The following is a 144179-nucleotide window of genomic DNA, read 5'->3' as shown; positions in this document are numbered from 1 at the left end:
TGTATTGACTCGAGAACGCCTTCTGCCAATGATTCGAGGGAAGTTATCGTTCCAGAGGTTATCGATCGTGTAAGACGCTCATTCAATCTAATTTTTTCCAACGTTCCTGAATCCGATGAAGCTACTGACACTGCCACCGTTTCGAAGATTTGCGATCTCATCAGCGCATCCTCCAGCAGGCACATTGTCAACGTAATTAGACTGCAGTCTCGAGACAGGAATCGTCCTCGTTGGATTAGGGTGTCTTTTACCAACTCCGAGATAGTTCAGACGATTCTAAGAAGAAGGAACTCAATTCTGGGCAGCTCTCAATACCGTTCGGTCAAGATTCAGGACGACAAAACCAGGGAACAATTGTCCCAGTTGACATCGTTGAGAGCAGAGCTGAGAGAGAGATTATCCGCAGGTGAACCAAATCTCACCATCAAGTATGTCAAAGGAAATCCGAAAATCGTCAGCATTCCATCTCCACCCAACAGTGTGAAATCAAAAAACTAGGTGACCTGAATTCTTGGCCCATTATATATACAAACACACAGTACCTATCATCGAAGCACTCTGAAATTCTTGTCTATACGCAGTTACACCGACCTCTTCTTGTGTTCATATCTGAGACTTGGCTTCGTCCATCGATTCCTGATTCGGTTGTGCAGATCCCGGGTTACACTATTTACAGGGCCGATAGTCAGGACGCACTTGGCTACCGGGGCGTTTATACATACGTCAATAAACACATAACCGACTCTTACAGGGTTGAAACTATACATAAAAATTGGACCGACATCGATAACATTTTCCTGAAAATTTCTAACAACCAATTTTCAATCTTTGTTGAGTGTATTTACAGACCGCGCCCATGTCCTGCTGACCTCAGTTGCTCTCCTCTGCATCCAGAACCCACGACGAATATTTTCATTGCTGGTGACTTCAATTGTCCCGACCTGAAGTGGCCGATGACCATGTTACCCCCTGCGTCTTCTCCATCATTTCCTTACGCCGAATTAGTTTCTAACTCCCGTTTGCAACAGCTTGTAACACAACCCACCAGATTCAGAGAAGGTCAAACCCCATCCCGTCTGGACTTGGTGTTCGTCTCTGACCCTCTACTCATCTCAGACCTCAGCTATCTGCATCCCTTTGGTAAATCTGATCATGTCACGCTCTCCACTGCATTGCAGTTTCGTTCATCAAATTCCAACCATCATGATATGAAGACTATAAATAAGGTCGATTATGAAAACATCTCCGCTGAATTGTCGAGATTGGATTGGAACTCCTTGCTTCCATCTCACGATAGCATTGACAAGCAATGGACGACCTTAACGAGTCTAATGGATAAGATCGTCTCCTCGAACACCCGGGTTATGGTGAAGAAACGGAATCATCTGAAGCCTTGGATTAACGATCATTCATTTCAGCTGATAAGAAAGAAAAAAATCTCTATGGCAAAGATACTTGCGTACTCGATCCACAGCGGACTTCACTACGCATCGTAACTACTCCAATTATGTATCTACCTCCTTGCGAAATTCGAAGAAGAACTTTGAGAATGGACTGGCCTCATCCAAGAACAAGAAAAAATTTTCAAATATGTAAGATCATCTTTAAGCACCAATGTGAGTATTCCGATCGTCAAGACGTCAAGGATGACTGTGGCAATCTAAGTTGCAGCTTTGAAGAGACGGCGGACATTCTGGCTAAATATTTTTTTCACTCCTTTTCCCCTGAGCCGCCCGGTCCGAGTCCAACCCCACAGTTTCCCCGATGCTGCTTCGAAATACTGAATGTTGAAATCAATGAAGCAATGGTGGAGCATCACCTATCTAAGCTCAATATTTCTTCTGCTCCAGGCAGCGATGGAATTACACCTTTCCTTCTTAAGCGTTGTGCCAGTGCCCTATCTATCCCCCTCACCATCATGTATCGCAAGTCCATGATTACAGGTTCACTTCCCTCGGATTGGCTTTTTGCTACTGTGACCCTCATTTACAAGAAAGGAGACAAGCTTTCCCCCGAAAACTATCGCCCTATAAGCCTGCTGTCAGCTGTTGCAAAGGTAATGGAGAGGATAATTAGTGAAAAGCTTCCTGAATTTTCTCTTTCCAATGGTTTGATTCCTGACGAGTAGCACGGTTTTGTTCCTGGACGCTCCACAACAACAAATCTCCTATCATGCATATCCGACTGGACAAAAGCAATGGACTCCGGTCAGCCAACGGACGTCATATATCTTGATTTCTCCAAAGCTTTTGACAGGGTCCCGCACAACCGTTTACTTGCAAAGTTGGAGCACATTGGTGTTCGGGGAGAGATGCTCGTTTGGATTAAAGCTTTCCTGACTGGCCGTTCGTACCGCATGCATGTTGGCAGTTCATTCTCCTCATCCGCTTGGCCGGTACTATCTGGCGTCCCTCAAGGCTCCGTTTTGGGGCCTCTGCTCTTTCTTCTTTACGCCTCCGATCTTCCATTTCGGTTTAAATCCACCCTGTCACAGTTTGCCGACGACATCAAACTTTACAATAACCCCATAGTAAATCACGCTGATCTTCAGACTGACTTGAACATCTTGAATAAATGGTGCGAAGAATGGTTGCTTCCCCTTAACACAAGTAAATGCTTTGTACTTCACATAGGCAAAAACAACCCTCGTTTGCGTAACGCTATCAATGCTGAATACCATACTTCGCAGTATGTTTCCTCTGAATAGGAATAACTTGCGAGGGCACATTTTCAAGTTGAAACGTGAAAATTTCAGGTTCTCCCAACGTCAACACTTTCTCCCTAACCGGATATTCCACAATTGGAACCGTCTGCCTGAATGCGTAGTGCGATCGATGGTTTCAAAAACAGTTATGACAGGTGGAGGTCCTCTCTATGAGGAACTGTGGTGTCATATCTAATTTTTGTTTTTGTATATGATATTCCAGTTTTGTATTTTTTGCTTTCATTTTTGTCCTCATCAGTTTATGTATGCACATACTTAATCTAATAATCTTCGAGTTTATAGGCTTATTCTCTACTCGAAACAATTATGTAATAAATAAATAAATAAATAAATAAATAAATAAATAAATCTTTTTTGTGTAGAGAGCTTTGGTATGCCTACCCAATCTTAGGTGCCCATGGGTGAAATTTTATCCCTTTTAGGCACTCCCGTTGTCTTCTTGACGGTTTCCTCATCAAAAGAGGAGCTTTCTTTTCGCGCGCGTTTAGATGGGGGCGCGTTTGGGGCCTTCGCAACCAACGTTGCATCATTTTTGCTTGTTTCGGGTTGTGAAACAATTCTTTTGAAGGAATTATTTTTGGAACCCGCTACCGGTTTTGTGATTGCGGCGTAAGTATGAGGTTTCGGCATATTATTGCGGGTCATTTCCTCTCTCAAAAGGCGCAGCTTACCGACCAACTGTGACACAGTTTCAGTCAGTTCGACAATTTGAGCTTTCAACTGCCCATTTTCTTCTCTGAGTTTTACAAGCTCCTCGTGTTCGCCTTCGTTGAATTCTTCAGCATCGGTCGCTTCCATGTAGGAACCCTCATTATCTGAGGTTTCCGACATGGTTTTATACTCAAAAATCTCAAAATATCAAACGATTTGAAAATAATAAAATATTCAGGAATCTTCGCTGAAATAGTCTAATATAACTATAGTATAAAGCCAAAAGTTTTCTACGCTATGAGAAAACTCAGGAAAAAGATTCGAAAAAAAAAAGCTCACCTGATGTTTTCTGCAGAACCAACGATCAAGACAAGACCTGGACACTGGAGATGAACACCAACTTCGAAAATTTTAACGAATTAAAATTTCGATAACACATACACGTATATAACCTACACAAACTTCACAAACGCAATCGACCAAAACAAACCTGACCTACTTCACACATAAACGCCGCGTCTCCCCCACCAGAAATTCAACATTTTGCAACCAACCAATAGTTAAGAAGAATCACTTGAAATACCTTATTGTCATTCTTGATAAAACATTGAACTTTAACAATCATACCAATGAAATCATCAGGAAAAGTATTGCACTGCTCAGTGGAGTCTTCCCGTTGCTTTACAAGGAAAGCAAACTCAACCGTACATCCAAAATCAGGATATAAAAACAAGGCATTAGGCCCATCATGACTTACGCAAATCCGATTTGGATTAAGATGACTAAAACCAATCACGGCAAACTTCAGCGCGTCCAAAGTAAATTTCTTCGAATCATTTTGAACAAATCCAGAGAAACCCCAATAAAAAACTCCACAAAGAGTCTAATGTTGATACAATTCAAAATATTGTTAAGAAAGAAACCTCTACATTTTGCAACCATAATATAATGAAATTAGTAAAGACCTCCCACCTTAAAAATTATTTTCTTCCGACAAGGAGAATAAAACATAGATTAATTCAACATTTAATTATATGAATTGCCTCTTTTATTCGACCCATCTGAGCACTAGTTGTGTTCTCTTCGCGCACTCGACATGCCTCAGCAAAAAACAACACACTCATATAAAACTTATGTAATCATGTAATCATTTTTTTTGTACTATGCTTTTTTGTTCTCTCCTTCTTGATGTCTCATTTTTGAATTGAGTTTAATTGAATTGTTTTTCTTTCATTCATTATATATATATATACAGGGTGTGGCGTAATGAATGGATAATATTGAGCCTGGTGGTAGAGGACTCTATGGCGGTTCAGAAAAATATATTTTACGTTTAGTAAAATTGCCCTAGTTTTCGAGATATTGGAGATTTTCAAAAATTCAACAGAATTACACCCTTCGCCTCTCGTTTTGCAGGCAAGACTCCAAATGAAGGAATTTTTTCAAACTGCTTTTTGGATAGTATTCCTGGATAGATGATCTATCGAATGTAATTCATTATTTTTGAGGCGCATGAATAGATCTTCATGAAAAAAAGATCTAACTCAACTTTTCCGTTTTTCTAATTTTTTTTTCATAAGTTCAACCTAGTGCGGTGTAAAAAATAATATGGTTACCTGGAAGCCAATGCAAGAAAAAACATGCCCGTTTCATTGAGATTCCGAAATGGTATAACTATCTGTATTTTCAGCATTTAATACAAAATAAATTCCTATTGCAATCAGTTGAGGCCTAGTTTAATGTAAACAGTGTTTCTGAAATTTTTACATGCTGAAATTAGAAATGCAAGCAGAAATAAGCAATCATCTATAAGAAGGTATAGAGCATTTACTGAAGCTCATGGTGGCCTCTTAGAGAATCTTTTGTGATATTTAATTCAATGAAACGATACTCATTTCAAAATTGTTGATAGATATGCAATAAAGCATATTAGATTCCTTCAATCATTAGAAAGTGTAGACTATAGAGCATGTATCAGAACTCATGGTGGCCAATTTAAGCATCACTTGTGATTTGTGAAACTTTATTCAATGAAACGATATTTCAAAATTGTTATTTTTTCTCGTTTTCTTTTATTATTGAACCCCAACGTTGTGAAATCAATATTTTCAAGTTAATTTCAAGTTATGTATTAAATTTCAGCATTTTTGTAACAAGGGTCTTGACTCAATGTAATAAAAATTACCAAATTTTCAGCATTTTTTCTCAATTACAAGAGTGCTAATATTCAGTTCGTTACTTGAAATTCGCTTAACAACTATTAACTTTATAACTATAGGGCTTAATAATGAAAGAATACGAGGAAAAAACCAATTTTAAAATATCGTTTAATTGAATCGAGTTTTACAAAAAGTGTTCAAAGTGTGCATCAGGAGCTCTACTAGATGCTCTACAACTTCTTATGAATAATTGCTTTATTCTGCTTGCAAGTCACATTTTAGTTGCTGAAAATTAAAGAAAAAGGCTTACGTCAAACTCTGCCTTGACTCATTGTAATAGAAATTTATTTTGTATTTAATGCTGAAAATAGAGTGAGTTATACCATTTCAGAATCTCAGTGGAACAGGCATGTTTTCTCTTGCTTTGGCACTCAGGTAACCATATTATTTTTCACACCACGCTGGGTTGAACTTAAAAAAAAAAATAAGCAAAACGGAAAATTTGATTTAAATCTTTTATTTATGAAAAACTATTCATGCGCCTCAAAAATAATAATTTACATTCGATAGCGCATCTATCTAGGAATACTATCCAAAAAACAGTTTGAAAAAATTCTTTCATTTGGAGTCTTGCCTGCAAAAAGAGTGGCAAAGGGTGTGATTTTCTTGAATTTTCGAAAATCTCGAATATCTCGAAAACCAAGGCACTTTTACTAAACGTAAAATATATTTTTCTTAACCGCCATAGAGTCCTCTACCTGCAGGCTCCATATTATCCATTCATTACGCCACACCCTGTATATATGATGTGATACTTCACACAGTAGTGGACTTAAAATAGTCCGTTGTATTCCTTATTTCTCATGAATAAATAAATAAATAAATAAATAATATTTTTTGAGCGGGCTTCGCATTGAACCCTTTGAACAGCTTTCAGGAATATCGATTGAAATTCAATCTGGGAGGATTCTGTGTATTTTGTTGGATCAAAATAATTTTCATGAAAAAATTCTATGAAAGTTTCGAAATAAAACGAAACAAAATCTCAAAATTTTCAATCCAATATCAAAATTCGTGATAACTAAGGTCAGCATTAGAATCTAGGATTATTCTGACAGTATGGCATCGATGGTGTACTTCTGACTGATGATGTCAGGTCATTGCTAAATGGAATTGAGTTTAACTGTATATCAAATATTGCATTTTTGAAAAGCAGAAACTGTGCAGTCACTGTATATCAAGAACTGCATTTTCAAAATCCAGATTTGTTAATACAGTAACTGTATATCAAATACTGCATTTTTGAAATGCGGAATTATCAATACAGAAACTCTGCAGTCACTCTAAATCGAAAATAGCATTTTCAAAAGGCACAAGTATCAATACAGAAACTGTACAGTAACTGTTTATCAAACACTGCATTTTCAAAATGCAGAATTATCAAAACAGAAACTGCGCAGTTTAGGTACAGCAATTTCTGTGCTGCAATCAGGTGGAACTTGTAATGCAGTATCTGTACAGTTGCTGTATATTGTGTTTGTTGGGTTGCTTCAAGTTCTAATAGGGTAATTGATTGGAAGGTGTTTCAACATTGATTTTTATTTTCCCTATCCTCTTTCTTCCATTCATCTCCGTTCATTCTGATTGTCCACGCTCGAAATGGGATCATCTCTATCGCGGAGAAATCCCAAATACTTAAAATTGGCTATCAGATGTTGAGATGTTGATGATTTACATGTTGTCAATGGCATATCTGAGTCGTTACAATCAGCTGGAATATAATAAATTTTTTAAGTTCGTGAATTTGTTCACTCTGCGATATTATGATTTGCTTGAAATTTTCTATTTCAGTACGGAATGAACTGGTAATATCACTTACAATTGGATACAGAAACTTCACGGAGAGGGTTGCAACTCGCCGCGTTGATACTCGGCTTCCGATAACATTCACAAAACTAGCCAGTTGCGCAATCTTCTCGTTGTAAACTTCTACAGACAATTTAGCACATTTTATATGGTGATTTTTTCACAAGTTCTATATGGTATAGAGTCATTATATCTGTCAATATTAGCATTACATTGGGAGCAGCTTATACCTCGACTGCGCGGCATGCTGGTAATTTATACATACAATACAATTTGTACTCTACAACAAATATAAAGACACTTGGTCAACATTTTTTTTGTGCGTCTACTTCTCGTAGCAATTGCTTATCCATAACATTCGAAATCTTTGGATATCTTTCTAGATTAATTCCATAGTTTTATCATATGAACCGTGCTGTATAATTGGTGTGAAGTTTCAGTAAAAAGGATGGAATTGAAACTACATATATGTAACATCAAGATTTATTGATTGTTATTTTTCACATGACAATACTTTTCACTCATTCTTCATATATTATATGAGAAGGGCCAATAAAAAAGTACCTACATCGTTCAACTCTCTTACATTTATTTTACATGGGAAGAGATCAACTGATATTCTATTCATATTACATTAAAAATTCAGTTGTATTAAAATCATTCTTGTTCATTATGACTACCTACATCTCTAGTCTTACCTACGGCAGATATTTACAAGATAAATTATTTACAACATTCTTTTATTCCCATCGGAACAAGGAAATATAATTTGAGGAGAATATCTATCGGTGGTGCACTACATGGTGAAAAGACTGTCATCACATCGATTACGTCAATATACAAGAAACAAAAGTGTCAGTTCATAACGTTTCCGTATTTTTATTTTCAGGAGAAAAGCATGTGTTTTATTCACCCTGTTTTGTTTGTTTGTATAGGTAACGATAAAAGTTACCTGAATTCATGTACACCATTTCCAAACATTGCTCCAGAAAAAATTTCATATTAAATTAATGAATAAGAGATTGAGGTTTTGTACAGATATCGTAATACCTAAATTATTGCACTTTTAAATAATAATTATTATATTATTATCGCTACAATGTCTGTTACAATTATAATTATAATACTGACAATTTTTTGATGAATACCGGTTCAATTACTACATAATTTGACTCCATACCCAGGATTCTTAATTGTTGATTGATCTACATAATGGAGCAACCATGAAAAATGAAAATCAGCATTGAGGCGTTAATTAATGACTATTTGAAGGAAACATTCGATAAGAAGGAAAAAAATATGTAGGGATAATATCTTCTTTTTCGATGATAGGAAGACGTGATTGAAGGTGGAATTCGATTGAAAAGTTTTAATAGAACGAAAACTTCAACAACAACAAAGTACCAGAGAGTATTTTAAATAATCATATAGTTTGTTACAAATTGAATTTAATTTCGGCTGGATCAGGAATATTCCACCACAATCATCACTAAGTTATTCATCCTGGGTTGAGCCGTAATATATGTATATAAAATGCAGTCTTTATAAATGATATTATCATCTCAGTTGGCATCGCACAATTTTGTGGGGCTCCTTCCCAAAGAGTTCAGAAGTAAATATAGTGAATGATACAATTTCACAATCGACGCCCACTACGATGTTACAATCATTTAAAAAGACCCTGTATAATGGAGGAATGAGCTCTATAATTCCACAAAATAATGAGGATAAGAATCCTCAAATATTCACACAACGCTCATTTTGATATCATTATATAAAGAAGATGATTTTTCTCGGAGTAAGTTTATATAAAACAATATATTGAATAACGTTCAAAAAAATTACATTTCAATAGAAATCCGAGAAAAACCGAAGTGACTCGAATTAAATCAGAGGTGCTAGAAGTAAAATACATTGCATTCATGACAATAAGTAGCTCACGATATTCACGTCACAATCTCAGCCTTACATTTCTGAATATATGCGTTTTCCTCTAATTTCATACACGAGACATTAATGAGTAGGAGGTCAGATTCTTCTATAGCTCCTCCAATAATTGAGGATTGGAATTACTTTCATGTCGAAGATTCAAAAGCAAACTTCTCTTCCAAGTTCTCGTTTATAATGCACAAAAAAAGTTTAATCCGATTTCGTATTAGTTACTGAAAATATTATTCACAATCATCAGGAAATGGCCGAAATAGTAGAGAATTTTTTTTGGAAAATATAAGCATTCCGCGAAACAGGCATTACGATGTGTTGTCAGTTTCAAGTTTCTTTATGCATTCAAGTTCTTTCTATGCGGGAAGTATTCATTTTATTTTGCACATTCGGAAAAAGAGCAAATAGATTTTACTCGACGCATGTAGTGAACAAAATGTGACTTGAAAATGAATTTTCACTGCTTACACCTCTATGTATTTGCACTCATGTTCTCCGTAGCGAACACTCATTGTTTCTACTGCGTTGCTTGTGCAAGCTACAGAGCTAGAGGAAATTTTCAGGAATTGTAGGCGCCTACCAATAGAGCACAAACTGCTTTTGCCGGAAAATTCACCGAAAAGGCAGTAATGGGAGCAGTATCCAAAGATGAGGTCGAACCAGTTTTATCAAATGCGCAGAACAACAATAATATCTATCGATATCTATAAGAATTTCGTAGCAAAGGAACGAAAATTTAATCGATGGTTACTGAATAGTGAAGGTTATCAAATGTCACGCTGTAAATCGAACGAGCCAACCACTATTACTTCTCAGTCAAATATTTATCTAGGTTATATTCATATATTTCATTTTTATTATTCAACAATATTAATTGAGCTGTTATCATGTTGGTATTAGATATCAAGATGCGTTGATTGGTAATAATTGCAACTTCATTCAGAAAGAAGACCATTCAAATTACATTATTTTCACCACTTCCAAAAAAAAATGTCCCTCATTCGGTTATAAATGAGAAATACAAATTATTCTTGCATTAGGAAATGTGCAACTCCAAATGTCAGAAAAAAACTTCTCGCAAAAATGAAAAGATGATGTTTGAAGACGGAAACTTACCGAAACGTTGGCTGGAATGTTCAGAAATTAAGGAAATATCCCAACAAATCCTGAAACACATAGGTCGTTATTTAATGAATTGATGCGGTTAATACTTGATAAAAATCCATAATTAAACCTTGGATGGCTGATACCTAAATTTCCTTGTAACAGGTACGGACTGTTCCTGTGACAGAGACGTACCTGTTCCAAAATGCTCGTGATACCAGAAAAAAGAGTTCTGTTCCAGCACCCGCGTATGTCCCCGAAACTCGGCATAATTACTTTCAAAGTTCCTAGTTCCTAATATTCTCCCACTCTGAGGTTGTCCGTTCCCCACATTTTTTTAATATTTGGCTTAGGTATACATTCTTCGTCTTCAGTTGAGTCGATAAAAATAAAAAAAAAGTCTCTTTTTTTCAGGTCCAGCCTAAAAAATAATATTTAGTATAGGTCGTGAGTAGAAAAAACACCGTGTATGTCAATATTCAAAAATTTTATTCACAAATTTGGAAAGATCAGAAAAAATGAGAAAAACTAAAGTTATCAATTTTTAACTTGATTTACATGTGTAACAACAATGTTTCGTTAACGAGGTAGCAGATAATTGAATAAATTGAAATAAATTGCCTTCCCAAAAACTACTTTTTCATGTTCATTCCACGAAATCATCAATCCGTCTTATTTTTTAATTACTGGATCCCAATTTCATATTGAAATATGGAAGGACATGTCCGTTACTGGGACAAATTATTATTGACATAAAGAGAAAACGAAAATTATCAACAATAAGTGAGTACTAAATACCCCGTATGCCTAAGAAAATAACACAGGTCAACACCAAATTTGAGTTTGATTGCAAAGCATGAAATTTCGATAGTTTAGATCCTAGTTAGACGAAAAAAAAATATATGGCATGAAAAAGTTTGGTTCTGTGTTTAGGAGACCGATTCAACGATAGCATTTACAATAAAAACAAGCAACATGTGGAGCCCATGGCTTGTCTTGATTCCAAACAGGAAAGTCAAAATATGCTTCATAGGCTTCAGAGAGAACGTGAGATGTCTTTAATTCGTATTTCACGTCACGAATTATAATAAATTGACCACATATAAAACAAAATGCATCAGCATCGTATTTACACTTTCTTGACGATATTTGAAGCTTGTCTGGGCTAGTAAACAACACCTGATCATTGTTTATGACTCGAGTGCTCTCTAGCGGCACTTTGTAAACGTAAACACCCCACTCTCATTGGACGATATTTTTGAATTATTAAAAATTATAAAAAAAATGAAGAACGACTTAATAGTATTAATATACTATAACTATCACAAAAGCAAACTTTATACCAAAAAAAGTTATTTTCTTTTCGTTTTTGTGCATAATTAACCGGAAAATCCTAGTATAAACGTTAGGACAAAGAACAAAAATTTTTTTGTAGAGTCGTGTAATCACAGCATGTGTTCTTTGCACCACATTGGAAAAAGAATGTAAAATAAGAATCATGTTCATTCCGAAGAAATCGTTACTTTATTCTATACAAAAATAACCTTGCAACAAATCCACATTATCGGTAAGAATAATACCTAGGTACTTAATACAACAAAGCAATTTGAACGTATTGATTAGTTCATTGAAGAATATATTCAAGGTTCATTATGATTGAAAGCGGAGAGTAGAGTGTTACTGTTTGCCGTTTTCAGTTTATATTTACGATCAGTTCTTGATGAACTAAATGAACATCACTAAATTTTAGAGCACGAAAAAAACAACAATAAAATTGCGAAACGTCGCTTATAGAGTAACTCGATGTTCTTTCTGAGATATTCCAGTCCTACAACCAGCACTATCGTATTATTTTTGTTTGAAATAAAGCTATGTTTGCTCCAAAATGAGCAACTTTGCTTTTTTTTTCATTTTTTTTTATATAGGGCGCAATGTGATGATCCATTTAAGCAGCTGTTCGAAAGTTAGTCATTGATTATAAAATTTGTCCAAAACTCCAAAATACGGGCAATCTCTCTCGTTTTTCAATAAGTTTGGAATCTAGAAATTAGGAGAATAAAAAATAGTTGATGTTTCAGGGTGGACAAGGGCCGTTTGAGAAAAAACAATTTATATTTTGAAATTTTGTGCCACCTAATTTTCAAAATATCTAGATTTGACTCGATCAAAGTGGAAGAGTTTTATGCGGAAACACCGAAGATTTAATCTCACTTATTTTTTTCTAATCTTTCCAAATTTGTGAACGAAATTCCAAAATATTGATATACATAGTATTGTTTGGACTCGCAATATAATCATCAAATTTTTTAACGACGGATATGGAATGTGACTCTTTTCATTTTATTAATCGATAGTACTCCTTACAAAGAAAAGAACGTACGAATCAAATATCACAAAACTGTAGAGTCATTCGGGGTAACTGAGCGCAGTGGGTAAGTGTGCGCAATGCGTATATCTCGACTATGCAATGTATGAAAGAGGGGTTCATTTGGGTGAAGCAAGGGCGCAGAATCGCCATATTAGTTTTTCATAGGAGTGCGCCGTGCCAAGTTTCTTTAACTTTTTATTTGCAATCAATCAAATTCACTAGTTTTCTTGTTAATTTTTAGTATCTCTGCACATTCTGCCAGGTCCAAGTTCCGAGTCCGACAGTCTCAAACAATATTTTATTTGATCATGGGCATATTATTCTAAATATATAATAAAAAATTTCAGGTTCTCTTAGCTGCTCAACTCTATAAGAACGTCAATTCAAATTTTGGCTTACTGGGGAAAGTGTGCGCGGGTAAGTGTGCGAATAGATTCATAATATGGGCATTAGTTCAGTGAGGAATAAATGATGACATTGTTGATTTTCTTGGTTAAGACTCGATCAATATTGTCCTATTTGTTCAGAAAAATATGAAGAGCCACCAACAGGGGAATGTATCAAGTGTTGTGTTCACCAGGAATGGTGGCACGAACAATAATGGAGTGCTTATAAAAAGGCGCTTCTGTATTGACAATGAACAGCATTTCTTTGATAGTGTAACATTTTGATGACATTATTTTGTAATTTGTTTTGGTTTGTTTTGGTTCACTAAGCACTGCGTTCACTTACCCCGTGAGGGTGCGCACACTTACCCGAAATACGGGGCATGTGAACGCACTCCGACTTTCACCATTAAATTTCCTTTTGCGGAAAGAAAACGTTTTTGTTTGTTGGCTTTTTGATGTTTTTCTATAGATTAGAAAATTCTCCATCTTATGAATATGTTTTAATTTTCCTAGATTCAACATTTGAAAAAGGGTATGGCTTGCAGGGCAAAAGTGCGCACAGTTGCCCCGAATGACTCTATAGGGTGGTTCATAAGTTATAATTAAATCGAAAAATGTAGAATATTATTTACTACTTGAACAGTTGGAGAAAAAATTAAGGCTGGTTTCTTTGTCAGAAAATAGTGCTCAAATACAGCTTACTAGAGATGGCACCTGAGTGACAATTTTATTTTTTTCTTTTAGAATCCAGAAAACTGAAGATACAAATTCTTCAATGTTATAATATGAGTAAGGAAAAAATTTTATTGTGGAGCCCAGGTCGAAGGTGGCTTTTTCTACACCTTGCAATTAGAAGGGTACTCGCTCCCTGAGAATGTCTTCTCGATTTCATTTCTGTCAGTTTTCTGGTTTCTGAACAAAGAAAAAATCAAAAGATCCAAAAGATGAAAAAGTAATGAATGAGACTCCTTTATCGCATTGCCATCATCAGTAGTTTGGGATTTGGAATGTTAGATTCCATCTTCGATCAATGATCAAGAACAGCCCACACTACCCACAGTATCATATCGACCGTATCGTAGCCGTGCATGCCTGCTCACCCACTAATTGTACGCGCCGCGTAATCTATATAATAATTAAATAAATAATTATATAGGTTACGTTTGTTTGTTGTTGTTGGTTTTTCTAAGTTCAGTTCATATCTGTGAAGAAAATTTGACTCATGTTGGTTTGTTCCTTAATTTTTGTAATTTTTACTAAAAACCTCCAAAATGCTGTATTGAACAACATGTTATATACATAATATATACATATTAAGGCCTTAATAAAGTTAGAATATCTAACGAAACGTCGGCATTATAAAGTTGTTTTATTGAGCCTGTCCTCATCCTGTAAGAATAACTGCAATATTTAATATAAAGGACGTGAAAAATTTCATCTTATAAGTGTATACTTATAACCATTCAATTAGTTCAATTTCTATTTCACAAACAGAGGGGCCGTTAATTTTGAATATATTACTCTGACCCTTGACATATTACAAAATACACGTGACCAAATCCAACCAATCCTATACACTCTGCATCGTGAACGCTTTCATAACGAAAGCCAAAACACTTCGTTTCGCTTGGACTTTCACGATTCCTGTCGAATAATCCTGTCACATAATACCAACCCGACGAAAATGATCGCTTCGCTTCGATATCGTTTCTCTTTGGGCTTACAGAATCGCCCGACAGTCACCGCTCGGTATTTACCGCGCTTACTTGAAGGAAACAAAATGGCGGAAAGGATATACACGTGGTTTTAGTACTGGAAATTGAAAAGTACCTCGTATTGTTTGACTATAAACTGGCTGAATATTCTAGGAAGGATTTTGCTTTGTTATTGCTGAAGCAATCAAATGCAAAAGCTCGCCATAAGTTTCTTTCTACATACATAGATAAAAATTTATCGTCATCCTGCATATGACGTCAAGATGGCGTCAAGTGATGTCGAAGATCTAGAGAGCTAAATTCTTGAAAATCAATACTAAACCATATATTGTATGTGGATATTGTAATAAAGAAAGTGGTATAATACTTTAATTGTATGAAATGCAAAGTGAAATTCCATCCTTCTTGCCTAGTGAAAGCCTTCAAGGGATCGCAGGATTGCCGTCATCTGATAAACGACGTCGGCAATGAAGATCATACAGAAATTGGAAGTCTAGAAGATACAAATGACTTGAACCTTCTCAAAACCAAAAATTGAGTCTTTGCAAATCCTGATTGAAGAAATGAAAGGTAAAATTATTTACTTGAAGAAAAAATTCACTTCTTCGAGGAAAAATCTCTTTCTTGAAGAAAAAATCCTGATAACATAATCGAGAACAAAAGTAAACAACACAAGAGAAACGTGTTGCACAGTCAAAATCAATCTTCTCGAGAGAACACAGAAACAGATAACCTGGCAGATTTCAACAGTCACTTTCAGATCCTAACCTCAAGTGAACAAACAAACAAACCAGTCGTCTTGAATGTCAACAAAGCAGTCACAAATAGGAAACCAGATATTTCGCATGGAGGCTCTCGATAGGACACTGGAGAAGAGAAATATAGAGACTAAGTCAAATGATGAAATCCCTTGGGAGACAGTTAACAAGAAAACGCCTCGTAAACGGAGATCAACCATTATTGTATCACAAGGTACGTAAAAAACTGAAGATGATTCGAAGATAAGAGGGGCACCAAGACGGAAATGGCTTTATGTTGGTTGGCGGTTACTGCAGAAGTAGTGAAAGATTATCTAGCATAAATAGTGGATACCAAATTTATAGATGTGAAGAGATTAAATACTAAAGGCTTGAACACCGTTTTCAGTGTGAGTGTACCAAAAAATATTCACAGCAGCTTAACAAATGGAGATGTCTGGCCAGAAGGTGCAGTAATAAGAGATTTCAACTTTAAAAATTTTTTCAATCGAAAGATCAAAGGAGCAACAGGATGAATTACGACCACTACCGATCCTCCCTAACTCCAAATATAAGAAATAAAATAACTCTCACTCTAATTCATCAAAATATGAAGTCCTTAGACACATCCTTCTCAGCATTTCAGCATTTTATTGAGGAGCAAGATCCAGATATTATAGCCATAACTGAGCACTGGAAGAATCATCAACAACTGGAATTAAACTGCATGAACTTGTCTGTAGTCATTGTAGAAACACGAACGAACATGGAGGTTGTGCTATTTTCTGTATGTACAATATATTGTGTAAAGTAGGTTCCGACTTTGAAGTGTTCTTTCTAGATCGGGTAATTGGGTTTACATGCATACAGATTAATACTTTTAACTCTAGTTTTCTTCTGTTTTGTATCTATAGACCTAACACGCCACCACATGCTAGTATCGAAATTTTTCTTGATTCTATTGAGCTTATTTTAGATAAATGTGAAAAAGTCAATGTCATGTTGCAGGCGATTTTTATGTGGATTTGATGACTGATTCGAAGGCAAAAAAAGAATTTGTGACTTTAGTGGAAAGCTATGGTGCATGGGCAACATAGACATATAGACATGGACTGTGCCTTCCCTTTCTATCTATGCATGAAATACGGTCAAAAAAAGTGACAGAGAGAAACGCACGTCGGGAATGCAGTTGTCTCTTTCTAGAATTTTGATAGGTCTACACTCACCTCTATGTGAACAAAAAAGAGACAGGTGAATTCCCGACGATCGTTTCTCTCTTTCTATAAAAAAAGCCAACTTCATGCTTACATTGATCAGTCCATGTCTCTATGTCTATGATGGGCAAATATTGCTGAGCCAACTAGGGTAACCCAACTCTCTGCTTCCTGTCTTGATAACATAATTGCGAATATTAGAGGGAATGAGTCTCATGTCATAAAATCTCATTTGTCTGATCACTTCACTCAGAAGTTTATTCTACCTGTTTCATTGCAACCTCAGTTGCATGAAAAAGTTAGATGTAGAAAAATCAACAATGAAACAATGACAGTTTTCAATGACAATCTATCATGGGAAATCTGGATTAACATCGGCAATATCTCAAATTTAGATGTAAATGAAATGTGGAATGAATTTTCTAAAATTTTTAGGGCTCATTTTGAGTCCAGCTTCCCAATGATAGAATTTCCTGCGCAACAGAAAATAATTTTCGTGAAAAAACTGAAATAAAGTCGATAAAATTATTACTTGATCGGATCTCTGTTTCTAGTGTGAAAACAGAGTTTTCCAATCTTTACAAAAAAATTAAACTCCAATATGATGAAGCAATTATCCGTCATAAACAGAAGTTCTATAGAGATAAAATAATCAATTCTACGAACAAATCCAAAACAGTTTGGGAAACTTGTCAACAGTATTACTGGGAAAAGAGAAAAAAATAAAATGAATATATCCATAATGGGCGAGCCGACCGATTTAGGTAATAATTTCAATAGTCGTTTTATAGAAATTGCAGAAGATTTAACTGAGAACTTTAGAGTTGACAATAATCACTTGGAGACACAAGGTTTTCACAAGTCATTTTTATGTCCGATATAGAGGAATCTGAGGTTTTTGCAGTGGTAAGAAAGATGAAAAATAGATCATAATTTGGATATGATCAAATTCCAATGTCAATTATAAAGGGATCCATAGATATCATTGTTAGACCAATAGACCATTATGTATCATCCTAAACAAGTCATTCACAACTGGAATATTTCCAGATGAGTTAAAGATAGCCGTAGTTAAGCCGTTGCATAAAAAAGATGATCCTGAGAATTTAAATAATTATAGGCCAATCGGTCTGCTCACATCTTTTCCAAAATCTTCGAAAAAATACTTGCTTATAGATTATTGAACTATCTCAGCAAATTTAATGTGCTGAATCCTAGCCAACACGGATTCCTACCAGGACGAAACACAGAAACGGCAATTTTCGAGCTCACACAGACAGTTCTTAAGGCCTTGGACCTTGGCGTGATCCCCACGGGATTGTTCCTGGATCTTTCTAAGGCGTTTGACTGTGTGGTGCATAATTTGTTACTGAAAAAACTTGAAACGCTCGGTATTAGTGGTAGTCAACTGAGTCTTTTTAAGAATTATCTTCAAGACAGAAAGCGGAGAGTTCAAATACAGGTAAATAATGTTCAGTATATGTCGGATGAGAGAGCGATCAAAGTAGGTATAATACAGGGAAGCATACTGGGCCCTCTTCTTTTTATCATCGACATTAATGATCCAATTCCAATCACGAATGGCATTAAATTGGATCAAGTGGACTATGAATGACCAGAATTTTGTTATATCCATTCTTCTCAGGTGAGCAACCTCCAGTCCGACATATGCATGCTATTAAACATAGTTAATGAGTGGTGTATTGGAAACGCTCTAATTTTAAATAAAGAGAAAACCGAATAGGTACATGGTTTTTGCCACTGACAAGTCATCTTTACAATATCCTGAACATTTTACCTATAGTGGTCAGGTTAACAAATTTTCTGCAACTGTGAAATTTCTTGGGTTGTATATAGATTGTTTCATGAAGTGGAAAGAGCATATTAATTGTACAACAGGAAGATCAAGTTCCGTAGTTTATAGTTTAAGGATATTGAGGGATAATGTTGATCAGGAAGTTTTCAAGACGGTCTACTACTCCAGCTTTCAATCACTGCTAAGTTATGGATTACTTTTCTGGGGAGGAGCACCGTCTGCACAACGTGTTTTTATCATACAGAAATGGGCAATAACGTTTATATTTGAGTTGAGTTATAGCAGGTTTGTAGGGGTATTTTTAGACAGAATAATATTTTGAGAGTCTGCGCACTATATATATATATATATACAAAATCTTGTTGTTTCTGCAAAATCACGAATCATATGGTTAGGTTGTTTTGTTAGGGGTAGGTACTGATATGGATCAAAAAATAAAATGGATAGATTAATAGAAATGAAACAATACGAATATATTGTAGATTGGATTTTGAGTAATAATTTCAGCCAATTGAATATTGAGAATGAACTGTACGTCCTTAAAACCTTTATAAGACCTCAACCAAATTAAATTACAGTAAAGTCGACCGAAAATCGTCAAAATAGAGGTTTCAGTGATGTTTGATACGATAAATGTGATTGGTTAACTGGATCGATCAAACGTAAAAAATTATTTTGCTGGCCAGATATTTTCTCATTAAACAGAATGTACTTCATGGTCTAAAACGGGGTTCTCAGATTTGAAAAATTTACCGCGTTCTATCGAAAGGCAAAACGAATCAAAGGAGCATATAGCATCCACTTGCATTGAAAATTCTTAGAACTGGCAACTTTTCATTATATTGAAGGAATATACTTTATTGACTGATGAGAGTTTGTTCCAACACTCCTCGAAAACTTTTAGCCTCCTCAGCTCTCATGACCACGAGACGGCACTGATGAATAATTTCCTCCTTGTAAAAATCATGTAACTCAGTTTCCAGGTAAGGCTCGATTCACACGGGCGAGATCGCCGCGCCATAGCAATCCCTGGCGAGTGCCGACGGCTAGCAGCGAGCTCCCGGCAAGATGGCAGCAGAGTTGTTCACGTTTGAATCATACCATTGGAATCCTTGGTCCACTAACGGCCGTTTTCAATACACCTATCTATCCATTGTTTCAGTTACTGAAAATAGAGAAAACCATCTGATTTCATTTCTATGATCTATCTATAGCTATATTTTAAAATGGTTTTCAATCGTCAGTAAGTGAAACGATGGATAGATAGGTTCATTGAAAACAGATGTAAATCGCGCCGAGAAATTTTCGTGTGGTGTGGCCGATCTCCCTAAGGGTGACCGGTCAACGAATGCGAAGTTGAGCGTTTTCAATGCTAATATAATCGACAAGCTATGAATCGAGTGACGTAGCTCATCATTTAGCATTGAAAACGCTGAGCTTCGCTCAAATTCGCATTCGGTGGCCGATCACCCTTAAACTTGCCAGCACTCGCTGTTCGTGTATTGTGAATGTTATCTTGATTCTTGACGAATCTTTCGCAATCTTGCATTAACATCGATATCTAATATTTCAAGTGGATTGAGCATTGTAAATATTTTTGCGAATTGAGACATTCAATTGATTCTTTTCAAGTAGTCATGGAAAATCAAAGGTGAAAGTGCCTTATACTTAGGAATTTGTTCTCATGTAAGTAATTTCTGATCTGATCGTACTTTCCAGGAACGCCAAACGATTTTGTCAAACATGCTACAAATACTCTGCTTCCTCGGGAACGAGGAACAGGCATATCAAAACCCTGCAAATTGGCCTAGAAAAAAATAAAGAAAACATATTATTTGTCCGTTTTGCAGAAACGAACTATTTTCACGTCAAGAACATCTAGTAAACTATTTAAAAAATCATCACGAAGTGCAGATAGAATCTATCGATTTTCGATTCTAAGCAAAATTTCAAGAATTCATAGGGTGGATAGCCCAGAGAACAGAGATGTGGATTATGCCTGTAGCACAACTGGCCCACAAGTGTTTATTTTTAATTTTAACAAGAGTGATACAAGAGGTAGATAGGTATCATATAATTTCATTAAACTTTAATCATTTATATTGTGATTGTTGTATGTTGTATGGATATAAATTTCAGGATTTGTTTCTACCTGTATCAAACGCAAGATAACAATAGGAGGAAATATCAAAATGAGTGGATTGTGCTTTCAAGAATTCAATCTAGAGTTTCAGAATATAGGGTGAAAGCGGAGGCATGCAGATGATATGACTGCTACATATTTTAAAGTTGATATGTGAAATGAAAATGGGCAAAATCATAGTTTTCTGTTCTAAAGGATTGTTAAGATGTAACTACATATTATTAGTTTTGCATGCTATTATGTATAACCAACAGTTGCCATATTGATAAAAACTTTTCCTTCTCTATATACATATTTTTAAAACTATGAACTTAAGAAGTGTTGATGTTATTCATTGTGAGTAGTTTTTATTGAACTGCATTGAACTCAATTATCTGTTAGACAGATGGTGATAGGAAATTATACTGCAAGAAACGAGCCCTTTGATATTTGAGGAAATAAAAAATTTAGACCTCATGCACTTAGAAGATGTAGGAGAAATTAAATCCTGAAGTATTCGACCATCCTCCTGGCTGGAAGCCTCTGTTACTCCAATATTCAAGAAAGGTGATCAACTTTCTCCATATAGACCTATCAGTTTGACGTCACTCGCTTGTAAGGTCATGGAGAGAATAATTGTGGATAAAAGGATGAAACTTTCCTTACCAACAACATAATTCCTAGTTGCCAGCATGGATTTCTGCCAGGTAGATCTAGTCCGAGAGCTGGCAGCAAAAACAACTACCTCATAAGTTACCAAAGGTTTGGATTGGTACTTTGGTTCAACTTTATAATAAAAACTTGAAACCGTCGGCCTGTGGTGCGTGAGTGGTCGCCTTATTGGATAAAAAAAAAATGAAAAGATGAGAAAAAATCGATTAGAATTTTCCAATGATTACCAAGATTAATGTTGTGTCAAAATGGTCTAGGATCTTAACTGAATTGAAATCGTTAGCGTCTGCCATCAGGGGTGGTTGCTATTTTGAAACAGACGCTGTCAAATATAGCAAAAAGATTCCATCAACTTTCTCATAAGTTACCACTGTCATTTTTTTGTCAAATTTTCAATTTATATGCCACTAATTGAAGGGTCCGTGAAGTTAGCGAAAAGTTGAAAGCACTAATTCTGGAACTATCTCAAATATTTAGTGCCTAATTAGTGCCTATTGGTGCCGTACAAATCTTTGATAGCACCATTGTTGTTTTTGAGAAATTGATAATTCAAGTTCTTGATGCTTACTTCACGCTCAGCACCAACATTTTCAAATTACCATGAAATTAGTATACGAATATTTAGTGCTTAATTAGTGCCTATTAGTGCTTTTGAAACCAATAAAAAAAATTGAATGGTTTTCACGATATCACAGATTATTTCCTTTGGTGCTGACTTCACGCTCAGCACCAACATATTGGAATTTCGTGAAAATTTTTGTTGCAATAATTAGTGCCTAATTAGTGCATTAGCGCCTTATCTTCATCACTACTTGCATCATATCCTCCAAAACTCTAACCCGTTGGATTTTTTTTTTAACATTTTCAACTCTTCCGTACGGCCAGTCCCACCGCGGAAAGTGTCAGATAAGCATGAATTCATTATCAGAGACACGCAGGACATAAACAGTGTCTTGATCTGACACGCTCGAGTATGTACACCTGAAGATTTTTTTTTACATCTTTGAGACCCTTCAGATGCTTTTCCCACCGCTGAAAGTGCAAACATCATAAAACTTTTTTTATTTCTACCATTTTATCTTCAAATCCACTAGGCCTCCACGACGCTCGAGTAAATCCCGATTTAGCATCGTCGTATCCCCAACTAATAGACTGGGCAGCATATGGGGTGGCTCGGCTGTACTAGCAAGAAGGAACAACGACCACCAGTACAATTGAATAATAAACCAACAAAGAAACGGTAAAGAAAGTTTGACCCTATAAAACTACAGATAATGAAATGCTAGAAGAAGATCTAAAAATACTACTAGAAGGAAGATGTCCTAAAATCATAATCGGCGGCCCGAACTACAAATCTCCAGAGTGGAACAGTAAGGTTAAAAATACAAATATAAGAAGACTAAAGAAACCTGCCGACAAACTAAATGCTGCATTGATAGTATCCGATATACCACAAGGAAGTGAAACCTAAGGACGTTACCTAAGAATTCACCATATATACGATAGAAGATAGAACTTCAGACCACAACCAGATAGAATACTTACTGGGACATGGCATGGCCCGAGTGGCGAAAGAAAGACGAAAGCAAAAGATCGCACGGACTGCCAGAAATATAAAGAAGTACTCCAAAAAAAAACTAAAATTCCCGAATAAACACACGAGATGAACTAGATGAAGCACTTGAAAAACTGGAAAACCAAATAAAAGAGGCTTATGAAGAGAGACAATAACAATCAAGAAGACTTACGTATATATTTACAAAGAGAAACACCAAGAGAAATCAAAGAGCTGACTAAAATGAAGAGAAGACCAAGGAAAATCTACAGAATAACCACAAGGGAAGAGGACAAAAAGAAACTTAAGAAGCAAAGCCAGATACTAAAGAATACTCGAACTGAAAATAGAGAGAACAGATGGAACCAGAAAATACGAGAGCTCATCAAAGAAGCCCACTCGGCTTGGAAGGTGCAGAAATGCCTACGGCGAGAAAAAACTTCAATACCACCACCTTATGGAGCAAATGGAATGGTGTGCTCCAAACTTGAAAAAGCGGAAGCACTAGCTGACACAATTCAGTGAGATGCCAGAATCAACTAGAGAGACGATGATGACAAGAATGGAGATCTAGAAAAAAAAGTGGAAGCGAATGAAAGAATGAAAACGGACAGCGAAACCATTCCAAAACCGGCATCACCAGCAGAAATCAAAGAGGTTATCATGAAGTTGTAGATCAGGAAGACACCAAACGAGGATAAAATAACAAATTTCATGAAGAAGAAATTACCTAGAAAAAGAATAGCAGCCCTAACGAACATAACAAACGAAGTAATGAGGATGGAGTATTACCCGAATAGATAGAAAATTGCAGAAGTCATTGTATTCAACAAGTCTGGAAAGGAATAGAAATTTCCTCAAAACTACAGACCGATCAGTCCACTATCAGTACAAGGAAAAATCAACGAGAGGGTGATCGCAAGTCGGCTAAATGAAGGAACAGAAGCGCTGAATTTTATAGCATCCAATTTGGATCACTCGACCTAACTACTGACACTAATAGTATACATCACGAAGGGAAATGTAAACTAAACAATCCACAGCACTAGTTCTAATGGTTATCGAGAGAGATTTTGACAAAGTATGGCAAGAAGGCCTAAATTACAAAATGAAGACAGCAGATTTGCAAGATAAATAGGAACTATCTGAGGAATATCAAAACAGATGGATAAATCTCCCAAATAGGAAATACTAATTCTGACGAAAATGATGATTATTTCAAGTACTTAAATATGAGAAATAAAAATGGGTATAGGAAATTTAAAGCGTTTCGTTTCTATTGCACAAGTTGGCAACATCGACTGAAATATGCGTTGATAATAAAGGACAACGAATACACTATCTTGATGAGATAAAGATGGCTATGAAGTAAAATTTTATGGGATTTTTATGGCCTGTTGCTGTTGAGGCTCGCCAGTGAGTACGCCCCTTCTGATGGCTGTAAATCAACAGCTGGCCATCGTTCTTTTTATTTTCAAGTAGGCGCTGTTGCTAAATCGTAAACTAGAAACGAAGCGATTTGAATATTGAAACCTCATATTTGAAGAATGATTTTGAATAGTTTCCGCGGTGCATTTGAAAAATTCATGAACGAAACTCATAATTATTCAGTTTAAACTTGCATATGCTGTGATTACCCAGATTGTCCCACAAGGATACTTAGACCTCTAACTCTACACCATCTACATACGCGATATTCCAAAGAATCCACAAAATATGCTAACCCTATATGCAGATGACACAGGAATAGCAGTCAGACATAAATGTACAGACATCATACAGGAGAAACAACAAGAAGCCATAGATGATACACAGGAATGGTGCATAAAATAGAAAATTCAACTAAATGAAGAAAGACAAAAGTAGTATTACTACAAAAGAGAAGGTTGATGATGGACGAAAACCTCGAAGTGGACGAATGAAAGTCGAATGAAAAAGGGAAGCCAATGTGTGACACTAGACGCAGGACTGATTTGGGAAAAGCAAATCAAATATGTGGTTTGTAAAACGAAGGCAGCAATGAGCAGACTTTATCCGCTCATAGGGAGAAGAAGAACATCAAACTTACGATAATTAAAACAATATCGAGACCACAACTTACATATGGATAGGCCGCATGAGGCTCTGCAGCCAAAACCCATATCAAGAATATACAAGCGACTGAAAATATTCTACTTAGAATGGCGATGGACACCCTGGTGTGTTAAGAATAAACAAATATACACAGACCTGAAATGGAAAACAGTTACAGAATTCATGAAGAAGAAAGTAGAGAACATATTCGAGAAAGCAAAAGTACATTCAAACATCCAAATGAAGCGAAGACTTTGATCCCATTGAAGAAGCTAGAGGGTCAAAAACTCACCACAGAAGATCAACCATATACAAAACTGAAGTTTAACCAATGCGTTTCACAAAAATATCGAAGAACAAATGGAAGGAATGCCCCACTGGGTAAACACTTAAGACAAAATTTACCATTTTTTCAATTGGTTGTGCAAGCAAATTTCAACACCTTGTGAATTTGAAAGGAAACCGTTTTGGCATATTTTTATTGAATAAAATCGAGTTATTTTTCGATTTTGACTCCATGATTAACGCCGGTTAACACTCGAGATATCTTGTTTATGTCATGTAAGTCTAATTTGGGCAATATGCTGAATCCTTAATTCCGAAAAAAGAGGAAGCTGTGGATATAGGAGTAGCTAACCAAACAGCAGGGAAGATTATTTCGAAGCGAACTTGCATTAGTACCTATCACAAGCTCGCGACGACAAGCATATGGCTCGATAGTAATTCTCACCTACAAAATGTGAAAATTAGTATCACAGATGATCAGTTTTCGCTGTATGAACATTTTATTCACACGAAAACTGTCGGGTATAATTCGATTGCCGAACACTCCTAAAAGAATCCGACGTCCATAAGTTGTCAATATATTGTGTATTGATCGTGGTACCCCTGCGGATACAGAGATCACAACAAAATTATCTTTTGAATATTTCCTTTTAGTATCATTAATGTATGATTTCAATACTAATTTTCCTAAGTAATATGTAGTGCGACATTAATTGTCAACTGATAATTCTGAAAGCAAACAGTTATTTAAACTATAATTTCACAGCCTTTTCTGTTAGATCATACGAAATTAATATTCGATGTTTTCGAAATATTAGTTTTATACAGAACATTGTGTCAAGAGTATCGATCATTTCTACTAACTAAAACAAGAAAATCTATATAAGCTTGTGCTTCCTAATTAGGATTGATTTTTTCATTTGATCTATTATTTTATTCCGACGCTTCACTCCACCTCACCGTGAGCAATAGTGAGGATTCACAAAAGATCACAAAATGTGAATTTTCCGTATCGCTAGTTCACCGAGTAACCGAAGTTAACTTCGGGTCAATGTTGCGCAGCGAATTTCATTCGTTTCTGCTTTTGTCTTTGATTGCAAAACCACACGCGCACTACATTCTTCTTCAAGTCTAATTTTTCGGCAATAGCTGCAATCTTCTCACCAGATGGTCGCGGTTGAACGGCAAAATAAGCTTCTAAGCTCCTTTTTTCTGGCGCTGCTATGGAAGTTCTTTTCCTCTTTTTTTCTCCCGCTGGTAGCACACTAGGAGCATCTGGATCTCTTCTTTTGTTTTTAGCCTGAGCCTCTGCTTCTTCCAGCCACGCTTGAAGGATGGGTTTGAGCGCTATCATATTGTTGTGGGATAGAGTAAGGGATTCAAATCGACATATTGTCGACTGCGATAAAGCGCCGACTCCAGGAAGTTTCAAGTTAGCCAAAGCCTTTCCTACGTCTGCTTGTGTTACTCCTAGTTTTATCCGTCTCTGCTTGAATCTGCGGAGAAATCTAAGCTTCAGAAAATTTTCGCGAGCAGTCAATTATTTACGAGTACTTGATTATCAAATATTTAATAAACATCGAATTCAGTGATGTCCACGAGAGTCTCGTTTTCGAAAGTTTGGTCTCATCTCTTGTCGTTTTCGAGACGAGACGTGATATTTCATCGACGAGACGAGAATTTTCTCGATCTCGTTTTGACCCTCGTACGAGAGTCTCGCAGTTTTGCTTTCGAATTTGAAAACTTTAGAATTATTTTGTGTGCAGAAGCTTCATTAACAAGAATACCGTGATCAGCTTGATTGATATTCAAAACAATTGATAACTTCTAGTAGCATTTATTGAAAAATTTTATATGAGACATTTTAAATATTTTGTTTAAATTCCAAATCATTGGAACATATTTGTATTCATAATTTATACACTTTGAGTCTTTGAATCGTATAAATATTTCAACTGTAAATCCTTGAGGTTTCTTCTGTACCATTTTTTCCGATTCGGCCCCGTTGAAAAGATATAGCCATTTTACCCTTTCCAGCCCAGTGAAGCCATTTAGCATCAAGTGCTGCTCATAATCACTAGATGTCGCTAGAAACCTTTTTGTCGCTTATTCGTATTCCTAAATTTATACATTTTAGCCAGTTTGCGTTTCTGAATTCTAACCTGAAAAGTGAATCGTGAACCTTCAAATTTTATTACTTACAAATTGTGTATCTAGAGACTTCGGAAAAATAAGGGGAACTTATTATGCTTTAGTTTATATAATAATCATTTTAATTTTGAAAAATTGGGATCACAATATACCCCACCACCCTTACAAAGTTATGATTTCATTTGGAATCATCGGGCTCCACAGTATACAGAAACATTGTTATATATATATGGAAATATCATGAAGAATGTCTCTTTCATTAATTCAGGTCGAAATGACGTGTTGGATTGTCAGAAGAAGAAGAGAGGCATCTTCTCATACTATTTCGGATATTCTGTTAGAAAACTCTGCCCAAGAGGCATATATTAGTGAAGAAAAAATTACTCATCAAGAAGAAAGTCATTTGGAGATTAGCAATGCTGCTGCTCCTATTGAGTGTAAAGTGGCAGCGAATGTTGGGGACTTCATCGGAGCAGCGTTGCAAATTTCGTATTGCAGCATATTCAAGGGTGCAATATATCAAAAGCAATATTGCTTTATGCCTAACAAGAGACAAAAATTAATTTTCATCTTATCATTTAATATAATCTTATATACAATATGGTCCAATAAATTTTTATTTTGTTAAAATAATGAACAATTCTAATTTCTTCCATGCTCCTGTAACTCCCAATTATGCCACATGGCACATGAATCATGCAAAAATCAGGACACTTTTCAACGTGAATTTGTCACATACTCATGTTTGGTGAAGGTGTCAGAACTTTTTTGATGAGTTTAATTTTTTTTTTTGAATTAATAATTTGGGCTGAAAAGAGTCGAGTTTTCATAATGAGCTGCCAACCCTGGAAAAAGAAAATTACCTTCAGAATAAACACCTAAATCTGTGATCCTACCCATGTTTGGATCTGTTGTATTCAAATTTCACAGATAATTTTTCATTTTTGAACATCAAATTATTCGAAAACGGCGCATTATATGAGAAAATATAAGGAATACTGTCATTGTGCGAAACATTCAAATATTCATTAGATAGCATCCAACAGTTTCAAGAGTTGGGTTCTTTGAATTTCTGTTTTTTTCATTGCATGTAATGGTCATAATGAGAAAACTGAAAGACCTGAGTGATATCTTGTATTTGAAAAAGATTCATCAAACTATTAAAAAAAATAGATTTCATTCAGTGAAACCGTTTGTTATATAGCATTTTTTATGGTTTTTCAACAGAGCCGATTCGAAAAAAATGGTTAATTTTGACCTCAAGAATATACTGTTGAAATTTTTTGTACGAGTCAAAGACCCACTCTGTATAAATGACAGATATTGGTCAGCCTTCTCTACCCTTGGCCTTTCCATGTCATCATCCTTATGATTGAAAATAATAAATAATATTTTTACCAAACATTCTTCTATCTGTAGTTTCTTTCTCCTATTTTTTCTCCATACAAGAGCACGAAAAATAAATTGTTTGTATCGAAAATTTTATCGGAATATAAATACCAGATATTGCGTCCTGCATATTTGATCCAATCCAATTACTTTATAAGGAAATAGGACAAATTAAAAAGATGTTAGGTTAGGTTTTCACAACAACCGTAGTGACGTTTCGCAGAAGAGCCTTCTGCCTTTTCAAGCCTACAATTTATTTTCAAATACATGATACATGGAACTCAAGACTTTCAAGTGTAAAAAAGGCTCACCAAAGTAGCGCGAAAAAAACCACTCTACGTTAAATACGAAAATTAGAACTACAGAAAACATTAACCATTGAAATAGTCAAAAACTTACAGTTACTCAAAAATACCAAGAGAGCATCAGCAATCTCATGAAAGAACGGTGAAAAAGAGAACCAAGACAGTCAAATAGTAAGAAACAGGTATTACCGACCTAACACAGAAACATAACAACTGGACAAATATGACGCGAACAATTATATGAACATTATTTTATAGTTTATGTTGAAATGACAGAAAAATCAAATTTAATGCTTGCTTAAATTGATTTTAGTTCATTTTTAATTATAATTATTTTTATCCCTATTTTATCTCTATTTTAAGCTAGCAAGATGTTCATATTTAGAAATTATTATGGAATTTCAATATCCAGCCAGATGCTCTGTGTCAGTCTCATAATTCATGGAATCAAACAATCTTATATAGACCATTTCCAACAAGTTTCTTGTTTTGAAGTTTCTTTTCTTCTCACAAACCTCGACTCCATCAAAATCAATCATGTGACCAACATTAAAAAAAAATGAGAACAAAGAGCTGTTTTGTCTTTATTCTTAACGTCTTTCAAATCATGTTTGTGTTGTTTTATTCGACAATCAATATAAGATTTATTTCATCTTGAACAAGAGATCTTGTATATCAAATTAGAGAGCTGGTCCCTGCCAACTTTATTTCTTAGATTACTATAGATGATTCTTCCTTTTGTTTTCAGGTTGTAAAATACTATCTTAACATTCGTCATTCGTCAAAGAACTTATTATCTGTTCCGATAGACGAGGAATGAACGTACTTAATAATAATTTTTTTTCCTGTCACCATCAACTGATTCTCATCGCCCCATCGATCGAATTTTTTATCGTTGCTCTTAATTTCATTAGGGTTTTCAATTATTTTAGGTGACTTTTCGGACTTCGATCTAGATGTTCGATACCTCTACGGAAAGGGCGTTTCATGAACTCAGGAACTAGGGCTTCGCCTTCGTTCCCTCGCAGCCCTATGGGCTCATTCAAAACGTTTTACTATCTCCTTTATTAACCATTTCTATGTTTGAATATATAGAAGGTCATCCTGTATACGCAATTTTCTAAAGACTCCATTTCTTTCATTTCTACTAGTTTACTTAAATTTTCCCAATTCATACAAACAGTTTAAGATCTGAGTGAATTATGAATTGTATTATAAATAGGTGGTGCGGTTTAGGTAAATAACAAGGAGTTTCAAACTAGAATCGAATACAAGTGAACTGGTCAAACTTCTAAAATTTTTCTCAACTTCAGAATAAGTTAAACACAATTTTCACTATTTGTTATCTGATTCTGGATGATAGACAAAAGTTTATGCTTGATTTATAGCGTCTGTAGGTTGGTGGTTGAAGCGTCGGCTTAGTATACCGCGAGGTACCGATCTCGGGTTAGGGAAGAATTTTTCTAGTCGATAGGGGTACGGACCATCATTCGATGTTGGGTTTAAATTAACAATTCTGTGCCTGAGTTGGCGTAAGGACACATAAAGAAAGCCTACATGGAACAAAACTGGATCTCCGAATTCGTACAACCTCTCACAGAGCTTCTAACGGGTAATTCGGTACATATGGAGAATCAGGATAATGATATAATAATTTACTTCTATAAGTCTCGAAACAAGTACGACAATCGATAAATAATATTTCATATTATATTAAACTTTCATAGGCAAATAATTGGAAAAATTGACTGGGTAGGTTAACTAGGGTACGCGTTATAATTATTAGATTTTAATACCTACTCCGCTTTCAAAAAACGTCATCAACGGCGAGACTAAGAAACTGTCGCATGAGACTCGAGACGAGACGACACTATAGTAGAGTCTCATCTAGTTGGTCTCGTGGGCATCACTAATCGTATCACAATATCATTTATTTGAGGAGAATTCCGATTATCCGTCATGATTCACTTCAAGAATTATTATGGCATTCATCAGAAAGAAATGAATGAGTGAAGTCGTAAACAAATTTTCACATTGAAAAATGAATATTATAAACATCGAAAAGCAAAATAAACTTTTTTTCTTACAGATAAAATTCATAATTTTGTTCATGAATAGAGGAGAATTTCACAATAAGGCGTTGGGAATAATTTGAACTGCCACCTTTGCGCACTGTGATGATCATTCAATTAAACATAGCTTCTTCAACAGAAACGTTCATAGTTATATAAGAATGGAAAAAAGAATCCGATTCCTACAATTTTTTTTGAAATAAATGTAATTGCAAACTTGAACCTTTTGAAGTTCTATATATTTTTGGTTTATCAATTGAAATTTAGAAGGTGAAAAAAGTATGAATAAATCTAATGCTCTTCGGCTATTTTTTGATAGGATTTTTCATAATCTAGCTTCAAACTCAATACATTGAGAGCTGAATCAGATTCCTCTGTATATTCAGTCATTGTCATTTTTTTAAACATATTCTGTGCCATAGAATAATTGGACACTCGAGAAACAAGTTTCAGCTCTTTTTTTTCTCATTTTATTTTTTATCGTGATAATCCAGAAAAAAAATCCCTGACAAATTTCCGAAAGAAATTCAGAAAAAGATTCTTACTACGTGAAAGTGAATTGAACCAATTTATAGTTTCATAAATGAATTCTTCTTTTCAGTTCTCAATGATGCTTTTCTTTCCTTTCATTTCTGTAACTTCCTTGTTCATATAATGAAAAAATATTTCATAATGAATTCATTCATTCTGTAGAAGTTTTGTGAGAATAAAATTTTTTTTTAAAACTATAGATCTAATGAAAATTATATAAGGAAAAAAATTCAACCAACATTTCTACAAACCTTTCGGCGAAAGCCTCTAGTTCTCTAGGATCTGTATCGGCATCAGGATGAAGACCCGCGACTGCTGCAGCTGCCGCAGCAGCAGCCATCGCGGGATGATGTGCACCAGGGTGACCTCCGTGGTGACCTGGATGATGACCTGGAACGCTATGTGCAGAAAGAGGACCTCCGTGATGATGATGATTCATCATGTGGTTCATGCCGTAGGAATGCATATGGGATGAAGTTTCTGACATTGGCGTTAATGTTGTCATCGAGGAAGTGGATATGGGATCGAGCATTTCCAAGCCATCCATATGACCCATCTGAAAAAAAAATGTTCTAAGAAATTTTCGACAGTGTGTGACCAGTTTTTTCGGCATTTTTATATCTTACTCTCTGTGTATGTCTGTTGGGTTTTCCTGGTTTAAACATGAATTTTGTCATGCATTACATTGTGGGGACTACTCAGTATTTTCAGAGTTTCCTTACACTCAATCGAATTGAATGGATATGGATTGAAATAATAATTTATATGTGCGCATGATTTTGTTTCAAATATCACTAGAGATTTTCAAAGAACTGTGAGACAGTTTTCACCGTGAAGTTCTAACCTCAGATAATGAGGGCTACCATTTTTTTGCTCACCAGTTGGCGCCTTTGTAGAGTGAGGTCCTGAACATAGACAAACTAATGCAAGATTTGTTTGTCTACGATGACGGGGACTTGCCATTTCACAGATCATAATATTGGAGAAATTGAATATAGAAATATTTGGTTACTAATCAATATCTTGTCCGTTATTTTTGTATTTTTAATTTGCGCATGTGAGTAAGTCCCTTTCTGACAATGATTTGGCTTCACTTCTTTTATAGCATAAAACACGTAATATCAATAAAAGTATTATAGATATATGGAGACCATAAACTTATGATTAATCATATAGTTGAGTCTATGATGTGGACCTCACGCTACACTAGAGCATCTAGCGGCGAATTCACACGCGGTAGCCCTCATTCATGAAACGAGAAGAAATTTCACCTGAATATAAAAGGCACTGTGCTGGACGTCCAGCTATGCACACCAGATTTCTTTATGTCTATGCATGTTTAGCTGGACTTCCTTTTCTCCCACCCAGTTCCACAAATTTTGCAGTGTTGTCAGGTTGTGTTTTAACAATTTCAGTAGATTGTCGATTCAGTTGATAAATTAGGTAGAACTCAAACCAAATTTTGTGAATAAATTATTTCTGCAAGCATCAAATTCAGTCAGCCTTTTTAATGTAATATCAAAATGTTTTCCTTACTGCTCCTAGCAAGAGATTTGGCTGATACCTATACATTCTATAGCTGTACCATTGTAATGTATGTATAGATCCAGAATTAAAAATAAAATATTTTGGATGTTATATTTACGTTGTCTTCTGTATCTGATTTGATAAGACTATTGAAGTATTTTTAGTGAAAATGTCGATTGCCCGTGAAAAAATATAGAATCAAATGAAGATTTTTTTGAGCATATAATATACTCTGTTTCATAGAAAACAGCCGAGAATACATGCAGAATAATAATTAATTGGAAGAATATCGGAAAATGAATTTTAAAACTGATTACTTCCACCTGAGAAATTGTTCTAGAATATTGCTGATTTGAATTCTGACAGTGTTAGTAACTCGACAAACCGGTTATACACTGCGCAAAAAAATTAACGCACATTCTGAAAATCTCAATTTTAATGAATGTTAACTCTACATTGACTTTATAACTTATTTTTTATGTTCTCTCGGGAAGGTTTTGAACGAAACAAGACACATTAAATGGAAGAAAAATTCAGGATTTCACCGAATCTTATGTGAAAGAAGAGAAATGAACAATTTTCAAAATACTGAAATGCTGATAAGAGATTTAATACTTGGTACTTCCACCCCTTGCGTTAATTACAGCTCGGCAACGACGGTTCATACTCAAAATGAGTGATCTTAAAAAGTTCTGATCTAATCCTTCCCAGATTTCTCCGAGTTGGATTCCTAAGTCATTAAGAGTAGCTGGATGATTTTCTGAACTTCTCAGCCTTCTATTGAGGTTGTCCCAAACCTGCTCAAACGGATAGAGATCTGGACTTCTTGCTGGCCATTCCATTCGAGAGACTTCAACCTCTCCAAGGTACTCGTGAACGATGCGCGCACGATGGGGTCTGGCTTTATCGTCCATAAAAATGAAATTTTCTTCAATGTATGGGGCAAATGGCACTACATGCTCTTCAAGAATTTTGCTTATATACTTATCAGCATTCATAGCTCCATTATCAAACACCACTAGGTCTGTGCGAGCAGTCGAAGATATTCCACCCCATACCATAATCGATCCTCCCCCGAAACCAGTAGTATTCAGGAAATTGCACTGAGCATATCTTTCATGTGGACGTCTGTATACAAGGAAACGTCGATCACAATGGTAGAGGCAGAATCTAGACTCATCTGTGAAGAGAACTTTTTCCCAATCGGCCTCTTCCCAATGGATATGCTCTCTCGCAAAATCCAAACGCGCCCTTCGATGGGCCGGGGTAAAAGATGGGCCTCTTGCCGCGAAACGAGGCCTTAAATCATATTCTCTGAGGCGATTTCTTATTGTCTGAATGCTAATTTGCACCTCATAAGTTTGCTCAAACTGAATTTGAAGGAGGCGAGCGGTTGCAAACCGTTGTCTCAACGAAGAAACTCTCAAGTAACGTTCTTGAATAGCAGTTGTTACCCGTGGTCTACCCTGTCCTGGTCTTCGGAAATCATACCTGTCTCCCTGAATCGCTGCAACATTCTGGACACAATTGTATGGGAAACTCCAAACCTTTCTGCAATTCTTGTGTATGTCCACCCTTCTTCTCGCAAAACTACCGCTTGGGCACATTCCTCTTGGGTCAGATTGCGTGTTTTGCGTTGCATAGCGATTAAGTGTAGAAAATCAAACGAAAGAAAAACTATTGATCACTAGAATTGATCGAGAACAACTGGATTTTAGAATGGAACCAATACATTCAAAATCTGATAACATCATCTTTCTTTATTCCTGCTGGGAAAAACATATGTATTGAAGAAAACCGTTGAAAGTGGATAACATAACATAACATTTATTCTCAGCATCAAAAATTTACATGCCTTGTCAGAAGATATTGTAAGTCAATTATTAATAAATTCTTGAATATTATAAATTGTATTTTTCAGAAGTATTTTTCGAACACAGTTTTTGAATCTTCTTCCTTAAAACTTTTTGACATCGTCAGGTAGCCTGTTATAAATTATAGGGCCCCAGTAGTCTATTCCTTGTTGAGCGTAGTTCCTGCTATGTTATGGTAAGTTGATTTTTGCTCCTCGTATTGAACCTGTGAAAAGAGTTATTTGCTGGAAAAGTGTTCAGGTGTGTGTGTATATATGAGACACATTCCAGTGCATAGGCTGCCGGTATGGTAAGTATATGGAGCTGCTGAAACGCATTCCTGCTGCTATCTGTTTGTTTAAGGCCCAATATTGTCCTTATTGCTTTTTTCTGGAGAATGAGGATGTCGCCTGTGTAAGTTGACATACCCCATAGGAGTATTCCATATGTGGCAATCGAATGGAAGTTTGCAAAATAGGCCATCACTGCTGCATTTCTGGAGGAAACCTTGCTCGCTACTGAGATGGTGTATATTGCTACTGTAAGTTTCTTTTTCAGTTCGGTGATGTGTGGTTCCCAAGAAAGTGCTCCATCAAATATTATTCCCAGTAATTTTATCGTTTCGTCTTTGCTACTTCTTATACTTAGTTGTTGTGTTTCAGAATCATTAATGGCTAGAGCATTACAGTTGAACCAGTTGTTTGATGTCCAATAAACATATCTCACCAATATTCTCAGTTTATCAATGTCTGTCGCCTTCAAAAGGAAGGAAGTATCATCTGCAAACAGGAGAGTAATTAGATACATGGTTTGCTAGGTTTTGGTGAGATTCAAATCGTTGATAAATATAATGAATAGTCATGGTCCTAGCTTTGATCCTGATAGAAAGCCGCTCCATACAACACGTTGTCGCCTGCTTGAGAGAGCTTGAGATAGCAACCCCATAGTAGGACCACACAAACCATAGAGTCGCAGTTTTCCTTCCAGTATTTCATGATCCACGGTATCAAAGGCCTTTGATAAATCTAGTAAAATGATCTTAGCTGGCCATTTTTCATCTAGGGCTTCTATTATTTCATTAATCGCATCTAGTAACATTGTTGTTGTCGACCTAGAGCTCCTGAAACCATGTTGATGTCCTCCAAGCCATTTATATTCTTCAAAGTATGATAAGAGTCTTGACTTAACAATTTCTTCAAGAATTTTTGATAAAGCTGGCAAAAAAAACCCACGTTCCATAAAAAATAAGTTCAACGAACTCTGCGCTAGTGTGGCTGTCCTCAATCCGCATTTCATCTGTGTCACTGAAACATGGCTCCGCCCTGAGATTCCAGATCAAGCTTTCCACATCCCTGGTTACACCCTCCATCGCTCAGACCGCGGTAATGGTACAGGATATGGCGGTGTCTGCATATACGTGAGTAGGCTTATTGACAACCAGTTTTCTGTTGTGGAGTCGCGAATTGATTTGCCTGGCATTGACAATCTTTTCTTGGAAGTGGTCAGCCCCGATTTTACCTTTTATACGGGCTGTGTTTACCGCCCACGCCCATCGGCATCTGATGATCTCCTCTTCGAACATCTCAGACAAGTATCTCTGTCAAAAACAAACGTACTGATAACTGGAGACTTCAATTTCCCTGAAATATCCTGGTCCGATCCTGGCACTTTGCCCTCGGGTTCCGTTGGCTCCAGGTTCATATCTGCTTTGGAAGGTTCTGGACTTGTTCAACTGATGGACCAACCTACAAGATATTGCTCGACGCAGAACCCTTCCATTCTGGATCTCATGCTGACTAATGACCCGGATCTTGTGAGTAATGTCGTTCTGACGTCTCCTCTGGGTAAATCAGACCATTCTGTTATCACTGCCACTCTCCAGTTTGTTTCAAAGCAGTCTACTAATGTAACCCAGAAAACCGTGAGCTCAATTGACTACAGTTCTCTCAGAACTCATCTGGCCGACCTAAATTGGGACGAAATAATGCAGGGCGATGATGTTGAAATGGTTTGGAATAATTTCTACACAGTTTTAACCGATGCTGTTACACAGCATACATCCACTAAATCCATTAAATTCAGACCAGCCAAGCCCTGGCTCTCTGAGAGCATCTTTTCGATGATGAGACGCAAAAAAAGCCTTTGGCAGCGCTACCTTCGAAACAGGAGTGCATTGAATTTCGCCACACACAGAGAGTTCTCCAACCGGCTTAAGTCGACGATCGACAGGGCGAGATCTATCTACGAACAAAGGCTGGCCACATCTGGTAACAAGAGGAAATTCTACAAGCATGTTCGTTCATTCTTCAGCTCCAGCATATCTAGGCCTGTCGTTAGGGGTCTCTGTGGGAACGTGTGCAGGGATGATACAGAGGTTGCTAATACTTTCGCTACAACTTTTGCAGAGTCACACACAATCGAATCTGATGGACCTCTTCCTCGTGTCCCCTCTCCACGTTGCTCCGCGTCTTTGGAAGAACTGCAATTCGACTCAGAGGATGTCAGGAGGATTTTGCTCTCGCTGGACCCATCTTCGGCTCCTGGTCCCGACGGCATCACGGCGAAGCTCCTGAAGACCACTGCGAGCGAAATATGTCAACCGCTAACAACATTATTCAAGCTATCGTTCAACTCAGCTAGGCTACCGTCATCATGGCTGACAGCAAAGGTTACACCTGTGTTAAAAAAGGGGACAAGTTATCTTCATCTAACTACAGACCGATAAGCTTGCTTTCCACAATATCTAAGGTGGCGGAGAAACTCGTGGCGAAGCGGGTGCTTGACTTTATGATCGCTAATGGTGTGATTCCGGATGGTCAACACGGTTTTGTGCCTGGTCGGTCCGTTATTACATGCGTTCTCGAGTGCGTGGATACCTGGACACGGTTCGTGGACACTGGTGATGCTATTGATGTTCTCTATTTAGACTTTGCACGCGCGTTCGATAGGGTGCCATTCAGGAAACTACTCCACAAGCTGGAACACTTCGGGATCCTCGGTCGGGTTCTTGAGTGGATCCGAAGTTTTCTGCATGGTCGATCTTTTTCTGTCAGAGTTGGTGAGTCGCTCTCGTCGGAGGTGCCTGTTTCTAGTGGAGTTCCTCAGGGGTCAGTGCTTGGGCCCATACTCTTCATTCTGTATGTTGCCGATATTCTTAGTACCATTAGATCCAATTATGGTGCATATGCTGACGATATAAAATTATATGGAAGTGCATTCACTCAGTCGAGGCAGCTGCAGCAGGATCTCGACAATATCGTCGCCTGGTCGGAGACCTGGCAGCTACCATTGAACGTTGACAAGTGTAAGGTGTTACACATCGGGAGGAATAACCCCATGGTTGCCTATTTTATTCGTGGTCAAGCGCTGGCTCCCACTGATTGTCACAATGACCTTGGAGTATTAGTTACGAGTGATTTATCATGGTCTCGTCACGTGGATGCCGTTGTGGCCAAGGCTAGTCGCATGAACTTCATAGTGCGGAAGGCTTTTCCCAAGTGTTCGCCTGAAATATGCAAATTGTTGTTCACCACGTATGTCCGTCCAATGTTGGAATTCGCCGGTCCTGTATGGTGCCCGGTCCTGGTGAGGGATAGAGAGCGCCTGGAGTCCGTCCAGCGCAATTTCACAAGGATACCCTATGGTCTTTCTCCATTGCGTCCCTCTTACGGAGAGAGGATGCAGATGTCTGGTTTGACATCTTTTTCACATCGTCGCACCAGGGGAGATTTGATTTTCGTTTACCGAATTCTGCATGGCTTACTGGGCTGCGACCTGAGTAGTTTATTTCAACTCTCCTGCTCCAATCTACGCGATCATGCCTTCAAGCTTTACCGTGAGAACTTCCGCTCGACCCCTAGGGAGCACTTCCTGAGCAATAGAGTTTTTCATCTATGGAATTCACTGCCCAATGACATCGTGTGTGCTACGTCAGTGAACTCTTTCAAGAACCTGCTGGATGTGTTTTTCGCTTCTAGTTGATTTTCATTTGGACTTTTTCTTATTTTGTTCAGTTTTTTTCGGGACTTTACTTGGTTTCCATTTTATTCAATACATTTTGTTACATACTTTCTAATTTGTAAATGAGGGTCATAGGTGTTTACCCTCCCCTCTTCTCTTTTGTATAATAACAATAATAATAAAATGGAAATTGGACGGTAGTTTGACAGGTCGTTCACATCTCTTTTCTTATGTATCGGTGTAACTTTTGCTATCTTGAGTGCCTCTGGAAAAACACCCTCGGAAAGGCACTTGTTGAAAATTGTTGTGAGGGGTTTAGCAATTTCGATTGATAAAGCTTTCATAAATGTAGTTGTCATACCATATATATCCTGAGTTTCCTTTCCCTTAATTTTTTTGATAATGCTGATAATTTCGAATTCCGTTGTTGGGTGAAATTCTCTCAAGTCACATTTGTTGGGAGCAGTTTGTTTCAGCAATTTTAGAGCTTTATTTTTATTATCAGTCGGTACTCTCATATTCTTCCTCATACGCTCAGCCACTGATGAAAATAAGTTATTGAAGTCTTCAGATGTAATTGTATCATTTATTTTATTGGATCTTCCTTTTGCAGTTTCTTCCTTCATAATATTCCATATTGTTTTCGTTTTATTTTCTGAATTTTTTATCAGTTGTTTGTCGATTTTTCACAAAAAAACACTACAAGTGCCATGAAAACACCACTTCATTTTCAAATACTTAGTTAAGAATATTTCGAGAACAAATGCATAAAATAAAAAAACAATTTCTGTGCTGAAATCAGTATAAAAATACCCTTCAAATGAGGTATCACTCGCCCCATCTTCCCTATTCAAAAATTGGGGGTGAGGGTTGTAGAAGCAAAGGTTAAAGCGCTATGCGTCCGCAACCTACATCAAAAGTTGTCCCCCTCGAAACAGAAATCGACCTGTCCGAGCAGTTCTATCGAAAAAAATTATTTCGTCTGTAATCTCGTCTGTTTCGTTTTCAAATGGCCACCCTGTATATGTCGATGGACTTGGTAACTTTAAATATGGTATCCAATATTTCCAGTTAATTCCTGATTTCTTTGACTTTCGGATTATTTCGTAATTTATTTCTATTTGAATTATGACAGTTTTTTTTCCCTTTTTTCAGGAAACTCTAGATTGAACCAGAAGCTCAACTTATTGAAGAAACATTGGAAACTTTCCTTTGCTGACAAAGGAGCAAGAATATGTTCCCAATTAACAGCTTTGATTACATCTCTTATATTGTCTATTCCAGATGTTTTAATTTTTCTGTAGAGAATATTATTCGTATTTTTGATTGATGCAATTTCATTTTTGGATGCAAAAGTGATGATTTGGGCTGAATGATCTCCCATATGTAAATTTTTTGTGCTTGTGGTGTTTGGTTCGAAACTGCAGAATATATTGTCGATGCATGTTGAGCTATTTACAGTTATTCGAGAAGGTTCAGTCATTTTATATTCAAGATTGTAGCATTTGAATAAATTAAATAATTTTTCTTTATTTCTGCTTTCATTCAATATATTCACAATGTAATCTCCGCAGATAATCCATCTATATCTTGTGTATTTATCAAGTAGGAAGATGTTATCCAAGATTTTTTCCATTTTAGCTAGGAAGTGCTCGAAATGTGCTTTCTGAGATCTATATATGCAAAAAACCAACAGCTCTTCTTGTGGGATTTCGATGGCTGAAATTTCAGTTGTAATTTCTTCCCTGTATTCACAAATATTTTCAACCCGTACATAATGCAAAGAATCCTTGACCAGTATTAGGGAACCACCATTTTTAATTTTAGATCTACAAAAATGGTCAGCGATGGTGTAGTTCTTTATCATCATATTGGGAAGGATCACAATCTCCTCGTCATCAAGCCAATGTTCAGCTATGCAGACCACATCAGGTTGTATATCGTCCAGTGCAAGATTCAGTGTGTCCAAATTATTTCGCAGGCACTGAGCATTGAGATTTAACACTTTAATATTCGCTGTTACATGGCTTGAGGTTTGTTGACCTGTTGTAGAAAATTTGTTTTTGGCGGTGAATTTGGCAGAATGATTTTATAGTTGAATTTGAATCTGGCGAAAGCCACTCCTGCGGGCCAAAATTCAGACTTGTAAACTTTGTCTATATGTTTGAAGTATAGACCAACTTGAAAACATTCATTGTCACTTGCCTGATGATATGTTTTCATTTTGTTTACTATTATTGGTTCTTGCTCTGATGGTTTCAGTTTTTCTGTGAGATAAGCCTTAATTATATCTTCAGTTACGCCAGTCTTGATTTTTGAAATGAAAAGCCATAACTTTTTAGTTGTAGCGGCTCTTCCTTGAAATTTAGCGTAATTCTTATTGTTTGATGCTACTTCCGCTGTACCGATTATTTTTATTCGTTTTGAGTTGACTTTCTTCCAAGGTATTTCAATGACATTTGTTTCTTTCCTCATATTATCGTCGGTTGCAGCTACAATGTCCGTTTGTTTCTGAGATACCTGTGGAATATCTTTGATTTGTTTATTTTCACCTTCCGTCAAAGTTAGGTTAAGATTGTAGTTTACGTCGTTTTCTTGACTTGTATTCGATGACCGTAGTTCAGATGGTTGATTATTTTTACGCCTACTCTGTGGTACTGTATAGGTGGCGTTTGTATTTATATTTTTTGTACTACTTGATTGTATAGTTCTTTTTCTTGTTTATGTTCTAGGAAACTTAGCTTTTCTGAGAGCAATTTATTATTTTCTTGTAAAAGCCTGTTGTGTTCCCGACATTCCTGCAGTAACTTCTTCAAATATTCATTTTCAAAATTTACGTTCGTGTATTGGGCAAATAATTCGTCGTACGAAATATGTTCCGTCGACATCTTCTCCAGTTGTAGATGTTTACAGACCGCTTCTTTGCGGCCTGCAGGTACACTTATACAAGATTGAAGGAAATACTCAAGGCATTTTCCACACTGAACACTTCCCACAACTTTTTTTGCACAATGGGCACATTTTTGTTCACTTTTCTTTTTATTTTTGCCGGAACGTAAATCCGTATCCTCCTCACTCGTCGCCATCTTGACTTGATTATATGCATGCATAATTCTGATAAAAAAAATTATCATTGGGAACACCTTCAGTTGTAGAATAAATTTGAGATTTCCATAACGTTCGTTAATTTTTTTGCGGACTGTATTTCTCAACACCATTTCTTTTTTGAATAATAATACACGTATATATTTTTTTCTTGCAATCATGCAGTGGGATAAACATGCAGTGAATGAATTGATTCAGTGGATAAATTGATTGCCACAGCTCCTCCTTCTTCCTGTTGTAATAGGCTTTCAGAATATTCCGTAGTGATGTTTCACCATTATATTCTCTGACCTTTGTATTTTTCATTTGTTGTCATAATAAGAGGAATTCTATACTTCCTATTCTTTTCTGTTATCTCGTTATCTCATTTGAAGGAAGCTTCTATTTCAGTTTTGTTCGGTGCCAAATATATTCCATAAAGAGCATGGTCCAGCCATTCACGTATCGAAATATGTTTGATATATGTTGGTACGTGGATAGCTGGACCATGCACCATGGTTCCATTTATCAGTTAGTCCAGCCATGCACGTATCTGTATATCCTCATCATAATCAATACGTCCATGGCTGGACTACGTCCATCTAAATACGAGGTGGTTAAGCTAAATAAAAAAAATTCCTGTTTTTTGCAGTCAAAGTACAAATATACATACATATTTTTTTCAGCAATCATGCAGTGGGCTAATCAAACAATGAATTAGTTGATTCAGTGAATAAATTGATTACACAGCTCCTCCTTCTTCCTGTTGTTATAGGCTTTCAGCCTATAGCTAGGCTTTCAGCTTATAGCGTAATTCAAAAGTTATGTTTCACCATTATGTTTTCTGATCTTTATATTTTTCATTTGAAGATGACCGACTAAGAGATGAACGGTTTATAGGCAAATGCCCAGAACCAAAATTCAAGAAGCAGTTAATGGTTTTTAGTGGGTCTCGAGCTCAGGAGAGTGGGAAACCCCACACTTGTTCTCTCTCAGGAGAGGGTGGTTCGTCTGACTTGCAGATTTTCTCCCTACTACACAAAAAAAAAATTAATTTGAAGTCATAATAAGAGGAATTCTATACTTCCTATTCTTTTCTGTTGCATCGTTATTTCATTTGCCGTCTGTTCCGATATTCCTGAATAGTACTGTCACTATTTCAGAGATGATGCCTATTGGCCAAGTCGTTCGAGTTCTATTGTTATTCGATTGCGGGCCAGTAAAACCAGCAATATCGGAACAGGCCCTTGAAGAACGCTTCTATTTCAGTTTTATTCGGTGCCAAATGTATTCCATAAAAAGCATGGTCTAGCCATTCACGTATCGAAATATGTTTGATATACAGGGTGTCCCAAAACTAGTGAATCAAACGTCACACCACGATAGAGTAGACCAAATATTATCGAATGACACCAACATTAGTTCACTCAAATGTACCGTTTCGAAAATAATCATAATTTTATTAAAATACCTAAAGTTGCCGATTTTCGAACTATTTTTCTTAATCACACGGGCAGTTCGTGAAAAAGTACATCGATTTTTAATTATATTGAACTTAGATTATTGTTTTATCTCTCCTAATCGAAATTATTTCAAGTAGTTAATCGATAACCTAAGTAAATGTAAATTAAAACTCTATTACCTTCAGTGTGCTGTGGGGACAGAAGGTTATTAAAACACTGTTATTCTATTGCCAACGTTTCGAAATTAATTAATTTCTTTCTCAAGGCTGAAATAAAGTACGATTTTTATAGGTTAGCTGGATCTACAGTTCCAGAAAACTCTCACCTCTAAAATTTATCGTGATTTAAGAAAATTCGGATGAATAAGATATTCTGACGCCTACACATTTAATACCATCATCATTTCAAACATAATAGGAAAATCCAGATGATGAAAATCAACACAGAAACAAACATCAGTTTTGAACAAACACAGATATATGGTTCAAAATACACTCTTCTTAATCCTTCATGCCATACTCTGTCGAATGCTCTGGCGACGTCTAGTAAAACAAGACCTGTGGCTTGTTTATTTTGGAATCCCTTTGTAATGTACTCTGTGAGCCTTAATAATTGTTGCTCTGTTGAATGCTCTCTTCTGAATCCGAACTGTTCTGGTGGTATCAGTTTCAGATTTTCGGTTTCCTCATTTAGCCTCGAGGCGATAATATTTTCTACTACTTTTCCTAACGCCGACAGTAGACTTATCGGTCTGTAAACTTCTTTTCTTTGAATGGTTTATTGAATACTATGACTTCCGCTGTTTTCCATTTTTCTGGGTAGTGCTCTGTCCTCATGATTCCATTCGCGATATTTGTTAGAGCGGCTATACCTTTTCTAGGTAATTTCTTTAACAATCGTTATTTTATCGCTTCCGGGAGCTTTCCTCTCCTTCAACTAATTATTTCCCTGATTTCATTTGGCGATGTCTATTTCAGCAGCCGCTGGTAATTCATTCATTTCCTCGTTATTTTCTTCAACCAGTTCTTTCAAATCTTCATTATCGTCGTCTATCCTGTAATTTATTCTCGATTCTCGTTCGATCGAGTCCGCCAATGCATCTGCCTTATCATTATTAGTATACGCCTTTCCCCTTTCTCCGTGTAGGGGTGGAATTTTAGTTTTTTCTCCTCGTATAGGCTTTTCTCATTCTCCATGCAGAATGATCGATTGTATTCAGTTCTTGAACCCCTTTGTTCCATCTGCTTGTTCTTAGATCTTTCAGGGCATTTTTCAGAACTTGGCTATGGCGGTTGAGGTTCCTTCTATTCAGATCATTTTTATTCATCCGATATATACTTCTGAGTCTTCGATTTTCTAGTATAAGATCTTTTACTTCTTTAGGCGTATAGCCATGCGGATGACTTGGTGCTGGTCTCTTCACTCTTCTCGTGTTTTTTTCGTAAGCTTTCAATATAATCTCTTCCAGTTTATCAACCGCACTTCCAGATCCTCTGGAGTGCTTATTGTTGGAATTTCTATTATTTCCGATTATATTAAATGGCTGTATTTAGTCCAACTGGTATAATAATAATAATAATAATAATAATAATAATTTTATTCAATCCCCTCCGACATTTACATATGTATGGGCACGTCACAAAACAATACAATACAAGTAATAAACATAAAGACAAAAGAAAAATTATCAAACCAATATAGAACAAGTCTTTCTCTTAAACATGAGAATCGGCATCACATAGATATTCATTAACAGAGTAATAAGCCTTACTGACTAATATTTGTCTCAGTCTACTCCTGAACGCAGTGAATCCCAACTCTCTAATAGCTGATGGTAAATGGTTGTATAACCTAATGCTCTGGAAGTGAGGAGAATGCTCATATTTGGATGTTCTGTGAACAGGAATAGACAAAGTCGTTGTATTCCTAGTATTATAATTGTGACTGTCAGAGAGATGTGATACAGTCCTGATTTTTTCTTTAATATATATCAAACATCTATAGATGTACAGTGAAGGCACAGTCATTATCTTTTTTTCACTAAAATAACTTTTACATGAAGTACGAGCGCTCAACCCAAAAATAAGACGTATGATTCTCTTTTGTGCTATTAATATTCTTTGAACAGACACCGAATTACCCCAAAGTAGAATATTGTAATTCAAATGAGAATGAAACAAACCATAATACACATTAATTAGTGACTCAACAGGAAGAGATCCTTTCAGCCTGCTTAAAGCGTAATAAGCCTTATTCAATCTAGCACTCAAGTAGTCAATATGATCACACCACCTCAGTTTATCATCTACGATCAAGCCAAGAACTTTGATAGATGACTTCGATGTGATAGTTATGTCACCGTATTTTAAAGTAAGGGTATCATTTCTGGCCTTGAGGCAGAAAGTTACTAACTCAGTCTTATTAATATTAACCATAACGGAATTAGCCTCGCACCAATTCATGAAGCTATGAATCAAAGTTAAACATCTCGAAATCAGCTCTTCTCTCGTTGCAGCAGAAATTGCAAAAGATGTATCGTCAGCAAACATAATGATACACTCAGCGATTACATGATCCGGCAAGTCATTAATGAAAAGGAGGAATATGAGAGGTCCCAAGACCGACCCTTGCGGAACTCCCAAAGTTACACTGAATATGTCAGATATATGCTCAAGCAGCCTAACGCAAATCATTCTGTCATCCAGAAAACTTTTTATCCACTGTAGGAAGACACCACGAAACCCTAAGTTCTGCATCTTATCGAGTATGAATTTAAAACTCAAACAGTCAAACGCGCGAGAAAGGTCAAAGAACAAACCACAGACCCACAGTCCATCATCAAGACACTTGTAAACATATTCAATGAAAGACACAGAAGCAGTTTGAGTAGAACGACCAGTCCTGAATCCGTGCTGGCTATCCTTTAACAATCTGAACCTGGATAAGAAATCTACTATGCGATCGAAAACTATTCTTTCGATCAATTTGGAAAAAACATTCAACAAAGAAATCGGTCTGTAGTTGGATATAAGATTAGGATCTTCTTTTTTTAATATAGGAATTACTTACAATTTGAGACAGGAAGGGAAGACACCACTGGTAACTGAAAGATTAACAAGGTAGACAAGATGCTCGGTGATCAATGGTGCAAAGGACTTCAACATTCTAGCAGATACCGAACCAACTCCGGCACTATTACCATTCTTCAAACACTTGACAGCATGAATCACCTCATCATCAGTAACCGGGTGGAAAAAAAAGGTACTATCATTCATTCTGGCGGTAGTACAACCAATAGACAAGGAAGCACCATAATAATCAGTGAGGCTCTGCATACCTATAGTAGAGAAATAGACTCCAAAAGCTGTCGCAATCTCTGCTTTATCCGTGATAATAGATTCTTCAATAATCAATGAGGATGGACTCCTAGAACGAGCTTTCCTGCCAGTCGTAGCATTGACTATTTTCCACACAGACTTACTCAAGTTCGATGAACGATTCAACAAAGATTGATTATACTCTCGTTTAGTATCTGCTAAGAGTCGCTTGTAATTTCTCTTTTGTGCTCTATAAAATTCGAGCAATTCATCAGAATTCAGATCTTTACTTAGACAGAACAGATTTTTTAATTCCTGACTTGCTCGACGTATTTGGGGAGTGACCCAAGTGGAAGTTCCAGGCCTGAATTTTTTTATCGGGCAACACTCATCAACAGCGGATAGGATGATATCCATGAAACGATAGAAGCTGTAGTCCACTGAAGAAGTACTATAAAGGCTAGAAAAGTCAGTTCTTGAAATTACATTATTGAGTTCAATCAGTCTTTCATCAGAGCAATCCCTAATGAAATTATTATCAGGTTTCATTTCAGGAATCGGATTCAAGGGCAGGAAGTAAGTAAATAAAACCGACCTATGATCACCCATGTGCGGTTCAAAGACACGACAACTGAAGCTGTCAGAGTCTGCGTTCGTCAGGATATAATCGACTTTAGAAATGGAAGTGCAGTTATTTCTATTGGTGAACACTCTGGTAGGTTCATTACTGGTGATTCGAAGATTGAAGCACGTCATGAGATCATCCAGCAAACGTTTTTTGTTACAAGACAAATTCAAATAGTTAACGTTCATATCGCCACACACAACGACTACCTCAGCTTTGTGAAAACTACGTTCCAGAATGATGGACAGTTCATCCAAAAAGATATTATAGTCTCCATAAGGGGACCTGTAAACGCAAAGTATACATATATCTACATTATGAAACCTAATACCGACTGCACAGCACTCACAATGAAGTTCGGAGCAAATATCAGAAAATTGAAAACGCCTTGGATTTAGCCCTTCCTTAACAAAAATTAAGGAACCACCATGTATCTTATTCATCCGGTTATAGTGAGCAGCAAGCAGGTATCCAGGCAGTGAAACAGATTCAATGCTATCACTATTGCACCAATGTTCCACTACACTCACAATATCCGGAGACTCCTCATTCACCAGGACCTCCAGACTGTTCAGCTTGTTTCCGATTCCCTGGATGTTGACGTATAGGATTCCCAAGGATGCTTCTCGAAGAACAGGTTTCCCTACTTGATGTTGGTTGCCCGGAGATCCCTGGGTACAGTTTCGATGGGGAACCTCTTTTTGTGAAAAAACTGTGAAACACGGACGCCGTCGGGCCATATATCTTTTTTCCATATGTTTTTAAAATTTTCCTGATTTATTGAGACTTTCATGGACGAATAAATTTCTGGATGTCTTGAAGACAATGGCTCGCAAATGACCTCAGGAAATTTATCAACGAGGATTCTCTTCAGATCATCAGCCCTTGTTTGTGGTGCCAGCCTAGTTACATGTAAACACTTATACTTAGGTACAGTCTTGATTTCCGAAAACTCCTTATTTTGTCCTACCACAAATTTAGGCCTTTTTCTATTTACATTTTCAGGTTTCCCTGTCACTTCATGGCTCGATCTTATCGTCCTTCGCTTTTTCCTGGATGTAACTACGGTAAACTGGGATAAATCATCCTTTATATCCGCATTTACACTATAAAGGGGGTTGTTCATGTTGGATGTATCATTTTCTACAATCTTAGTTTCTTTATTTATTTTGGAAACACCAGGTACCGGAGATGCAGAAACAGATGGATCAATAGTGGAATTCCGAACAGACGGTGGAACCCCGGAGATTCCGTGACCAATATCAGCTGATGCTGTGATAAGGTTATCACTCGGGTTATCAGCATGTTTAAGATTTCTAATCTCGTCTGTCAGATTCTTTATTTGTTTATTTTGTGATGAAACCAACCTCTTCAGAGAATCAATTTCATCCGTGAAGAACGACGTGATTTCTTTCACAATTTCCGCTTTCATCGACAGAAGGTCCTTCACGGTCAGAAGGTGTCCAGTAGGATGGGATATATTATCATCAAAGTTCGATGTATTCCCGATGGAAATGCACTTATCACATGTCCAATCATTCAAACTTCCCTCCTCTCGGATTTTAGCGAACACACTTAATATGGTAACTATTCTCACAATTTTTACAATGAATTGAATCATCATATCTATTAATTTTGGCAGAACACTGCGAGCAACAAATTCCTCGACCGCTCGACGCCATATCGTGTAGCGTAGATACTCTTTTATTTCCATCAGTTTTTCTCTTTGTTCTTCTCCAATTGTCAATTCGACGGGATTGTGGTTTGAGATTCCATCTTCCAAAGTTTCAATAAAGAATTCTTGAGTTATATTTTTCAATATCGCGATATCTATTACATCTGGTATTCCTATACGAAATGCAAGATATGTCGGCAACTCTGGTCCAATCACTATGGCATTTTGTTTTTCGGCAAAATCCTTGAGTTTTTTGCCATTTCTATTCTCTGATCTACTGTTCCATAATGGGGATTTATAGTTGAAATTTCCGATGCAGATTTTCGGGTTTGTCCCATCCAACATAATGTTTATCTCCTCTTCCAATAAATTATTTGGTGGTCGCCTATATGCCGAGGTTATTTCGACTCTTTGACGATTCAATTCGGCAACAATCGTCGCTGTTTCTGTTTCTCCTTGTGTTTCGTCGGATCTACTTTTGAAGTAGTGTTTCAGATCTGTTCTCACCAATATTGCTCTCCGGTGTTTGTAGTTCTGTCACATCTATAAATTTCATAATTAATGAAATTTAGTCATCTCTTCCGGTTTATTCTTGTTTCCTGTAGGGCAATAATATCAGGTTGTCTCTCTGATATTATTTCTTCTATCTCGGCTTTCCGAGTGCTGATCCTGTTTATGTTACACGAGATTATCTTGAGGGATTTCTTCCTAATATCCATAACGTCTATTAATTCAGTTTACTGAATAATGCTTGGAGTTTCTCTCCATTTCTCTCTCAAATTTCAACATTATCTTGTTGAACATTTTTTCCGTGAAGATATCTAGATCATCGGCTGGTTCAGATATTTTTCTTTTTTCTGGTTGACTATTTACAGTCGGTTTTAATTGGGTCTTTTTTGTTCCTCTTTCTTCTGCATAGGCTTAGAAGTTTCTTTCTATTTTTCCTGTTCTGCAGGTTTGGTTATTACAGTTTCCTGAACTTTTCGTGCAGGTGTTGCTTTATTCGACGGTTTTTTCTGTTCTGTTTGTTTTCGACCTGCTCTCTTCTTTCTGGTCACCAGCTCTAATTCGCTACATCCCTTGTAGCTTGCTGGATGGCCTTCTTCACCACATAGAAACTGTCATCATCAAAGAGTGCAGTAATATGTTGGGATAGGCCATTGACCAGTGGGAATCTTGCATACCTGCAAACCTGTTCATTATCCCTGTCCGACCAGTCACCTCTCATAGTTAAACACTTATTCTTTACTCTATTGATAAAATTACGTGGGTAGTCATTGTTCAATTACACCAATATTATTACACATATTGTTAGATGACTTTGTTGCAAGTAGCAAGTATATCTGTTTTCAAAGGTTTGCAACATGAAGATCAAGAAGAGTGTATTTTGAACCATAGATCTGTGTTTGTTCAAAACTGATGTTTGTTTCTGTGTTGATTTTCATCATCTGGATTTTCTTATTATGTTTGAAATGACGATGGTATTGAATGTGTAGGCGTCAGAATATCTTATTCATCCGAATTTTGTTAAACCACGATAAATTTCAGAGGTGAGAGTTTTCTGGAACTGTAGATCCACCTAACCTATAAAAATAGTGCTTTATTTCAGCCTTGAAAAAGAAATGAATTAATTTCGAAACTTTGGCAATAGAATAACAGTGTTTCAATAACCTACTGTCCCCACAGCCCACTTAATGTGATAGAGTTCATAATCTAGGGACGCAAAATCCATATTATGGTGTAAATTAAAACAATTGTTTTTTTACATAATTTGAATTACTCAGAATAAACCCTCTCTATAGGGGTGATAATATGGGAGAAAAACGTTATCCTTAATAACAAATTGGCCTTGTGATTGAAAGAATAGTTCGAAAATCGGCAACTTTAGGTTGGGTTTCTTCAGAAACGGTACATTTTCGCTCAACAAATATTTGTGTCATTCGATAGTATTTGATCTACTCTATCGTGGTGTTACGTTTGATCCACTAGTTTTGGGGCACCCTGTATGTTATACGTGGATAGCTGGACCATACGCCATGGTTCATATATCAGTTAGTCCAGTCATGCACGTACCTGTATATCCTCAACATATATCAATACGTCCACGGCTGGACTATTTCCGTATATATATACGAGGTGGTGGAGCTAAATAGAAAAATTCGGGTACTCTACAAATAATTTTTAAGTTTGAATACAAACCAATTAGTGATAGTATAATAAAAATTAGAATGAAATACATAGACTAGTTTAATCTATATTTCGAAGCATGCTACACACTGATATGATTACACACTACAGTGTGTAATCATATCAATCAAAAGAGTAACAGGCAGATTAGTTTCTGGCTTCTTAGCCGTCATCAGTACTAATAGTAGTACTTAGATGTGAACTGGTGCACTTTTTTCCTATCTCTGAAGCGGACAAAAAAACATTCCGGCAATGGTTAGGTCGAAACAACGTGTACTGAAGTGAAATGAGGTCGGATGAATTATGACGCCTAACTCTCTGAGAGCGCTATCGTCGTCAGAAAAACAAGATTTTAGTAACGAATAGAAAAGAATAGAACTTAAATGAAAACATAGAGTAAGTTTGTCCTACGATCTACCATCAGACGGCAACGAATAGATCTAAAGATCATATGCTGCCGAACTAATATTTGTGACATAGTTGATTTTAAAGCCCGCTTGCCATCTACTTATGTTATTCCAACATTTCATGAGATGATGGAGTTTATAAATGATGAAAACGCAGTGAATATACGAAGCGATATTGAGAAGATGAACACGGCGTATTATTTCCTCATATCCAAAATGTAATTGAGAGAAATTGTAAGCGTTTCTTCAACGATGGCGGTTCACATCTCATTTCGCAGTTGATTTCATTCTCTTGCAAAAACTGCGTATTTCCAATTGGTTATTGTGTTTTATTTTCAAAAAATACAAGTTGTTTCACGAGTAAACAGACAAACGAAAACCGTGAATACAGAGTATTGAGCTCATATATGCGTCTTAGGTACTCCATTTCCCGGTTTCCGATATACAGTGTGTTTTCTAAAATTTCTCGAATTATTTTTGGCTATTACTCCTGATATTTTTGATTCATTAGACTGAAAATTTATTATCAGCTTGAAGTTTTTAGTTTTAATGAAAAAACATTAAAATTCGATCAAACTAAGGTCCGGACTCAGTGACGCTTTATTCAACTTCAAACTCATGAAAAACACCCTGTATCTAGTTTTTCATTGAAATTTTAATAATTTAGTTATCTACACGTACAATTTTTTCGAATTCAATGATTCAGTTGTATGCCTGCCTCATCCGTGAATTATTTTTAATGAATAATTTTTTTCTAGGACAAACGCCTCTTGAAAAAAACAGACCTGCATAAAAGTGAATTTGGAAATGTTCAACTGATTTTATATAAAATCAGTGAATAAAGCGTCACTCAGTCCTGTACTGGTTTTTGTCAGATTTTAATGTTCTGTTTCATTGAAACTGAAAACTTCAGCTCAAATATAAATTTTCAGTCGAATAGATCGAGAATTTCAGAAGTTAAAGCGAAACGAAAATTTGAGAAATATCAGGAAACTCTCTGTATATCGGAAACAGAGTACACATATATGAGGTGTTTTTAAACGCAGCTCAATGCTCTCTATTTACGGTTCTCATTTGTCCGTTTACTCGTGAAACACCCTGTATATTGTCCCATCTGACAACGGAAACCATAAAGTTATTGGAAGTGTGTTTCTCTTAGTCTTACCTTTGAGTATACAACTCAATTGTTTCACCTAATAAATCTTGTTTCCTCAATGTAATTTTAAGATTTTGGTGGGGAGAAAACTAACGTCCAGCTAAACACGCTTGTAAATGTTAAAAATTGAATTACAGGAAGACCTTCAACAACACCATCGGTCCAGCGATTGACGCATATATGAATCTCTCTGTTCCGAAATATCTGAATAGTAAAATGAAAAATATAGAAAAGCACCAACGATAAGTCGTGGATTATGGATCGTTTTCGTTGGATCTCTATATGAGCGCCGATTCGATTCGACTATTGGTTCCCAAACATGATGATAAATGTTGAATAATCTGGTTAAATTGAATATCAGTAATTGGGGGTAACACAACCTAACCCAACCATAAATCAACCTTATTATTGGAGTAGTTCTTCCTCTAATTTTTTTTCTTCGATTTGGAATTCTCGGTGTCTTTACCATCCAATCACCATAGGGTAGGATGATCAAATGATTGTATTAGACTAAATAGTCTAATACAACCTAACCCAACCAAAACCTAACCTCCTCTTTACAGAAAACTCCTATTACCACAGCTATTGGAGTCCTTAATTATTTTTTCGGAATTCTCAGTGTTTTAACCATCTAATTACTATAAAATGATCATTTAGGGTAGCACAACCTAACCCAAAATTAACCTAACCTCACCTAACCAACCTTTTGTTGGCCTAGTTTATCCCCCTAATTTGCCAATACTGAAATTGAAACTATATTATAAAAGTATCCTATAGAATCAATATGCAAATAATTTTCTTAATCCCAACATCCAAGCTTTATAAAATATAAGATGTATTTAATCGCTTCAAATGGCTAAAAATTATCTAATGTAAAGCACATTGATGTATAAGGGATAGTTTCACGTGAGATAATGACTGGTACCTATGAAGGTTAGGCTCAACATGTCTCATATAATTAGGGTTCGAATAATAACAAACAGACTATTTTATTTCTTGTTGATTGAAAGATTATCTTTTTATATTGAATTGATGTGGCCTATACTTGATGAAAATCCATAATTGAACTTGAAACAGATTATACGTTTTTGACAAAATGAGTTTTTAAACCTTTAAACCATGACACTTGTTTCACTATCACAATAGCATCTTCAGATGTGTGAATTAAAATATATAAAATATATAAACAAGCAATTAGACTCTATTGCTAAGAATTGGGAGGAGGTAATGATAGTTTCCGGAACATTCGAAACAATTTGGGACTGAAACAGGTAAGACTAGAGCTCATAATTTTATATTAATTACCGGGAACTTCGGAGCAATTTACAGGTAGGTAATAATCGGAGGATCGATCGTATAGACAATGAAACTCTCTATTAACTTTCAGTTAATTCTTAATAAAATCTTTATTCCTCGATGTTATTGAAAACTATTATCTACCCTTAGATTTCAACGAGGTTTTTTATTTTTTTTTAATTTCAACATTGAATTTTTTGAATTTTTTGTTTTTTCAATTTTATTTCCGCGATTAAAGTGACGAAAATACTACTAGTTGGACACAAATTTTCAAAATAAATTCAGTAATAAGGAGTCATTGAGGCGAATCTGATCGTTGAGTAAATCTTTTTTGACAATGATGAAAACACAATCCTGACTTCACTACTCTTATTTTCTCTAGGTTTTATCCACTTATAGCAGTCGGTAAGTTATTCTAACCAAAAAAATGCTACCACATATTTGCGTCATCTATAAGTCTCCCTGAGCATTTAAAAAAACAATAATGAGATCTCTTTCAACTTAGCATTATCTACCATACCATAGTGTAATATATGGTTTATTCAAACGTTTTCCTCATATCCAAGATTACGGGCTGACTCTGGCAACGTTGCATCGATGTGGTCCAGCTATTCCCGCTAAGGCATAAAAATATGGCATCCAGCCATGCACGGATACACATATGGAAACGACGGTCCAGCTATGCACGCTATATATATAGGGTCTTTCACGAGGAACCTCACCCATATTTATACGGGAAACTACTGAACGTATTTTCATGAAATTCAGCACTTATAAGTATTTCACAATGCTGATGAAATCTAAAATATTTTCGAGGCATGAGCACCTCCGGTTTTTCCGGAAATGACGTCAACTTCCGTTTTTCAAATTAGAACACCATTTTTTTATTGCAGAAATGAAATAGATTCCTTAGAAAATTTCAAGTTATTTTGATATAACATTTTTCAGTTTTGGTTGGAAAATTCTCTCTGAGCGGGAAAATTCGAAAAAAAAATCGAAAAGAGAGCTCCGCTGAAACAAGAATAACTTCGAGGTTTTTGGATGGAAAATTTTCATTTTTAAGATTTTTCAAGATGTAAGATTGTTGTATCCACTTTAAAACTCGAAATCGCGATTCATGATACAGGGGGTGAAAAAATCGCTTTCAAAGTTAGGGATGACAAAATCGTGAAAATCAATTTTTTCAAATTAGAACCCCATTTTTTGATGGCAGATATTGAATCTACGTTAAAAAATAATGTGAGTGTATGCATCACACCCTTGCCCTAAAATGGATATTTTCTGAGTTATTAACAAAAAACTGTTTTTCGTCTTGAATTTTCAGCTATTTCTTTTCCCTTCACGACAAAAAGATGAAATTTTCAATCAACATTAATAATGACTTTTCATGTTTTTGTAGTTGATTTCTAGGAAATAAGTCATTATTAATGTTGATTGCAGTCAGTATCATTGATTAATGTTTTGTACATCTTTTAAGTAAGGCCGTTTTGTGTTTTCGTCTTGCTTTTACGTTGTATTATTTTGCAGTTTCTCCTGAAGAAGTTGACAACTGCCAACGAAATATTGAGAAGTAAAGATTAACACAGAGATTATTGGCTGTTTTTACTTGGAATTAGACCACATACCCGATAAAACCAATTTGTTTATATATATATATATATATATATATATATATATATATATATATATATATATATATATATATATATATATATATATATATTTACATCTCCGAACATTATGGCTTCAGACCATAGACCAACCATTATGGCGTCACCTAGAAAGAGACGACCTATGTCGGTTTTGATTCGTGTATATTCAACCAAAACGATCAATTATACTCCCTGTCTACGAAGAATAGCGTACGATGAAAAATGAATATACGAATTTTCAACATCTGGCGTATGTTATGGCTTCAGTATAAGTTCATAACATTGTGGCGTCAAATATACGCTTTTTGTACAAGAAGATAACATTACGAACTCATGTAAATGGCGTTTAATTCCCTCACAGCGTTGCCAGAGAGATTGCTATTCCGACAATTATGAGGTAGATTTTACAGCTTCGTTTCCTGTTCGAATTGAAAATTCACGTGTCTAGTTGAGTTCGTTATCCATCTGGTCAGGATCGCGATCTTATCCATTATAAAAATGGACCAGAAAGAATCCTCTAGTACTTCAGTATAAAAATCTATGGTTACTGGAATATAGAATCGAACTCTTGAACTTTTTCTACTTTGTTATCCAAAATAATTAATTTCGTGAAAACTACTCGACCTGACATATTCAACTGATATTTTTTCGAAAGCCGGTGCTGATCATTTTATGAAAAAAATATCTACTTAAAATGCCTATAAAGTTTGCATAATACAACAATTCTGGAGTGTAAATGGAAAAAGCTGCTAGATAAATGATTTCGATAAAAAGCAAACAAAATCTGAGTTAAAATTCAGTTCTGAATTAGTAGGAATATTTTCGGTATGAGATAAGCATATTTCTGCTGATTTATTTTCTTAAGAGTCCATTTTCACAGCTTTCGTGTCGTATGTATGAATGTACCGGTGCTTTTTTATGAAGATTCAAGATTAAAGAGATTTCTTTGTGGATATTCATGATTTGTCCACATCCAAAATTCGTTCTGATTTTTTCAAAGCCATAAGTTTTTGAAATATGAAGTGTGCTTTTTATTTGTGCTCGATATACTAACGGCCGTTTTCAATAAACGTACATATATCCATTGTTTCATCTACTGAAGATAGACACTACATCTGATTTCGTTTCTATGATCTATCTGTAGATATTTTTTAGAATGGTTACCAATGGTTACTAATCGTCAGTAAGTGAAACGATGGATAAATAGTTTTATCGAAAATGGCCGTTAGTTTCCTTCAACTAGTATACGATAGTTCAATCAGAGGAAAGACCCATCTCATGGAATTTGACTGTTTCGTCTGAAAGATTTAGTGAAAAATACCTTTACTTAGCACGCTCAGAGAAAATACTGACAAAATTTTATACAGTTTTGTCTTTCAATTATAGATTTTGATATATCGCAACAGCTATCTCGTTTCGATAGTGAGTGAGTTCTATCTTTGGTTCCTTGTTTTTCAGTATTATGAGTTGAATATTGAAATGTATTATTTTGAATACTAACTGAGTTTATTTATTTAATTTTGAACCACTGGTGCCGATATCGCTGCTGTTTGTTGTTTATTTTCATATGCTTTCGATACAGTTCTCTCTAAAAATTTCACACTTTCTTTATTCAAGATCGCTTATGCATAACTTAAATTTCGATCTCTTGATGAACCCACATTTTTGTTTATGAAGATTTAGTGGCTAGTAGGTACTGCTGATGACAGTTTTTTTCCTATTTCTACTCTATTCAACTGTCTACCAAGTGAGATGTCTGAAATATTCGAATTGTATATGGAATTGAATCTAAACAATTATAACCTCTTGTTGTCAACCAAATCACATTAGGTTATTCCAGTGAGAATTCAATATACCGAAACGTATCTGATCAATTTTTTCATTGTGATGGCAATATAATATACCTATGCAAGCTTCAACCCATGAACCCAGAAATTCATGCACCGTGTGAATATTTTTATCTGCACAAGAAAATTTACTATTTTTCAATTTTGCGTGCCATGTTTACTATGCTGTCACGATTCAAACTACTGTTGACTTAATACTCAAAATTTGTGTAATGAATATTAACACAACAAGAAGTATCGGAAATTTGTTTTAACTGCAGGGACATGTCCCTGGAGAAACAATGTTAACTAAAACAACGAGAATATGCTCAGTCAACAGTCCGATAAGAAAATATACTGAATAATAAGAAAGAAATTTCAATGAGTAAACTAAATTCTGAAAGTCGAATGGGAAAACTGTACCTAACCATGAATAGTTATTCATATTCTGAACCTGCGATATGAACATCAACTGCTTATTCCCTGCGTTTCTTGGAACAGTGAGAAGATTCTCATGAAATCAGCAGTATTCATTCCCGAGATATATGAGCATCTGTTGGAGGTCTCTTTTTTTCTCTTTAGAAATTCCACACTGAAAATTTATTTTTGGTAGATCAGAATGTCAGGGAAGGTTTGCTAGGCTGGCGTTTTTCTTTGAATCATCTGTTTTAACTGTTTTCATCCACAAACGATTATCGATATCTCCAAATGCTAGTCTAGTGCGGTTGGTACGTATTATATGTGGTTTCTTCTTATTCGGATCCATTGTTGATTTGAAGTTTGATTGTATCTAAAGAGTTTTGCGAGGGCCGCAAATTCAACGAAATCAAATTCTGGCAAAGCTTCCACCATGAAGGGGTTGTTTATTCAATTTTGGACGGTTTTTGTTGAAAATGATAGTCATAATAAAGTAAGCACTATATATACAGGGTGTTCCAGATGTCGACGGCAAGCTGTAACCGGTAGATCGATTCATCGACCATCTTACTCTTCTTGAAAAAATACTAGATCATTCCTTGAAGAGTGGACCATTTGATTCTTTGCAAAAAATAGTTTCCAAGACATTTTTCTTAGTTATTTGAAAATAATTCTTGTGTGCCCAAGGCCTTCTTTGGGGCTTATTCTAGTTTGAGTTGAACAGAAAGAAGTATTTTACGATGTGGGAGCGAGACTGAGAATGACGCAATTAAATTAGACTCTAGTACGCAGTACAAATGTTTGCTGTCCCGGAACCATCAACCAAGTGTAGCTTTTGTCGAACAACAGCATCAGGAAAATCCGTGATTCGCAGAGAAAAATTTATGGACAGATGAGTCCACATTGGAAAAATATGGTTACCTGAGCACGCATAACTTGCACGAGTGGCAGTTAGAAAGTATCTTGATGAGGTATACTCTAGCGATTGGTAACTATCTCGTTCACCAGATTCAAATCTGCAAGATTTATCTTATTGGGAGCATAGAAAGTAAAGGTTTATTTGGCCAATCGAAAATAACTGAGTTACTGCACAGATAAATGGAGGCAGCTGAATTTGTTAACAATGGAAGAAACAAACGTTTGATAACACGATCTTATAGAGGAGTTTATACCACGGGAATTCCTCGTCATCCGTATAAGGCGTAAAGGGGGAAAGACTACCAGAATGTGGTGTCTTTCCAGAACATTTAAACGATCAATAGAAGTTACGAATATTACAATAGTTTCCACTTTCGTCGAAAAGACGAACGTCTTTTTTCAATTTCACCAGGATACGAATTGTAGCCAATGGCGAGACTTTTGGAGAAATTTTTTCATGTGGAATTTCATAGAAGAGATAATTCTACATCGGAAAGTTAATAACATAAATGAATATTTGTTCTTCAATAAAAAAAAAAATTCCGTTTGACGAATAAACAAATTTCTGAATTTTCTAGGGGACGAACTGATTGAATTGAATTATAATAAATACCCCATATAAATTAGCAGTTTCTGACGTGAGATATTCATTTTTTTTCGAACTGACCACTAGAACGGTGTAGACCCCTTTTAAGGAGATAGCAAGCTTGCATTGCGGCTGAGGAAAACAATTCGAACATCTGCTATAAACCTTATTATCTAAATGAAACATTAAATGAATTTTATATTAGTGTCATCATCGGTCTCGCTCCCACATCGTGAAGTGATTCTTCCTACCTCAGTCAAACACGAATCAACCTTGAAGAAGCCTGTTTTTTTTGCAGAATATGAAATTTTCCACCATTTAAAGAATAATAATTTAGAAAATCTCATACCGTTTTTGATTTGCCAAACTCGCACAGTATGTATTTTATTTTTAGTGTCATTTTCTTCAATGCTGGACGAGCTGGTTCTAAATTTAAGGCCATAGTAGAATCATTATTCAGTATTACTCAACACGAAAAAAAAAATAAGGGAATTGAAGAGTGAAAAAACGCCACAAGTATTCCAATATGACAGAGTTTTCTATTACTCTAAAAGCCTTCATTCTTATCAATTATCATCAATAATATCAATATTGATCAAACTTACGTCACGTCAAATTAAGTAAAGAGATGTTGAAAACGGTTGACGGTATTTTTCATTACCAAATAATAATACTGATATAGAGTAAGATTAAGATTGAATATCGAATTATAATAAGACTTTTAGAAAATATTGATACAATCTTAACTGAAATTTGACTGTAAAAATTTTCAAATCGTTGACTTTTAATGTTATTTAGCAGATAATCGAGTTTGTGACGATATCTCAACGTTTATTCTCATGAGCTGTAAATAAAGACTTCCTAAGGTTCAGAATATGTTGGTTTTTATACTGACTCAAAATTTTCATGAACGAACACTATGTATAACCTACTGCAAGTTCATTATGAAATGAAAAGAACAGGTTTTTTGTTCTTTATGGAAAGTTGTTTTTCCATCAGATTAAAATTCTTCATATGAAGCGAAAAACAATTTTATTAATTTTGGAAATAAGTTTGCAATTCAAGCATTTCATTTTTTTTTCAGTTAATGTAAAGAAGTTCCTGATTTTCTTCGAATCATCAGAACACGTAGAAAAATTTCTGGAAGCCATTATATTTTGGCCTATCACATGGTTTCGGCTTGAGATAGCATTTGGGCTGAATTAACATATCAGTTATTTTTCAGTATTCAACTAGAATATGCGTTTGACTGATAAAAAATTGAACCACGAATTTTCATCACTGATTAGAATATTAACATCCATATATGACGTTTCCCTTCATAGAAGCTTCGAAAGACCACAAGATGAGTACCTAACTGTGACGCGCAATAAGAATTCTGCATTCCCAAGAGATATTCGAAATTCAACCGCTGGATGAGAATTCTCTCTATTCACTATAGATAAAAACGGGAAGGAGCTGTTGCCACATCTCTGAGTCCATAAAGTACAAGGTGTAGTTTACAATATACAGGACATGTATATTACAGTCGCGCCCCCGGTGGCAATGTCTCAAACTAAAATATACAATATTTACCATTCTCCGACCATTAGGGCTTCACGAGAAGAAATTTTCATTTCGTAATAGTGATGTCATCTTTACAATTTAAGCAGATATCTGTATTCAAGGTTCTTCCACATCACTCAGTGCTTCGAATCACGTAAACCAGAGTCAAATCGGTAGCTTCATTGAGCGGAAAACGTGAATTACATTATGGCTTCACATATACTGAAGTCATAATTCGCCTGAAGCCACAATGAATGGTCCTTGCATGTTACATGAAGCCATAATGATAGCAGGATATATATATATATATATATATATATATATATATATATATATATATATGTGTGTGTGTGTGTGTGTATGTGTGTGTGTGTGTGTTTCTTCACTTGGCACCAATGCAGTTCAACACAAGTTACGGATATCTCATAAAGGAAAATTAGTCGGGCAACATATAGGTTGCATTTTCCCGTATTAATGCTATGTATATACCCCACAAAAGGATTCTGTGATTACCATCAGCTATTCATATTTGTACAACAGGCAAAGTCCCTTGCCACTCATGTCGAACACAATAATGACAACGAAACAAGGGACGGCATACAACAGCTCAGACGCTGAAGGGACAGAACAAATACTCGAAAAACAAATGTTAGTGTGTAACATTTGACAAACGGTTGCTTCATGTTAGTCGATAAACACACAGAGCAGCAGTAGAAAGGGAGTATTTCGACGCGAATTTTATGAGCCGGACTTCAACATCTATTCTGTTGGACTCCACCAAAATTTAGTTAATTATATCTCTTTGAATTCAGAGTCAAAAAATGAAAATAGGAAAAACTCACATCAGCACCCAATAACTGAAATTGGGACATAAATATTCAGGTTAAAAATTTAGTAAACGAACAACTTCAACTCAATTTTTCTTGGAGTGCAGAGATAAAAGATGAGGCGAACAAACTTTTACAGGTGTGTCTTGAACAGAGTTATTTTAAGTTCAATAGAAAATTTTACCAACAGTTCGAAGGACTACCAATGCGTTCTCCTTCATCTCCTCTATTAAGCGAAATATTCATGTCAGTGAATATCAATTTGACTGTATTTGTATTACATATTATATTGGAAAAGATATGTAGACCTATGTGGACGTGTACTTGCTCAGATTTTGAGCTTCAATTCTTTTTGCAGCTGATAAATTCATTGTATGTGTGTCTGTTCGGTTCACGTTAGAAATAGAAAATGAAAATGAATGACCCAATTTTTTAGATATTCCGATAAAGAGAGTGAATGATCATCTAGAGTTTGATGTGTACAGAAAACCGACTTCTTCAGATGTTCTCATTCACGATAGTAGTTTACACCCATATAGGGTGAGAGAGTTGGCTTTTCATTCCCTTGTCTACCGTTTGATTTCAATCTCGTTTTCAAGGGTTAATTTTGAAGAATAAGTTGATATGTTGGAGAGATAAGCAGTTAATAATAGTTTCTCCGCCAATATAATAGAGAAATTGATTTTCAAAAAACAATATAAAAAACTTTTAGCAAGTATCTACCCTTCTCAACTGAATAAATGTAACGAGAAATTTGCTTTCGTTAATTATATTCCACAAATAAGCGACAAAATTTGTAAATTTCTATGAAGAAATAAAACTGATACTGTGTGTACCAACAAGAAGAACTTAAAATCCATGTTTTATAAGATGAATCGATGATATCAGAAAAGAGTGCTGTTTATAAATTCTTTTCTTATGAATGTCCTGCCTCTTACATAGGAGAGACCAGTCGGTGTCTCAGAGTTAGGATTGATGAACACAAAAAGTCAATACTTCAAAACAAACCAACTTTTCTAGTCATTGTATTGATTGTAACCATCTTATAGATTTCAATAAAATTTAAATTTTACATGAAAGGGAGAAGGGCAGACGTTTGGATCTTTTAGAGTTGTTAGAATTTGAAATAACTTCTGCTATGAAACAAAAACGGCCAATAGTGAACGAACAATTGGATTTTCATTTATCTTATCAGTCTTGAGTATGGGGTAAAACACGAAACATATCGACAGTTTCATTATTATTGAAAATGTGTGAATATAGTCAAGTGTTTTACCAATTCAACAATGAATTTTCACCGTGTGTTCAGCAAGGAATCAGTTTCGTTAAATAAATTCCATATTATGTCTGTCACGGTCGCCATTTTATGTTGAATATGGAGATTTTGAAGAAAGAAATGATTGTTCTTTATTGGATAACTGGAAACTTCCTCTATTTATTGACGTTCATCTTCCAATTGTCGATATTTCTGAGATGAAACTAATTTTTTGAACATATAATATTATAACTCTAACAGTCTGAACTGCCTCCCTTCTAATCATTGGTTTTCCTCAATAGTTAGATGAATACCGTCAAGGACTTCTTTAAAGAACTTTTGGAGCTCTACAAAATTTTTCATTTTTCTTTATCTCTAAAAGCTCCCCAGCGTCAGCCATGAAAGCCTGAAATCGACAGCTTCCAGCACGACTCATTTAGAGAAAATCAAAATCCCAACAGAATATGACTTCTGGTTCCGGAGTTATGAAGAGACAAACATACAAACAAACACACCGACAGTTGTAGTGTTCCAGAATTACATCTCGGAGGAAAGAGAGCGAGCAGACTTTGCTCTGATTTGTAGATAGACGAAGATCTGCGCTCTGATTGGACGGTATTGACGTAACAGATTGAAAAGATGCGATTCTGGAACGAGCCATTTCACAATTATAATATTAGTAGGGATATGGAATAGAAACGGTGCCCTCTTCAAGCTCACTCCTGATGATTGTGACGAAAATAAATCAAATTCAACTGAGCTGCTCATTAAAACTATCAGTTCAATAATAATTTCAGTACCAATAATAATCTATTACATATTTCTCATTAGTCGAATTATGATATTGAACATTTTGTAGTCGAGATTGTCTATGACATGAATTCCAGATCATCGAATTTATGATGTCCGTAATGTCGCTAATAGAAATCTGAAAAAAGTGAAATTAATGTGCCAGTATTAGTGAATTGGCTTAGCAGAAGATCAAATCATCCCGGGACAACCTCATTTTGGCGTGGCTTTTCCAGAAAACCCATTACATGCCATCTGTATTCATTGAAAAACTCGTATTCTGAAGCTTCGGATAGATATTTGGTGACCATTCATTTCTCCCGTTTCACATTCCAATGATTCAAGTTTGGCGTGTCCCCGCGGGCACATATTTCATCATTACTGCACACATTGGTGTAAAGTGGTCATTTGAAGTGTAGAACACGGCTGGCTCGGTCGTTACTCTGAAGGGAGGTTTGTACTACACCCACGGGAATCCGTTGAGGGTTGACGATGGACCCAACAGGAATCGTTCTGCTCTAACAAATAACTAATTCATTTCGGAACTAAGAGTTGCGTGTATTTAATATTATAATATATTTGGTACCTATATTATTGTATATTATGAGAATACAATAATTCCGAATCCACATATCAAAAGCAGGGGTGGCAATTTCTGAAGAAAAATCTTAGACATTCCTGTAAAATTTATTCAAAGGACTTTTTTTTTCACTTAATTCATTCATGGGGTGACTATTTTAGAGCTATATTTGTGGTTATAAGCAGACGAGCATTGTATTCCGTATCAAATTTTGGTTCAAGAATCATAATACTTCTACAATGCTGTGAGTTGAAGGAGCTGAAAAATGTAAAGAAGCTGACTGAAAAATGTAAAGAAGCTGATTGCAAGAAAGAAAAGATTTCAATTATAAGTGAGTGAAAGGAAGAGAAAATATTTTAATTTGATAATAAATCCCCAATGACTTAAACCATCCTCATCTAGTTGATTACAATACGTATTGAATGAAAAAACTTGAATGGTTAATAGTTATTCATGGTAGGTACTAGTGTGTTATGTTGAGAATAAGTCACGCTAGAAGATAATAAATAAATTGTCAAGAGACTTTTGAAACATAACACGCGAATGGCATTCAATGTTTCATTCAACAAGTAGGAGAAGTGGTTTCATAAAATAACTCGGTTAGTCATGGAAATTTGACACATTCCATACAGTATAGTACCAAAATATGAAGTTATGACGCTTGTCCAAACATTTTTGTGTTTTAAATCTGCACTGTGTTGTCAGTTCTATGTAAAAGTCTCAGTTATTACGTATTCTATCCGAATGTCGAATATTAAGTCAAAAATATGTAATACACATAATTGACGTTTATACAAACTGAAGGGATTACAAATATAAACGAAACAGCAAATGAAGTGGGATACCTAAAAATTTGCCCACGTTTGACCAGCTATAACTGAAGGGTACAGGGAAAAAATCATTGATGTCAATTTTTGTCCGAAAATGACTTGGACACACCATTACCACCATTAATTCAGAATGAAAAGTAGTATATTATGGTATATTGAAACGGGCATGAAACTAGCTCAGTCATACGTTATATCGCTTCCGAAGATTTACCGCGCAGAGAAAGAACTAACGATGTCGATCAATATACGAAAGAAAAATCTCCGAGTCATTTCATATAATGCACTCAGTTTATGTATAATAATATTAATTTCGAGAACAATAGTATATAATTTGTCATATTCCAAATAATAAGAACGGATTTTGAAGTTCAAAACGCGTTTTTCTCAGCTCAAAGGAAAATTGACATCGATGGTTTTTTCCCTGTACCCTTCAACTGACATTACTTCGCCGATTTTGGATTTTTAACAATTGGTGCAAAGATGTATGTTTAAGTGACTGGCACGGGGTATTTTTTCTTCATTGCCTACTTGTTATATAGGGTGTGAATATGGGGCAACAAAAAATTTCCTTTTTTTGCCGAAGAATTTAGATATAGTGGGGGGAATTACAGAGTCTATTTTGATGTTGGGTGGATTATTATTACGACGTTTTTGCCATTTTTTCCATATGTATCGCTTTGCTATGGAAATATCAGCATTTTATGAAAGTCTGTTTTTTTCCTCAAATTTCAGCTATAACTTTCACGTTTTTCCATCGATGTTGGATTTTTTGCTGGCGTTGTGAAGCATTATCCTTCGTCAACATGTAACTGACATTGGTCAGTTATGCGAAGAATAATGAGTTATTGGGACTTTTTCGGAGATTTTTTTTATTTTGGATGGATTGTTTGGTAAATACCTCGGGACATTTTCGCCATTTATTTGATATATTGCGTTGTTATGAAAATACCCCCATCTCATTAAATTCCGTTTTTCTCTTAAAAATAGCCTCTCTTGATGGAACAATAAGCATACACGAATTTAAAGTAGTCCTTGTAAGAAAAGTATGAAAGACCAGTGACGTACAGAAAGCGATATATGACTTGTAGTAAAAATGAAACCTCGATTTTATTTGAACATTTTTTCAACACTTCTGTTGTGTGTCAAAATAATGTGCGATTCTTCAATAATCAATAACGCCAGACAAAACTGTTGACACATTTTTTCAATGAAATCGAGGTTTCATTTTCAATACAAGTCCTTCTGCAGGTCACTGCAACACGCATACTTTCCTAACAAAGGTATTCCTCGGGACAGTTAATACCGCATATGTTCATGGTTTCATTAGAAAAGCTTCTTTTCAAGAAAAAAACAGTATTTAATGAAATGGTGATATTTTCATAGCAACGCAATGTATCGAAAATGTCAGGAGGTATTGACCCAACAATTCACCCAAATTTAAAAAAAAAAACTCCTATAATAATGTCTTTGATAGAAATCCTGCATAGACAGACTATAGGTATTTTCCTATCAAGTGCGGAAAGTGATACTGGCCCGCACGAAACTGCCGTTGCCCGAACGATGCAAAGCAGAGTTCGGGTAAGCAGTAACAAGATTTTTTCTACAAGCGCTTGGAATATATAAATATATCCATTTTACGAAACAGATCAAATTTGATTTGCTTAATTCATATATTAATGACAGCCGTAATTCTGCCTGCCGTTACCATGGTTTTCTCTTTATGCCGCCTTTTGGGATCATCAGAATTCTTCCCAGTGTGAGGGACTTCGGTAGAACTTAGGGGTCTCGAAGGGCTCTTGATGGGTACTTGGGAAGTACCAGTACTTGGGGATCTTATCTGGCCCTGGTGCAGCGCAGTTGTTGTTTTTCTTCAGCACATATTCAATATCTGTTTTGGTGGTTTCGATGACTTCCATGTCGTAATTTGTGATTTCCGCCTCAGCCTCCCTCATCCATCCTGCTTCAAGGTTATGCTGTTTATTTTTACCCCGTATTTCCTGCCAATATTTAAAAATTTCCTTTAACTCCGGTATTTTGCCGTCTGCAGCAGTCTGATTTTCGAGGTTTCTGTAGAATTGCTCCTGATTTTTATAATACAGCTGATTGTTTTTGTATCTCTTTGTTATTTCATTGTAGCGCTTCGTATGATTTCCTAATACTTTCACCTTCTGTTTCAGATTGTCGCAGACGGTCTACAGCCTCTGAAGTCGGGTGCTCGAGATTCGATCCGGAGTTCACAGGCTATTTTGTGGACAGCTTTATTGATCTTATTAGGCTGTGTATCATTATTAAGGTGAATATGCAAATTACTAGTTTTTTTGTCGGATCATAATCATTTTCCTTTCCAGGTGGATCTTTTATGGAGGCTGGTCTCTCTTTTCAGAAACCCCGAAGAAGAACTGAATTAAATTCGAAAGTTTGGCATTGAATGAAGAGTTTTTCTTGAATACTCCCTATAAAAGTAGTCGTTATACCCTTATTCACCATGGCTATATAATATGGTGTCCGAAACTCAACCTTTATGGAGATATTGAGTTTTGAAGATTTTTTGGCTTTTTATCGATTTTTTTTTGGATTGGAGCTCCTAGGAGCCGTTTTTTTATGAATTCAGTTAAAACGCATGTCAATTGATGAAAATGATCAACACTTGCTACTAAATCAGCGAAAAATTGATCAAATGGCAATTAAGATAAAATCATGTCGACAGATGTGTAAAACTTTGATAAGGATCGCATCAAAATTATCATAACGCCCATTATTGGTCCCCAAAACGCAAGGTTACCCAAAAAACAAGAACAAAAGGGTCATAAAGGAGATTGAGTTTAAATGTGTGGATGTCCATATTATTAAATTACTTGATAGGACCATACTTCCTGCCCAATACTTCAAATGGCGAGACATACGAAAAATGTTTGAGGGAAGATTTGCCCTCTTTGATGGAAGACTTGCCGATTGCATTGAGACGAGACAAGTTCTTTCAAAATGATGCCTGCCCAGCGCACTACAGAAGAAGTGTTCGTGCATGATTGAACAAAAACTACCCAAATCAATTGATTGAAAAAGGCGGACCCATACCATGGCCGTCGAGGAGCCCCGATTTATCGCCCATGGATTTTTATGTGTGGGGTCGTATGAAAACCGCAATAGACGACCAAATGACACCGATCGCAAATGTCGATAGATTATTTATTGATGCGGCTGAGGAAATGAGGCGGAACCTGCGAAACTCTGTCGTGAAAACTAATTTGAGAAAAATAATGAGAATTAGTGTGAGAAATGGCGGCGGCCATGTCGAACATGAATTATAAGAATATTATTTGATCACAAATATAGCCATTATCCAGGATCATATAAGAATATTGCTTTTTTTGTTTCATTTACCAATTTTTTAGCTACTTTTACCTCAAACTGAAAATGTACCCTCTGCTACCTTAGGTTTATTATTAATATTTGGTCAATATTTTGCCCATAATATCTGAGGAGACGTAGTAGTTTTCAAACTTATTTGCAGTATACTTATACCATGAAGTTTTTTTCGAAAAGACGCTTCCGACCTCCATATTATAGACTTTTTCTGTAACCCTGTATGTATTGTTGAGATTGAATTTTGTGTTTTTTTTATTTGATTTAACGTAAATCAATGAAGAGCTTTATGAAACAAATTTTAGAACATTCATCGAAATAAATTAAGTTTTATGGGTAAAAAATTAATGATAGGGTATTTTTGTTTCAAAAAAGTCGAATTATAAAAAAAAATATTACAAATCTCATACAGGTTATTCATAAGGCTAGACACATGTGATCAAATGAAACAAATGCCTAGATCTCATTTTGGGCCTCAGAACCTGTGGACATCGCAAAATGCTTCCGTGTCAATTAAAAACCATCCTACCGAGAATAACTAAGTAATATTGAAATATTCGATTTGCAATAAATTGTGATTGAAATATTGATAGAAAGAAGTAGTTGTAGGACATTTTCAGCAAAGCAATCATTTATTTTTTCGCAAGTATTAATTATATCGAGTTTGCATGTTGGGAAGTCACAATGTAGCAGCTGAAAAAGTATCATAACATTGCAACAACTGTTCCTTTTCCGACGCAACCCTTTCCTCTAAGTGGTTATTATTCATACACGCTTCATTACGGATACATTTACTCATATATTCCAGTTAACACCTCCGATATCGATAACAAAACCCGAATGCCCTTGCGTTACGGGAACATAGGAAATACGTCTGGTGAAACCTCGGACGTTGTTTTTTCCGCCCCAAATATTGAGCGGAATGAAGGGCCGGATTAAGACCACTTGGCGCCCGGGGCACAAGATATGTGCCCTCCCCCCTCCCCCCCTCATATTACAATAATGATCATTTAATGAAAAAGGAACCTGTAGAGATATTTTTATAATGAATAAGTTTTTTCATAGAAAAGTGAAAGCCAAAATTACCTGACTGAGGTAATTGGAAATAAAGATGAATTGAAAACAACTTAGGTGTTTTCAATTCCCTTTTTTTTATATGAACTAGGTATAGCTGAGTCAAAAATTAAGAGTACTGAATTTCTGAAAACAATCGCGATTTTATTCTTTATTCGCCATAATATCGGAAAAATTAAGTTTTTCTTTTACTTTTCAGCCTTCTCAAAATTATTGCAGCTCTTTTTATTTACTCCCAAGCATCAAATTGAAAATGTTTTTTATTAAATCTTCGTTTGTGGTATAATATATGACTCATTATTCCCAAAATAAAATTCTATCAAACTCGCTCGTTCTGACTGGGTCATTTCAACTTGTTCGTCAGTCGTACTCAGTAACGAACATTCAAAATACTCGTCCACAGACCAAGTGTTATTTCCTTTGAGCCTGCGTTTAAAACTGACTACTATCGGATCGCTCTGAACGACGCAGGGGTTCAGTTTGCTATACGTCCACAATGACAAACCGAGGACGGAACTCATGAAATTTTATGGGATTTTCATTAACGTTGAACGAACCGTTTTTCAGTGAGTACGCTCCTGAACATGATGAAAAATTCAAGAATATTCAATTTAAAAAAAATACGTTCCTCATATTTTTCAGAAAAAAAAGTTGGTAGTTATGAAAGACAACATATTTTCAAAATATGTATAGCAAAATAATCCCTGCAACTAGGAAAGCGTGGAATGGAGGTCGAAATTCACTTGGGGGCATCAAAATTTTTAAAGAATTTAATCAACAGTTGAATTGAGCTTTGTGCCTTTGTACTTGCTCCACTTGGTCTAAGCACTCTGAGCACTCTTATTCCATTCACTTGTATCTTTGCAGAATAAACACCCTGCAATGAAATATATATAATGAAGTTCCTATTTAAAATGAATTGAGACTCAATTGCGTTTCTCTGCAAAAATAGAGGGTATCTTTATTAACAATAACAAAACTCATAATATAACAAACCTGCAAAAATAGAGGAAAACAACATTTAAAGCCTCTAATTCAACCTTCTTCAATATAATTGTTAAACTGAAACTATTTATTATGACACTTCGAAAAAACTTCAAAATTTATTATAAAGTGTCAGTTCGGCCATTCCAGGTAAGTAAATGCTTTTCTTTACATATATTATGACGTAAATTAACAGTACTGTTAGAAATATAAAAACAGAAACAATAAAATAAAATCACATTCTCGGCATTGCGGCATTTACAGACGCATCTATTTCCATACCGCAAAAATTCGTTTTCTAGGCGTGCGCTACTATTCACCCTGTATTGCTGACTAGTCACAAGATTCCCGTAGGGATGGGCGAAAAATATCGATATATCGAAATAACGATATGTTTTCAGAAAATTATCGAAAAATATCGACGATGTTTTAAATTCCGATACTATCGACTATCGATATTTTTCCAGAGTATCAAATTCGATATTTTTGTGTGAAGGACGTTGATCTGATGTGTATTGTGTGTATAATGGCGGCGAGTTGTGTAATTGAGTTTCACTATGAATCTATAGGTCAATCTGGCCAAACGAAAAAATATGAGTGTGTACCCATGCACGATCTAAAATTGGACCTTTTCATGCTTTCTGCTTACTCGGGATTACAGTGAATCAGCGATTTTGATTTTAGTCAATTACAAGTTGGGAGTTAGTTGAATGTAGTTGAATTGCATGTGGTTGTACAACCACGTACGTACTTCATTCAGTTCATTCCGAATACTTTGATAAAACTCACGTGTAATCACACGTTTGGTGAATCTACCGATATATCGAAATATCTATATTTACTATATACTATTGAGAAATATCGATACAATATATATCGATATTTTTTCCCCTGCCCATCCATATTCCCGAATGAATAGAATGCGCTGGAGCTCGGGCATCGAAGAGGCGGTGGGGAAATAGGCAACGATTCGTTTGGAAAGTACCTATACACCGAAAGTATAGGACGACTGATATCGATCGAAACCGTATTATATACGTATCGTATATATGTTTCTATTATTTGAAATCGGTTTTCTCGATTTCAGTGATTTCTGTATTTACATACTCTTACTATACTAACAATGAATTCGCCCCCAATTCTCATTTTTGCCCTGGGGTTAATCCGGCCCTGGCGGAATGAATAGCTGAAACGACTTGAAATTAGTTACAGAAAGTCATATTTCAATGCTCTCCTGGGATTTTCGTGAAAATAAATGTTAGCAAGAATATAAGTATTTATGTCGAGTATTCTGAAACACTGCATTTTGTATTAGTTTATGTGCAGCAGTTTCGAACTGTTTTTTCACATGTCGCAATTAGGGCTATTTAAACACCCTCTCCTAATCCCGCAATATTTTAATATATCGCTCACTTCCAACTGCAAGCCTAAAATGCATAATGATAAACATTTATATAGCTCAGCGAGATGAACAATAAATATTATAAAAACAATGTGAACTTTTCCTCCATATTCTAATGTCTAATACCTCAACCAGTCTCCTTTAACCTCTCATATCATGTATTTATCTTCTAGAAGGGGGAAGGCATCTGCATAAGGAAGTGTTTAGGAAGAATTAAGTTTTGCCCCCCTCCTAGTCCGACGGATGGTTATTTTGCCTAACAATGGGTAATCTCAGCTTGAGGACTGGTGAAACATCAACGGGAAACAAAAAACCCTTGTTAAAATTGCCAACGTTTCGAATCTTTATTGATTCTTCATCAGGGCTACAAAAATACACAAAAATATAATATTAAGTGATATCTCATTAGAGGAACAGAACAAACGACAAAACAGGTTGAGTAAATCATCAGTATATAAAGTTTTTTTTTTTTTTTTGTAAAAAATAAAAACACGATATAACTATATAAGGAATAAAAACCTCACTAAGCCAGATGACAGTCGCCCAAGAAGTCGAAACAATAAAAGAATACATGTATATTTATTAATTAAAAATAGTCATTGATCTTAGATTTCATAGATAAGTATGAGACTCACCTATTTATTGGGTTTTATAAATTTCCTCATTAAATTTCATGCTAGACCCACCCTGATCTCGATTAGGTCCATGCAGGCATTCAAAGGCACCTCTTGAGCATTGCACAACCCAGAAAGAAAACTCACACTCGCCAGTTCACTCTTGTAACAAAACTGCTATGTCGAATAGTTTTTGGAATGACAAGAATTAAAATGAAGTTTTCAGGTAAATGCGTTCCTTGAACAACGTAGACTCCAATACAGGCAAAAACGAAATGAAGAAGTGAAAGATAACACATGCAGAATAGTCCAAAATAACTCCTCCACCTGGAACTAGGCAACACGAAATACCAACTGATTAGGTGGATAGAGTGTATTCAACAATTTTCCCCTCATTGACTGAGTTTCCGAACATAGTTTCCGCATACCTATGACAACCATACTCAGCCATAATTTTCCAACACGTTAGCATATATTGCACTCAGGTTTTGAATATCTGTTCTCAAATTTACGGTGTTGTTCATGTATATGTTAATCATCTCAGAGACACATCGCTTGAAATAATTTCTCTCAAAGTCTACAACTTTCACGTCTTCGAATCCAAATAAATGCCCCGTTTGAAAATGGTGATCCGCCAACGCTGTTTTGTCATTCTTATACTTGTTGCTCAATCTACAGTCATATTCATGTTGGTATAAACGGTTTTTCAAGTATTGTTTAGTCATTCCAATGTAACACTTGTCACATCCGCCACATTCAATCCTATATACTACGTTGGATCTATACATGTTGGGAGTCGAATCTTTAATTTTCGAAAAGATCTCACCCACCTTCCTGACCGGATAGAAAGCACACGAGACCTCCGGGATCTTATCTCGAAGAATCCTACAAATATTCTCAGACAAACCTCTAACGTAAGGAAGTGCAATATGACTAGATTTCGCCGTTTGTTCTCCTCTTGATATTGTTGGAGTTCTATTATTCAACCTATGTCGATAGTTATTCATTATCCTATTGACCCAATTAATTGGATAGTTGTTGTCCCTCAACAATTTTTTGATCACCACCTCATTTATTCTATGAAAGTCAACATCAGAAAGAGAGTAAGCCCGAAACATAAGGTTTTTGATAATGCCCACCTTCTGCACTGTGGAATGTTCCGAAAAATAATTCAATATTCTACCGGAAGCAGTTGGCTTTGTATACCAGTTGGTGCTAATCGAGCCATTAGAATTTCTCATCACTGTCAAGTCCAAAAAATTGATCTTTTGATCCACTTCCAATTCCATGGTGAATTTCAACTTATGGTGAAAACCATTAAATTTATCCAATAGCTCGCTCGTTGCGTTTTTTGGAATAGCCGCAATAGTATCGTCGACATATAGCTTCAAAAATTCCACCCTAAAACTCAAAGTATTCAGCACAACAAAAATCACCTCATTCACAACCAAATTAGCCAAAATCGGGCTGGCAGGATTACCCATGGCTGTCCCATCAAGTTGTTTATATATTATGCCATCGAAGGTGAAGTAACTAGTCTCAAAAATGTGGACAATAATGTTATTAAACAGCCTAAAGGGTATCTCCGTGTATGCTGAAATAACAGACCAGTTCTTTTTAATTATATCCTGAACTAACTGTTTGGGAACATTTGTAAACAATGACACAATGTCGAGTGAAACCAACATGTAATCAGGTGGCAACGAGACTGTTCTAGCAAACTGTACGAACTCCAGTGAGTTCTTAATATTATACGTAAAAGTTGAAGCGAGAGGAGCCAAAGTGTCATGCACAAAACAAGCTAAGTTATAAATGGGCGAATCAACACAACTCACAACAGGTCTATAACAAACATTCGGTTTATGAGTTTTACGTAGTCCATACATTTTAGGAATCACTGAATTATGCCTTTTGAGTTTTCTGGCATAACCGGGTTCAATTATCTCTGTGTCCAATAATTCCTGTATTAAGTTATTGGCAGATTTCTGATATTTTTGAGTGGGATCAGAGGGCAAAATGGCGTATGTAGTAGAATCCTCCAGCATCGCTTTCATGTGTTGTACATATTCAGTTTTATACGTTATAACTGTGGAATTGCCCTTATCAGAGCGTGTAACCAAGATCTCAGGATGGTCCCGCAAGAACTTTCTAGTAAAGAAGAAACTACACTCCAACGGACTCAACCTGTTAAATCGCGACAGACCAGCATAAAAATTGTTTATTACATTTACTGATCTAGCCCTAATGATATCTTTATCTCTGACTGTCAATGTCGGTTGATTGTTTAGACAGAATTCAAGATCTTTTTTTTGTGAACACAGATAAGAAAATAGCTAATTTAATAAATCGTAGAATATTCCTTTTACATTGTAGAGCTAAACAACTGATTCCTAAACATATAACGAACAATTTTAAATGTTTTTACTCACTTAAATCAGAGCAGCACCCATATTATGGAGCAATTGATAGGGTGTTGAATAGGTTCAGAAAAACTATTCTTAGTTTGGAAATTAAGATTACCATTTGGAAACTTGATATGTTACAACGTAGTAGGGCTGACCTTATTGTGAGGGCCAGATGTATGTTGCCCAATGATGTTTTTGACAATTTCATTGAAAGATCAAATAATAATTTCAACAAGCTTTTCAAAGCTATTAGACAGAACAATAGAAGGAAATTAATATATTTATCTGCTGACACATCCAGTTTAAAATTGGATACGCATAATAAGTTCTTACTAAATTATACTACCTTAGACTTACCCGAGCCGGTTAGACTAATTTTGAGTGCAGGTCCACAATTCAGTATACCTTTTAAATCAGTAAAACCTCCCATAGCGCCGTTCATAAAAGATCTTGAATTCTGTCTAAACAATCAACCGACATTGACAGTCAGAGATAAAGATATCATTAGGGCTAGATCAGTAAATGTAATAAACAATTTTTATGCTGGTCTGTCGCGATTTAACAGGTTGAGTCCGTTGGAGTGTAGTTTCTTCTTTACTAGAAAGTTCTTGCGGGACCATCCTGAGATCTTGGTTACACGCTCTGATAAGGGCAATTCCACAGTTATAACGTATAAAACTGAATATGTACAACACATGAAAGCGATGCTGGAGGATTCTACTACATACGCCATTTTGCCCTCTGATCCCACTCAAAAATATCAGAAATCTGCCAATAACTTAATACAGGAATTATTGGACACAGAGATAATTGAACCCGGTTATGCCAGAAAACTCAAAAGGCATAATTCAGTGATTCCTAAAATGTATGGACTACGTAAAACTCATAAACCGAATGTTTGTTATAGACCTGTTGTGAGTTGTGTTGATTCGCCCATTTATAACTTAGCTTGTTTTGTGCATGACACTTTGGCTCCTCTCGCTTCAACTTTTACGTATAATATTAAGAACTCACTGGAGTTCGTACAGTTTGCTAGAACAGTCTCGTTGCCACCTGATTACATGTTGGTTTCACTCGACATTGTGTCATTGTTTACAAATGTTCCCAAACAGTTAGTTCAGGATATAATTAAAAAGAACTGGTCTGTTATTTCAGCATACACGGAGATACCCTTTAGGCTGTTTAATAACATTATTGTCCACATTTTTGAGACTAGTTACTTCACCTTCGATGGCATAATATATAAACAACTTGATGGGACAGCCATGGGTAATCCTGCCAGCCCGATTTTGGCTAATTTGGTTGTGAATGAGGTGATTTTTGTTGTGCTGAATACTTTGAGTTTTAGGGTGGAATTTTTGAAGCTATATGTCGACGATACTATTGCGGCTATTCCAAAAAACGCAACGAGCGAGCTATTGGATAAATTTAATGGTTTTCACCATAAGTTGAAATTCACCATGGAATTGGAAGTGGATCAAAAGATCAATTTTTTGGACTTGACAGTGATGAGAAATTCTAATGGCTCGATTAGCACCAACTGGTATACAAAGCCAACTGCTTCCGGTAGAATATTGAATTATTTTTCGGAACATTCCACAGTGCAGAAGGTGGGCATTATCAAAAACCTTATGTTTCGGGCTTACTCTCTTTCTGATGTTGACTTTCATAGAATAAATGAGGTGGTGATCAAAAAATTGTTGAGGGACAACAACTATCCAATTAATTGGGTCAATAGGATAATGAATAACTATCGACATAGGTTGAATAATAGAACTCCAACAATATCAAGAGGAGAACAAACGGCGAAATCTAGTCATATTGCACTTCCTTACGTTAGAGGTTTGTCTGAGAATATTTGTAGGATTCTTCGAGATAAGATCCCGGAGGTCTCGTGTGCTTTCTATCCGGTCAGGAAGGTGGGTGAGATCTTTTCGAAAATTAAAGATTCGACTCCCAACATGTATAGATCCAACGTAGTATATAGGATTGAATGTGGCGGATGTGACAAGTGTTACATTGGAATGACTAAACAATACTTGAAAAACCGTTTATACCAACATGAATATGACTGTAGATTGAGCAACAAGTATAAGAATGACAAAACAGCGTTGGCGGATCACCATTTTCAAACGGGGCATTTATTTGGATTCGAAGACGTGAAAGTTGTAGACTTTGAGAGAAATTATTTCAAGCGATGTGTCTCTGAGATGATTAACATATACATGAACAACACCGTAAATTTGAGAACAGATATTCAAAACCTGAGTGCAATATATGCTAACGTGTTGGAAAATTATGGCTGAGTATGGTTGTCATAGGTATGCGGAAACTATGTTCGGAAACTCAGTCAATGAGGGGAAAATTGTTGAATACACTCTATCCACCTAATCAGTTGGTATTTCGTGTTGCCTAGTTCCAGGTGGAGGAGTTATTTTGGACTATTCTGCATGTGTTATCTTTCACTTCTTCATTTCGTTTTTGCCTGTATTGGAGTCTACGTTGTTCAAGGAACGCATTTACCTGAAAACTTCATTTTAATTCTTGTCATTCCAAAAACTATTCGACATAGCAGTTTTGTTACAAGAGTGAACTGGCGAGTGTGAGTTTTCTTTCTGGGTTGTGCAATGCTCAAGAGGTGCCTTTGAATGCCTGCATGGACCTAATCGAGATCAGGGTGGGTCTAGCATGAAATTTAATGAGGAAATTTATAAAACCCAATAAATAGGTGAGTCTCATACTTATCTATGAAATCTAAGATCAATGACTATTTTTAATTAATAAATATACATGTATTCTTTTATTGTTTCGACTTCTTGGGCGACTGTCATCTGGCTTAGTGAGGTTTTTATTCCTTATATAGTTATATCGTGTTTTTATTTTTTACAAAAAAAAAAAAAACTTTATATACTGATGATTTACTCAACCTGTTTTGTCGTTTGTTCTGTTCCTCTAATGAGATATCACTTAATATTATATTTTTGTGTATTTTTGTAGCCCTGATGAAGAATCAATAAAGATTCGAAACGTTGGCAATTTTAACAAGGGTTTTTTGTTTCCCGTTGATGTTTCACCAGTCCTCAAGCTGAGATTACCCATTGTTGACTAATTATAAGGACGAGATTTGATAACCGTTATTTTGCCTCTTTAGACCAATTGCTGAACAGGCCACATGTAACAAGTAACAAACATAAAACAGTAAGAATTGGGTACAAGGCTGCTTTAAATTATAGTTTGTATGGGTTGAAACGGCGGTACATGCGGAAAATTCCAGCACACTAAAAGATTGGGAACTAGGTTAGACCACAGAAAACGATTCAAGTCACCCCGTCAGCACCAAGAAGCACAGAACTCATGGTTGGGGGGCGATGAGGTTGCTTCAAACTGATCAGGTACGAGTATATATTGCTTATAACTTCGATGTCCCTTCTATAGTTCATGGAATTGTTGTGATTCTTGATGTGGAACATTTCGAGAAAACATCTCTTTCTTTCAGTTGTTCTCGAAATCTAATACTTCTACGGCGCCGCAGTCCATTCGGTGGTCCTTTCCTCGTACATGCTCCGCCAATCCACAGGTTTTGTCAGGGTTTTTTATGTCGCTTATGTGCTGGGTGATTCGTCTCTTTACATTTTGGGACGTTTGGCCAATGTAGACCTTTTCGCAAGTTGAACAGGGCACACGGTATACCACTCCACTCATTTTGTTGACCTCGATTTTGTCCTTTAGGTGGCTGTACAGTCTATCAATCTTGAAAACATTCTTTGGTATTATCTTAACTATATCGTGTTTCAATATTTCTTTATGAGGGGATTGGTTACGTCCCTGATTAGGGGAATCGTGGAATATCTGGTTATATTAACTTCTCCTCTATGCGCGGATGCGGCCTGTTCACACTCATGACGCATTTTCGGATTGTTCATGATTGTTGCTCTTTGTATTTCGGTATGAATCATGTGAGTTTTCGCGTGTGCTTATTCTAATGTCAATTTATTTTAGAGTCCTGAAGAAGACCCTAATCAGGGTCGAAACGTTGACGTAAGATGAAATAAATAAGAGAAAAATACCTTATACAATCAATTTCCTTACACCCCTTGAACTAAAGAATATTCATTATTTTATACAGTTACATTTTGAATCAGAAGAATTTGTTGTTAAGCTCTGCTTAACCAAAAATAACTCCAACAATTTTCTGATATTATTTTGAGCTACTGCAGTGCTTGATATTTGACGGGTTCAGAGCTGAAGTGAACCAAGTCATTCAGCCTAGTTTTGAGATGAATGGCATAGAAGTTGTTTATCACCCATTAATTCAAAAGTGACTTCTTTGGATTTCAAAAAGTTAGAATTTAAGCATACGCTTACATAAGAATAATAATGAATAAAGAAGTCACTTTTGAACTGATTGGTGATGAACACCTTCTGAGCCATTCATCTCAAAATTAGGCTGAATGGACTTGGTTCACTTCAGCTCTGAACCCTTCATTTATTGCACAATTATAAGTTGATAAAATAGTTCAGAATATTCTGAATATTCAACGGATTTTATGTGGATGGTATTGCAAAATCTACCGGAAAGCTTTTTAACGATGATAGCCTGCGTTTGGTCGAGACGAATGCGTGGGCTTTTTGGTGATTGATGATGATTGAGACCGAAAAATTTTTAGTCGTAGAGAAACCGAACCTCATCCAATGGTTCAGAACTCAATAACTCGAACCTGACACTTCAAATCTTTCCGAATCCCAACGTTAGGTAATATTTGACATATTCGATAGAAATTGTTACATTGAAGTAAAAGCAGTTACAGTTCAACACTTTCAACAGTCAACGTTATACATAACTACATATTATAAAAAAGTTGCTTTTCGTCTGTCTGTCTATATATATACTTAACTTAAATCTCCTAATCTGGGCAACAGATTTTGATGCGGTTTTTTTAATTAGATAGAATGTTTCAAGAGGAAGGTTTACATCTATAATTTATTTAGTCTCGGTTGAAATATGACGATAATTATAAAAAATGTCGAAAGATATCTATTTCTGTCCGGATGTTATGGACGACGCTGAGAAAACTATGAGAGATAAAAAATGACCAAGTTTGTAGAGCTCAGGCAGTTCTATGAAAAAGTCCGCGATGCCATATATCCAACTCTCAAGGATAACCCACAATAATCAGTTTTAACATTGTAAATTTGATTAGAAAATATGCTCCACTCGAAGAGGTCTTTTCACTGTCTTGAAAGCAATATACAAGAAAATATAACCCTTATCTTCGGCATTTATTTCTGGAAAATGATCTTTGCAGCTCAATGAAGAGATAGTGAGATATTGCGTCAGTCTCACTGCTACATCCAGTCCCCACAACTCGGCAATATGAAGCCGCTCCTACGCGTAGCGTTTGTTTATTTGGAAAACTTGGAGCCAGCAGCCATCACACCTCTGGAGTTCCATCGGATGTAGTGGCACATACGCCAAGGTTGACCTCTTGAGGCGGACAAAATCAAATCTTTGCGGTACACCTATTGACATCCTAAGGTGAGAGATAACGCGTTGTAGTATGTATCAGTATGAACAACCTGTATATTTTCATACGTGAGACGGCAAGGCCTGTGAAACCTTACATCATTATTAGAACGTGCCTCAGATAGATAGAATTACTCTTGAAATATCACGTAATCGATATCTGTATGTTTATAACCATTGTCATTCATATTTATCAATTCATGATGTATTATAAACACAACCCGTAAACAATGTATAAATAATATATAGCATTTGGCTAAGAAAGATTCATTCAGTGTGTGTATTCATTCATTATTGAATTACATCATACAGTTGTCAGTTCTATAGTCTATGCCCCGTTCAACATGTCTTAAGAAATAAACACCTTTGATGAGTCTGCCGAACATTATTCGTCATCCCTCCACCGCATAGACGATTAGCCGAACCTACCCTAGTTGGGTACATCACATGGCGATCCTGCCAGTCGTATGCGGTTAGAGGTCCATATGGTTTTGCCTGAGTATTCGTAACCAAGCCAAGATGGGATTGAAACGAGAGCCGACACTAAATTAATGAAGAACGCACTACGAACTGCCGAGATGAAAGTGCTCAGAAACGTCCTAGGCCTCACATTACGAGACAGAAGGAGAAACGAAGAAATTCGAAGGGAATGTGATGGTCCGGATATAGTCCGATGGGGTCGCAATAGGAGAAGGTCATGGAATGCCCACGTGGAAAGAATGGGCGAGGAAAGAATTGCGAAGATTGCGAGAGACGGAACACCGGGAACATGCCGACCGTTGGGAAGACCACTGCTGGAGAGACTCATGGACATCCATCTCTCAGGAGTCATAATTGGAAAATACAAGCCGCAGGCTTAAAATATGGGGAAGAAGAAGAAGAAGAAGCTATGTCAGGTTTAAATTACGATTCATGTTTTATTTATTTGGATGATTTAATAATCTTTGGACATTCGTTGCAAAACCATAATCAAAATTCAGTGAAAGTATTACAACGACTGTTGTATCTAGGTCATATCATTCGGATAAGGGCATTTCGCCAGATCCAGAAAAAATCGATGCTATTTCACGATATCCTGTACCTACAAGCTCTGAGGAAGTAAAACGTTTTGTTGCATTGGCTAATTATTATAGGAAATTCATTCAAAATTTTGCAGCAATCGCTCAACCTTTGAACAACTTATCACGCAAAGGAAAAATTTTTCAATGGACGGAAGATTGCGAAAAATCATTTCAAACCTTAAGGCAAGTCCTTCGGACAGCACCTATTCTACAATATCCAGATTTTTCAGAGAATAACGAATTCATTCTAAGAACGGATGCTAGTGGATTTGCATTAGGTTCAGTTTTATCAAATTCTAATGACCATCCAATAGCCTTTGCTTCACGAAGTTTGAATCCAGCAGAAAAGAACTATTGCACAATTGAAAAAGAGCTCTTAGCAATAGTTTGGTCAGTCAAACATTTCAGACCTTATTTGTATGGACGGAAATTTAAAATCTTAACAGATCACCGACCACTGATTTATTTGTTCAGTATGACCAATCCATCTAGTCGATTAACCAAATTCCGTTTGATTTTAGAAGAATATGACTTCACGGTTCATTATGTAAAAGGTTCAGAAAATGTAACAGCAGATGCCTTATCGCGTATTAAAATAGATTCAGCAGAACTCAATGAAATGACGAACGGTATAGTTGGAAATATATGCGTCATGACGAGATCTCGAACTAAAAATGAAGTAGGTTCTAAACAACATGAGACGAATGCCTCCGATGGCAAAAGGATTGATCACCCTGTTGTTGTCGAAGTTTTAAAACGTCCAGCAAAAAGTGTTGAGTTAAGACCAATTTCAGAAAAAGAATTTCATAATTTGAAAAATCAACATTTAGAGGATTACAATGAGAATTTAATATATAATGTGAATTCACAAATTATTTTCATTAACCAGGATATCCGATCAGCGTACGACTTGGGTACATCGTTGAGGAAACTGGGAAACTTATGCGCAGAAAATAATATATTAGAATTGTACCTCATAAAGCTAGCTAGTAATAAAAAATTTTTGAATATGTTGACAAATTATAAGAATGAAATTCTAGGAACATCCTTAAAGATTAATATAATAAGAGATGTAACGCGAATCGAAGACAGAGAATTAAGGCAAATAATTCTGAACGATTTTCACATGCTTCCAACCGGTGGACATGCAGGTATCGAACGCATGTTCAACAATATCAAAAGAGAGTATTTCTGGAATGGCTTAAGATCTGATGTTGAAAAATTTGTAAAGAAGTGTGATGATTGTCAACGTCATAAACATTCTTTACCTAGAAAAGAACCTTTGACAATCACTACCACAGCTTCGTCTGCCTTTCAGAAAATTTTTCTAGATCTCGTAGGTCCATTACCTACAGATATCGAAAATAACAAATATATACTCACAATTCAATGCGACTTAACCAAATTTGTAGAGTGTTACCCACTACCAAACAAAGAAGCAGAAACAGTTTCGAAATCTTTTATTCAAAACTTTGTTTTAAGATATGGTATACCTTCTGAAGTTGTTACAGACCAAGGCACTGAATTCTTATCAAGAATATTCAGCGAATCGTGTGATTTGCTCAAAATTAAGCAATTCAATTCAACAGCTTATCACCACGAAACACTAGGTGCGCTTGAAAATTCGCATAAACACTTAGGAGCTTTCCTTCGTATGCACGCAGCTAAGGAAAGTAACAACTGGAGTAATTGGGTTCCGTATTGGTGCTTTTCATATAACAATACCGTTAACTCTTCAACTCGCTATACTCCGTACGAATTAGTTTTCGGAAAACCTAGTAGATTGCCACAAAATTTAAAAAACCAAGTAGATTCAATCTACAATTTTGACAACTATCCTCTTGAACTAAAATATAGGTTGCAAACGGCATGGAAAGATGCTAGAGAAAACTTGGTAAAGACAAAATTGAAGAGAAAAGAGAGTTTCGACAGGAAATGTAACGAAATAAACTATAAAGTAGGAGATAAGGTGCTCTTGAATAATAAGAACATTGACAATAAACTTGACCCCTTATTTAACGGTCCCTACGAAATAGTGGAAGTGCGAAACCCGAACATTATTGTGAAAACGGCCAACAACAAACTCAAAGAAGTGCACAAGAACAGAGTGAAACCGTATTTCTCATAACTAGTAATAATTACTAATCAGTGATTAGAATTAAGAATTAGATTAGGATATTAACGTATTTAACTTTGTAGATTTAAGACCCATTGAGACTGTGATATGTAATATATATATAGTTATTCAGTTAAGGAAAAAAAAAAAAAAATTTTTTTCATTTTTGTATAGAAAAATTTTTTTTTCTCACAAAGAGGGAAGGTGTAGTATGTATCAGTATGAACAACCTGTATATTTTCATACGTGAGACGGCAAGGCCTGTGAAACCTTACATCATTATTAGAACGTGCCTCAGATAGATAGACTTGATCTTGAAATATCACGTAATCGATATCTGTATGTTTATAACCATTGTCATTCATATTTATCAATTCATGATGTATTATAAACACAACCCGTAAACAATGTATAAATAATATATAGCATTTGGCTAAGAAAGATTCATTCAGTGTGTGTATTCATTCATTATTGAATTACATCATACAGTTGTCAGTTCTATAGTCTGTGCCCCGTTCAACATGTCTTAAGAAATAAACACCTTTGATGAGTCTGCCGAACATTATTCGTCATCCCTCCACCGCATAGACGATTAGCCGAACCTACCCTAGTTGGGTACATCACAGCGTGACTTCGTGTTTAAATGAAACTGTGGGAGCGAATGTTTATGAATTCGCGATTTATGTTATTATATTATATTTTTCTGTTAGGGTATTGTGGGGAAGTTGCAACAGCCATTTTTTTTAGGTTGATAGGTGCTTTTTATTTGGATTAAATTTACATTTTCAACTAGATCTATCTTCTGCTGAAAAGTCCGTTCAAGTCATATCAAGAAAAGACGCAAAGGAGTTGTCCGTTTATCCTTAGCCTATGGAAATCATATAACTCAAGGAGTACGAGAGTCAGAAACAACTGTTGTCTATAAATAGAGTCGTCTGTCAATCGCACAGTTCATTATTCATTGGACCTTCGGAATAATTCCCTTCTTTTCTGAGTTATCTATAAGAGTTCGAGAAAAATGATCAACCACAATTTTGTGAAGCTCGAAAACATCTATGAAAAAGTCCAGAATGCCATAACAAACTCCAAAGGATCAGTTTCAGCATTGTGAATTTGATTCAAACTAAAATTGCCATTTTTTCGATTTTGTATCCTAGCTGCTCATAATGTGAGGCAAATAATAATAATAATAATAAATTGTCTGGCCTGCCTGGCAGCTATATAGTAGATGGCCTGCCGGGTAGCCATCGTAACGACGTAGACGGTGCAGCCTGCTGTCCGCAGTCCCATTCCTTCATCCTCTCTCTTTCACATCCTTTATGGGGGTGCTCTTCCTGCTCCCGTTTCTCTAAAACTATTGTGCGCATATATAACTCCATCACGGGACTAGGGCAGAACACGAACAACTATAGGAAAAGGCTCCATGAGGAATTCTGCAACGCCTACCCAAATCTCAATGTCACTGAACAACGAGTGGCAGACCAGTACCGCGTAATTCTGAGAAACGAACTAATACCAACGGCCCGAATCGACGAAATTAAACGAGAACTTCAGCGTCCGCCTGCAATAGAGAATAACACCAGCACCTCTGATGAAATTCACATGCCAGGGCAACAACAGACAGAAGAAACTGATACATCTTGCAACGCAAGTGAGCCTGAACACCAGGACGATAGGAAAGAGCTCCACCGACAAGTTGACTCTGACATGAGGAGATACTTTGCCGAACTGGAAGGAACAGATCCTCTTCATCGAGTAGCACCACCACGACTCAATACATCCAAGAAACTGTCACTTATAATCGACATCTTGAATAAGGATGTTTTACCTGAATACCTACAGAACGGAAGTTCATTGGAATATCTGCATCTAGTTTTTCACTGTGCAGCGCTAACGACAGCGAAAACCATGGGGGCAAAAATTCGCCGAACGAACAAGGATGGTCCTAAATTACAAAAATTACACGCGCCAACATGGCAGAAACGTCTTCAGCACAAAACAGAAAGGCTAAGAAGAGACATTGGACGACTGACGGAGTACTTGAGCGGGAATCGAGGAAGAAAGGTTGTGAAAGCTGCCAAAGAGATCATGGATAGAAACAGGACACACACAGAACGAGAGACGGAGAACGCTTTAGCTCACCATTGCCTCGACACTCTGAAGCAAAAATTAAGTCTGTATGCAGAACGCCTGAGGAGATATAAGAGCAATTATAGCCGGAAAAGAGACAATAATTCATTCGAAAAGTCGGAAGAATCTTTCTACCGGTCACTAACATCGTCGGATGGAGAAAATGGAAAGTTACCACCAAAGGAAGCCATAGAACAATTCTGGACCGAACAATTATCAACGAAACCTCAGTTCAATGGAGATACCGGATGGATTGAAGATGAAAAATCTGAAGCTATAAAATATGAGCCGATGCAGCATGACAAGATCACAATTGAAGAAGTAAAATCAGCTATCAGAGGACTGCACAACTGGAAAGCACCTGGGCCTGATGGATTACAGAACTTCTGGATCAAGAAACTTTGGATCATGCATGACAAATTGACCTCCGCAATAAATGATGTCATTGAAAATCCTGAAAGAATGCCAGTATTCCATACACATGGCACAACATACCTGTTACCTAAAGACCAAAGGAATACAGAAGACCCATCCAAGTACCGACCAATCACATGTCTTCCAACGATGTACAAATTAATCACATCGTGCATTTCAAACCGAATTCACAACCATTGCGAAAGGAATAACATCATCGCCATGCAACAAAAAGGATGCACCAAAGACAGCCGAGGATGCAAAGAACAACTAATAATACATTCAGTTATCTGCAATCAAGCATTCTCAAAGCGAAGAAATCTTTACACTGCTTACATAGACTACAAAAAAGCATTCGATTCTATACCTCACGAATGGCTCTTGACGATCTTGAAGATTTACAAGGTGAATCCCAATATTGTTAAGTTCCTGAAAAACGCCATGTCAACCTGGCGTACTAGTCTTCAAATGAAGGCAGCAGATTGCTCCATTACAACAGAACCTATTCCAATAAGACGCGGAATTTTCCAAGGAGACTCGCTGAACCCTCTGTGGTTCTGCATGGCCCTGAATCCCTTGTCTCATAGATTGAATTCTACAGATTACGGATTTTCCATCAAGAGCGGCAGTAGAACTATGATGAAACTGAATCATCTCCTTTACATGGACGATTAGAAACTCTTCGCATCTACCAAAAAACAAATGCAACTGATGCTGAAAATGGTGGAAGGATTCTCGGAAGACATCAAAATGAAGTTTGGACTAGAAAAGTGTCGACTGCTAAACATAACGCGAGGGAAAATAGAAGATGGTACGTTTAAACTCAAGGAAGGTGCAGAAATTGAAGCATTAAAGGAAGGAGACACATACAAGTATCTAGGCATAAAACAGGCAAGAAAAATCAATCAGACCCAGATGAAGAAAGAATTAACGGAGGAGTTCACCCGAAGATTGAGAAGGATAATGAGAACGGGTCTTAACAGCAAGAATCTGATAAAAGCGATTAACACCTACGCTTGCTCGGCGCTGAGCTATTCATTGGGTATTATCTCTTGGACGACCACCGATTTGGCAGCTTTACAGAGAAAAATAAGGACGATGCTGACTAAACACAATAAACATCACCCCAAAAGCTCAATAGAACGGACAGAGCTGCCACGACATCTTGGGGGTAGAGGAATTGTTGATTTGTCCAACCGTATGTCCCAGGAAATTGAAGGACTTCGAAAATATTTCTTGAGCAAGGCAGCTTCGTCAGAGCTCCATCGAGTAGTTTGTGTTGCTGATAGTTCTACACCATTAAAGCTACAACAGGATCACTTGGAATTCGTCGAACACTCCGCAGAAAGTAAAATGCAGAAACTGATTGGCAAACCTTTGCATGGGAGGCACCAGAACGAGGTCAACCATGATTACGTCGACATATCTGCGTCGAACTACAGGTTGACTTCCGGAAGGCTGTTTCCAGAGACAGAGGGCTTCATGCTCGCCATCCAGGATCAGGTGATTCCAACAAGGAACTACATGAAATATATCGCAAAGGATGCTTCATTGGCGGATGATAGCTGTCGTTATGGCTGCGCGACACATGAAACTGTCCAGCACATCACTGGGGGATGTCAGAAGTTCGCGGGCACGGAGTACAAAAATAGACATGATGCCGTTGCCAAGATTCTTCACCAAGAATTGGCACTGAAACACCAACTTCTGAGTTCGAAAAAGGTTCCTTATTACAATTACCATCCAGATGCTGTATTGGAAAATGAACATCACAAGCTCTACTGGGATCGCACGGTTCTCACAGACCGGAAAATAACCCACAATAGACCAGACCTCATATTGCTCAATAAGGATGAGGACAGAGCACTATTCATCGATGTGGCGATTCCAAATAATAACAATCTTCTAGATAGGCACACTGAAAAAATTTCAAAGTACAGAGATCTCGAGGAACAAACCAGGAGACAGTGGAAGCTGAAAGATATCAAGACCATCCCTATTGTCATATCATCTACAGGCCTGATACCGAAGAAACTGATAGAGAACTTGAGGAAGCTTCAGTTGGACGAAAATATCTATAAAGTCATGCAGAAGGCGGTACTGCTGGGAACGGCGAGAACTGTACGCAAGTACATGGGAAATTCAGAGGAACACCGTCTGCTCCGACAGGAAGTGCGGGTGGAGCAGGAATCCAACCTACAGCAGGGAGGCGAGGAGCGACCCGGACCCGACCACCACCACGAGACCGAAAACCTGGAAAGGGCCCCAACAGAGCTTAATCCTTTTGATATCTGAGATATCTGGGATAAGTGAATTTTCCTCTGGAGAGGAGTGTGAAAGCCGCAAGGCTAAAGTCATAATAGAAGAAGTAAAATCAGCTATCAGAGGACTGCACAACTGGAAAGCACCTGGGCCTGATGGATTACAGAACTTCTGGATCAAGAAACTTTGGATCATGCATGACAAATTGACCTCCGCAATAAATGATGTCATTTAAAATCCTGAAAAAATGCCAGTATTCCTTACACATGGCACAACATACCTGTTACCTAAAGACCAAAGGAATACAGAAGACCCATCCAAATACCGACCAATCACATGTCTTCCAACGATGTACAAATTAATCACATCGTGCATTTCAAACCGAATTCACAACCATTGTGAAAGGAATAACATCATCGCCATGCAACAGAAAGGATGCACCAAAGACAGCCAAGGGTGCAAAGAACAACTAATAATAGATTCAGTTATCTGCAATCAAGCATTATCGAAGCGAAGGAATCTTTACGCTGCGTACATAGACTACAAAAAAGCATTCGATTCTATACCTCACGAATGGCTCTTGACGATCTTGAAGATTTACAAGGTGGATCCCAATATTGTTAAGTTCCTGAAAAACGCCATGTCAACCTGGCGTACTAGTCTTCAAATGAAAGCAGCAGATTGCTCCATTACAACAGGACCTATTCCAATAAGACGCGGAATTTTCCAAGGAGACTCGCTGAGCCCTCTGTGGTTCTGCATGGCCCTGAATCCCTTGTCTCATAGATTGAATTCTACGGACTACGGATTTTCCATCAAGAGCGGCAGTAGAACTATGATGAAACTGAATCATCTCCTTTACATGGACGATTTGAAACTCTTCGCATCTACCAAAAAACAAATGCAACTAATGCTGAAAATGGTGGAAGGATTCTCGGAAAACATCAAAATGAAGTTTGGACTAGAAAAATGTCGACTGCTAAACATAACGAGAGGGAAAATAGAAGATGGTACGTTCAAACTCAAGGAAGGTGCAGAAATTGAAGCATTGAAGGCAGAAGACACATACAAGTATCTAGGCATAAAACAGGCAAGAAAAATCAATCAGACCCAGATGAAGAAAGAAATAACGGAGGAGTTCACCCGAAGATTGAGGAGGATAATGAGAACTGGTCTTAACAGCAAGAATCTGATAAAAGCGATTAACACCTACGCTTGATCAGCGCTGAGCTATTCATTTGGTATTATCTCTTGGACGACCACCGATTTAGCAGCTTTACAGAGAAAAATAAGGACGATGCTGACTAAACACAATAAACATCACCGCAAAAGCTCAATAGAACGGAAAGAGCTGCCACGTCATCTTGGGGGTAGAGGAATTGTTGATTTGTCCAACCGTATGTCCCAGGAAATTGAAGGACTTCGAAAATATTTCTTGAGCAAGGCAGCTTCGTCAGAACTCCATCGAGTAGTTTGTGTTGCTGATACTTCCACACCGTTAAAGCTACACCAGCATCACTTGGAAACCGTCGAACACTCTGCAGAAAGTAAAATGCAGAAACTGATTGGCAAACCTTTGCATGGGAGGCACCAGAATGAGGTCAACCATGATTACGTCGACATATCTGCGTCGAACTCTTGGTTGACTTCCGGAAGGTTGTTTCCTGAGACAGAGGGCTTCATGCTCGCCATCCAGGATCAGGTGATTCCAACAAGAAATTACATGAGGTACATCGCCAAGGATGCCTCAGTGGCTGACGATAGCTGTCGTTATAGCTGTGCGACACATGAAACTATCCAGCACATCACCGGGGGATGTCAGAAGTTCGCGGGCACGGAGTACAAAAATAGACATGATGCCAGATTCTTCACCAAGAATTGGCACTAAAATACCAACTCCTAAGTTTGAAGAACGTTCCTTATTACAATTACCATCCAGATGCTGTGCTGGAAAACGAACATCACAAGCTCTACTGGGATCGCACTGTTCGCACAGACCGGAAAATAACCCACAATAGACCAGACCTCATATTGCTCAATAAGGATGAGGACACAGCACTATTCATCGACGTGGCAATTCCAAATAATAACAATCTTCTAGATAGACACACTGAAAAAATTTCAAAATATAGAGATCTCGAGGAACAAACCAGAAGACAGTGGAAGCTGAAGGATATCAAGACCATCCCTATTGTAATTTTATACACAGGCCTGATACCGAAGAAACTACTGGAGAACTTGAGGAAACTTCAGTTGGACGAAAATATCTATAGAGTCATGCAGAAGGCGGTACTGCTCGGAACGGCGAGAACTGTACGCAAGTACATGGGGAATGCAGAGGAACACCGTCTGCGCCGACAGGAAGTACGGGTGGAGCAGGAATCCAACCTACAGCAGGGAGGCGAGGAGCGACCCGGACCCGACCACCACCACGAGCCCGAAAACCTGGAAAGGGCTCCAACAGAGCTTAATCCTTTTGATATCTGAGATATCTGGGATAAGTGAATTTTCCTCTGGAGAGGAGTGTGAAAGCCGCAAGGCTAAAGTCATAACCACCAAAGGAAGCCATAGAACAATTTTGGCCGGAACAATTATCAACGAAACCTCAGTTCAATGGAGATACCCGATGAATTGAAGATGAAAAATCTGAAGCTATAAAATATGAGCCGATGCAACATGACATGATCACAATTGAAGAAGTAAAATCAGCTATCAGAGGCCTACACAACTGAAAAACAACTGGGCCAGATGAATTACAGAACTTCTGGATCAAAAAACTTTGGATCATGCATGACAAATTGACCTCCACAATAAATGATGTCATTGAAAATCCTGAAAGAATGCCAATATTCCAATAACGTACGCACACCGTACCTGTTACCTAAAGACCAAAGGAATACAGAAGACCTATCCAAATAACGACCAATCACATGTCTTCCAACGATGTACAAATTAATCACATCGTGCATTTCAAATCGAATTCAGAACCATTGCGAAAGGAATAACATCATCACCATGCAACAGAAAGGATGTACCAAAGAAAGCCGAGGGTGCAAAGAACAGCTAATAATTGATTCAGTTATCTGCAATCAAGCGTTCTCCAAGCGAAGGTATCTTTACGCTGCGTACATAGACTACAAGAAAGCATTCGATTCCATACCTCACGAATGGCTCTTAACGATCTTGAAGATTTACAAGGTGGATCCCAATATTGTAAAGTTCCTGAAAAACGCCATGTCAACCTGGCGTACTAGTCTTCAAATGAAAGCAGCAGATTGCTCCATTACAACAGGACCTATTTCAATAAGACGCGGATTTCAATCAGAATGATGGAGTTGTTGCATACGTCAGTAACAGGTATAAGTTCAATCATCAGATCTCAACGATAGGTGGCATGAAAATCTTAGAAATAAAAATTGAGCTTGAGCATGGGAGAAACGTGGTCCTATTGGCATTCTATCGATCGCCTTCATCAGATATTACAGTTTTCAATAGGGAGCTTCAGAATTATTTGATAACTTGTGATGGAGGATGTGGCAAAAATACTTATATATTTGTAGGAGATATAAACATTGACATACTGGTTGATAATGAGTGCAGCCTTGAATACGTTAGTGTACTTAGCGACTCTGGGTTCGTTTCTGCAATAAATTGTCCGACTAGGGTGCATCGGGGACATGAATCTTGCTTAGACCATATCTTCGTAAAGGCGAAACAGGAAGTTATCGAGAACATGCTGCCTCTCGTTGTTCGTACTGACATAACAGATCACTACATAACTGTTTTACAATTGAACTGGGGTCGTCCTCATAAAACATGGAATGAAAGCTCCTATTTCAGTTGTTTGAATCACAGTCAACTTCGATCGATCTTGGAGAATGTTTCCTGGACCTCTGTTTATTCTGAGTCGGACCCTGATTTGGCCATGGACAAATTCATCAACGTACTACAGGTAGCAATAGGCAGAAGCACATTTTTCAGGAAGAAACTTCGAAGAAATACTAAGATTGCACCCTGGATAACGAATGGTCTTCTTAAGTCGATACAAACGAAGAATAAATTATTCAAGGACGTTAAAAGAGATCCGAACAATCCTGATCTCAGGTCGCACTACAATAGGTACAGGAATAGACTCAATTCAATTATAAAGAAGATGAAATATATTTATTACTCTGAGAAAATAGGATCGAACTGTGATGATAATAGGAAATTGTGGGCAGTAGTAGAGGAGCTCACAGGCACCAAGAGAGTAAATCGAGGGGTCACTTCGTTGAAGAATGAGGCAGGTGAAATTTTGACTGAGAAAGATTATATTGCTGATGAGTTCGTAAAGAGGTTTACTAATTTGGGAAGAAATCTCGCTCAAAAAATCAGGCAACCCTTAGAATATAAATCGGACCGTCCCACTGTTTCCAATACTTTTGTTCTGCTGCAAACTGATGAGGTCGAGGTTGAGGGCCTTATAAGGGGTCTGAAGGAGAAGAAGTCCGTTGGCCCAGACGGGTTTCGATCGGAGACACTGAAGTGTATGTCTGACTATATATCAAAGCCTCTGACTCACATTTTGAATTTGTGCTTGAGAAATGGTTTGTGGCCGACAGCCTTCAAAGATTCCATAATCATACCATTGCACAAGGGGGGTGATAAAAATGAAGTCGGCAACTATAGGCCGATCTCACTGGTAACCAATTTGTCCAAGATCTTCGAGAAGCTTCTCAAACGTAGAATATCATCATATGTCACCAGATACGGGATGCTATCTGACAAGCAATTTGGTTTCAGAGAGAAAACATCAACTGAGGATGCAATATTGGCCCTAACAAAAAAGATTAACGCTGCCGTGGACAGAAATAAGGCTAGTTTGTGCATGTTCTTAGATCTGTCGAAGGCATTCGACACGGTCAGTCATCGTTTGCTTCTGCAGACATTGGAGGATATGGGCTTCAGGGGGGGACCACTTAAGCTCCTACAGAGCTATCTTTCGGGTAGGCATCAGAGTGTTAGGGTGAACGATGTGCTCAGTGAGTCTAAAGACATTGAGTATGGTGTACCTCAGGGCAGTGTTCTTGGTCCCCTGTTGTTTGTCTTGTACTTGAATGGATTGTTCTCACTGAGGGGTTGCGGAGATATTGTGGGTTTCGCTGATGACATAGCCATATTTGTCGAGGATGAGAGTTGGATTTCTCTCGGTGAAAAAGCACAAGAGTGCTTCAAAGTCATAAAACGGTGGTTGAGTGAGAGACTACTGACGGTGAACCTGGAGAAGACTAAATATATGACTTTTACGGCTGATAGATCTATCACCCCTCCCTTTCAGACCCTAGAAATTGTTGATGAGGACCAACCCTGTACTATTCAGCCAGTGGATGCAATGAAATATCTGGGCGTCTACATCGACCGTCATTTGAGATGGGATTTCCACAGTTGTTACATTGTCAGGAAGCTGCAAACACTTCTATACAGGTTCAGATGTATTGAGGAAGTACTTCCATCTCATCTTCTGAGAACCTTGTACGTGGCTCTGGTGGAACCTCATCTACGTTATGGTATCCTGGGATGGGGTGCATTGGTTGAGACACATCTTCATCCGGTGGAGGTAATGCAGAGGAGATTTTTAAGACTGATCTCTTCGAAGGGCCATCTTTACCCCTCCGACCTGTTGTATGCTGAAACCCGGATTCTTGACGTGAGGCAGCTGTATTTTCTCAAGGTTGCTTTGAGGTTCTTCTCCTCTATATCCCAAGCTGAGTTGCCCCCACATAACTATAACACCCGTCAGGCTGGAAATTATGTTGTGCCCTTTATGTCTAAGTCATTCGGACGGCGATCCTTCTGTTATGTTGCACCAATGGTAATGAATTCCATCCCTGCATATATCAGGGATTTGAACAACTTCAACCGATTCAAAAAACATCTACTCGTGTATATTCAAATTTCGCCTCGTAGAATGTGCCGAAGAATTACGGAGGGAGGTGCAGACTTATAGTTAAAGAAATTTCTTATGAGAGCTGTTTCCCGGAATGCAGTGTTTTGTTTTCATTATGAGTTGATTTCCCTTTTGTCTCTTCATTTTTTGTTTTGTTCATAATATTGTTGTTTATATAATCTCGAAACAAGTATTTCTTTACTTATCGAGTATTTAATTATTCAATTGTATCGATAATGTTGTCAAGAGTATGATTGTAGAAAAAGTGAATAAATTATTATTATCATTATTATATTCTAAGGAGACTCGCTGAACCCTCTGTGGTTCTGCATGGCCCTGAATCCCTTGTCTCATAGATTGAATTCTACAGATTACGGATTTTCCATCAAGAGCGGCAGTAGAACTATGATGAAACTGAATCATCTCCTTTACATGGACGATTAGAAACTCTTCGCATCTACCAAAAAACAAATGCAACTGATGCTGAAAATGGTGGAAGGATTCTCGGAAGACTTCAAAATGAAGTTTGGATTAGAAAAATGTCGACTGCTGAACATACTGAGAGGTGAAATAGAAGATGGTACGTTCTAACTCAAGGATGGTGCAGAAATTCAAGCATTAAAGGAAGGAGACACATACAAGTATCTAGGCATAAAACAGGCAAGAAAAATCAATCAGAGCCAGATGAAGAAAGAATTAACGGAGAAGTCCACCCGAAGATTGAGAAGGATAATGAGAACTGGTCTCAACAGCAAGAATCTGATAAAAGCGATTAACACCTACGCTTGCTCGGCGCTGAGCTATTCATTCGGTATCATTTCTTGGACGACCACCGATTTAGCAGCTTTACAGAGAAAAATAAGGACGATGCTGAATAAACACAATAAACATAACCCCAAAAGCTCAATAGAACGGACAGAGCTGCCACGACATCTTGGGGGTAGAGGAATTGCTGATTTGTCCAACCGTATGTCCCTGGAAATTGAAGAACTTCGAAAATATTTCTTGAGCAAGGCAGCTTCGTCAGAACTCCATCGAGTAGTTTGTGTTGCTGATACTTCCACACCGTTAAAGCTACACCAGCATCACTTGGAAACCGTCGAACACTCTGCAGAAAGTAAAATGCAGAAACTGATTGGCAAACCTTTGCATGGGAGGCACCAGAACGAGGTTAACCATGATTACGTCGACATATCTGCATCGAACTACTGGTTGACTTCCGGAAGGTTGTTTCCTGAGACAGAGGGCTTCATGCTCGCCATCCAGGATCAGGTGGTTCCAACAACAAATTACATTAAATATATCGCCAAGGATGCCTCAGTGGCGGACGATAGCTTCGAAAAAGGTTCATTATTACAATTACCATCCAGATGCTGTATTGCAAAATGAACATCACAAGCTCTACTGGGATCGCAGGGTTCTCACAGACTGGAAAATAACCCACAATAGACCAGACCTCATATTGCTCAATAAGGATTAGGACAGAGCAATATTCATCGACGTGGCAATTCCAAATAATAACAATCTTCTAGTTAGGCACACTGAAAAAATTTCAAAATACAGAGATCTCGAGGAACAAACCAGAAGACAGTGGAAGCTGAAAGATATCAAGACCATCCCTATTGTCATTTCATCTACAGGCCTGATACCGAAGAAACTACTAGAGAACTTGAGGAAACTTCAGTTGGACGAAAATATCTATAGAGTATAGAGTATAGAGAGTGAACTGTACGCAAGTACATGAGGAATGCAGAGGAACACCGTCTGCTCCGACAGGAAGTGCGGGTGGAGCAGGAATCCAACCAACAGCAGGGAGCCGTTGAGCGACCCGAACCCTACCACCACCACGAGCCCGAAAACCTCAAAAGGGCTCCAACATAGCTTAATCCCTTTGATATCTGAGATATCTGGAATAAGTGAATTTTCCTCTGGAGAGGAGTGTGAAAGCCGCAATGCTAAAGTCATATTTATTTCTCCTTTAAGACATCACATAAATGTATAGGAATAGTCATAGAGAGAAGAAAAAAAATATTGAAACAATAAAAACATAATGTAAACACAAAGATAAAACAGTTACCAATATAGAAAAAAACAGACTTTGAAAAAGAATCAAACGATATATTTATCAAAAAACTCTTGAACACTATGAAATCATCCTTCAATCAACACCGATTTTACCTCCTTTAAACTGTTGTTCACCAATTCTCTTAAAACGCTTAGGAAAGTGATTATATAGTTTAATTCCAGTGAAGGTAGATGACAACTCATACTTTTTGGTATTGTGTTTGGGAATACATATAATATCATAATGCCAATATTATAACTATGAAACTCGGTACATGTTTTAAAATTTTTCAAATTCTGGTGAACATAAATAAGACAATTTAAAATGTATATTGAAGGGAATGTTGGAATTTTATTTTTCTTGAATACAGGGCGACATGAGCCTCGAGGTCTCAGAGTGAAAATATAACGAAGTACTCTCTTCTGTGCAATTAATGCACGCCCACCATCTGGGGATGAACCCCATAAAACTAGTGATGCCCACGAGAGTCTCGTTTTCGAGAGTCTCGTTTCGTCTCAAAAACGAAACTCGAGACGAGACCTGATATTCCATGTACGAGACGTGACTTTTCTCGGTCTCGTGTCGAGTCTCGAGAGTCTCGTAGTGGTCTCGTAGTCTCGTGAATAATTCGGACGATCGAAGACTCAGAGGAGTATTGCTTTCGAATTTGAAAACTTTGGAATCATTTCGGGTGCAGAAGTTTCATTAACAAAAAAATCGAGATCGGGAATGATTGATTGAAATTCAAAAGCATCAATCGACTGTAGAAGAGTTTATTTAAACATTTCATATATGAAAATACGAATATTACGTTCAAATTTCAAATTATGGGAACATATTTATATGCGTTCGTAATTTATATAAATGATAGATATTGGTATTCTCACACCCTTGGCCTTTTTTGTCTCATCATTCCTGATAATGGAAAATGAGCCCGATATAAATTATGTATATTCAGCCCCAAAGATTATACAGTTAGGAAGATGGGAACCGATACTGCACCGATATGAGTGATAGGCACGGTTTATGTATTTATTTATTTATTTATTTCTACACATACACCTAAGAAGGTAATCACATATGCAGAACAACACAAAAACACTTTCAACTACTTAACCTAGAAGGACAATCTTCTCACATTTCCCAAACTAGTATTGAACAAATCCAAGTCAAATTTTTCAATCAACTCATTGCATATAAGCATAATTTTATTAATAGGAGATGAACTACCTGGCGTTACATGAGAAGTTTCCCTATTTCTAAGCCTCAGATATAAATTAGGTACTTTAAATTTGACAAGATCAACAAAATTACAGTCTTGAAATGTTAAATAATTTAATATCTTGAAAATGAAAAGAACTGCGTTACACTTGCGTCTGTTGATCAATGTGCACATAACGAAGTCTTCCAACATTGAAATATATGACTTCATGAAAGGATACTCATTGTATTTTTTGCAGGTATAAATATCGAAAAAATCTTTTCTGAGCTTTTTCAATCATGCCAACATGACTGATGAGTTGTTTATCTTACATACTCAAGTTTTATTTGATGCTATACTTCCTTGCTGAGAGAAGAAAACATATGTTCTTCTACCATCATCGAAAAAATAAATTAACATTGGGGGCACGACGAGGGGTAGGCTTAATTTTGTTTTTATATATACATGAAGTTTATTGTGCAGAACCGGATCCGATGATATGTTCCCAATAAGTCGAGAACCGGGGTTGTATATATTTATATTTTGCTTTAAGGCCGGGATCCAGCGGCGTTGCACGATCTGTATGGATTCCTGGTAACAAGGATTTAAAATTTGCTGACGAAGATTTATTATGTGATAACGGTATTGCAGCTGTGATTTGCCGTACCAGATAAAACTCAATGTCAATATTGAATCATTATGTTATTTCTCAATGAATAATCGTCTGAGTTGAATTCAAAAATGACAAACACCATAGGCTCCTAAATTTTCAACATATTCTGAGAAAATAATTTATGTTTTTTACATACTCAAGTCGTTTCAAAATCGACTTGAGGTTGATTAATTAATGAAGTGGAATATTGAGGAATGAAATCAGATTCATTTGCCAGAAAAAATATATAAATTGTGAAAATGTGGCATATTCAATGCTTTTCGTATTTAAATTCAAATTCATCTCGCATAAAGATATTCATTTTTTTTTCGGATGAATTGAAATGTTAACAACCTCATTTTTAAATATCTATTTAAATAAAAGAGAATCTATGAATATTATGTGAGCATATCATGTTCAAACGACGACAATTTGGATAATCCTTTTTTGTTGTTGTGTTCATTATTGTCAGTACGAGGTTCATCTAAAGGGATATTTCAGAAGAAGTCCGCTTTCCTTTTTCCTCGAACACATCGAGCAATCATAGAGTATATTAGTAATAATAGTGTCTTCATTGAGGAAAAATGCACCAAGGATGACGTCTAGCATGAGCTACCCCACTCAACCCCTGACATGAGGATTTTGACAATTGCCAGAACTAATTCTCGAACACATATTTGTCAAGGTTTCACGGAATTGAGTAATAAGGAAAAAAAATTCCGTGAAGAAGAAATCGAGGATGGGTTGTCAAACTTTTTTCATTCACCATTCGTGTGAAGCCGGGAAGGGAAGCTAGTATTCAATAAAAGCTGTCCAAGTGTGAATTCAAATACAGAATGAAAATCGAAGATGAACCTCCTCATATTCGATCTTTTCAAATCTGTACATGATCGTTCGAAGTCGAAATCAGTCACTTTGCAATCTTTCATTCGAAAAACGATGCGACATTTTGGATTCATATGGTTCTAATTATTGTCCATCTTGAAGTACCTACTATGTAGGGTGTAGACACACTGTATTTTATATATTTGTTAACAGATGAGATATTTCTTAGGAAGCATGGAAAAATGTTCTTGTGAAAAATGAAAATTTTTTTTCTCAGGTTACATTTATTTTTTCTTATGCATTTCATATAGGTGATTGTAAATGTTATACTTTTATACATGTCATTACTATATATGTAATTACATTCGAAGAATTTCTACAAAATCGGGATATTTTAGGACCAGAAAAAAGAGGGGTTAAACATTAGTTTCGAATATTGGTACAATTGGAAAATAGTTATGTATACTTAATAATACTCGGGCAAGCTCGAAGTACTGATAAATATTGGGCTTCAAGTTCAATCTCGTCCACACTTTCTATTACACAAAACATAAATTATCGAAGGAGATTCAAAACTCATGAAAAATTATTTGAGAAAATAGATTTCACGATTTCAGCTTGGCTTTTTTAAAAATTATTGTTTATATAAAACGAATTGCTATTTAATTGTTCATTTCCAAAAGGAAAATGCTATATCGGCAATATCAATAAAAACAAAGATTTTGTTTCTGTCCATCTAGCTCTCTGGTTTTCTTCAGTGGAATTAAGTTTAAACTCAAATCTACTGATGAAATTAATTCCGATAAAAACATTCATTACAGTGTTTCGAACTGTTTGTGAAAAATGGTCACTGATTGAAGGCCTTCACATTACCAAGAATAATCCGAGAATGAAACAAGAAAACACAGAAGGTCTAAAGCTTATCCAAATACCTCTTATTATCGAAATATATAATATGAGAAAACACTTTATTCATTTCCATGCAGTTTTTTTAGAAATAACGTTGTCCTTGTTTCATCTCAGTACAAGTTCTCATCACCCTATTGACCTAACCAACCATCTTCCCTAGTCCTATATGTCAAAATGGTAAGGCCACCCTTGTGAGATATCTCTGGACACTCCCGATGAAACTCAGAACGTCGTCACCGTTTTTGCTTAAGGAAGTCTTGCATTTGGCTTAGCCACCGTTGATGTTCAACTTTCAAATTCGGGTTGGTTTTTTTCGGCTACAACTTCGTCTTTGTTGCATATCAGTGATACAATCTATCTTCTTATTTGTTTGAGAAGTTGAACTTACCTGCTTGCAGTCTGTTTTTCAAATAGGACTTTTTGCGAACCCATTTATATAAAATTCATTGTAAAAAATATTTGATTCATTATTTTTTTTTCTTTCATTTTGATTGACAATCAATCTTTTCAAAATTCTGCATTTTTAGTGTTTACTACAATAACATTATCGAAGTGTCTGGCAATGAATTAGCAGTTTTCAAAGAAAAACATTTTTTTTTCTCAAAAACTTTCACGGCCCAAAACCAGTTCGAGAGAAACATCTCTTCATTGTTTGCTTGTTAAAAATACGACTAATGAACAATTCACCGACCTGCAAATTGATATTTCCCGCGAAATCAAATCTTTCAATTCCATCTACATATGCAAGTTTTCCTTCTGAAAAGTACATTCCAAATATACACGATACTTTCATTTTCCAAGTTTATTTTTGATTTAATATTCACAGATATTTATATGACCGAGCTATCTCATCTTATTTTTCACATTCATGATGTAAAAGAATATTAGAATGACTTGCATTTTAAATTTAAAAAATATCACCAATATGAACCTACATTCCGCCTTTTGCAGAGTAACCTGACCATACTTTTCCGGTGAAGTGAAATGTCCATTTCAATATTCGCTCTAGCCTGATGAGCGATCGAAGGTAGTAGTACGTTACTATGTACTACCTATGTAGCGAGCTCCTGGCAAAGTTAGTTAATAAAGTTACAAGAGAAAAGCGCTGAGATTGAAATCGATAATATATCGGACTGGAGGATTGTTGTATTGTATTTCACATAATTTGTGAAAAAATTCGTCCAATTACCATACTGGCACTCACTCGTGATCGAACAGACGAGTTGAAATCCATAGTAAAATTCACAATAAAACGGTTTTCGTTGGAACCAGAGTTCATACAAACGAATGTCGTTAATCTATCAGATGGAATTTCGCAGGAAGTAAACAAGAAGTTACTTGAATTCAAACGTAAACTATATCTGATGTAGTATATCATATGGAAAGGAACAATGAATCTGATATGAATGAGCACGAGCATAAATAATGAATTACTCATTAAAAATGGGAAAGTTCTGCGAAAAATCCTTCCACATGAACAGGAACAAGGAAGCAGCTATGTTTGTGTATGTATTCAATTTGCAAAAAACAGCAAACGAAACAATAAGCAATATGAGCAATCGTGAATAACGATGACCTATTTAAAAAAAAGGGTTTACCATCATTCACAATCTAGCGATTTTCATACATTTCCGAGAGTTGGTTTTCAATAAGAACGTTCAGACTAGTTAGGTACTCATTTATTTCTTATACACAGACTACAATCATTTAATGTATCATTACTATCGAAAGAGTGAAATATTCACCACCCAAAAATTACAGAACTTCATACCAGATCGTATAGCCACTTATGTGTATAGTTGTATCAATTCATAATTGACACATGATATGCCAAGTATCAAAATAATAACAATTACATACAGAACTAACTTAAGATTTTGTTTTTTATAATTTTGAAATCAATGAAAAGAAATTATTTACTACATTTCCCAGTTCCTCTTGTGTAGCCTCTTGTATGGCACCTAGAACTTCTTTTTCTTCTTCTAGGAACCTTCGTACAGAAGCAGTTTACGAGGTATTCAACTTCAATAGTACTTCCTGAAGTACTGGGAATGATTCTAACCGAAGACAAATCCGAACCTTGTGGGACGAGTTTTCTGAATTGCTGTTTTAAATAAACCATTGCTGGACATCCAGTTTCATAGGCTCCTGTATTTTCAGTAAATACACCAATCCACCTATGGGGATTTCTTCCTAATCTTACTTCTGGCCTTACGCCAATGAATGTGTATCCTGGAGGTGTCGAATCCTTTATGATGTCGGCTGCCTTCTGTTCATCCTGGGGTGTGACATTTTCTGTGCAAGGTAGAAGGTTCAACATATCGACTGAAGGTGCAACAAGGAATATACCAAAGATATAAGGAAAGATCATCTGCAACAATTAAAGAAAATAATTTTTGGCAAAAATAATTAAAGTTTCTATTGGAATATAGATGAATGGCTCTGAGTTTTCAATCTCTTCATTCCTTTTAATTTAACAGCACACTAAATGGAAGAAATAATTTCAACTTACATTGTCTCTTGAATAAGGCACTATATATTGAAATATGTATGTAATTACTTTTTCTGAGAGAGCAAAGGGTAAGAACTGCAAGAACATTCCCGATTCATGCGTATTTATTTATTCTGAAATTATCCCCACTTTCATACAATACCTTGTTTAAAAAATAATTCAAGCTATAATGGGCTCAAATTATTTAGTTATCTTTTATTTTCTTCGATTAGTTTGAATCATAATAAAATGATGTCTCATCACGAGTTGTATATATACATACATATTAAAGAACGTACTTCAACTGTCGGTTATTTTTCATCAGATGAATAATATTATAGGAAAGTATTTGAATAATATTATCTTCTGCGAAAAATCAGGAACGTTGTGAAATAGTTTGCAATTTGAAATGATGTTTGATTTTAGACGTTTAATAAATTGAGAAATCGGTTTAGAAGGCATACTGAAGGGGAATCCACCGAAGTCACATTTTACACGACTTCGTGGAGAATTCCGATAGATACCTCGATATAACAGCTTTGAAAATCACTCTAAAACACTGAAGAAAATCCTCCTGTGAATTATAAAATAGCAATTTCATTGTTATTACTATTAACCTCAGAGGATTTTGATAAGTCTTGATTTTACGATTCGTTCATAAGAGCAGAAAAAATAAGATTTCTTCGTGATTTTTCCTTTTTTGTGAGCCTCAAACACACAATGTGAATGGCATCCTAGAACGGATGGGAAAAAAATTAACAATTTTTTTGGGTTACCAACAATAGGTCGGTTAAATTAACTTTATTTTCTTTGTCAATTTCTTGGATAATGATGATGGTTTAGAAAATAAATGCATACTTTTGCATACTTTTCATCAACATGTTGGAACTTCAACTTCCGACAAATTATCGAGATAAATCATTTCACAAATTAAGAACGTACCTACCTTAATTGATCGAAAACTGATAATTCGGAATTCTGCAAAATATAGAAGATCATGAGACTCAATTCGAATTAAAGTTTCCTCTCTCGAATTGAGCATTATCGAAGATATATTGGTTTGTTATAAACGTAGAGTCAAATAGCCAATCAGATGAACTATTTATTAAAAAAATGCTTTACCATAATTTGCAATCTAGTGATTTTCATTCATTTCCGAGAGTGGGTTTTTAATGAAAAACGTTCAGACTAACTACTCATTTATTTCTTATCCACAGACTACAATCATTTCAAATATCATTACAATCAAAAAAATTCAATATTCACCACACAAAAATTACAGAACTTCATACCAGATCATATAGCCCAATAAAATAGTTGTGTCATTTCCTTGATAATTATCATATAATTTATTGTATATCTATTATTTTTGCATATTAGCAACATAATAACAATAAGACTATTGTCGAAAAACATACAGAACTAACTTGAGATTTTGTGTTATAATTTTGAACTCAAATGAAAAATAATTATTCACTAAATTTCCCCTGTGTAGCTTCTTGTGTGGCACCTAGAACTTCTTTTTCTTCTGGGAACTTTCGTACAGAAGCAGTTTACCAGGTATTCAACTTCAATAGTACTTCCTGAAGTACTGGGAATGATTCTAACCGAAGACAAATCCGAACCTTGTGGGACGAGTTTTTTAAATTGCTGTTTTAAATAAACCATTGCTGGACATCCAGTTTCATAGGCTCCTGTATTTTCAGTAAATAATCCAATCCACCTATGAGGATTTTTTCCTAACCTTACTTCTGGTCTTACGCCAATAAATGTGTATCCTGGAGGTGTCGAATTCTTTATGACATCGGCTGCCTTTTGTTCATCCTGGGGTGTGACGTTTTCCGTACAGGGAAGAAGATTCATCATCTTCACTAGCGATGAAAAACAATCAGGCAATGATATTTGAAATGATTATCTGCAACAACGGAAGAAAATTCGTAAAATAAATAAACTTATCAATTGGAAATAGGATGATTAGCTCTTCTGAGTTCAAGCCTTCTATTAATAGTAACTTGAATTCCACAGTAAACTAATTCACATTAGTTGTAATAAGAAAATTAATTTTAACTTACACTTTGTCGTGGATAAGGCAGTATAAACAAGGGCTTCTTCTGCGATAGCAGAAGTGTAGGAACTGCAGTGACATTCCCGCATCATGCAATTTATTCAATTTGGAATTAGCCCCACTTGTCACACAACTACATTTTTTATAAATAATTGAAGCTAAAATGGACTCAAATGACTTAGATATCTTCTATTTTCTTCGAATTGCGTGGTTTATCATGATATTATTCATGTCTCATAATGAATTGTATACATATTGAATTACCTACTTCAGCTGTCGATTATTTTCATCAGATGAATCATACTATTATCATCTGAAAAATCGGAAATGTTACGGTGAAGTAAATTATTGGAATTTGAATTGATGTTTTATTATTAACATTCAATGATTTCATACATCTGTTGAGAACTCATGCTCAACAAAAATCCATCGAAGTCACATTCCCAACGAATTCATAACTGCCCTGAAAATAAGTCACTAGTCACTCAAATTCACTGACGAACATCCTCCTGTAAATTATACAACAGTAATTTCATCGTTATTTCTACTATGAGCCCAGAGAGTAATATATGTCTTAACGTCACCATTTGAAAAAATTGAAATTTCATTAGGATGAACAAAACTGGAGTTCTTCGTTGTTCATACTTCTTTGATCTTCAATGTCACAAACACACAATGTGAAGAAAAATTATAAATTTTTTGGGTTACCAACAAGAAAGATTTTTTTATTTGTCAATATCTTGGATGTGTAAGAAGTTTGATATCAGACACCCTATCGAGATAAATCATACTGATCAAAATAGATCAAGAACTGAGAATTCGGAATTCTGCGAAATATTGAGGATTCTAATAATCAATTCGAATACATATTCAATTAATTCAAAATTTTCCTAATCAGTCACCTGTTCATGTTCCTAATTCGAAAATAAATAAATAAACAAATATGAAAAATCGCCTGAGGCACAAGTCATGATGAAGGAAATGGAAAAACATTTTTTAAAATAATATGTAAACGATTATTCGCTCTAACTCTCTTCTTTGAATGAAATCGTTATCTCATTGTCTCCGTGTAGCACTCTGGTTCCGAACTGACTTTGCTCTGTACTGATTTATTCAATAATAAGTAAATCTATTTCAAGAGGAGAAAGAATTGCCATTCATTCCAGCGAAAAATGGATTTCCATGCACACTAAAAAATATAGGTTAGCTTTCATTTAGTGCTCTCAATTATGATTTCATCATAATTAATACAAATTGAGTACAGAGAATTGATCAAAAAGAGCTAGGTTCGCTTTTTCCAGGTGAATTCGGAACACAATCTCTTTAGCATATTATCTATATCCTCACAACATCTATCGGGATATCGAATTTTGAGATCAACATTATGATGAAAATTATATCAGAAAAGTTTCGATCACTCTTTCAAAAAAAAAAATATATATATATATATATTATATATATTAGATATTTTTCGAATTTATAAAACTGGTAGATCGGTTAAGTACTATTAAAATTAGTTTGTTAGTTTCCAAAAACGTCAGACGTGGAATGAGCTCTGAAAAGGGGCAAATATGTATGCTCTGGAACTTTGATATTGCAAACCAGATTGAATATGGAATGACATTACCTATTTGATTATCCACCAAGTATTCATAATATGTCTATCACCAAGAATTTCACTTCCACAAATGGATTACAGACGTTTATCGAAGCAATTTTCTTTTAATATTTTACGTTCTTATCAACATTGACAGATTATTCCTACTTGCTCAGAATGTTTTTACGAATATATTTAACAGTAGCTGCAATGAAAATATTGAAAATTCAGTATCTACTATTCATGCTATGACATGCTGAAAATTCAAAAGCATAAAATACATTATTTTTGAGTAGTTATCATGTTTATCAGACAAAAATACTTCCTGAATGAATTGTTGATTATGAATTCTATTTGACGTAATTAAATGATATTTCAACTATGGGTATACCAAAGCGGAAAATTTTAGCGAGAAAAATCTAAAAATAATTCGAAAGTTTTCTGAAGTAGGTATATCACGTTCATTGAATTCAAACCAAATTCAATCAGCTAGAGATTCTTTAAAAATGTTTACATTATTATTTCGTGAATACGATAAGAATATTTATAAATAATCGAAGCTCACTGCACGGAGAGCGTTGCTTGGACGTTGCCAGATTGATGGTATTGATTCCTTGGGAATTCGACTCGACATACAGATAGCGATGTTGGAGACGCCTATCAGCGGACCGAGGAACTAAAACTATATAAAAAGTAGATAAATGGCGACCGAGCGAGTTCCGACCTAAATTTCGGAAAATGAGTGAAATATCTAAGTTCACACTCAGCTAGCCATATACACGCGAAAAAAGTAGAGATCCGAAAATGGATCTCACACTGCTAAACGGATCTCGGTCTACTTAAAAAACTTCATAAACGGATATATATATATATATATATATATATATATATATATATATATATATATATATATATATATATAAAATATAATATATAAATATTTTATTCAATATAATGTACATCATGTTTGTATTTGTTTTACCATGAATAAATAAATAAACATATCTCCGAATACCCGCGCTGCCTGAATATCTGGACTTAAATTGTATATTATAATTAAGCAGTAAATGAATTTTCAGCCATTACAAAACTCTTGCACCTACATCGTTGTAACAGCAACTTATACTCGCCGTGTTCCGCAAGAATGCGGTCTGACCACTTTCTTACGTTTTTTTGGTTCTGTAAACTAGTGTACTGCCAATTTTCAATCATTACAAAACTCTTATAGAGCATGTTGTAATTTTACATATTTCAAAGCGCGCCACTGCCAGGTATGCCACTACCTGATCTTGCGAGTGGGTGCTGACTCATAAACACCCTCAATACTAAAGCATATTTAATTATGGGCCATTACAAAACTCTTGCTGATTTTTGTCGCCAGCTCTCGGACTATGAGTCTGTACGGCGATTTGTCGAAAAATTCGTTCGAATAATCACAATTGAATAAACATTATGTGGAGGCTTACCTGATGTGGTCTACTAACAGAGGGTGGTGCACCCATGGTGTGGTGATACATCATATCATGCTTCAGCTGCTGTAACCCGCCCGGCCCCCCTGTGCCTTGATGTTTAATGTCAACTACTGCTAACGCTTCCGCCCTACTTATTAGGCCATCGTTCAATCCAGAAAATAAATCACCCTGAAAATTAAAATTGATAAAATTATAAATTTTGTTTTTTCAATATACCTAGTAGTGAAAAACAAATATTCAATATTTTGGGAGCTGATTAAAGATCTCAGAATGAGTTAGAAATCAGGTATAGTCATATAAACATGGGTCAGCAAATGAGCCGTTTTGGAGATTTAAGCCATACTCGGTTTTCAAATTAACTACTAGTGCCACCAAATAAGATATTCGATTTATTTTCATCTTTCAAATAGATGTCTTGTTCACTGAACTATCAATTGAAATTTTTGCAGTCGGTTCATTAAAAAAAATCACAGCTGTCATCAAACATTTGCTTTTCATATGACATTTACGTACTTTTACGTTTTTTGTTTTCATTTATGCTTTATCGTCGAAATAAATGAATAAAATAAATAAATCGTTACTTCGAATGCCCTTCTGATGCTCTCATCTGTGTGTTTTTCTCAAAAACGGATGGAATTATTAGCAAAAAACGAAAAAAATTCAATTTTAACGCCCTTTATCTTCTTCCACAGCAATATTTTACTGAGGTATATTTGGTCCTATCGCCATATTTTGATCCAAACAATCTGCCCTTAGCCTATGTCCCAATAGTTATGAATCACTCTGTATAAAACTTTCCACTTATTTTGAGGTCTAGAATCATCTCCCAAAATATTGAAATGTTGTTTTTTACACCCGGTAAAGCGCAAGACTAGGAAAATATACTCAAAACGAGCATTCAAAAAGCTAACGGGCTCAAGTAGAACATTGAATTCCCGAGGTCGATATCTTCTGCTCGTATAGTTCCTACTATACCATTCGGTAACTTTATAATTCAGATTTGATACAAACTATCAAGCAAGCGTTTCTGTATAGGTACAGCGTTTCTGTATAGGTACCCATTTTGCCGTTCAAATGTGAATCCGGAACTGATTGCTCACCGACTTGTAAATGTAGCGAACACAGTTAAAATCTCCCAATCGAAAGACATGGGGAAAAAATTAAGGAAATCGGCATCTATTGTAGATGTTATTTCTGATCCTTTAAATATGGATGATTAACATCTGCAATTAGATGCAAGAAATCTCGAAAAGCTGCTGGTTTCGACGGTATTTAATAGCCAGAATTCAGGAAACACTTGGGGTTAAAAACTTTATCTTGGCTATTATCGTTTTATGATATTTTGAATTCTGGTAATTTTCTAACTAAATTTTAAAAAGCAGAAGTGATTGCAATTTTGAAGCATGGTAAAAATACTTCGGATACGAATTTATATCTTCCTACAAGTTTAAAGTGTCCCTTTCAAAATTCTTGCGAGAATGATACAATTTAGGATTGAAACATATGTTTAGGATGTTTTATAAAATTGCTAGCCAGGTTTCAGAAAGAATAGAAATTGTTCTGATCAGGTACTGAACTTGACTACTTTTATTGAACAGGACTCAATTATAAGAAGAAAACAGGATCCGCATTTGTAGATCTATCATCAGCGTACGATACAGTGTGGAAAGATGGTTTAATTTTTAAACTTCACAGTTACTGTGGTAAAATGGTTCGTTTAATAGAAAATATATTATCTGATCGAAGACTTCGTGTTTTTGTTAACGATAAAAGCAGTAGTTTCAAAATTTAAAATAATGGACTTCCACAAGGATCGTTATCTCCCCTTCTTTTCAATTTATATTTATGTGATAAGTATCCCCGATATTCTTAGAAAAAATTATTTACGCCGATAATATTGCTCTTGCTTTTCGTCATTCTGATTTCGAAGTAATAGAAAATATTTCAAGCCTAGAAACCCTGAAAAATTATTTCCCTAATCCAAATAAAACAGAAGTTTTCTGTTTCCATTCCATTCCATCAGCAAAAATATGGAAAATTGAGAGTAACTTTCAATGATGATGTTTTACAACATAATTTCAATTCTAAATATCTCGGAAGAAAATTAGATTCTTCATTGAATTTTAAGGTTCATTTAAAAAGTTAACGATTAAAATTAAAATCGAGGAACAATATAGTTGGGTTTGAATCTCAATTTTACCTCAAGTTCTAAGAGTTCTGGGTTGGTGGAAACTTAGAACTCGAGGATTGAGATAGATAATGCGGATCACTTGATAAGGAACGTTTATTTCCTAATCTAACAAACTATATATATTAAAATTGTACAATGACGTCAAGACCACATAATCGAAATCGAATAACATTTTGCAAATTCAGTACATTTTTCTTTACTTGCAATATTGCTGCAGTTCGAAAGGAATGTTATATGTATATTAAAACAAACTATTGCAATCCTCTGTCTCGCCTGGCCTACTTACACATGAAATAAGTATTATGAAAGAGAGAATGATCTAAATAATTTCGAATGCAAATATTTGGTTGAATTGAGTTCATGATCTTTTGATATATATAATTTTGGACATTTATTGTACGTTGCGTACATATTCCCGGCGGCCATGGTGATGTGGTTGGGGTCTTGATTTGTTGGTTGTTATCATGCCTGGAGATGGTTGGATGGCAGGATGAACTGGTCCATTGCTCGCGTGAGCATTTGTTGTTTCTTATATTTTGAAAGTAAACAATAAGTAAAACAATGGAAATGATTATAACGACGTTCGTGCTGGAGTTTATCGCTGAATGAAAGTTATATTGTTTTCAACGGTAACTTGATTCGTCGTCGCCAAGGTCAGTTTGTTGTAACAGAGATTTGTTTATTTCTCCAGATGTTCAGGTATTCTTCTTCTTCGCTTGTGACAGGCAGTTTGCAGATTTTCGTGATTGTCCTATTTAAGTTAGGATTATCTTTGGTGCGTAAAGTTACCACCCGTACTAAACCATCGTTGCCGTGGTGCGTTTCAAGTACTTTTGCGAGAGGCCAGTTGTTTGGGTTGACGTGTTCTTGCTTTATTAAAACAATGTCTCCTAATTTCATGTTCTCTTCTCTTCTTGTCCATTTCGATCTATGTTGAAGGCGAGTCAGGTATTCGCTGGACCATTTCCTCCAAAAGTCTTTCTTTATCGCCTGGATAAGAGACCATCTATTTCGAAGACTCAATCTTTCATCTGATGGCTGTAATGATTCTGAAATCGCCTTGAGAGGGTGACAGATTAGGAAATGTCCTACTGTGATGACATCTATTTCCTCTGGATCTTCTGAGAGTGCTATTAGTGGGCGTGAATTCGGGCATGCTTCAATTTGACAGAGTAACGTTGATAGTTCTTCATATGTTTACCCTTAATAACCTGAGTTATGATCACTATTCTAATTGAATAAATATTCTTTATAGAGTGTACAAGACAAAAACAACTCAATTTCTGTTTGAAAATTGTATAGTTTTTGTTGGAGAAAAATGGTGTTACATATATGTAACGCTAATAGCTACAGTTACTGAGAAATAAAATAGATTTGCCAGTGAAATTTGCGTTACATATGTGTAACACTAGGTTATTATGGGTTAAAGTGTGACTGCCGATTGTTCATTTCAGATGATATTTGATGGACTTGACTCCAGCTTCCCAAAGACCTCCATGATGGGGAGATGCTGGAGCATTCCAGTGCCATCGCACGGTTTCGGTGGCAACTGCTTCTTTTATGGCTTGTTCGTCAATGGCATCTTTTGTTTCCTTGTCCAGGATTCTCTTGGCTTCTACGAAGTTTGTGCCGTTGTCTGACTACAAATCGGTACAGATTCCTCTGCGCGAGATAAATCTCCTGAAGGCAGCCATGACGGCTGTCGATGTAAGGTCCGTGACAGCTTCAATGTGGATTGCCTTCGTTGATAGACATATAAAGACTGCCATGTATCCTTTGTAGGATTTATATCCTCTTCCTCTGGAAAGTCTTATCTGTATCGGTCCAGCATAATACACACCAGTGTGGGTGAATGAATGCGACGGAGCTACTCTGGGCAATGGCAGCGATCCCATTAATTGGTTTCTTGTCTCTGCTCGGAATCATGTACATACAACACATTGCCGGATTATCTGCTTAACTTTGTTCTTCGCTCGAATTATCTAATAATTTTGTCGAATATAATTCAAAGTGGCTTGGTTTCCTCCATGCAAGGTTCGATGATGAGTGTTTCTTATTATGAGGTTAGTAATGTGGCTCCTTGTGGGTAGTATAATTGGATGTCTTTGGCTATATTCTAGGGGTGCGTTATGTATTATCCCATCTTTTCTGAGTAAGCCTTCGTGATCTATGTATGGGTTAAGACTTTTCAGGTGGATGGACTTCTACAGGTGCTGTGAGTGAATTATTGGATTTAATTAATCCATATTTGAGGGCGCAATGTGGGAAAATTGAAACCGAAGAGTTGAAGGATTCGGTCAATCGTCTCCAACTCTCCTCTTTCAATTTATTGTTGGTAGCATTAATAGCTCTGCTGGTAATAACCCCATCAGCTGCTACAAATTCTACCAAACGCATGGCCTTTCTTCAGTCTTTGGTTTTGATTTAGGCTGAAAAGGTCATTGCCTTCAGAACTTGAAATTAATGAAAACTGAATATCTATAACAACGGCGCTTTTATTTGAAGGTACTTACGGTTGAGGAATTCATTTTCAAGTATTGCGTGGTTCAGAATCTCGACCAACAATTATTGTGATGTATTTATTGCCGTATGCACCTTTCATTGAACGACGTTTAAGCATAGAATCTCTATGGGAAAAAAGACATTAAGGAATTAAGCTCGTTTAATGAAACGGTGCATACGGATATGTAGTCATACACACGATTAACCTTTTATACATAATCTTCAAATATTTACACTTTCTAGCATACTCCAATATCTCAAACACTAGAAATGAATTAATAATGTGAGGTCTTATATTAGTGTTCTGTGGTCTGAGCTGAGTGGATCCCTATCTATCCTTGCCTTGAGATAGATAACGTCAAACCATAATTGTGAAATGCAAACCATAGATAGATAACTACAAGGATAGATAGGCAGACAAACTGGAGATAGCGATCTATCCCTTATCTTGGATAGGTTATTGAAAACGGCCGTAAGGGTGTTTCGAGTATTTTTCAATGCAAAATTCCAATGAGAGTCAAATTGTATTAAAGCTCTATATATTTCGTCAACTATCGTTGACTTCTTTAGGAGCAATTGGAAAATACGACTAGTATCCTATAACTTCAATCTATATATATATATATATATATATTTTTTTTTTCCACCTCTCACGGGTTAGGCTATTGAGAGTGCCGGATCATTTTGACCAAGGCACTTCTCAGTTGCTCGTAAGGAACCTGCGTACGATTCGTGTGGTCCATAAGATAACCTCCTTCTGTGCATCGCCGATTACGCTCTCATCGAGTCCGAGCTTCCTTGTGTTCTCCAGCAAATGTGTTTCGACCAAGCCATTAGTTGTGATGACGAGTGGAAGGATTGTCGAGTAGGTAAGTCCATAAATTTCTTTTAGTTCGAAAGACAGATCATGATACTTTATGATCTTCTCGGTATATGCTCTCTCAATATTGTCATCAGCTGGGATGGTGACATCAGCTATAATTAATTTCTTTGATTTCTTTTCGAAGAGAACAATGTCGGGCCGATTATGTGGGATGGATCTGTCTGTAATGAGTGGATGGTCCCAGTAAAGCTTCACCTCTTCGTTCTCCAGGATCTCTTTTGGTTAGTATTCGTATATCGGCCGTGTTGTTTCGAGCAATCCATGTTTTTTGGCAATTGCTTGATGGTATGCTTCTGCCATGGCGTTGTGGCGGTCAGTGTATTCTCTAGGTGTGAGGATAGAACAGGACGAGGTGACATGCTGGATTGTCTCAGGTGATTGTGAGCATTTGCGGCATTTATCTGTGGTCATATTTTTCCCTATTATGTTTTTCAGGTATGCTCTGGTGGCCACAACCTGATCCTGTATGGCTGTTAATCTGCCTTCTGTTTCTGGGAAAAGGTAACCAGCTTTAAGGTATGTAAGTGATCGATCTCTATCTATTTTTCTATGTTTCAGGACTGTTGGAAATCTACCATGGAGTGCTCTGCCTTGCCATACCTCGGACAACTCCTGGATTGTGGGGGGTGCAGGTGGATCACTGTTCGATGACAAGTTGAATGTTGTTGTATTGTCATCTTCTGCAGATAGTGCCTTGAAGAAGGGTGAGTCTTTTGATTTGAAATATTCTCTTATCTCTTTGACTGTGTTGTAGTGTGTAGTCTCAATGTTCTGTAGTCCTCTTCCTCCATCCTTTCTCGGTATGTAAAGTCTGTTGACGGAGGCGTTTGGGTGATGAATTCCATACCTTATAAAGAGTCCCCTAATCTGTGTATCGAGAGCCTTAAGGTCGGTGGTTGACCATTTGATTATTCCAAAAGAGTAGGCTAAGCAAGGTACCACCCACGTGCTTATTGACGTGAACATCGCTTTGGAGTTTAATTTGCTCTGTAAGATTTTCTTGAGCCTATTTATGAATTTCTCCTTGAATATGATTTTGACCTCACTGTTTCTTATTTCTAGGCCTTGTTGGATGCCTAGGTATTTGTATGTTCTTTCTGGTCCCAGTGTTTGAATGGTATTTTGATCTTGAACTTTCATTGCTTCTCCTTCTGTTAGCTTTCCCCTCTTCACGTGTAATACAGCGCACTTATCCAACCCCATTTCCATTTTTATGGTTTCAGTGAATGATGCTACTATTTTGAGTTCTCTCATCAATTGTTCTTCGTTGGCAGCATACAGTTTGAGATCATCAATGTAAAGGTGGTGGTTGATACTGGTATTGTTCCTCTTCTCTATCACGTAGCCTTTCAAAGGAAGACTTTGAACATATTTTACATTGTGTGAATATTTCGTATTTCCATGAATATGAGAAGAGCAAACGATCTAATTTCAAAAAATTTAATATACTAATGGAAGAAAACCAACAAAAATTCAACAATACAAAAATCAGTAACAACTTCATTAATAAAACGGTAATCTTCACGAAATTTGAATGAAAACGAAAAATTAATATTATCAAAAGGACTCAATTTTGCTATAACTCCAAAAAACATTCCAATATTAGATATAATAACAGCTATTGAAAAAACAGCCCAAAAACTTCCGCTTGATAAATCGAATGAATTTAGAGTACTAAATAAATTGTTACTTGATAAACCTTTCAAAATAAAACCAAATCTGAATAAAATTGAGAATAAAACTATAACTTCATTGAAAAATAATAATAATATTAAAATTCTACCTGCCGATAAAGGAAATGCAATAGTTATTATGGATTCATGTGAATATAAAAGAAAACTTTTAGAAATTGTTGATGATATCGATAAATATTCCAAAATCAAAAAAGATCCAACTTCTCTCACAGAGAATAAAGTGAAGAAAATTATTTCAAAAAATTCCAAAAAATTCACATATGCTCAAAAGAAATTTATCACACCATCTTATAGCAAACCCCCACATTTATACGGCCTACCTAAAATACATAAACCTCTTATTCCTTTGAGACCAATAGTAAGTTCACTCGGATCCCCCTGTCAAAATTTTGCTAAATATATATTACAATTTTTGAACCCATTAACAGAAAAATCAACTAGTTTTTTGAAAAATACTCAACACTTTCTTGAAAAATTAAGAAATTCTAACTTAAATGCAACAGACATCTTAGTAAGTTTTGATGTAGTAAATCTTTTTCCAAATGTTCCAGTTGATAAAACTCTTGAAATAGTGAGAACAAAATTGATTAATGATAGAACCATTTATGAAAATTCGAAATTGACTATTGATGATATAATGGAGATATTAGAAGTTTGCCTGAATTCCACATATTTTCAATTAGATGATGTTTTCTATAAACAAAAATTTGGTATGGCTATGGGTTCTCCTTTATCACCAGTAATGAGTAACATATTCATGAAATCTTTCGAACAAAAATATATAGACACATACCCACTAAAACCAAAGACTTGGTGGCGATATGTAGACGATATTTTTGTGATTTGGCAACATGGTATAGATGAACTAGAGAATTTTTTTGATCATATTAATAACAAAGAACCTACAATAAAATTAACAATGGAATTAGAGCAGGATAACAATTTTTCATTCCTAGATGTTTCAATAAAAAAGTTTTCGAATTATTTTGAAACGAGCGTATACCGAAAAAAGACACATACTAATAGATATTTGAATTTTTATTCCAATCACCAAGTAAGTGTCAAAAGAGGTATCATTAAAACACTTTATGATAGAGCTAATTTAATTTCATCTACACCCGAAATTAGAAACAATGAAGTTGACTTCATTAAACATTTTCTTAGGGATAATCAATAGCCGAAAATTTTTATTGAAAAAACAATATTAAATTTAGAGAGAAAATGACTAACCAAAATCGTAATAATGATCAGGAACAACCAACAAACCGTCAAGAACAACCAAATTTGTTGAATGTAATTCCTTATGTTAATGGCCTTTCAGAAAAAATAAGAAGAATCGGTTCGAAGTTCAACATACGAACTGTTTTTAAAACGCAAAATGATTTAAGATCTATATTAACAAAAACTAAACCTTTGAACGAAAAACAAAAATCAAAAAATTTTATTTACAACATACCCTGTATTTGTGGTAGAACTTATACAGGTGAAACGTCTAGACCTCTAGAAATAAGAAAGCGCGAACATAAAAATAATATTAAAAATATTATAGAAATTAATCGATCACAGATCGCAGATCACATTTGTTCTAATACGGGAGACCACATGATGGATTGGGACAACACTAAAATTTTAATGACGGAACCAGACCATTATAGAAGAAAAATTGAAGAGTCTACGTGTATTCTATTAGATCAAGATAATAATTTGGCAAATTGTTCGGTAGGAATAGACAATATTTGGATCAATTTACTAAAGAAGGAACTGTCATCCGGTAATTTCAAAATTAAATGAATCAGCGTTTCTATACAGTCTCTGTTTCTGTGTGTTGACAATTAATGTCAAACAAAAAGCGACAATTCAGAAGATTTTCAAAAATAGATTTTTCGTCTGATGAAGGAGTCTGATATAGACTCCGAAACGTTACAACTTAGAATTATAATTTCAACGTTATTTATTTTCAGTTCATTTTCAGGCAACAATTTTTTTCTAGTTAATTTGCTCCTGACAAATTAGTGCAAGAATTTACGCAGGAGCAAATCGTTGATTTCATTTTTAATTGATTTTGTTTCAGAGATTGGGAGTGAAAAACCCAAAATGTTTATGAAGAAATATTTGGATGCGTTGAGCAGTTTGCTCAACAAATTTATTGCAAGGCAGAACCACAAGGTGCTTAGTTTGTCTCCCTGAAATATTCCTCTCATGATTTTGATTTCTTCCGTTGTGTAGTCTCCTCTGTTTGTGTTCACATGTAACCGCGTTCTCCATGTTCCCATTAGATGTTCGAGTAGATTGATCATTGTCTCAGATACACCATATAGCCTCAGGACTTTTTTTAGCCATGAGTGTGGTATCGAATCATAGGACTTCTTATAATCAATCCACGCCATGGACAAGTTACGCTGTTTCTTTTTTGCTTGCTTTTTTATGATAGTGTCGATGATCAGTAGTTCCTTACATCCTTTAGCATTCTTTCGACAGCCGTTCTGCTCACGTGCCATAATATTGTACCTGCCAACATGTCTCCACAGTTTTTGTGTTAGTATTCCCGTAAGTATCTTATATATCGTCGGGAGGCACGTGATTGGTCGGTAGTTTTTGGGATCTTCATTGTTTGTTCCTTTTGGAAGCATATGCGTGATTCCAAGTGTGCATGATTCAGGTATTATTGATGGGTTTTTTAAAGCTTCTTGGAAGAGCTTCGCCAGGTGATTATGCGTCGAATCGAAATATTTCCACCAGTAATTATGGATCCCGTCAGGCCCCGGTGCAGACCAGTTGTTTGTTTTTTTCAGAACGGTTTTTATGTCTTGATCAGTTATGATTATTTGTTCCATAACATATTTATTAGATTCAGCTTCTGCTTCCTTAATCCAAAACGCCTCATCATCATGATCTCCCGAGTAACTCCATATTTCTTTCCATGTTGTATGTATACTTTCTGGTGTTGGGTAAGTTTTGTTGTCTGAGGAAGTTCCCTCGAGTGTGCGATAGAATTGTTTGGGATTCTTGTAAAAGAGTTGATTATTTTTGTATCTTTTAACCCTTTCATTATATCGCCTGATACGATTTCCCAAAGACTTTATTTTTTGTTTCAGAGTATCAGATAGTATTATAAGCTTCTGCCTGAGTTGTTCGTTGTGAGACTTAATATGATGTTGTGAGGCTATGCGTGATACTCGTTTAACCATTTTCCTGGTTGGTGTACCTATTGTTTTTCTAATATTATTAATTTTTCTTTCCAGACGCGTCCTCCAAGGTGGGATATTTTCTTCTTTCGGCTTAAATTCTTTATCGAACAGACGAACTCCATTCTCCTCACAAACTGTAATCGCCCCTGCGTATACACAGTCGATCAGATCTTCAATACTGGAGTGATCTTGAATACTAGATGAGTTTTTTCTTTCAACGCATTCTAGGATTCTTCGTGAGCCCTTGAGTCTTGGAATTCTTGGTCTATCTTGCGGAGATACCTTTTCATACATCCTCATATTTTTCATGAAGACTTGCGCCGTTTTGTTCCACTGAGGGGTTGGTTCGATTTTGGTCTCTGCATGGGTTTCCTCGGTTTCGGCGTCTGTGTTCTCCGAGGTGATAATCGTGTGAGGCCTTATGCTTTTTTTAATGACCTCCAATTCAACACTGGATAACTTTTCGTTCTGGAGAATCAGCTTCACTCTGTTGGCAAGAAGGTTCGGGTAGGATAGTTTCCCTGGGTTAATCTCGTTCCACGTAGTTGTTAAGATTTCTCTGTAAGTTCTTCCTGTGTCCTGTTGTGATTGTTGAGCAATGAAATGAGTACGTATTAAGAGGACGTTTTCCTCCTGTGTCCAGCGTACTCTCCTATCTCGCGTATTTGAAACCTCAGCGGGACGGGTTCTAATTCCGTCCAAGCTAATGCTTCTTCTTTCCCTTCTATGAGGGTTCGAGTCCGGACGTACGGTGCCATCTCGGGGGGCTGCGCCGCTTGCCCCACAGCTGACCCCATCAGGCTCTACCTCTGGACGGCTCCGAAGAGGGCCAGCCCGCTACCCTCTACAGGCCTGAATCATACTTCTTGTGACAGGAGCGTTTCTAAATCTACAGCTCCCCAGGCTGCTGACTCAAGGCGCTGGGTGACTCGGGTATCTCCCCGAGGGCAAAGCCCCCCTGCATATATATATATATATATATATATATATATATATATATATATATATATATATATATATATATATATATATATATATATATATATATATATATATAGTAATAGTAACTCGTTTAACGCTCTCACCTCATATATATCGCTGTCACCTCCGAAATCGGAGGTGACAACGTTTTGCCTTGTTTTTTAGCTTGTTAGATTCAGGAGGCTTCAGGGATCAACATATCAAAAAATCATTTTGAGGTCACAACGCACCCCGTTTATGTACTGAACAATCTTTTAGTTCGAGTGTATATCACTGGCGCTAGTGTGCTGAGCTGTATATCGAAGAATTGCTGTGCGGGACTCTTTGCTCGTTAGCACCTCCGAAAATGGCAACGTTCTATTTTAAAAGCAGATGTAGACAGGCGGAATATAAGTATACGGATGAATTAACTGTAGAGAGGCGCAGCGCGCTATCTCCTCCATAATTGCAATCCAGGCGGCATATCTCAACGATTTTTTATCGCATTTATCTGTAGGGGAAAGAATCACGTGAAAGAAAACCAATCTTGGCTCTCTCGAATGGAATTATGACTGTTTATATTCCATCGTGTGTATCTATGCATCCGTTGAACTTCTTTCATCTCAAGCTAAATATTCAGATGTAAATGGTGATGAATATTCAAGGACAATGAGCCATTCCGAAAATTTTCATTTCAGAATCAAGAGAAAAAAATGCTACAAATTTTACAATATCACAGAAATGAACAACGTCGGCTAAACCGAATGTTGGACATTGTTGTGTTATTTCAAATGGAACGCTCTATATATTTTTCTTAAATCGGATTGCTCAATGATTTTGAGGAATCCTTTGCTCAGAAACATCTGTTTTATTATCGATTATGTTTAATTATTGGATTTTCACGAAAATTTGAATAGCTTGTACCATCTCTCTGGTTTAAAATACTGGAACTAACAATCTGCACTCAACTAGTAGAATACCTTCTAAAAGAAAAGACAGACAGACAGCAGTGTTTGAGTTCATTTCAGGAATCCTTAATGCCTTGGAGGATTCTAATATAACAGTGGGTCTAATGCTGGATCTATCAAAGGCATTCGATACTCTGTCCCACGACCTTATTCTCCATAAACTTTCTGCATATGGCATAAACAAGCTTGACTGGTTTCAATAATATTTAGCAAACCGCAGGCAGAGAGTGGTGATCTCTCAGAACGGAAAAACAACAGTTTCGGAAGAAGAACTCACAGAGTTCCGCAGGGTAGCATATTGGGCCCTGTCATTTTTATCATTTTTCTAAATGACCTAAGTACCATATTCGATGAAACCATGGTTAGGACAGTGAATTATGCAGATGACACAAACTTCACTGTATTGGCCAAGCACGATTCAGAGTTGAGTTTACCATTTTACACTCAACTCTAACTCTAAATCGTGCTAGCCAGTGGTTTGAAGCAAACGGTTTGTGCATGAATTCTGAAAAAACAAGTGCCATCCTATTCAGGACAGCTCATTCCGGTCCCCAAGTGCCTACCAGCATTTCACTGTCTAACTCCACATTAGAACTGACTAAATCTTGTCGCTTCCTAGGCCTCACTATTGAGGTAATCCTTGATTGGGGAGAGCACATTTCCAACCTTTGCAATCAACTGGGTACCATCTGCTACACTTTGGGAGTCCTCAATAAATATCTGGACATAACCTCACTAAGAACAATATACCAGGCAGTGTTTAGGTATGGCATCATGTTCTATGGTAGTTCATACAACCTACATAGAGTGCTGAAAATGAAGAAGAGAGCCTTCAGAATGATCTGGAGGATGAGGAGGACGGAATCATGCAGGGGAGTCTTCAGAAGGAATGGTCTTTTGACTGCTCCTGCTGTACACATCCAAGAAAGCCTGATATTTACATTCAAGAACTAGCACTACTTCGAAGAGAAAACAGTAAGTAATTACAATACGAGGACAACTGCACTAAAATATCCAAGACACAGATTAAGCCTCACTGAAAAGGGACCTGAATATAGATATATTCGTTATTACAATAAGATAGCTCACAAACTAAGAGTAGAATGGACTCTACAACAGTTCAAGAAATTCATCTTCAAACTCCTACTTGAAATCGAACCCTACAGTGTGGAAGACTTTATGGAACACAGACTATAAAGCAGAAAATGACCCTGTTTCACTTCAAGTGTTTAATGTCATGTGTACACTTTACCTGATAAAAAGCACATTATTTATTTATTTATTTATTTATTTATTTAAATTTTTTAGTGATGTATCATAAAGAAAACTACAAATTATATCGAAACAAGTAAGAATTCATGAAGAATTATCCAAAACAGATTTGCATTTTTCGATAGATCATACAGGATGTAAGGGAAAAAATAAACAAAATTGAAGTCTTTTGAAGGCCTCGAGTCAACATATTTTGAAATTGCAACCATATTTTTGTCAAGACATGATGAATCTACAAAATGAAGGTAATAATATAGATACATACTCGGATACATATGATTGATTGGTAATTCCCAAAAGCTATGATGAACAGCGGACACTATGATGGACGCATGATGAAAGGAGAAGGACAAAATTTAATTTAAGTATTTTCGCATGAAGTTTTATTATTCAAAATAAATGATGATTCTTATAATTAACAAATCAGGTGCAATTAAAATTTTTGTTTTGGTCTTCGAAAATAACACATATTGATTAAACTTCTACTATCCAAAATGAATAGGTACATAGATAAAATGTATCTATATACAGGATATCTGCAAACAAATGCGAAGGACTAAGGGAGATGATTCCTTAATGAAAATAAGCGGGGCTAGTTCCTATAAATTTTTTTCCAAATAGACAGCTCTTCCAAGATGCAGCCTTGGAAGGCGATGACGAGTCTACAGTTTTTAATTTTTTTTTACAGGTTCTGAAAAACACTGAGTCATAAAACTATACATATTATAAAGCACTGAGTAGATTGGTACCAGTTTCAACTTCGGCAAGCTCGCAGTTTAGGCGGTAACTTGCTATCGATTTTTTTAATGTGTCTCTCCCTTAAATTCAAAAATTTCTGTGAAAATGTTGAAATTTGAGTTATTATGCTATTGTCATAGAAGTATACGAAACTATCAGGTCGGGGGATCCAAGATTTCGGGCCGATTCACATGAAAAAGAAAAACATAATAAAATGAATTTCGTGAATACCGAGGCTGAAAACCACTATTCTCCGCTATGAAAATTTAATATTATTCCAATAATATACCGAGTTAATTAATGCTACGTTGCTATTACTATAAGGCCCGGTTGTTCAGTTCAGGATAAGGTCGAGATTTAAGATGATCCTAGATTAACCTGACAGAACTGAACTGAAGTGTCAAAATCAATTTAGGATAAACTTTAATCCCGAACTGAACAACTGGGCCTATTAGTCTAAGATCCCGCTGCAGAATCCCTACGTTCATTACGTACAGAGTCAAACACACATTTTTACATACGTTTATGGATAGGAGAATACACTGATAACACCGCAGCCTGTCAAAAGTGGCCGCAAGTAATTTTATTTAAATTAATAATAATCAATATTCGAAGAGAAATTTCGTTCACTCCGTATTGAAATAAAATATCATCCACATCATAGCAATGCATGTAGAGAATACTAAAATCCATGGCTGCCGTTGCACACTTGACCGCAACTACCTCGCAGCCAGGTGTAAGCAGGTAACATTTCGAAGTATTTCTACGTTCATAACGTACACGGATGTTTTTGATATCAAATTGAAGCTAATTTTTTTTCGAATTTGATGATATATGGCTGCATGTGAAAAAATGGCCGCAAGTTAGGTCTGGCATCTGTTGAAAAGGCGAGATATCCGATATAAAGTGAAAGAGATGGCGCGCAACGCCACTCGTTAGATTAGGTATGTGTATGCTAGCCGTGTGAGTATTCAAAGCCATTGCGCATGTTCATATTTATATATATTCATATTCATATTATCCTGATTCTCCATAGGTACCGAAGTATTTAGTTCTTGAACTCTTTTGTTCCATCTATTTTTTCTCATGTCCTTCAGGGCATTTTTTAGAACTTGGCTGTGTCGGTTTAGATTTCTCTTATTTATATCTGTTTTGTTGAGCCTGTATGTTTTTCTTAGTCTCCAATTTTCCCTGATGAGAACTTTGATTTTTCTGTGTGGATGTATCGGTGCTGGTCTCGTTATTTTCTTTGTGCTCTTTTTGTAAGCATCTAGTATATTCTTCTCTAGTTTATCAACTGCTCTTTCTAGGTCTGCCGCAGTGTTGATTGTTGGTATTTCTGTTACCTCCGATTGTATCAGATGGCTATATTTCGTCCAATCGGTGTATTCTCTTGTTTGCATTAGTTCTCTTCTTGGCCCTTCTCCTATTGTTAATTCGATGGGGTTGTGGTTAGAGGTTCCGTCCCACAAATTCTCTTTCGAGAATTCTCTAGTGATATTTTTCATAATTGTGATATCAATTATATCTGGTAATCCATTCCCGAATGCTAGGTACGTTGGTTCTTCAGGTCCAATAACGATAGCTTTATGTTTTTCAGCGAGATCTTTCAGTTTTCTGCCATTTCTGTTTTCCATCCTGCTGTTCCATTCTGGAGATTTGCAATTAAAATCTCCGATGCAGATTTTCGGGTTTGTTCCATCTAGTAAGTTTTTGATTTCTTCTTCCAATAAGTTATTTGGGGGTCTTTTATATGCCGATGTGACTTCGACTCTTTTTCGATTTATTTCAGCAACAATCGTCACTGTTTCTATTTGTGACTCGTCAGACTTTAAAATAGTGTTTCAGATCTCGTCTAACCAGTAAGGCAACACCTCCCCCAGTGTTTGCGATTCTGTCACATCTATATATCTCATAATGCATTCATATTTGGTTGTATTCTTGTTTCCTGTAAGGCTATAATATCAGGTTTTCTCTCTGATATTATTTCTTCTATCTCGGGTTTTCGAGTTCTGACCCCGTTTATGTTCCAGGAGACTATTTTAAGGAAATTTTTCCTAGTTGTATGTTCCATTATTTCAGTTTACTGAACATTCCTTGGAGTTTTTCCTCCATATCTCTTTCAATTTTCAACATGATTTTGTTGGAAATTTTTTCGGTAAAAGTGTCTAAATCGTCGGCGGATTCAGAGACTTTTCTGTTTTCTTTTGTTTTGTTGATTGTCGGTTTAGCTTGGGGCATTTTCGGTTGCTGCTTCTTCTGTACTGGTTTGGGTACTTCTTTTTTTCTTGTCGTCTACTTTGGAGAGGGTGGGCTTCTTTTTCTCCTGGATTTTTTGAGGAATCGTGCTCTGCTGAGCCGATTTCTGGCCTGTTTTCCTTTTCCTTGTCACTAATTTGAATTCGCTACATCCTTTGTAGCTTGCTGGATGGCCTTCTTCACCGCACAGAACGCATGTGGCATTTCTCTCCTCACCTTTTCTGGTAAGTTCGCAATCTTTTGTGCAATGATTGCCCAAATATTTGACGCATCTGTATGGAAAAGAGCACTTGTTTTGGTCATATCCGTACCTCTGGTATCTGAAGCATTGGCTTGGATTTTCTGCCCTTTTTTTTTGATTCCACTACAATGCAGAAATTGTAGAGGCGTCTTATTTCGAAAATCTCCTTTCTCTGAGTTTTGACCAGGTATAAGGGTATAAACTTTTTGGTTTTATTGGATGTCATTCTGGACACCTCGGCGTCACGGATTCCTTGGACTTTTAGATCATTTTTGATTATATCTAGGTCAGCATCTATTGGGAGATGCCTTATGACTGCGTAGATCTTTTTCTCTTCCTCCATCTGGTACGTGAAGTATTCCTTACCAATCTGGTCAAAATATTTTGTTATGTTCCTGTAGTCGTCCACAGTCGAGGCTACGATCCTGATTCCGTCTGTTACGACGGTTGCTCTGTTGTAGCTGAATTTCTTCATGTAGAGAGCTTTTGAGATCTCTACCCAATCGGCTGTACCCATCGTCGTGATGAGGGGAATTTTATCTTTTTTAGGCAACTCCGTAGCTTTTTTGCGGTCTCTTCGTCTGAAGATGAACTTTCTTTACGCGCGCGTTTTGTGGACGGCTCGTTCTGGGTTTTTGCAACTTGAGTTGCAAAATTTTTCTTCTTTTCCGGTTCTGGAGCTACTTCCTGTTTGGAGGAAATTTTGGGGACCGCTACCGGCTTTGCAATTTCTGCAAATGTGGGGGATTTCTGTGCCGTAATCTGTTTTGCAATTTCAGCAAAACTAGGGGATTGAGGCGCTTTATTCTTATTAACTTCCTCTCTCAAGAGGCGTATCTCCCCGACCAACTGAGCCACGGTTTCAGTTAGTTTATTTACTTGAGCTTTCAACTGCCCATTCTCTTCTTTGAGCCTTACCAGCTCCTCTGCTTCTCCATCGCTGAATTCTTCGGTGTCCGTAGCTTCCATGTAGGAGCTCTCATTGTCTGAGACCTCCGACATGGCTTTTTGTCCGTATTGAACTATGTGAGGTATTTCTGAATAATAATGAAATATTAGAAATCCTCACTACTATGTTACTATTAAGCTATGTGGCTTAGTTATATATTTTCTATACTATCAGAAAAATAAATCGACTCACCGTGATATCCGTGGAACCATCGATCAATCGATCTGGACTCTGACACTGAATACACTGAATTTGAACGAATTTCCGCTCTATAACACATACACTTATAGAACTTACAAAAAAACTTCGGAAGTTTTATAGACGGAATCAAAAATTCCGTAGCTTCGCTAGTGTACACTTTCACTTCGACTTTCTCTTCCACTTTCTCTTTTACAACACGAGAGATGACGTATCGCACTGGTATCATTCAACACATCTACCTGCTTCAACGTCTCGAAGTGAACTGTAAACCGGAACACGTTTGAAAGATCCCATTATATCAGTGTTAAAGCGTTCACACTACCCAACTCGGTCGGGCCAACTGTTGGGACGACCAGATTGGGCGTTGCGTACAGACGGCACGACCGCCGTCCAACTTGGTCAGTTGAATTTCACGATCGCTGGAGTATACATCGCTCGGATCAATGGTGACGGCCATTTTTGCCGCAGCGAATACCTCTCCAGTCAACATCTGAATACAGAATGAGCTCGTTTGCATCGTTTCCACCCGACACAGCTCCACACGATCCAACTTGGTCGGTCGGTCGTGCGGTTGGATCCGACAAGAACCGACAAATCCTCTGTCGGCGGTCATAGCTACACACGGACCGATTTCACATCCAACCCAACCAAGTCGGCTTGTCGGCCCGACCGAGTTGGGCAGTGTGTAGCCGAAACATCGGGTAAAAACCCGATGGTGTAGAATGAGTCGAACTCTCTCTTACTTTATTTCGGATATCTCGCGTTTTCAACAGATGGCAGACCTAACTTGCGGCCATTTTTTCACAGGCAGCCATATATCATCATATTCGAAAAAAAATTAGCTTTAATTTGATATCAAAAACATCCGTGTACGTTATGAACGTAGAAATACTTCGAAATGTTACCTGCTTACACCAGGCTGCGAGGTAGTTGCGGCCAAGTGTGCAACGGCAGCCATGGATTTTAGTGTTCTCTACATGCATTGCTATGATGTGGATGATATTTTATTTCAATACGGAGTGAACGAAATTTCTCTTCGAATATTGATTAACATTAATTTAATTAAAATTACTTGCGGCCACTTCTGACAGGCTGCGGTGTTATCAGTGTATTCTCCTATCCATAAACGTATGTAAAAATGTGTGTTTGACTGTGTACGTAATGAACGTAGTGATTCTGCAGTGGGATCTCGTACTATATTCATGTAGAGTTTCGGATTTTGCGAGAATCTACTGCTTTTTCTTCAAAACAACAACTGCGCTGAAGGAAATGTGATTGACTGTTATCTATATCATTTACATCATTATTTGCCGAACTTCAAAGTTCTGAATGAATTAAAATCTAAACTTGAAAATATTCGAGATAATTTTCGCAAGAATTTCAATGAAATCTGAAAATTTTCATCATTCTGGAGCATTCTGGACATCAATAATTCTCGAATCATATATGGAATAAATTCAATTTTATCCAATATAACACGCAAAACGAAATGTTATTCGAACTCGGCATCTTGAGCAATTCGTTCCTAAAAAGCCCGAATCAGGTAGAAAATTTTGAACCCTTCATATCAGCGTTAACACGTGTTTTGCAGTAAACAGATGCCGATTTCGTTTTCAACGGGCCATGTAACTAGGGTCGGCGTTGGGTGAAAGGATGAACGGTTCTTACAACAAGAAGAATTTGAATTTTCATATGACGGTGAGGGCATTTGTTTTGAAATTTTCAGAGTACAAGAAGTATACAGGGTGTTTCACGAGTAAACAGACAAATGAAAACCGTGAAAAGAGGGCATTGAGCTGAGTTCAGAATCATACCATATACAGGGTGTTCCAAAACTAGTGAATCAAACGTTACACCACGATAGAGTAAACCAAATATTATCGAATGACACCAACATTAGTTCGACGAAAATGTACCGTTTCCAAAATAATCAGAATTTTATTAAAATACATAAAGTTGCCGATTTTCGAACTATTTTTCTTAATAACAGGGCCAGTTTGTGAAAAAGGATATCGATTTTAAATTATATTGAAGTAATATTATTGTTTCATCTCCCCTAATTGAAATTATTTTAAGTAGTTAATCGATAACCATAACCTAAGTAAATGTAAATTAAAACAATTGTTTTTTCTACATGATTTTTGATACTCAGAATAAACAGGGGTGATAATATGGGAGAAAAACGCTATCCTCAATAACAAATTGGCCTTGTGACTGAAAAAATAGTTCGAAAATCGGCAACTTTAGGTTAGGTTTTTTTAGAAACGGTACATTTTCGCTCAACTAATGTTGGTGTCATTCGATAGTATTTGATCTAGTCTATCGTGGTGTGACGTTTGATTCAATAGTTTTGGGGCACCCTATATATAGGTTTCTTCGAGGTTTTTTGAAATTTCTCAAATTTCCGTTTGGCTATAACTCCTGAAATTCTGATCAAGTCGACTGAAAATTTATATTAAGCCTTGAGTTGTTAATTTGATTGAAACAGAGCATTAAAATTCGACAAAAATCTGGACCGGGCTCAGTGAGGCTTTACTTAACTTCAAACTCATAAAAACACCATGTATGTAGTTTTTTAATCATAATTTCAACTTTTTTATCTGCATTATTATTGTCTCAAAATGAATTGATTTTTGGGTTGCCCCACCTGTTGATCATGTTCTAGAAATAATTGTTTTGGTCAGACGCCTCTAAGGAATAGAGCACTTCATGAAAATGTATTTAGAAATCCATAATTGATTTTTTTTTCAAAGAATATTCTGTTGAATGTGTTCAACAATTATACCATATTCGGTCTTCAAAATACTCTTTCACAAGGATAAAATGTTTCAAAATTGATAATATCCAAATATGGGTGGAAAAACTACGCTATCTTGAAACTAAAATTTAAAACTTGATATTCAGAATGAATCTTTTTTTCTATGGACAACTAGTTGTGTGAATAAAAACAAAGAAAGAAATCGCGGGGTGTCAGATCTGGAGATCTAGCAGTCCAATATTGGGGTCCTACCCTTCTAATAAAATGACCTGAAATACTGATAAATACTTTTGCTGGTGCATGAATATCATCAATGTTTCAATAACAAATTGTAATAAGACCAGAACAATCCATAGATTTCCATAGATCCAATAATGACTATAACGGAATCAGTGAAGAATTCGAAAGTGCATTTATCATACTTATCCGAAGTGCCAATCATTACCTTCACTAAAAGACCAAATGAGGTGAAAACCAGTTCGGAAAATTACTTCAGTTCCACGTTGTCCATAAAAAGCGATTCATTCATAAGACATCGAATTATAATTATTATTTTCATGATCATGATTGCGTAGTTTTTTATTTCTATTTTTGTTCATTATCAATAACAAAGCTTATTATCACTGTTAATGACTTATCTGAATGACCAGATATGCTATAAATATCAAAAACAAATGCAAGACATATATTGAGAACGAAAAAATTCAGTTGAACATTTCCAATTCCATTTTTAGATTTCCTCAGTTGATTGGCGAACATATTCATCCCATTAATTAATGTGAAGTAAAAGTCAATATGCAGCGCTGTTTTTTCCAGACATTTCACGATCAAACAATTATTCATTAAAAATAATCTGAAAAGGCATACCAAAGTTTCATTGATTTTGAGAAAATCAATGGAGATACCTGAAAAATTCAAAATTATGACGAGAAAAACTACAAACAGAGTGTTTTGCATGAGTTTAAATTTGAATATATCCTCAATGAGTTCGGTCCTGTGTTCGTCAACTTTTAATGTTCTGTTTTATTGAAACTTAGAAGTTTAAGCCGATAATGAATTTTTAGCCGAATCCAACTAAAATATTTGGAGTTATAGCCGAACAAAAATTAGGGAAATTTGAATAAACTCCTCTCTATATCGGAAACGGAATGCCTAAGACACACATATGAGGTGTTTTTGAACTAAGCTCAATGCCCTCTATTCACGGTTTTCGTTTGTCCGTTTACTTGTGAAACACCCTGTGTACTGAAAAATTTCAAAAGACTCCTCGAGCAATTAAGAAATGCCATTAAATCAAGGAGTTTCTTTTGAAGCGCTATGATGAAAAATGTCAATATCCAGTTATTATTATTATTTGGGGTGATTCATCGAAAATCCCCAATATCTCGAAAACCAAGGCACTTTTGCCAAACGTAAAATATATTTATTTGAACCGCCATAGAGTACTCTACCCGCAGGCTCCATATTATCCACTCATTACGCCACACCCTGTATAATTATTATTATTATATCAATGTATTGAAAATAAACAGACATGAATACTAGGCAGTTGTTTTGTTTGAAGGTGAAGCTCCTGTTGCTTCAAACTTCTTTTAATTATTTTGACGCAAGATGATTTTTGTTGAGGAATTCAACATTCTCGTAATTATCCGTTCATTTCTTCAAGAGATACCCATTCCCTACCACCTATGAGTATTCAATTCAATGCTAACACTGCATCAAATGCATTTCATCTTCGGGTTGATTTTTTTGAATTCTACAACTGATGTAACGTCTTCAGCCAAAGAAAATAAACAACAGTAACTCTCCTCAAGCTACTGATTACTTCTATTTTCCATGTAAATAAATAGATTTGGTATGTCTTCAATCAGTTTGTATAAATGTCAATTATGTTCGTTACATATTTTCGACGCAATATTTTCCGAAGTGATTTGACATTGTGATGAAATACGTAATTACTGAGAGTCTCACGTAGAACGGACTACGTAGCACTGATTTAAAACTCAAAAATATTGGGTTAATTGGGTTAAGACAAGCGTCTTAACCCAACATTTTCGTACCATACAGAGTGAAAGGTATTCAATTTCCATGGCCAATCCTGTGCTAAAATGAAAGTGAATGAAGTATAGAAGCTGAAAGTAAAACGTATATCTTTGTTGATTCATTCGGGAAAAACATTTCAATGGAGTTCCTCATGTCGTGAATATAATGCCCAAAATTTAGATAACTATTTCATACCAGAACAAATTCGGTAAAATTGTCTTTGGAATTAATCTTATATGTAACGAAAAATTTCATTGTCATGTATCATTCATTTTAGGACCTATACGGTATTAAACTCCCCTATCGGACGAAGTATCGTAGACATAGCATACTTATTCAAAACTGTTGATATTCATGAAGAAAAGATAATAATTTCTGTCCAAATTCATTTACTCCGAATCCTTATCAATCAATTATTAGCGTATGAAGTTTATTAATATCAGTATCGTTCTCGAAATATTTACAGGTTTCAGTATGTGTGAATGAATCGGAAGAGCAGCTGTATTCTGTATATGAGTAGAATTCAAGCTGCCCTACTTTCTGTCCTCCTGAAATCTGGCAACGTTGCGGGAGGTGAGAGCGCACTACTAATAAGAAATATATGCGGAGGTAGTAAGGTCTGATTGGTTTAAAGAAAAATTTTTCAATGAAAATCTTTTCCCCTCTTTAGGTACCCCTGTTATTTACCTTCCCCTCTACATATATAAGCAAAAATTATTCCAATTAAAAAACTGCTTCACCTGGAGGTCAGGTCGCCCAATGAACTTAACGGAGGTAACAACGAACTACGGGTTCATATATATATATATATATATATATATATATATATATATATATATATATATATATATATTTATCCAGCATACTATGTTGCGTCCATACATTGTCTTTGGGCCATACACTATTGCGTCCTGAATAATACTGCGTCCGTATACCGGACGCAGCATTGTTTTTCAAAGTTTTCTCTGGTATTTCGAGGGATTTAACGACAGGGGTGGTCGCAAATCGTTGAGGACGTCGAGAGCTATCTTTGGAACAACTATAGATTTCATTCATCTTTTGATAAAAGAGTTATTCTATGTTGAAAAACATATCTCCAGACGCAGTAAAGTGCTTCTCATGAAACCTAAAGTATATTTTTAGTTCACGCATATTCCGCTTCGGGGGCGCTTCAAATGATGAAAACTGATATACAGTCAATATACATCTTTCACACGACGCATAATGTTGCGTCCTAAATCTGGCAACTGTGTATACAAGTAAACCAAGTTGTATTTGCACAACTGAAATGATTTAGCTTCCTAGGCTCCAAGGTCATCCCGAAAGTCTGTTAGGTGAAGAATTGAATTCTGTCTCTAGAGCAATAGCAGGCCCGATTGAAGTGCCCCTTTTAACTGATATTGTCATTATTATTTTTTGAAAAAAAAATTATGACTCACCTGAATTTTATTCCACTTCAATTAGAAATCAAACGATAACACTTTCCAGAGAATTATCGGATTTATAAATTGACATGAAAGGTATCGCTTTATCCGCTTATGCTTATGTCATCTCATTTCACTTGTGAATTAAAAATTTCTTATTCCACTAGATGAATAAACGTCAACTTCGCTTGTTGCTAGAGGCAAGTGTATTTGCCTCTTCATTTTCTTTAGTTCCCAAGGGACCAGGAAACTAGCTATAGAGTCATACGGTCATACAGAGCAGTTTTTGTTGATCGGTCGTCCTGTAGGCCATCTGGCATTTGTGAATTGGTGTATTCTCCAGATTCTATGTTCTTATGTTGTTATCTACCACTTCGTCTTCAATAGAAACGATGTTGAATTAATTGTTCTTGAAGATTGTGGGTCCCCATTTTAGTGTGAATGGAACTTTTGTCCTTCTCCATTTTCTGTGTATATGACACATTCTAAGCAGCTTCTAGTTATCTTCAGAAGATGAAAACGAATCTCTCCTAGGATTTTTCTTTACACTTCTGGTGATCTATATAGATTGAAGGTGTTCATTGCCCACTCCAAACATCGTCTTTTAAATATCCCAATCTTCCTTACGAGGATTCTTGGTCTATATTGCTGTATCGATTCTAGTTATGGGTTTACTACCTGTGAAGGTTGTTTTGGGAAAACTGAAAGATCGTTCCTGTTCTCCTTCGATGAATTATCCGTCTGGCTTATTGAGCGATATTGTGGGGTTGATTACTCATTTTGCCATGACCTTTTGTATTCTGAGTGCTGTGGGATTAGAAGTGACATCACCACAAAAATCAAAAAGTTCTACGAATTATGTAAACTCTTGTATATATGTAGTGTCCTTGTAATATATTAATTAACACGTTGACTGTCCCCATTCTAATTTTTTTTCACCCCTCCACCTCCAACACATTTATCCCAAGATAAGGGTTGCTTCTGAGTGATAAAATATATATTCTATGAAAAAATTAATTCTGCAGCCATTTAAGGAACTGTTCATGTTCAAAATTTTCAAGTCCAATGGAATGCTTGATGCTAATGTTTCTTGAATCATGTATGATTAATTATGATTGAGGTTATCAAAACATATTTCTACAAGACGTTCAGCCCATATGAACCGACCACACTGCAGCGTTCATGAAAAGTAACCATATTTATCTTGAACGTCAACTGAATCAATGAATCACATACGACTCATGGACTCCTGGCGAAAATCTTTATGAATCATATGTGATGCATGGGACAGTCAACGTGTTAATAAGGACTGTCTGTCAAAGTCTCATCTCACAGAGATGCGAGATCTGATTGAATTTAGAACAAATCATATTGTACACAGATGACTGAAACAATATATTTGTTCTGGGCGTAGTAAGGTTGAACAAGCGTACGGGTCTAGAACTTGGGCGTCCTACCTGAAATCCTACTCTAGCGAGTAGATGTGCCATTCTAGGGTCCATGAAGGAACCTCAAACAAACAACGCCCTTCCTGACATCAAGCTTAACTGCACCGAATTTATTCAACAAAACAGCATGATCTTACTCGAAAAAACTTCTCTGAACAGCCTCCGAGTAGTCCGAGAGCTGGCAACGAAATTCGGCAAAAGTTTTGTACTGGCGCATAATTTAATATGATTTAGTATTGAGGGTGTACATAAGTCAGCACCCACTCTCAAGGTCAGGTAGTGGAACACCTAGCGGCGACGCGCTTTAATCTAGGTATATAAAATTACAACACATTCTACAAGTATTTTGTAATGATTGAAAATTGTCACTAGTTCATAGAACAGAAAACTTGAAAAAGTGTTCAGATCTCATTTTAGTGGAACGCGGTGTGTCAGTACACCACATAAGTTGCTGCCTTGACGATGTTGTTTCAAAAGAATTGTATTGGCTGAAACTGCATTTACTGCTCAAATATCATATATTATTTGTGAATAAAATATATTCAGACCACATATCAATTGAAGAGAGGCAGTCAGCAGTCACCACAAAGTACGGATGTTGTAATTTTATATAAATCAAAGAGCGTCGCCGTCATATATTCCACTACCTGACCTTTTAGCGTGGGTGCTGATTCATATACACGATCAAAACTAACTCATATTTAATTATGATCCATTACAAATCTCTTGCCGATTTTCGTCGCCAGCTCTCGGAATATATGTCATTGTGATGTGTATGGCAATCGTATATTGGGTTCCAAGCAATGCATCCAAACTCCAGTTTGCTCGTCACAAATGTATTGAACAGCAAAATCATGGTATCCATATCAGAAAATGTCTGCTATTACGCACGATGAATTCATACAGTCTTGGCCTCGTACCAAGTAAATGATTAACATGAGGAACAAATGTAAAACTTTGATCAAAACAACGCCAAGATATTTTATCTCCGTTTTTTTGCTCAGGACGCTGCTATCAAGACTATAACTATACAATAAATAGTTCTTTTTCCTGGTGTACGTGGCGACATTGCACTCAAAAATGCTCAATGGTAGTTGATTTCTGCCACACCAAATCAAGAATGAGTCCACAAAGCACGCTGCAGGAAACGCAGTCTTCAATAGAGCCTATATCACCAAAAATTTTAAAATCGTCGGCATGAGCCCATGCACGAATAGGATTAATTAGATGTATCCTCACTTGTTCAAACACGGGAGTGGATAACTGGAGTGGAAGGCCTCTAAAATTCCCTGATCGACTTTTTGTTCCAGATCGTAATGCGAGAGGTTTGGCCAATTAGTTTCGAACTGTTGTAAGTTTTGCTTCAGATGGATCTTAATGGTGGATCAGTTCCTCTTCTGTTATTTTGATTATCCTATGGTCAGAGATTGATGGTTTGGTCACCATTTCCCAAGCTTAAATAACACTTCTTCCGGAAGCTGCGTTGACCATTGTCACGTCCAGAACTCCTTTTCTTGCCCTAGTGACAGAACCAGGTGTTTTCCCCACGTTCTTGAGATAGTTCTTCATTCTGCCAGAGTTCTGTATGCCAGAATAATCTCCAATTCAGTAACGTTATTAGTTCTCAGATCTAAAAATTCTTCAATCAGATTTACCATTCAAACGTTATGCCCTGGGTATTAAGCCCCCTGTTCGAACATTGATCCTTTGTATTTTTCACTTTTCTGTTCTCCGTTCACTATCACATAATTTTTGGCAGCGAAGGGAATACAACACAAGAAATTCTTTGAGCTCTTTTTCTGGCAGAACTTTATGGAGCTTTATTCCGTATATATACACGCTTTTTCAACAACTTTGCATATGCCAAGTTGTTGAAAAAGCCTTATTGCAATATATGCGAGCTTTATCATTCTCAAAAACTGCTTTGGTCTTTGGAGGTACAAATGAAAGCTGTGATTATTTGTCTATGCCATAAACTTCTCTCAGATGAAAGTAAGGAATTCGCATTGTGTCTCTCTATATACCCTGATAAAGTATGAATTCTGCAAGTGGACAAGATGTGCATAAGAGTTTTCATCGATCACGGCTAGCCCTGGAAGATGTTGAGGTGACCACTTGCATTATATTCTTCTTATACTACCTGATATTCTAGTATCTAGTATCACTCCATCTTGATGAACAAATCCTCCCGTTTCCGACATCAGCTCAGCAGAAGATGATTTTTACAGCAAGTCAAGGTCTTTCAATCTCTTGAAATATATAAAGTATATGTTTACTCATATGATATTCGAATGAAAACTTCAGTTTTGCTTGTCTAATCTGGCTTTCTAATATCTTTTGTTTTGCTGGAGTGATAGATTTTCCTATTAGCTTAAGATCCATTCATATGTCGGATATTAGCTTCTCCAAAGCACTCCAGCTCTTTGAATTTGATTTGATGATGAGCTACTATTCCCTTGAGTGGGTCTTGATCTCTCAATAATCTTATTCCATTTCCAACTTTTGTGTATAATGTTGGTATTGCAAACTTTGAAACCCCTGTCTTCCTGCATTCGAGGAAAGTATATCCTTTGTATCGAAGAGTTACAGTTACAGTTTGTTCGGCGCATCTGTCGAATCCCCCAGACCTACTACCGCGACCAAAGCGGTCTATTGTGGCACACAAACAAGCTCAAAGAGCTAAACTTCTACCTCCAGTGCCTTCTTCCAAAGGGAAGAGGTGATAACAGAAGAGGAGTAGTTCATGAGTTCCCCTAGAACCAGCCTGAGCGAACCTTGTCTGCCGCTGGGCAGTCACTGAGGATATGCTCAATGGTTTCGTCCTCCTATAAGCAAAGAGAGTCCTTGTATATCGAAGAGCTAGGATGCAGGCTACGATTCTATCGAACTCGAGAATTTCATTCGCCGTCCATTTAACTACCCTGAGAGAGTAGTTGACTCTCTAGACTGCCAAATTGTTCGTAGGATAAACGTAGGATAAACTAACAACTGTGCAGTTAATGCATTCCTAATTTAAGTTATCTCCAGAGTACCACTCTCTCACATTCATTTGTTATTAAAAAAAACGAAAATGAAATATATAACGTTTTTAAAATTATTACATAATCACTAAAGCTCTTCTTGACAAAAAGACACTTAAATAGTGTTTGAAACATTCTGAAATACGATTCCCCAAGTGAGCAGTCCACAAACTAAGGATGATAGCCATCATAAATATAGAGGTGTTTTGGAAGATGAAAGTTGTAATAACTGGAGCCAATGTTATAATACGATCACGTCATCGAGTTCGAATAATCCTATTGTACCAGATTCTAAAACATATGTGGCAACTACGCTGGACGCAACAACATGCTAATGGTGAAAGATTGAATAAAATTCGGACGCAGCATTGTGCTACATATGAAAACAAAATATACGCCGGACGCACTAATGGTAGGACTATGAAAGGACGCAATAATGTGCGTATATCAACTTCTTTATTAATAAAGATATTTGAGATCTGAAACGACCAAACTACGTAATTTTTTGCGTAGATTAATATACTTCGATCAGATTACACCTAGGTAGCGTATTTCTGGGAGACGCAATAAGGTTGCTTTTTGAAAGGACGCAATAAAGTATGCCAGATGTAAATATATATATATATATATATATATATATATATATATATATATATATATATATATATATATATATATATATATATATATATATATATATATATATATATATACAAATATACTTCAAAAATTAGCTGGTTCTTCATGGAGTGCTGATACCATCACACATTATTGATCCTTTAAAAAAAGTCCATGGCTTTGATCTTCCTAGAAAAATTTAGTGTACGCTAAATCGACTTAGGACTGGCCATGGTCGGTGTAATAGCATGATCTTTAGGTGGAATGCTGTTGGTAGTCCAAGATGTGAGTGTGACACAAAAGAAGAAATTATAGACCACTTGGTAAAACGTTGCAACGTCAACCATCATGGTAGAAGGAAGGGGGAGAAAGTTTTTGGATTTTGTCCTATGAAGAAGAAGTCCTTCAATATAATAATTTCAGCTCATTCTTCACACAAATTCATTATCATTACACCTTTACGGTCAAACAGAGAGTTTTTTCTGAGGTTTTTATCTCTGTTTTCATATATATCATACGAAGATATGTATGGTACCATGTTTTTTTTCTGCTTACACTGAGATCTGGAACGATAAACAGGTTTCAGGATCTGTCTCTTGTTGCCATTTCTTTACACCCGCTCCATTGTTTTGAGATTGTAAAAGTTTGTAACACTCTAATTCGAAAGAATATATACATATATCCCAAATACCACACACACACATATTTAAAACATTTTATAGACCATAGCTCATAGACTTTTAGATGATCTATAAAACATCAGAAAGTATCGAACCTTTAACCTAGATTCGACGTAAAAATGTCCTCGAGATTTACGTTGAAAAGTATCACTTCTTTAGACGTCTATTCGACGTAATTATAATTATATCTATAACAAGTACGATTTCTGCTATTCTCGAGATTATCCTGATTTGGTATTATGTTTGATATATAATAGACGTTTGAGGATGTACTTTATTAAAATCATTCGACAACGTTTATATATCATTAGATTTTCGACATTTTTCTTCGATCAACAATCTGATAATATATAGATGATCTGAAAAACATGGACAATCAGGACATCTAAATCATGTAGCACCAAAGATCTTCTTTAGACTTTGGAGCATTGTCTTTTTCGTTGAAGAAATCGGATGTCTATTAGAGGAATGATTATTTATTGAAAAAGATGGTGTTAGTATTCACCTATTTTAGATGATCAAAGATGAACGTTTGTTAGATATTTCTAGAATGACCTTGTATTGTATATACAGTTTTTGTCCTCTAATTGTTGTCAACTTTGGAATTATATTAGGATAATTTAAAAAACGTGATTCTAATGACCTCTTAACTAGACATATTTATTTCACAAGATATGTTTCGAAGAAGGGTCCATGTGAAAGAAAATGGACGTTCCGTAGATTCAAGATCCACATCTTCGAATCATATCTATAAATTCTGACCACTTGAAAATCTACAGATTAGTGATGGGCGAGTTCATATTTATACGGAATGGTTGACAGTTCGTATGGGAGATGGAAGAGAAATAACAGGTTCTGATGACTAAATATATTTATAATAAAAAAAACAAAAATAAATATAATTCAAAAACATGACACAAATTCATAAAATTGGAAAAAACATAATATAAATAGATGAGATTATTGTCTATTTGTTTTTATTCCTCTCATATTCGTACCGTTGATTGGCTAGTCGTAACCAGTCTTGAATGGTCCGTTTTATGACAGCATCTTTAAGTCTGCTGGTGTTTCACTTTCGAAGAGAACATATACAGCCTCTGTAAGCAACATAAATTACAAATAGCTAAATGTTTTTTGATTGAATATCCATTACAAGTTGAGAAAATATGCAAAAAAATATTCTTTTGAAGAAAATGAAGCGATGAACCAAAACCTGGAGATACAAATTATAAATCAATAGGATTCAATTTCCGTACTCTTTAGATATCCTGTAGTATTTTTCAGAAATCAAAAACGCTGCTCTAATGAACTCCTATGGATTAATTGATACAGAATTTTCAATTCGAACATCGAAATACGAAAAAACATTCGAATTCTTAAATGATCTAAAAAACATCTAAACATTTCCTCGAAGATTTCAAACTCCGTATATTCAACTATTCGTCAAATTTCAGATTGAATCCTGTTTTGTAAGTACCTACTTATAATAATAAGGGTTACATTATTCAGCAAGTGTTGAGTGAAGTGATTCAAAATTCACTTCTGAATCGATGTCTGAAGATGTCTATCAATAGACTTTTTCAGATAACCGTCTTCACCAAGTAAATTTTACATAGAAATAGAAAACGCTGCTGTATAATGAACTCCTATGGATTAATTGATACAAAATTTTCAATTCGAACATCGAAATATGAAAAAATATTCGAATTCTTAAATGATCTAAAAAACATCTAAACATTTCCTCGAAGATTTCAAACTCTGTATATTCGATTATTCGTCAAATTTCCGATTGATATTCCTCAGAGGAGCGCATTTTAGATATAATATATACCATTAATAGTACCTATCTAACTAAATTTATTGACTTGTCAATGGTTATCTGAAAAATATCATTTAATAGACTTTATTAGACGATTGATCTATGGAAGATATTTCTATTTTAAATCTACTTATATTTCAATTTATTGTAGCCAAAAATTCAGGTAAGTATTTGAAAACGATAACTGGATATCATTTTTAACAGAGAGCACGAATCCAAACTAATACCATATCGAAGTAAATAGTTTTTTCCGAGGTATTTTCCTATGTTCAAGCAATTTAATTAATGTGTGAAGGGATTACCTGCTGTAACTACCCTCAGTAGAAATTGCACTCACCTTGTTCAATTATTACAGCACAAATCACTAATCAAAAAACGAACACAATCACTAGCCGACTTGACCTTCTTACCAAGAAGGGTTGTATACTAACGGAAATGTTGAATGTTCAAGTTCAATTGGCTATGCACTATGAACTTTAACTCTATTGGCCCATGGCTGGTTCGCGGCTTCTTGCGAATTGCGATAAGACTTCGCCACCAAGCGATCCAACCCGATCGTAGTTCGTGTCTAGTCCTTCTCATCGCATATCTCTCGATCCTTCAACCAAACCTATTTTCTGCAAACTCGGAAAAATATCCTTTTTTTCAAGACTCTCAAGAGTATCTTGGGTTAATCAATAGTTTCGTTCGAAATTCATATTTAACATATTGAATTTAGGAGTCAATCATTTTTTCCCATTATTGTTTTTGAAATAGGTACCAATATTCATACTCGATTTTCGATTTATGTTAAAAAAATTGTTTGATCAGTTTTATCATATGAAAATTTTCACGAATTTCAATATCCTGATACTAAGTCTCCTAGAGAAACATCCCCATCAGTAAGAATACGGACATGTGCTTTTTAACATTGATACTTAGATGATAAAACACAATATGAATTTGAAAAATACACTAGGAAGATGTTGATTAGTCCAAAATTTTTTGACTATCGTAGAAATATGGTTTATGAATAATTAATTTCGGAAGTCACTTCAATAGATGACATTGACTTCTTATTATTATTTGGGACACTTGGAATCGTTAAGTTTAAGGCTGTGACTAGAGTCCCGACTCGGGATCCGTGTCCAGTCCCGACGGACGAAATCAAATGACTCGAATACCAAACAGATCGCTTGTCCTTACTCGGGACCCTTGTCCAGTCCCGACATTGTAAAAGGGTTTTGAGGTTATGTTCGCGAATCTTATAATATTATTTATGAATAGTTGCGACAAAATTCAAGGAGTGATACCTCATCAAAAAATAGTGTGGGCTTTTTCTAAATCAAGATTGAAAAGGCAGGAGAAAATACTATCTTTTAATTTGAGAATGAAAGGAGCAAGTATGCAATTCTAAATAGTGAGAAAGTTGGGAATTGGTTAGTGTAAATTGATCTAAAGGAATTGCCAGACGTAATTCTTGATTCAGAGGTGAACCTCTTCCTTACGGCCATTCTTGACTATAAAAATGTGATAGAGAAAGGAAGCTGAGAAATATATTTGTGAAATGTATAATATTTTATACGAAATAACGACACTATGCTGCGGCATCTCAATAAAATGTATTTTTATTTGAAGTGTATGAAAATTTAGCGAAAAAGGTAAAGGTAGTAGTTCTGTTTAAAATGAGCATCTTAGATGTTTCATTTCAAGATTGCTCTTTTTTCTCTTCATAAATGTGATGATTTGAAAATAAAATATACTAACAACATACATATTCATCTTTATAGCAACTCATATCTACATGCCCGATTGAAATATGAATCATTGTTTCTATTTGACTGGGTATAGGCTAATGATTTGTACTGAACATTTAGTTTTTCGCTACTCCTTTCACTGCTCAATAATTTCAAAGCACCAATGAGTGCATCGTTGAATTCGGGACCGAATATCAGTCCGGAATTTAATGACGTCACTCGGGACTGGACACGAGTCCCGAGTCGGGACTCTAGTCACCGCCTAAGTTTAAAGACGATCTAGCAATGACAAATCTAGAAGAAATTTATTTGTTCACTGTTTTTCGACCATTTTACTTAGATGTTTTATATATGTAATCTAGGCGTCTAAACAAAGTCAGATATTGATGTGTCATATCGATATATATGATATCTATTTCCCGTCTGAAAATTAATTTCATCATGATTATAAAATTAAGATATCCAATAAACGTTTTTTCAATATATGGTCTTCTTTGAAGATATTAATCGACATATTTGGTACAATTTGAATTCTAATGTTCATAGACCATACAAAATGATATATCTGAAAGATATTCATCTGGTCACTGGTTTTCGACCATTTTAGTTAGATGTTCTCCATATGTAATCTAGATGTCTTAATAAAGATTGATGAGATAATAATGATTGATGTCCAATATTGGTATGGTATATCATATCTATTAGTTGTCTGACAAGTGATTCTTTCGCGATTAATACAATTAGATATAAGATAAATGTTTTTCAGATGTATATTAGGAAACTAATCTATTTTCAGACATCTTACGGACATAAGAATTTTGCCAGGCATAAGACTAGACATCTAAAAGATATTTCAAAAACATCATTCATAGAAAACGTCTTATTCAGATAATCTAATTTTGATCATAATTCAGAGCAAGATCATTTTAGATTCCTTTTGACATAAATGAGATGTCATTTAGACGGAAGTGTGTTGTTTGGGATAGATGGTACGTAGGTGCAATAGACTAACTGAGCAAATTTCAGGCTTTCCTGAAATATGTGTTGTCTGGCAGCCACTGGCTCTCAAACTTCATAGTAACACTAGTTTTACTGCTCATTATAACTGAATTAAATGATTAGTGCTCCAGTTCGTCATAACACAACAAAAATATCAAATGTTGTAGCCAACTATTGTTTTGACCGTTCGCTTTTTCCGAACCCTAGATTTTTGCGGAATAGAAAGAACAAACACGAGCAAGAAGTGTAGAACACACGGCAATTGCGGTGTAAATATTGAATCAGTTCAGCGCTCAACTCGGAACTCCAGCATACCTGCTGTAAAATTTATGCGATGGAATTATGACAAAATGAACGTTAAATTATTTATGACTTCTTCACTCACTTTCCCTGTCGTTTAAAAGGCATATTCCAGTCGATATTTATGAAATATCTATGACATTATTTATCAATAACAGGAAATCTGGAAGCTGTAATCGTTTTCATTGAATTTCGTCACAGAAATATTAAGAATAAACATGACTGAGTAGATAGGTCTTACTCTGGTATATGGCTTCATAACCTGACAGGGATAAAATCGATTATTCTTCAGTGAGTATGTTCTTCCCTTTTGTGAAAATTGAAGTCAATTGATTTCATTACCAAGTGTATCAGAGAAACGAAACTTTTCCAAATCATAAGGATGTATTAGTTGTGAAAAGCGACAAGGGTAATTCAACTGTTCAGCGATGAATAGAGACCAATACGATGCCAATGCTTATTCGATCCTTGATGATAATAACACATATAAAAAATTTCCTTTTGATGCAACCAAAAAAAGTTCAAAACTGCCTCAACAAAATAATTAGTAAATTTTACAAGCAGAATCACATTGATGTATCAACATACAAATATTTACGTAGTGTAAATGGCGTAAGTCCGAAAATTCATTTCTTGCCTAATGTACACAAGAATGGCATTTCGTTTCGGCCAATTGTTAGTTTCGTTGTCAGTCTGCTTTATAATCTCACTAAATTTCTAGCCAAGCTTCTAAACTATATCACCGAGTCATTCGCTTGACAAAAGAAGACGTGCTATGGTGCTCCTAGTGCTATAAAAGAGAAAGCGGAAGAGAAAGTAGAGGTGAAAGTGCCCACTAACAAATCTATGGAATATTTGATTCCGACTCTGAAGTTTGTGTAGGTTCTATATTTGTTATCGGAATTTTAATTCATTAAAATTTTCAAAGTTGGTGTTCATCCTCGGTGTCAAGAATTTGTTTTCTTTGGTACTGCAGAAAACATCAGGTGAGCTTATTTTTCGTATCTTTTGTCTGATTTTTCTCATAGCGTAGAAAACTGTCGGCTTTATACCATAGTTTTATATTAGACTATTTCAGTGAAGATTTCTGAATATTTTATTATTTTCAAATTGTTTGATAT

General features: G+C 36.1%; 2 protein-coding genes and 1 long non-coding RNA gene across 3 annotated transcripts; 1 reads left to right on the top strand and 2 right to left on the bottom strand.

The window, feature by feature from the left end:
• Positions 1-26205: 26205 nt before the first annotated feature.
• LOC123315534 (inhibitory POU protein) lies at positions 26206-112253 on the bottom strand. The gene is made up of 5 exons (XM_044901302.1): positions 112098-112253; positions 111894-111998; positions 108162-108335; positions 32092-32396; positions 26206-26888 (listed from the first exon to the last, which is right to left on the bottom strand). The coding sequence occupies exons 1-5, from the start codon at positions 112251-112253 to the stop codon at positions 26441-26443; spliced, it is 1188 nt and encodes a 395-aa protein (XP_044757237.1). The 3' UTR covers positions 26206-26440.
• A 2338-nt stretch (positions 112254-114591) lies between these two features.
• On the bottom strand, positions 114592-119422 carry LOC123315457. Its single transcript, XM_044901186.1, has 4 exons — positions 119274-119422; positions 117836-119112; positions 114690-115089; positions 114592-114610 (listed from the first exon to the last, which is right to left on the bottom strand). The coding sequence occupies exons 1-4, from the start codon at positions 119420-119422 to the stop codon at positions 114592-114594; spliced, it is 1845 nt and encodes a 614-aa protein (XP_044757121.1).
• A 21465-nt stretch (positions 119423-140887) lies between these two features.
• LOC123311006 lies at positions 140888-142163 on the top strand. The gene is made up of 3 exons (XR_006537416.1): positions 140888-141105; positions 141664-141669; positions 142027-142163. It is a non-coding gene; the product is annotated as an uncharacterized LOC123311006 (long non-coding RNA).
• The last annotated feature ends 2016 nt before the right edge of the window (positions 142164-144179 follow it).

The sequence above is a fragment of the Coccinella septempunctata genome, chromosome 1 (genome assembly GCF_907165205.1).
Source record: "Coccinella septempunctata chromosome 1, icCocSept1.1, whole genome shotgun sequence".
NCBI lineage: Eukaryota > Metazoa > Arthropoda > Insecta > Coleoptera > Coccinellidae > Coccinella > Coccinella septempunctata.
Note: the sequence above shows the minus strand (reverse complement) of the source record. Positions and strands in the feature narration are given on the sequence as shown.

Excerpts from the sequence above, each read along its gene's own strand:
- LOC123315534 (XM_044901302.1), bottom strand. The coding sequence starts at position 112,253 with ATGGGATCGCTGCCATTGCCCAGAGTAGCTCCGTCGCATTCATTCACC. Across the intron at positions 32,397-108,161 it reads CTGTTAGTAGACCACATCAG|ATGGGTCATATGGATGGCTT; the intron begins GTAAGCCTCCAC and ends TTTTTTTTTCAG. Across the intron at positions 26,889-32,091 it reads CTAGAGGCTTTCGCCGAAAG|ATTCAAGCAGAGACGGATAA; the intron begins GTTTGTAGAAAT and ends ATTTCTCCGCAG.
- LOC123315457 (XM_044901186.1), bottom strand. The coding sequence starts at position 119,422 with ATGGGGTCAGCTGTGGGGCAAGCGGCGCAGCCCCCCGAGATGGCACCG. Across the intron at positions 119,113-119,273 it reads CAAATACGCGAGATAGGAGA|AGTGAAGCTGATTCTCCAGA; the intron begins GTACGCTGGACA and ends TCTTGCCAACAG. Across the intron at positions 115,090-117,835 it reads GCAAGCAAAAAAGAAACAGC|GCTACGTGATAGAGAAGAGG; the intron begins GTAACTTGTCCA and ends TTCCTTTGAAAG.